Raw genomic sequence first — 117,860 nt, forward strand, 5'->3', positions numbered from 1 at the left:
GAGAGAATACAAAGATACATTTCATGGATTGGAGCATTTTCCTGAGGAGTACAAGAACAAAGTGAGTACAACTGTGGATCTCATAGTACACATTCCATGGACAATCCCAGTTGCTCTGTGAGACCAAATGATGAAAGATATTTTGAGAATGGAAAAGTTGATGATAATTACTAAGGTATATAATTCCTATAGAGCAGAAAAACTCCATGATGGTAGTGGTGAAACCATGGCACAGGAAAGTTGTGACTGTGGCTAGATCTATGAGACATGTACAAGAGAATCAAGGAAGAATATTACCAGGTACATGCCTGATACAGTAACAAGTAAACTGGCTAATGTCCAGTGTATGCGAGGATCTGAATACTGGAAAATAAATACACGTAGAAATGTCAGTGCTTACTACATTTAATAACCAACATGGAACAGCATAAATATATGCCAGGATACATGAAGCTGTGGCCATTGCAGATGATATGCTGGTGTTTGGAGCACTATGAAACAAACTCTCAAGCTGGTATAAAGGCAACACAAATTAGTGCATATGGAGTCTTTACACTTTCCTCTGAAGCATCTAATATTGTCCAGAGTTGGAGACAGGATGCCAGACTCAAAGAACCATTGATCTCTTGTGACACAGCAATTCCTGTGACCCTGGGCCAGCCTGAGGTCTCTTTGCTTTTGCACATCATATATGGGGACTTCAGTGGAAGCATTTATAAACAGAGGAACATCTCTTTGTTTCCTGACTTTCAGGTCTTTGCACACAGGTTCCTTTCAGCACCATGAGTACTGCATGATGACCTGTCCAAACTCCAGGAATTCTGTGCCATGCACAATCCACTTGGTCCCTGGAAGAGATTACTTTATTCTGCTGCTCAGGAGTATAATTCTTTTTCATGATCCACATCAACAGACAAGGCCAATTCTTCCCATTTCCGCGGGCAATGCAATGGAAAATAAATCACAGTAATAAGTCTTTCAACAGGTGCGATCAGTGCTCAGAGATCTGCTATCACCTTGGGGCATGCCAGCTGGCAATGAGAAACCCACTTTGCTGAGTTTGGATTGAGTTGTGTGAGTGTGAATAGCTGGGATTCCCTGTTGCCTCACTCAGTGACAGGATTGTCTGCTGAAAAGGCAACAGTGGGTGTCAGCTGGAACTTTTTGCTTTTTGTGTCACTTATTCATCAGGCAAATCGAAATGCTTTCAGCAGTCCCAGAAAGGCACTCTGGCATGTCCTGAAATCTCATTGCATCTCTTTCCAGCAATGTGTTTGTAAATTAGTTAGCGGTTAGGAACGGGTGGTTGGTTGTTTATATTAGGCTAAGTGTATTCACTGCACTGAGCCAGAATCACAAGAAGGTGAACTTTTCCACTAGTATTCCCCAGGACTACCTAGGCCTTCCAAGGCATCTTTGCTGCATCCTTCCCATCAATTACTTGACCCAAGGTAAATCTCACCATGATGGAACTTGTGTTGTACCCAACAAACAGAAGTGGTAAGATTTGCCTAAAACCCAGTTTGGGAGCTACCGCTACCTAAGAGCAGCAAAGGGATCGAATCATAAGGAATGCCAAGTTTATATGAATGCTCCCCGCTCCTTTCTCTTTAGCGACTCCTCACCAATCAGTTATCCAGCTGATGCTGATGTAATGCTGCCTGATGTGACTCGAAAGCATGAGTGCCAACCTCAGGGCAGACTGTTAGGAAGCAAGGGATAAACCCCAAACTGGTTGTGAGTTCTGTACTTAGATTTCACCAACCAATTATCAAATGTAAACTCATCAGGCACTGTAACAGCTTTAACATGGACTCACAGACAGACCCTTCGGGCACTCTGATCTATCTCACCACCCAGGTGAGCAGACCTTTGTGATAGATGGTCCTTTACCCCAAGAATTAAAACAGCAATATTCAGGTTACTCCCAGTCCCAATAGATGACTCACTTACCCCAGGTCAATTGCACTTGAGATTTCACACCAAAAATGTTTGTAGCCAATCCTATAATAAACCACATAAAGATATATTAAATAGGAAAAGAAAACAAAAGAGTTATTTACAAGGTTAGAGCAGGTAAACATATACACAAATGAGCTACAATCTTAATTTTCAAAAAGTAATAGAAGTTTCTATAATAAGCAAGATCTATATGTCCTTTAGGACTAACCCAGGCTACTTGAGATCTCTTGCTTATGCCTAGTAAACCTTGCCCCCAGAGTCCAAACAGCATAGAGAGACTGCTTTTTGTTAGGGGTTTTTACCCCTCTCTTCACTTTTGCTCTGAGCTGCAAATTCAGCTGAGAAGAGGAATCACTTACATGACTCATCTTTGTGGCAGGGAAGGCAGACAACCAATGTCTACTCTCTTCTTTAATGTCCCACCACAAGGGACCTTTCCTGTTGGACAAGACATAAGACCTTCTGTTGGAGATCACCACTTCACACTAGTTAATGTCTCTCTCCTGTCCGGTGATTTGCACCGTCACCGAGGCTCATAATACAAGTGCTCATATATTACCTTACAATAAGGGATATAGAGGTTATAAGTGAGATTAATGCACGTAACGGCAATAAAGTCTAAACACCGAGCACATTCTTATCATTCTAATACCTATTTTAACAATACTAACACACAGATGAGCCAGACTGATTTCATCTATGTATTTGTCAGAGCTCCACTGAGGCACGGGGTCTCTGGCCTGAGCTAGCACCTGGCCTGCTGGGGTCACAGCTGATATTTCCCAAAGGAAGATCCTCCTCTCCCTCAAATTCAGTTCTCTGCTACGGACTCCTGCATATTCTGCGTGCATGGAAATATGACCAGGCCATCTCATCTCTTCTAGGGACAAGTGCAGTACTACTCTTCATCTGCATTACCAAGTCCACTGATGTTATTAGGGTTTCTGTGTTGGAGCAGCCAGTGCACATGCACACAGAGAGGGAGAAAGAGAGACGGCACTTACTACTGGGTTTAACTCCTCTGCAGGTGGTTCCCAAACACTAGGACATGTACTATGACTAGTACTCTAGGCATCCCGCTACTCCATACCCACACTTTAGGGTCAAATGCTCCACACCCCTCCATTCTTATGTAAGATCTGAATAAGTAGGTTTGTGTGGGACGATCTAAGCAGAGCTGGGGAGGAAAGTATCTTTTGCCCAAACCTGGTGTCTTGTGCATGGCTGGGTATGTGCCCTACTGTTGTTACATTGGCTTGTGGCTGTAGTTGTATCAGAGGCCTGTGAAGGGATAGTTTAGGCTGATAGATCTGTTTAGTGGTGGATCCACTTGCTATTTCCTCATCACACTTCCTAATATCACTTTTTCAGAGAATAGCGCGTAATCCTCAGTGGCCTCTCCCTGCGCTCTCCATACTCAAAACTCAGTAGACATAGATGGAGTTATGGATGGGACAGGGAATTAAAAGGGAAAAAGGATCCAGAACAAGCCATTTTTTGGAGGAGCCAGCGGGAAGGGACTAGAAGCTGGAAATGGGTCTCAAAAATATTTTACATACAAAAGCCCCCTCCTGAGACGAGATTTGATGTATCAAATGCCAGCTCCAAATTCCACTGATGATCCATGAAGTAGTACGGAATCCAGGCATAATTCCACTGGTGACACTGGAGGCAGAATGGAATCTATACCCCTCTTCAATAACTGTGCAAAGCTAACAGGGACGAAAAAGGAGCAATTGCTGATGCACGTCACTAACATGAGCAGAGAGCTTTCTGGAGGAAGAGGCTACTGTTTTTAATCAATCGTCAGAGCAGAACCACACCTGAGCATACGCCTGCAACTTGACTGACCTACCAAGAGTTGATATTATGAGCTACAGATGGCTCATTAAACTTCTGCACCAAGACTATAGTAGTTTTGGTTTGGTTTGGGGGTTTTTTCACAACATTTATTTATCTTTCAAAGCAGGAACGGATGCACGGGGTTGGTCACTGTGAAAGGAAAACATTGTTTTGTTTGTATTTATGCGTTGGTCAGCAGACTTAATATCTAAACCTGTGGTTTATAAAAAGAATTGTCCTGATGCTTAGAACTTAGTCTGCATTTGAAGTACCCATGGTAGTGGATGATAAGATAAATCCTTAGACAAAGGAAAGAAAACAGGTTCCTTTTAACATTTCCTGCTAGGGCTTCCTTTTCTTGCAAACCTTCAAAAGACAAGGTTCACGGTTTTGTTATGTACGGCTTTTGCTAACGTTTCAGATCCAGGTTTGGAAATCTCAGTAACAATCTTTATTGCCATCCAGTCCATGACCTGCCCTTCCTGTTTTCCAAAAACAAAATGTTATGTTTATTTTGATAAAAGGGATATCCTGTTTTAAGGCTTTTATAAAAAGAGACACCCACAGAGACTTGGGCCTCAAATACTATTTCCGGTGCCCTAAATGAAATAAAGAAACTGTTCTAAACAAAGAAGGAAATATGGCAGGAAAAACATTTGAGAGTTAAGATCAATGAAGTTCTTGAAGAATCAATATCACATATATGATTATGGCTATTCTTTTAAAGGGAAGGTTATAAATATTATATATGAGAGCCCCTTTTCAGTATTAGACCTGGACTACTATTATTATTTTTATTGTAGAGCCCCAATCATGGACAGGGACCTCATTGTCCTAAGTGCAGCACAAACACAGAATAAAAACACAGTCCCAGACCCAAACAGCTGATATAATTTTGGAGCACTTAAATAAATATTGACAATGTTCTCGTCCCAAACGGTGATCCTCTTGGATAGGCTTTTTTCTAAATATGGCATCATCAGAAACGTTAATTTTTTAAAAACTATTTATTTATTTTGGAAGTTTTAACAGATTTACAAATCATTATCACACATTATCACAAATAATCATTACAATAGAGAGCTCTTTTTTAGAGGAACATACAGTAATAGAATCCATCAGGCTATTTAACAGGATGGTACTGAAATTACAGTGTGTGCTTTTTACACTACCCATAACATGCTGTTTCTGGTGATTTTATTAAATGGAGTGAACTCTCTGATTGCATGTATTTAATAAATCAGGCATGTCTATCATATGTTAATATTCAAAAAAGTTGGACGGGTATGCCGGTTTGGGTTATTTGCTGGTGGGTATACTTTGAGTATTGAATAAATGGATTTTTTTTTTGTTGGTAGATTTGCCAGATGTCATTTGATGTTAATAGCCAAAGTAATCTCCATAGTAGTCTAAACCTAACAGCTTTTGAATGAAGGGCTATAATTGATCCTGAGAACAGGACAGAGGACAATTCTTCTCTCAAAAGTGATTTATTAAAAATGGCTTTGTGGGGTGCTAACTTTGCCTCTGAATGTTTCCTGTATTAGTTGTGCAGAGTTTCCCCCAAAAATATGTTTTTTTCTGACCAAGAGCCCTGCAAACTCAGCTCAGACCATAGAGTCAAGCTGGGTCCTTTTCTGTTCACTTCAATATCACCAGCAATAGAGATTGTGCAGGAAAATTAAGGACCTTAGTTGCACGTATGCAATCCCATCGTCTTCAGATTAGGTCATCATTGTCACGTCAGCAGCCTCATTGCTTTCTGAACATTTGCACAGGTGCGACTGACTGGAACTTAAAAAACAATTTGGATGGTAAATATCCAAGAAGGAACAGACTCCGGCTCCCTCTCCCACAGCTAAATTGGCTCTGCAGGACTAGGACAAAAAACATCAAACTGTAATTTTATTTTATTTTATTTTGGTCACTAAAATGAGTAGGTATGATCCTGAACTCACATGAGGAGCAAATCTGGTAGAGATTCATTTTTCAGAGTGGAATCATTATGTATTATTTGTATTACAGAAGCTTTCCAAGGTCCCATTCAGGATCAGGGCCCCACTGTCCCAAGAGATGTTCACATGTAAAATAAAAGGGAGTCTCTACCCCAAAGAACTTAAGTTTAAACAGCGATGAGGTGTGACAAGTGGGAGAAAAATAACAAAAGAGAAAGAGAAGCAGAGGATGAGGGCAGGAACACATGGCTGCACATATTAGAGACGTATATGATATGGGGGCTTCCAATCTTTGTATTTAATAAATAAAGTCAGTGATTAATAATCTCCAAGAACTACATTTTATGGATTCAGCACAGTTGTTGAGAAAAGTAGCTGGCTGCAGTGTTGGGAATCTGCTATGGCCCATGCCCATGGTATTCAAGAAGTATGTCAGATGATGGGAAGCTGGACAACAAGAGCCCTTGGGGTTCACAGAAGAGCTCATTAACTCACCCACAGGGAATATGTTCTAAATCAAAGCAGGCATATTTATTTGGGCAGCTGAACTGCAGCACCAAACTGATGCTAAGATATTCATAATCCATTTTTCATAATGTTCAATGAAAGATCATTATGGATGGGGCTCCTGTGGGACCGGACTTAGCTCTCCCCTCCAAAGAGAGAGAGTGAGAGAGAGGGAGAGAGAGATGCTAGCATTCTTCTGACCCCACACTAGCTCAGGAAATTTCTCATGATACTGAAAGCACAGACTACCTACAAAGAGAGGATAAGAGGAGACATTACACGGCAATTTCTCATTAACTGAAACAGTCTAGTCTGAGAAACAACAAAGGTCAAAAAATCCAGTCATTTGTAATATGTTAGGAATGAAAACTCTACAGACGTGACCCTTCACACAGTGTCAATCCATCCAGCCTGTTTAAATCACAAACAGGCATCAAAGAAGCTCTCCAGTCCAGGCGAGTTTGCTGTGCAGATTCGGAATGCTGTTACTAGCGAAGGAATGACATTAGGATATGTCACCTCAAAATGAAACTATTCTGGACTGCCATGTGCTAGTTTTCCCAGAAATTCAAAATAACAAGGCCACTAGCTGATGTTCACAGTTGGGTCCTGAGAAGCCCTGCAGAGAGAAATAGCTAGGGCATCAATCACCTGGGAATGGGAGAAGCTTGAATAGTTGCTAAACATCTGTTGATCTAGTGTAAAGCATATAATAAATCATATAGCATGGAGCATTGTCTAGTGGCTAGCAGGAGCAGAGAGTCAGAGCTTATGGGTTCAATTCCTGGCTCTGTCACAGATTCACTCTGTTCCCTTGGCCAACTCAGTGGGCCCATCTGCAAAATGACGCTAATCTCTATGTCACAAGGATGTTATGAGGTTTAATTTACTCATGGCTGAAAAGCACTTTGGACATTTTTGGATCTAAGACAATATGGAGGTGTGAAAATATTAATGTTTATTGTGTATTTACTCTTTGAAGACTGAAAATATACACATATGATCTTCTCCATATGTTCGCAAAGTACTTTGAGATGCTTGGATTTAAGGTGCTATATGACTGCAATGTATTAGCATTGTTACTCACATAGTTAACTCTTTGGATACTGCAGATATACCCGTATATTCTTCCATACGTATATGCAGCTGACCACCTACAAAGCACCAGCATTCTTATGCTATGTAAGCATCATAGTAGAAGAATTACATGGTTGTTTTAACACCCGCTGGGCAATTATCTGCATACATGTTCTAGTTTCTATAATTCCCACCGAAGACTAAAACCCTTAAACAGCCAGGAACATATCTGGAGAGTTAGCAGTAGGACACCAGAGGTCTCCATTGTGACCTCCAAGCTTGTTTTGGGCTGTGCTGGTTTACTGATAACCAGCTTTTAACACTACACCCATTTTGAGTTGTGATGACTCCTCACTCTGTAACTCAGTATGGAAGTTTTTAATCCCCCTCTGGACTGCACTTCCCTCTCTCTAAGATTTATGACTCATTGCTAAGTGGTGTCACTGAGGGCATCTCATGAACTGAGACAGCCACGTGCTGCAAACGGCCCTTTCAACCCCGGAGGCTGTGTGGAACTAACAGCACTGGTACAATAATTCTGTTTACTCGGCAATATTCATGAGATTTCCTCCATGAAGCTGATGGCTATTGAGAAACGCCTGCCATAGCAACATCGAGTGCTGTTTAGTTACACAATGCCTTTGATATCCTGCCATGTTGGCAAGAGCCATATTGTGCTGGTTACAGAGCTGAAACGTATCTCTGTGCTACTTGGCAAGGGACTGAGCCTGATTTGGGGTTATAACATTTAATTTTAAGCCCTTCTGTGGCAAGGAAGCATCAGAGCAGACACACACACCAAGAGAGAAAGAACTTACTGAAAAGCCACCTTGTGCTAACTGCTGTGATTTGTAAACAGCACCTTCTTAAACCTAAATTCAGATGCTGAACTACAGGCCACCTTTGGAAATTAATCAAAGAGAATGTAAACTGATGTAATTTACGCCTTCATCTAGAATCCTCTCCATGTAAATTACATTAGTTTAGACCTGAGCTACATTTGTCAATATAGCTACGTTGGTCAGGGATGTGAAAAAAATCACACCCCTGACTGACACAGAGATGCCGACTTAACCCCCAGCGTAGGGTTAGTTACATTGATGGAACAAGGCTTGCATCAATACAGCTAGCATCATTTGGGGAGGTGGTGTGGTGTTTCCACACAGACCGAAAAACCCCTTCCGTCGGTGTAGGCTGTGCCTGTACTATACGGTTATGCCAGCATAGCTATGCTGACATAGCTAGGCCAATATATTCTCTGTAGCGTAGACACATCTTCAGTTAGAACTTCTCAGACTCCCAAAAACCACATCACCTTCAAATTCAGCCCACTGAGTCAAACTGGATTCTAAAGTGGCATATTTTACGTATTGAAGGGGAACAGAAGAAGGTGTAAGTTACATCATTTAGACTCGCTCATGAATTTCATTCCTATATCTTTAGCGGATATCTCCATTCGTGCAATGTCAGGAGTAAAAACTTCCTATCAAAGTAGAATTCCCTAGTCCCTGTTCTGGAATTTAAAAGCGTACATCAGGATGGTGGTCAAAAGCGTTCCAGCAAAATGAAGATAGAATACAGTGGAGTAATTTTGACATTTACTTTTTACTTGCAGTGTTGAAACTGCTACTGAATTTTCTCCCACCAGAGCTTCCTTGGCTCAAGTCCTGCATTTCATGGTTACACACCCACTAGTGACATAACAAAAAAGTACAATGGGAAGAAAGGGGGCAGGAGAGGAGGTGAAAGAGGAGGAGACACTTGTGGTCACAGTATTGGACCAGGGCTCTGGATATTTGGTTGAGTTCCCTGCTCTGCCACTTAATCTCTCTGTGCCCTGGTCTACACTAGGACTTTAGGTCGAATTTAGCAGCGTTAAATCGATTTAAACCTGCACCCGTCCACACAGTGAAGCCCTTTAATTCGACTTAAAGGGCTCTTAAAATCGATTTCCTTACTCCACCCCTGACAAGTGGATTAGCGCTTAAATCGACGTTCCCAGCTCGAATTTGGGGTACTGTGGACACAATTCGATGGTATTGGCCTCCGGGAGCTATCCCAGAGTGCTCCATTCTGACCGCTCTGGACAGCACTCTCAACTCAGATGCACTGGCCAGGTAGACAGGAAAAGAACCGCGAACTTTTGAATCTCATTTCCTGTTTGGCCAGCGTGGCAAGCTGCAGGTGACCATGCAGAGCTCATCAGCACAGGTGACCATGATGGAGTCCCAGAATCGCAAAAGAGCTCCAGCATGGACCGAACGGGAGGTACGGGATCTGATCGCTGTTTGGGGAGAGGAATCCGTGCTATCAGAACTCCGTTCCAGTTTTCGAAATGCCAAAACCTTTGTGAAAATCTCCCAGGGCATGAAGGACAGAGGCCGTAACAGGGACCCGAAGCAGTGCCGCATGAAACTGAAGGAGCTGAGGCAAGCCTACCAGAAAACCAGAGAGGCGAACAGCCGCTCTGGGTCAGAGCCCCAAACATGCCGCTTCTATGATGAGCTGCATGCCATTTTAGGGGGTTCAGCCACCACTACCCCAGCCATGTTGTTTGACTCCTTCAATGGAGATGGAGGCAATACGGAAGCAGGTTTTGGGGACGAAGAAGATGAGGAGGAGGAGGAGGAGGTTGTAGATGGCTCACAGCAAGCAAGCGGAGAAACCGGTTTTCCCGACAGCCAGGAACTGTTTCTCACCCTAGACCTGGAGCCAGTACCCCCCGAACCCACCCAAGGCTGCCTCCTGGACCCAGCAGGCGGAGAAGGGACCTCTGGTGAGTGTACCTTTTAAAATGCTATACATGGTTTAAAAGCAAGCATGTGAAAGGATTACTTTGCCCTGGCATTTGCGGTTCTCCTACATGTAGTCCTAAAGCCTTTGCAAAAGGTTTCTGGGGAGGGCAGCCTTATTTCGTCCTTCATGGTAGGACACTTTTATCACTCCAGGCCAGTAACACATACTCGGGAATCACTGTAGAACAAAGCATTGCAGTGTATGTTTGCTGGCATTCAACCAAAATCCGTTCTTTCTCTCTCTGTGTTATCCTCAGGAGAGTGAGATATAATTCATGGTCACCTGGTTGAAATAGGGTGCTTTTCTTCAGGGACACATTCCTGCTGGGCTGTTTGCCTGTGGCTGAACAGAAATGTTCCCTGCTGTTAGCCACGGGGAGGGGGGAGGGTTGAGGGGGTAGTCACGCGGTGGGAGGAGGCAAAATGCGACCTTGTAACGAAAGCACATGTGCTATGTATGTAATGTTAACAGCAAGGTTTACCCTGAAAGAGTGTAGCCACTGTTTTATAAAATGTGTGTTTTTAAATACCGCTGTCCCTTTTTTTTTCTCCACCAGCTGGATGTGTTTCAATGATCACAGGATCTTCTCCTTCCCAGAGGCTAGTGAAGCTTAGAAAGAAAAAAAAACGCACTCGAGATGAAATGTTCTCCGAGCTAATGCTGTCCTCCCACACTGACAGAGCACAGACGAATGCGTGGAGGCAAATAATGTCAGAGTGCAGGAAAGCACAAAATGACCGGGAGGAGAGGTGGAGGGCTGAAGAGAGTAAGTGGCGGGCTGAAGAGAGTAAGTGGCGGGCAGAAGACAGGGCTGAAGCTCAAATGTCGCGGCAGCGTGATGAGAGAAGGCAGGATTCAATGCTGAGGCTGCTGCAGGACCAAACCAGAATGCTCCCGTGTATGGTTGAGCTGCAGCAAAGGCAGCTGGAGCACAGACTGCCACTGCTGCCCCTCTGTAACCAACCGCCCTCCTCCCCAAGTTCCATAGCCTCCACACCCAGACGCCCAAGAACGCGGTGGGGGGGCCTCCGGCCAACCAGCGACTCCACAACAGAGGATTGCCCAAAAAAAAGAAGGCTGTCATTCAATAAATTTTAAAGTTGTAAACTTTTAAAGTGCTGTGCTTAATGTGCTGTGTGGCATTTTCCTTCCCTCCTCCACCACCCCTCCTGGGATACCTTGGTAGTCATCCCCCTATTTGTGTGATGAATGAATAACGAATGCATGACTGTGAAGCAGCAATGACTTTATTGCCTCTGCAAGCGGTGATTAAAGGGAGGAGGGGAGGGTGGTTAGCTTACAGGGAAGTAGAGTGAACCAAGGGGCGGGGGGTTTCATCAGGGAGAAACAAACAGAACTTTCACACTGTAGCCTGGCCAGTCATGAAACTGGTTTTCAAAGCTTCTCTGATGCGTGCCGCGCCCTCCTGAGCTCTTCTAACCGCCCTGGTGTCTGGCTGCGCGTAACCAGCAGCCAGGCGATTTGCCTCAATCTCCCACCCCGCCATAAACGTCTCCCCCTTACTCTCACAGATATTGTGGAGCACACAGCAAGCAGTAATAACAGTGGGAATATTGGTTTCGCTGAGGTCTAAGCGAGTCAGTAAACTGCGCCAGCGCGCCTTTAAACGTCCAAATGCACATTCTACCACCATTCTGCACTTGCTCAGCCTGTAGTTGAACAGCTCCTGACCACTGTCCAGGCTGCCTGTGTACGGCTTCATGAGCCATGGCATTAAGGGGTAGGCTGGGTCCCCAAGGATACATATAGGCATTTCAACATCCCCAACAGTTATTTTCTGGTCTGGGAAGAAAGTCCCTTCCTGCAGCTTTTGAAACAGACCAGAGTTCCTGAAGATGCAAGCGTCATGCACCTTTCCCGGCCATCCCACGTTGATGTTGGTGAAACGTCCCTTGTGATCCACCAGAGCTTGCAGCACTATCGAAAAGTACCCCTTGCGGTTTATGTACTCGCCGGCTTGGTGCTCTGGTGCCAAGATAGGGATATGGGTTCCGTCTATAGCCCCACCACAGTTAGGGAATCCCATTGCAGCAAAGCCATCCACTATGACCTGCACATTTCCCAGGGTCACTACCCTTGATATCAGCAGATCTTTGATTGCGTGAGCTACTTGCATCACAGCAGCCCCCACAGTAGATTTGCCCACTCCAAATTGATTCCCAACTGACCGGTAGCTGTCTGGCGTTGCAAGCTTCCACAGGGCTATCGCCACTCGCTTCTCAACTGTGAGGGCTGCTCTCATCCTGGTATTCATGCGCTTCAGGGCAGGGGAAAGCAAGTCACAAAGTTCCATGAAAGTGCCCTTACGCATGCGAAAGTTTCGCAGCCACTGGGAATCGTCCCAGACCTGCAACACTATGCGGTCCCACCAGTCTGTGCTTGTTTCCCGAGCCCAGAATCGGCGTTCCACAGCATGAACCTGCCCCATTAGCACCATGATGCATGCATTGGCAGGGCCCATGCTTTCAGAGAAATCTGTGTCCATGTCCTGATCACTCACGGGACCGCGCTGACGTCGCCTCCTCGCCCGGTATCGCGTTGCCATGTTCTGGTGCTGCATATACTGCTGGATAATGCGTGTGGTGGTTGATGTGCTCCTAATTGCCAAAATGAGCTCAGCGGCCTCCATGCTTGCCTTGGTATGGCGTCTCCGCACAGAAAGAAGGCGCGGAACGATTGTCTGCCGTTGCTCTGACGGAGGGAGGGGCGACTGACGACACGGCTTACAGGGTTGGCTTCAGGGAGCTAAAATCAACAAAGGGTGTGCCTGTACATCAAGGAGCATTTCAGGCAGGACTGCACGGAGGGTTCCAATAAGAAATGGTGCACCTAAGTTATCGTTCTTATTGGAACAAGGAGGTTAGCCTGGCCTCTGATTGATACATGGCTAGATTAACCTTGCTGCGCCTTCTCTGTGACTGACTGCAGTGTGATCTAGATAGGGGAGGAGGAAAATGAGTCCAAAACAAATCTGGTCTATGTCTTGTTCTGACCCACTCCATCGATCCTTTACATCTTTGGCTGGCAGCAGACAAAAAAGGCGCGAAATGATTGTCTGCCCTTGCTTTCACGGGGGGAGGGAGGGTGGGAACGGGGTCCTGACGACATGTACCCAGAACCACCTGCGACAATGTTTTTTGCCGCATCAGGCATTGGGATATCAACCCAGAATTCCAATGGGCAGCGGAGACTGCGGGAACTGTGGGATAGCTACCCACAGTGCAACGCTCCAGAAGTCGACGCTTGCCTCGGTACTGTGGAAGCGCTCCGCCGAGTTAATGCACTTAATGCACTTAGAGCATTTTCTGTGGGGACACACACACTCGAATATATAAAACCGATTTCAAAAAAACCGACTTCTATAAATTCGACCTAATTTCGTAGTGTAGACATACCCTGTGTCCCAACTGCCCCTCCATAAAAAGTAGCTAATGCTTTCATACCTTACATGGGTGTTGTGAGGATAAATTAATTAGTGTCTGTGAGGTGCTCATATGCTACAGCAAAGGTGGCCATATAAGTAACTAGACAGATTCAGGAAGAGTGGATTTGGGATGTTAAACACAGCAAATGTGCAAAAACACTTTGATATCCATGATTTTTTTATTCCCAAAATACCCTTGCTGTATATTATTATACCAAGTTATTTATCAATGCTATTTATAGAGGTGTTTATGCAGGTGATCATCTGTTCCCAAAATATCACATGCTTGATTCATCAGCTATGTCTATTCTGGTGTAACCAATTAGGTTTGAGCAAAATACTCATTTAGGTGATGGAAGTGTAAAGATGAAAATTATTTGTAAAATACTTTGATATCCTGGAATGTCAGGTACTATAAAAGTGTGAGGTATTATTTTATAGCCTATAACTGTGGACATAAGAATTGCCCTGCACAATCAAAATAATGGGCCACTTAGTCAAGTATCCCATCCTTCACAGCAGTCAGAACACAGAACCAAATATTCCAGAGGAATGAGTAATAAAATCAGACAACACATACAGAAAATTTGTACCTAACCCCAGGCAACTTAAAGTCTGAAGCATGAGGATTTAGATCCCTTAAACTAGTGTTTAATAACTGTGAATATTATTATTCATACAATTATCAAATCCTTTTCTGAATCTTTCTAAGCTTTTTGGTCTGAAGACTATCGTGTGGCAGTGACTTCTACATGCTAATTGTACTTATGCAAAAAACTGCTGCAGCCCCTTCTCTCGGCTCCTCTGAAGCAAAGCAGAGAGCTCTCTGGGACATGTCTTTCCAAAACCAAAATGTTTTGCCTCTGTATTTTTTTGCTCGTGTGACATCCCTGATGTTCTGAGGATTAGATCTATGTTACTGAACATCTGACTCCAAGCTACCAGAAAATTAGAAAACTTAGGCTACAACAAAAAGAGGCAGTTGTGTGAAGGAGAGAGGTATGGTACCTTCCAAGAGAGGCAGATTTTTGTCTCATCGCCCACACATTTCTATTTTTAAATCAGGCTTTTGCTTCATTTTGCAGATGCTGTGCAATTTAAGCAACAGCTGTACATTTACAAACCACCTACACAAGACACTTCACAGCTTCTTCTTTCGGGGTGACACTGGAGGTTTCACTCCAACACTGAACTCACATATACTTCCAGCTCATGCATTTACCCTGGGATTTGCGGAAAGACATTGAACAGATCAGAATGGGTGAAGCAAACGTATTGGATTTATTTTTAATAATCCTAACCCATTCATAGTGAATTTTTAACCATGTTAATTGCTAGCCTGCTAACTCTGAATGGCTTCCTTCAGCAAAGACACTGTCAAAATAAATGGCTTAAAGGCTTTTTGTGGGTTCATTGAATAATTTTGGCTCCTAACACAGGCTGCTCAGGTAGAAGTCCCTGAGCAAAGCTCTTGACTAAAGCCCTGCATGGATACAAAATTTGTATCCGCATCCAGTCCGCAATTAGCCAAAATGGTCCGCAGATATAAAACAGATATCCGCAGATTTGCATGGCTCTACTCTTCACTTAAAAAGGCCTGGAAATTTAATACATTTTCCTCTGTAACTAGAGCTTGTTGAAAGAGATATAATTCATCTTATTCTTCTTCGGTTATTGTACAGTAGTGTGTGTGAAGTTATCTGTCTGGGTACTTAGATGGACCTCATTATAGTAATCTCTGCGCAGTTCATAATGGATTTCATCCTCCCACCACCACTGTGAAGCAAGGGAGTACTATCCCTATGAGACAGATGGGGAACTGATGCAAAGGGTAGATTAAGTGACTAGCCCAAGAATACACAGGAAGTCTGTCGGTTGAGCTGGGAATTGAACCCTGCTCTCCTACATCGCTATTTAGTTCCTTAACCACCAGAACATCCTTCCTGACCTCATTAAGGTACCTCTGCAAAGAAAGAATTTAAGACGCTGAACATCATCTGTAAAGTGCTAAGTGGCAGAAATGAGGTGGTGTATTTATTGGAACAAGAAAGTGATTTAAGATTACCACTAAATTCACTTCAATGAAACTTGACTCTTGGTCAGAGGTGAAAGCGTTGTGCTTTATCTGTCTCCCAGATTGATCAGTGCCTGTGCTATGGTGGAGACACAGCCTTATTAGGTCCTAGGTCCACTACTCAGCTTTGACCCATGTTTGAAAATATAATTTGTCCTCTGGTTAAGCATGGCTCCAACCACATTAGTTTCAAACACAGCTTGGCTGGCTAGCATAGACAAAGCAGGAATCATTCCTTGTCCTCACTGATTTTTCTAGTAAAATTTCCTACTGGTGCAGCTTCAGCAGTGGTGAAAATTATAGGAGTTTAAGAGTTAGAGAACCGGGACTCCTGGGTTCTATGGTGTGTGACTTTGGATGAATTAGTCTTTCTGCTTCTCTGTCCCCCCGTGTATAAAATAGGTATCATACATGTCTATTTCATGACAGCATTGTTTGTAAAGTGCTTTGAAACTGGGATGAAACACATCAGGTAAGTACAAAATACTACTTTCTAAATGCGCTATTATTATTGGGCTTCCTTTTTACTTTCCTCCTTTCAACCTCCCATTTCCCTTTGTGTTGTTTATTCTTTCTCCCTTATTTCCCTTTTCACTCTGCCCTCTGTTGCTGTCAGTTTTTGGCAGAGGCCAGCATTTTATTTATACGTGCTCTACCTTCCTCCTCTCCTCAGTGGGCAGGTAGAGCCGAGACAGCATGGGAAATGAGCTGGGTTGAGAGGCCAAGCAGAGGCATGGAGCATGCCAGTGAAATATCATGCCAGCTCATGTACCCTCCATCACTAAAGAATCTCAGTGCCCTGGTTTGGCTGCTGCTTGGACACACAGCAGAGAATTTGCTGTTTAAACAACATTACAAACTTTGATTTGTGGAGAAGGAAGGAACCAATTTTTTTTATTTTTCCAATATCAAGATAATTTTCCCCCTGTTTTTAATGTTTGGGTCAGTTCAACTTTCTGCAACACTGGGTTGGGTATTTAATCAGTGATTCATGTAAATGGTACCAGCAGCTGTGAAAGATGCTTCAGAGCCACAGTAAATTGAACCTTCTTTATTTTGGTCACTTACCAGCTGTAATCTACTTAATTCTAATAGCAGGTGATTTAGGGGCCTAATAGGAAGTGGAGTGTTTGCCTCTGCTATGTATTAAAAGTGCCATCTAGTGGACAACATTATGTTAAGGAGAGGTTATTTCTATGACTGTTCTTTAGTTCATGAATGACTAGTATGCAGTGCTGCTGTTGCCATTGGTCCCAGGATATTAGAGAGACAAGGTGAGTAAGATAATATTTTATTGAACCAACTTCTGCTGGTGGAAGAGCCAAGCTTTTGAGTTTACACAGAGCTCTTCTTCAGGTCTGGGACACTTACCTGGGGCAAGTCTACACTTAAAATACTGTATCAGCACAGCTGCATCTTTGCAGCTGCATCACTGTAGCACTTTAATGAAGACACTGTATGCCTACAGGAGAGAGCTCTCCCATCAGTTTAGTTAATCCACCTCCCTGAGAGGTTGTAGGTAGGTTGTTGGGAGAAGCTCTCCTGTGGACATAGCACTGTCTACATGGGGGATTAGGTTGTTCAGGGGGGTGGATTTTTCACACCTCTGAGTGACATAGTTATACCGATATTGGTCTGTGGTGTAAACCGGATCTCAGTGTCACAGCCAAATACAAGGTGGGACAGATTGTTTAGCACAAGCAATTAACACATATTTCAAGGGACCATTCAAGGTGAAGTAGCTGGGGTATACACCTTAACACACTCAAAACCACTTTCACCAAACAAGGCCACTCCATCAGAGAAGTAGATCTCATCATGGACCAGGCCACTCAAATATCCTGAGAGAACCTGCTTCAGTACAGAAATAAAAACCCCCTCCAACCATACACCCCTATTTGTCAACTACCATCCCACACTAGAACTCATATGAGGTATCATCAAACTACTACAACCCATACTCGATGGGGAACCCATCCTGAAATAAATCTTTCCTGAGTCCTCTCTTCTGGCCTTCAAACAATCTCACAACCTCACCAAATCCATCATCAGAAGCAAGCTCCCCACAGGCCAGGACACAACTACTTAAAGCGGCATCAGACCCTGCCAGATTAACAGTTGCAAAACCTGCAGCCATATCTCCACACTACAATGATCAACACCGCCCCCCCCACACACACACACACACCTTTTCAAGATCCATGGGTCCTCCACATGTCTATCACAATGTGTGATGTATCTCATACAATGTACTGCATGCCCCACTAGCAACTGTGTAAACCAGACAGACAATCACTATGCTCTCAAATGAACTCACACAGGAAAATGATAAAAGACAAAACACCATATCACCTCTGGGTGAACACTTTTCACAAAACCATCACTCTATATCTGACCTATCTGTCATCATCCTCAAAGGAAACCTGCACAGCACTTTCAAAAGACGAGCCTGGGAGCTTAAATTCATTACTTTGCCAAACATTAAAAATCATAGAATGAATAGCAACACTGGATTTATGGCTTATTACAACAATCTGTAACCCACTAACAACACCCCTTCCCACTGCTTCCCTCTCCCCTTTCCCTTCCTCCTTATTACTAGACAGGTGTTAATGGACCACTTCACCTTGAATCATCCCTTGAAGTATCTGTTAACTACTTACGTTAAATAATCTGTTCCAACTTGTATTTAGCTATGATACTCTAAGTCAGATTTCCAGACCTGAAGAAGAGCTCTGTATAAGCTCAAAATCTTCTCTCTCACTCAGAGAAGTTGGTCTAATAATAGATATTATCTCACCCACCTTGTTACTCTGTAGTGGCTGTGATAGGGAATGAATCTGTAGTTTATCGTAGCGGGTCACCTAATCGCAGACTACCATGTTTTGGACGTTATTCTCTTTTTAAAAAATGTACTATCTGATTGCAACGGAGACGGGGTCCTCCATGTGCCAGAGCACTGCATTTGGGAACTAGGTTCTAGCGATCCACATTTGGACCTCAAGGCCAATATCTAACTGCAGACTGGTACATGTGCTCTCATGGTACATCTCAGGTGACATAATTCACGGTTTAAGGATACCCCTGTTCATAGAGACCACCAACCTATTACTTTGGGCATGAAGTACTTCACCCAGCAGATGGGATTTAAAAAGTCAAGGTGTCACTTTCTCATATGTGAAAAATAATGTGGCTTTATTCCCAATTGGATAAATAAGGACACAGGTCTGAGACATTCCCTCTACTCAACAGTAGTGCTACACACACATACCCAGGTACGTAAATACATCAGTCCAACACAATGTTAGTCACATTTGTCCTAGCTCCACTGGTCACAGAATTCATCCATTAGCCCACCCCAGTGAATGTAGATTCTTCACATGGAGGAAAAGCCTCCCTTCATGCCTCAGGCTTGTTGACATTTTAGACACAAAGTGACCTGCATGGGACTCTTGCCTGTAGGCTGGATTTTTCCACCCCTTTCTCTGGGCATCAGATTGATTGGGGGAGGGCCAGCGTGACTCCAGAGACACAAACTGACAAGGCATCAGACACTGGTCACGAATCCTTCTGTACTTTGTTCTGGAAAGTTTACCAGGCAGAGCCCAATGTTTTCATGTCACACTGGGTAGTGGTTTCTCATGTTCAAATGCAAGCCTTCCGTCACTTTCAATCACATCACATAAGTAAGTGGCATGACTCACACAGCCTGAGGAGATCCAGCCCAGTATGAGGTGTTAAAAATTCAAAGCACAGCATGTCCTGAAATAACAGTTAAGGAAAGAGATGGCAACATTATGAGGATTGTTATGTGGTTGTTTTTCCCATTTGCATCCTAGCTGCTACATCAATAAATATTTGTGTTATATAATTATTACCCATTGTCTCATGCAACGAAAAAGAAAATTACTTACAATAAAATTTCTATGCCAGCTTTCATCCAAGGATCTCAGAACACTTTATAATCATTTATCAAACTATACCAACACCCATTTTACTGCCATTTTACAGATGAATACTTTGAAGAACAATTAAATGACAGACCCAATATCACAAAACAAGTCAGTGGCAGAGGTTGGAACTAGAACCCAGGAATCCTGATGATTATTCTTGTCTTACAACCAGTACACCACACTGACTATCCATTCAGAGGTTTCAGCTCTCTCTTTACAAAACAGAGAGAGGCAACGGACTTCTGAAGTTTCAATCATTTACACAGCAACAGTAGAGCCTTTTTGAATGGTATATATCTATTAACAGAAGAAAAATGCTTCAAAACTACAACTTCTTGTTAACAGAATACAACACTGGTGCAACAGGATTGTGGGTCTCACACACCATTACTCTGCACCTTGTGTAGCCATTTCCAGCACAGCACAGTGGCTGTACTAGCGTTCTCATCTGGTAGCACTTTATACCCAGTTTGTACTGTTGTAAATGACTGCATAAGGTGAAGGATAAGAGAGTGCCAGTCCTATGTGTTTAAAAGTCTTCCTGCATCACACAGGGTAGATATCTGGAGCTCAGACAGCTTGACATTATGGATCAGAGAATCTGTCTCGGTACATTTCACACCTGATGACACCTAGTGGAAGAGAAAAGCACTTAGAGACATCCGATGAAGTGAGCTGTAGCTCACGAAAGCTTATGCTCAAATAAATTGGTTAGTCTCTAAGGTGCCACAAGTACTCCTTTTCTTTTTGCGAATACAGACTAACACGGCTGTTACTCTGAAACTTGAAAAAGCCTTCCATGTTCTCTGAATGCACAACTTCAGATTTTCAGCACATACGTGTTCCGCTTAGCTGAAGTAGCATGGCAAAAATCACCACAATAAAAAAAAAATCCAAAACAAAACACTACTGCATATAGTTCTCCCCTTGGTGAGAAGATGAGAGAACAAACAAGTGGCAGATGTTAGTCACATTACTTAATGCTCTACTTCAAGGTGCTCAGACACTATAATACTGAGCACTTCAGTATAAGAACAGAACAGAACAGATTAGAACAGAATAGAATGCAGTGACTATACCAAGAATTTTGAAATGCAGAACAAGGAATGTTTCCACTTTTTCATGGGAGGTGTCTCCCTGTGATTCAGACAGTTGACCACTAGCTGTCCCCATTGCTTCACACAAGTAAAACGATCAATGTCTTGCAGTTGAAAGAAACCCTGACTTTGTTTTCCAGTGCAACATCTGTCTTCAAAATCCATCTTGCTGCTGCTCCTGGGGAAAGTGAACAGCTCATAAGAAAATAAAAGGAGATACCATGGTTGTATTCCCCCCTCCCCCCGACAGCACACCCTGTAACTATTTTTCTCTCTCTTATTCATCTTTAAAAAAAAGTGACAGTCACTTCTGCTTTTCCAGGACTACTATAAAATGTTTTATGGAACATAAAGGCCAAATTCACAGAGCCACCCCAGTTGCATTTATTTATGCTGCTGTTAAATTTGGCCCCAATGTTTCCAAAATGAAACAGAAGAGAGCTCACCATCTGATGTCAGCCTTATTGTATTGGAGCTGCATCAAAGCTCTTCCTTCTTTTACAAGGGGCAAGGAGACAGGAGAAAATCTAAATATAAACATCACCAGAAGGAGGGCTAAGTTATACAAATAAATATTTACACCTTAAATCCCACAGTGCTGCCAGTTTCTAGTTAACCAAGTGGAACCCCAGGAGAACATGTGTAGGTCTGCATTCTCCAGGAGTATTCATGTGGTTAGAGATTTGGAAGAGATCAACTTCAGAGGTTCAGAAAGTCACTTATTCAGATCTATTACACTGTGGAATAGCTAAAGGAAGCAGTGGAAGCCTGGTCATTTAGGAACAGAGGAACTGCCAGACCTGCATCAGACCAATGTAATGATCTTGTCTGGTATCCTGTCTCAGTTAGAGGTCAGTACCAGATGTTGCAGAGGAAAATGTAAAACCTGCATAGAGGAATTTTTTTTTTTCAATAAATGTTTCTGGGGAAAGTTTCTTCCTAACCCCAGACTGTTAAAACTATTAGAACTAAGCAGTTGAGAATGTTTTGCAGAGAAGCCATTGCTTTGGTCAGAGACGGGGAAGGAATGACAATGAGAGAGACAATGATCAAACTCCAAAATATGGATTTAAGACTTTCCATATTTGGGGAGAGTATGGATTTGGGGGTTGTTCGGGATTCATCTCTAGCTTAATATTCCTTTCTTTCCAGTTTCTATGACTATCTGTCATTTCCACCTGCACTTTGGCTTCTCAGCATGAATCCAAAACACAGGCCTGTTACCCACTTTACTAGATCTATGGGGCATCTGTTTTCTCAGAGAAATACAGTCTGTCTTTGATACGCTTGGGGATTACACCCACAGACGAAGAGGAAATAGATCCTTTTATGCTATAATGCTTAAGAATGCCTTTAAAAAGCATAAAAAAAGTCAAACATTGTTCACTGAATGCAATAACTGATTAATTTTGAGATTTATTTTTTCCCATGCTTTTGTGGATCATCACAATCCAGTCCTATTATTGGCTAATCTATCCAGTGATCAAAATTAGTCAACAACTCTCAGAGCCAAACACAAAGGTATTGGGGTGTCAGAAGCAGTCACACAAATATTATAACTAAGGGGGAAGATTTATGCATGCTGAGCGAAAGATGAGCATTTGATCCAATCACACAATCTGGTTCTGGAAGCTTTGAAAATACTAAAATGTCAAAGACATTCAGATCCGACATTCAAATTCTCCTCCCTTGTGCTGTTCACACACACAGCCTTGTCTACAATAGTAAAATTAGGACTCATAATTCACAACCAGGGCGGCTCCAATGTGGTGGCAGCATGGTGAAAGCTGTGTTGTAGAGAGGGCTCAAGCTTTTTTCCCCACTGTGTCACTTGAGGCTCTCAGTAGGGAAAAGGTGAAACCACTCCTCACTATAGTACACATATAAAAGGTAGATGTGATACTGGCTGCCTGTCTGGGTCACTGAAGCATATGAAATTATTTAGATCAGAATATGCCCCTTTCCTAGCAGAGCCAATCAAGGACAACAAACCGAGGGAATACTAGGGTTATATTTTCCCTCAAAATATATTCACAGGAGTGGAATGGAGGAAGGGCCCAATCTTGTAAAGGGCTGAGTTTCTTCAGCTTCCATTCAGGAAGGAACTTTCTCCACTCAGCAACTCCCATCCCTCAAACCCCTGGATGGCTTCTTGTAAGGAGCACCTATTTGGTCTGGTGATGGAAAATATACCAATACAGCATCAATTATACCAAGAAAGATTCCCAGACACCCCTCCCCCAGCAAGTAACACACATCTCAGTCCCTCTCTGCTCTCACATTTCCCCCGAATACCAGATCAATATCTTCCCCCATACAAAGTATCAGAACAAATACTGCCCATGCAAAAAGGGGATTTTAATGATATATTCCCATTAAATCTAACCATGTCTGCTTTGAGGATGAACAGCAGGCCCTACCAGTGATGAGATATGGCTATGAATAGCTGGAAGAGTCACCATACTAAACAACAGACATGCTCTTTCATCAGTGGAAAAACCAACCAATGTTTTACTAGATTTTACAAGGCCCAGGTCAACTTTACCAGACAAGCGTGAAACATCACAGCCTGATTCTTGGTGCAGAAATCCTAACATCATCTATGGCAGTTTTCACAATGACGGAGGATAAAATATGTCCCTAGAAGGTTTAAGCCTTAGTTCCTGATCCACCAGCTGTGGAGGTAGCATGGTTCAATGCAAAAACCTCATTCATATCTTATGCTGCAGGCACCTCAGAAGCCAAACCCAGCTCTGATAGGAATTGTGGATAAATTATCATCTGGTTGGAAAGAGGCTGCACTGTATCTGCTTCCCTTAAAGATCCTGCCACAACTGGACAGATGCCAGAAATTGCACAATGCACCAGCTTTGGATTTTCATCTCTTTTTTTTGTTTGTTTAATCAAGGTTGGCGGGTTTTGGGTGGGAAACTATAGAGGAAAGGTGCTCTATTTTCAAGATGAGATACTGAAACGATCTTCGTTACTGCATACAAAGTAGCGTGGTGCCTAGCTGCTTGATTAACCAGTCTATTTTGGGTTGAGTCGTATGTGTAGGGGGCAGGAAGCTAGTGCCCTAGGAACAGACACAATGAAAGCATCACCCATCAACACAGAGCACAACAGAGGGACTCCCAGATGGTGTCAGAGAACAGACGCTCATCAGGAGAAGCCTCAGGAGTCAAATATAGCTGAATCAATGCCATTCAGCACCCCAAAACAATGTAAAAATCACTGGAACAAAGAACACTTGAAGCAAAGCCCCAGATCCAAATGGTCTCAAATTTGGAGGGGAGGAGTTCAGAATCCACATATGGATCTGAAATTTGCAAGGGGCCTGAACTAAAACCCTGGATCCAAAATTTCCCAAACTTTGGACTGTTCAATTTCCAGATCCCAGTTAGGAGCCTCTGTCTAAATAGCATCAAGTCTTAGAGCCTCAGAAACATTGGGTAACTCAGGGGGGCTAAAAAAACATTATCTGTTGACTCTCTCTGTGAAGTGAATCGTGATTCTTGATGTTATCAATGTTTAGATGTATTGTATTAGTGCAACGTAACTAAATAGATTCATACACTGTTTCATACAGAAACTATGTAGTGGCAGGGAACTCCTTCAGGCTGATTATTTCCTGCATTCTCTTTTGTCTTTCTGTTATCCCTTTGATGTTAAGTATTTGTAGTTTTAAAAATTCTTAGCTTAAACCAAAACTATTTTTCTCAGCATGACAGATTTTCAAGAAGTGTCATACTACATGTGAGCAATTTTTGGTAAGATAAAAATATACGAATATGTCTACACATCTCTACATAAACTAAAATCCAACAGAAAATAAAAAGATGGGTGTGTGACACAACAAAGACACAGAAAAAAGGCAGGAATAAACAATAGGAATGTATTTTTCTAGACACAGGCTGCTCTTTGCTCCTGATTCTGGGAGTCATGTTGCAAAACCAGAACAGAAAGTGGAAAGCCTCATTATTCCCAGCTTGTAAAACAGGGAGTTATTATCATAACAGATAAAGTGATTGATTAAAAAAAAAACATTATATACAAGTCAATGATCTTTATACTACACCACATAGGGAACTCCAGATTTAAGACTGACAACAGACTGGTGGGAAACCTCATTTTTCCTTAACTCTTTTACTTTAAAAGATTGGCATTAGCTAAAGAATTTTATATTTCCTTACTTATAAAAATATAGAATGATGATAACAAATGGGACAACAAATAAGCCAGCCATGCTATCACCAGTATGATTCAAAACAATTCTCTCTTACAACAATGTTACGGCAGTAATGTAGAGAATTCTAGCATTGCTACAGTCTAGGAAAACAAATATTCCAGAACATTGGGGAAGAGCAGGTCACGATCCAAACTATGCTGCTGAGGCCAATCTCCCCTGCGGTGTTGTGGGTCATTACTTTATTATATTCCTAAGGGTTACAGGGCTACAATGCTGAATACACATACTGAAAGCAACTGGAGGGCTGGGACTAATGCTACAGTAAATGAGCTCCACTCCAGCTGCTGACCCTTCCTCTGACTGATTTATTGTTACCCCGGCATTTGAGGGGGTTATGTTGTGTGTGTGTTTTTAACGGGAGGGGTACAAAAATAGGTGGGGGGGTTTTAGAGGAAAGGAAACTTAAATGAAGTTCCTGCAAAGAGCAAGCAATCTTTCTGTTGAGCCATTTCGCTAAGGGTCCTATCCTGACAGCTATTAAGTGCCCACAACTCTCATGGACTAGATCCTAAAATTGTTTCCAAGGTGCTGGAAGGGGGAGTCAAAGACACTAGAGAAATCCATGAAGGAAGTTAACAGAATAGAGTCCTAATCATGTGTTGGGCTCAAAATGTGTAGACACTAAAATGACTGGCACCCTAGAAACACCAGAAAGGTAATTAGAGAGAGAAATTAATAGGGCTTGATCTTGCTGGTAAAGATAAAACCAAACTGTATTATAAAAATATTCTCTCCCAACAGGAGACTATTTCTCCCATGGTGTGAAGTGGCACAGCTCCACTGACTTTATGGCCCAGGACTGTAGCATGGTTCCACAATACAGCTTGAACCCATCTATACAAGGAACTCTAAACCAAGGCCCTAATCCAACCGGATGGATTTTATACCAGTGTGGCATCCCGCTGACATGCATGCCGCTCACATGGATAGATCAAGTGTCATATAACAACATGTTCAGGACTCTGCCATGTACAGATGAATGATTTGACCCATAAGCCATCATTTATTTAACAAGCTTAACCTCTTTTTGTGTTTGTGGATTATCCAGATCCATTTCCTCAAATGTATTCATTATTCATTTCTCTCTCTTTTTCTTTAACTCTGTGGATTGATCAAGAACAGTTCTTTGCAACTGTTTGATACTTATTGGTTAAATTTGTTTGGCCAAATAAGTCACATGGGTACCTGAGCTAACTGGATGAGTTTAAGAGCCTTTTTGTTCTGTGATTGTAGAGCATCTAGCACAATGGGATCTGGTGTATCACTGGGGCCCTAGGTGCGATGATAATACAATAAATAGATAAATAAATATGCATATACACAAATGCAAAATTTAATTTCTGCAAACATTCACCCCCAGGATTTTATAAATTCCTTTTCAACAATTATGTCAGTAAAACAGTGATGCACACACTAACAGGAAGCAAACTGCAAAGGGGCACATGGCTGCCAAAGTGAATTAATTTAACATTTTTAACAAATAGTAATGGAAAATTGTTTGCACCACTCACCCAGCACTACTATCATGTTCTAAAAAGATTCCCACAAACACAGATCCAGGACCTAATGTGGCCAGGGCCTGAGGCTATTGATCTCTCATAAGAGGAAACTGCAGAGGCGTTGTCAGGTGTGTGATGAGATTCTTTCCTTCTGGGAACCAGAAGGAGGGACCTGTAAGTTTAAACAGTGTCAAAGTGCAAAAGACCCTTAAAGAAAAAATACACCTCTGAAGAAAGGAAGACATCATTATACTTTGCACCTGTTTAACAGACATATCCCTTTAACATGTCAGCTCATTAATAACGGTGCAATTAAGTACCACATCATTAAAGGGGACCCTGCTTTCCCAAAAAATAAAATACAATGCACTTTCATAAGGGACAGTGCCGAGGTGTTTCACCTCATTTATAAAAATCTATCCCCTCTCTCCTCACTGTTGATTAATAAACAGTCCCTTAGAAGCTTAAAAGTGGGAATTTTTTTAATTGCATTGTTTTGCTCTATTAATACCATATAAGTTTGTTATTGTAGGGTTGTTCATGAAAGTTGAGCTGCTCATACAGTTTTTTTCAAAGATAAAGGGCCAGATTCTGCTTCACGTATTGATGCTTATGGGGTGCTACTCATTGTGAGTAATGGTAGCAGAATATGGCCCAACTGAAACAGGGTTTATTTAGGGAAATTACAGATAAGCAATCACAACTTATGTGGAGATGATGGCAAACTTGGGGCTCTTCTGAATCTTAACAGAGTGTCTTTTTGTTAAATTTCTGGGTGTGATTACGCAATCCTTATTCACAGCAGCAAGCACTTACACCTAGGAATAGACTCACTGACATCAAGGGGACTAGTCATGTGAGTAGACATCCGATGATGTATGCATCCGATGAAGTGAGCTGTAGCTCACAAAAGCCTATGCTCAAATAAATTGGTTAGTCTCTAAGGTGCCACAAGTACTCCTTTTCTTTTTGTGAGTAAACACTGTGTCTTCTTATGTATGTCCTTAACAATGCGATATGGGTTAAAACGAATAGAACTGCTGTGGTTTGTGAGTACTCACCAACCTGAGTAAGGATTGAAGACAATGAGACAGCCTGTGTGAGTAAGTGCACAGCTACTGAGTAAGTGTTGTGTACTGTAGCCCTTAGATTTCAATATAAAAGAGAATTTTTGGCATTGAACATTCTGGCTCTTTACCAGAGAAGGAACAATTGAACTGACAGATATCTGGTTTTAGACAAATGTAACTTGGGCCATCTCTACACTACCACTTATGTTGGCAAAACTTATGTCGCTCTGGGGTGTGAAAAAACACCCACACCCCTGAGTGATATCAGTTTCATTGGCATAAGTGGCAGCGTGCACAGTGCTATGTCGGTGGCGGCTTCATTGGGGGTGGTTACACGAGAGATCTTACAGCAGTGCAGCTGCATCGATACAGCTGTGCCGCTGTTAGCTCGCTGGTGTAAACATAGCCTTAGAGCCTCGACTCTAATTCTGTTTGTGAGCTCCTTGTGGTACGGACCTGTCCTCCCCTGTGCTCTGTGCAGTACCAAGCATACTGCAGGCATGAAACAAATAATAACTACAGTGGTGAGCATTTCCTTACTCATATTTTCCTGTATTTTTCAGTGTATTCACATAAAAACTTCTTTAGAAACCACTTAGTGTTCAACCAGCTTATTTCTTTAGCTTTCTAAGAAAGTCTTAGGTTAATTATGTGTGGAACATGGCTCCAAGACTAAGGCAGGTCAGAGTGTATTAAAGGGGATGGGACCAGGATGGATACATAAAAAATCTGTGAGAAAGGAAGCACCAGAACTAGCAGCAAGGTGGGGCTGCCTGGATGGTCAGCCCTTCATTTGAATGCAAATGTAATTTTGGGGCAGGCAGTTATCTGTGACATCAGGCAGAACCTTAGTAAACTGTTACTACCAGCACCTGGTAACACCATTGTTAATCATGTGTAGTAAAGAGACATCAGGGCTAGCATGAGTCATTTATAGAGCCAGTTGGGGCTAGAAAAGAGAGAGAAAGAAGGAGGAAGGCAGGAAGAGATCAAACAAACACTGTGAGGAGCAGGATGTCCTGGCAAGACAAAGCCAGGCTATGAGCATCATGTACGTGAGTTATCTTTTGGATAAAGAAACCAGCATGTATCCAGGATCTGTAAGGTGCAACAACAACAACAACAACCTGCCAGTGCAAAACTTTGTCTCCACTCCATCCTATTCAGATTACATGGGATATCATCATGTGCCAAGTATGGACAACCAAGGACAGTCTTTGGGAGCTTGGGGATCTCACTATGGCACGCAAAGGGAGGATTGGAATACTTATGGCCCAGGACCCTCCAGTACAGTTTCTGCTGCACAAATCAATGGCTCATCTCCGGGACAGATCTCCTACAGCTCTGCTGATTACAATTCCCTGAATCCTGCTGGATCTGGGGTTTTACCTCCTTTAGGTACAATTAACACAGAGCAAATCTCTCCCAACAGTCAAAGGCACAGCTCTTATGAATGGATGAGGAAAACGGTGCAATCCACTTCCACAGGTATGTGGGTACTGAGGTTTATGCTGAGAAGGGCTTTCACTTTTTTTACCCAGTTTCTAGTTCATAAGAAAAGCTAGGAAGTATGCAGTGAGAGGAAGAATCCTGATCATTTTGATGGGTTCTTTTACTATCAGTTAAATATTGATTCTGCTCTTGAATGATGTCTTTGATCACATGCTGATTTATTACATTGCCATTCCTAATTTTTAGTATTCGGGCACATGGGAAGCAACCTCTTTGGGCTGTAAAAAAACTGCTCAATGCAGGGAAGTTACTCCATTTGTGATAAAATGTGAAATGGAGTAACTGGATCATTGAAGAATATGATTCCAGTGAGAATCTTAAAGATCACAAGTGTATTAAAAGCATTGAATTTTTTTTGTAACTTTCCATATTACTTTTCCTCTGGTCTCACAGTAAGCGTGAAAAAATACAGGCCAAAACTATATATTTGGAAATGTGTCAGAAACAGGGATTATAATAGAAATGCTCTCTCTGGCCCTGCAGACCTTACTCAGGTAAATAGGCCCACTAGATTCAATAAGATCTGTAGTATCATGCCACTAGCACAGAGTCAATACCATAGCTCCTTTTAAAAAAATTAGCATTTCAAGAGTGAATAAATGAGAGTGGATGAAAGGGCTTACTTCACTTTATAGATGGTGTCTTAGAAAAGGCAGGAATACAGACATCCATGGTTACACAGCTAGTCAAATACCTTGACAGGTCAATTTCTGATTTATAATAGTGAGCAAGTAAAAGCAATAGGTTGCATTTACCATCTTATGCGTAAAAGTAAGTCATGAAGCATTCAGAAAAGCAAAAAAGCAAAAATGAAGCAAAAAGGCTGCCTGGAAAGAACTAAGGAAAAGTTAATTGTGAAGGCACCTGATCCTGTGAAGTGCTGAGCACTCCTGGCTCCCATTGGCCTCCGTACCTCTTGGAGGCACTCAGAACCTCTTGGAGGTGCTCAGAGTCCTTCAATCAGTTGCAGTTCATGAAATTTCCTTTTCTTCTCTCCCAATCTCTGCCCCATGCACTACTGTAAGCAATGTTGAGGGTTTTTTAAAGTAGGAATTAAAACTGTCAATTTTGGGGTAAAAACAAAAAATAAATCTTAAATCATCAGTCAAAAGAAATACAGAAAATCATACATTAAAATGGTGCATCAGATTTCCTAAAGCCAGATTGTGATAAATTTATTAATGCTGAATAGTCTCTAATTCCGTGAGTAATCCCACCGAAATCAGTGGGATAAATTGTGGAGTAGGGTACTACTCTGGATGAGTAAGGACAGCACAGTTCACCCCCTAAAAATAAATATATGCACCAGGTTTTTTTAAAATCGTATTTGCTTCTGACTCACCGTTCCCCAACTGAAACGCAAACCAGGGGCCTAATCCCGCCATTATGCCTTGGCATAGTGCATCCTATTTGTGAGTAGTCCCAGGGAAGGCAATGAGATTACTCATAAGTGTTTTCAATATTGGGGCTCAAATCTAAAAGTGACACTATGTCTCCCAAGTAACAACCCAGGTTGCCACAAGCCCCTGTGGGAGTCTAAGAAATGCTGTCAAGAATATAGAGCTACAGAGAGTTGGCGGTAACACACCAGATGGCAGGAAAACCTATTCCAAATAAAATAATCCCCTCTTGCTCCACCCCCAGCCAGAATTGTCGGAACTCCGACAGACCCCACACTACTTTTTCTTTCTTCCCCTGAGCCCCACCTGTATTTTTATTCCTGTCTTTCTAGATGGCAAGCTTTTTGGGACAGGAACTCGTCTCCTTATCTGGCTGTGCAGTGCCAAATATACTGTGGGTCCTGTATAATAAATAACAAACAATAACATTCCGATCACCCATCTAACTAGCAAACCTTAGGCTCTTTCACACTCATCCTGCCAGGGCCTGATCCTATAAAGTGCATCACACTCATCTGAGGCATGGGGCACCTAGTAGGAATTCAGGGTGCTGCTAACACATTTCCGCTCTACAGCACCTGGTTCTACAAGCCACTGAGTGCCCTCAACTTTTTTGTGCTTAAAAGGAGTTGAAGGTGTTTAGCTCTTTGCAGGATCAAGCCTCGCAAATATACAAATAATTATTATCCAAGGCCCAAATCCTCAAAGGTATTTAGGAGCATAACTCCCATTAAAATAAATGGGAATTAAGTGCCTTAATATCTCTGAGGATCTGGCCTAAATGCCTATAGGGGACTAACTCCCACTGATATTCAGTGGGAGCCTATTGACTTAATGGGTATTGGATCAGGTCCTCAGGTCCTTGTCAAAGATTTGCTTCATTCTGAACAATAGTATCAAAACAACAGCTTTTCTTTCCTGCCTCCTCTTCCCTTTACTAATTATTTTTTAAGCCAGGAAAGCTCAGCTCAGATACAACAGCTGTCTAAGTGGGGCCCTGATTCTAGCCCTAATCCTGTTTCTTCTTGTCTTTGTTTTCAGAAGAGCAAATATTTCCCCATTTTCCAGCAGGATTAAAATTAACAGCAGTAGCACACAACACGTATAGGCCATGATTCAATAAAGCACTTTGGCATGTGCTTAATTTTGAGCGTGAGTTTTCCTATTACCCTTGAGCACATGAGTAGTCCTGTTACACATGTTCAAATGCTTTGCTGGATTGGGATTAGCAAGCTCAGCACTTTGTAGGATTGAATCCATTACACTTTGCACCCTCAAAGCCTTGTACTGTACAGACACTGATCCCTATCTAGGAGTCTTTCTAGGCTAAAATCACCACTGATTTCAAGAGTTGTTTTGCCTAAGGAAGGACTGCAGGATCAGGCCCACTGTTGAATTAGAAATCTAACAACCTGTGAAGTAGATAAGCGTATTATCCCTATTTTACAGATGGAAAACTTGAGGCTCAGAGGCTGACGTACCTACAGTCCCTCAACCAGTGGAAGAAATGAATCAGATGAATAAATTACTATTTGCTGTTTAAATGCTGTGAAACTATAACAATACAGCTAAGTGCCATGTCCAATAAAAATACAGTTTAATTATTGAGACAATTATATTAAAGCAAGATGATTTTTGCAAGATGACCTTGCAATCCTGCAAAAAATTACTCCTATTAGTAATTCCCTTTGAAGTCAGCAGAGCTACTTGTATTAGGATCACTCACATGAGCAGTCCACACATGTGAGTAAAGGCTACAGGTGTGGGCCCTACACTGATTTTGTGGTGGGTTTTCTTTGTTGTTTTCTGGACTCATGCCCTGATGAATGTGGAAGGAAAATGTTTAACCTATTCTCTACTCTTCTCTTATCCCCTGGTCATCTTTCCACCTTTTGTTCTTCATTCCTATCATTCCTATGGATCTGGAAAGGGAAAAAAAGGAATGCAACATACTCTTACCTTAAGCCATTTTTCTTTCTTTTTTTTTAAAGTAATATTAATACCAGGTCCTCTACTGGTGTAAAGTCAAGTCAATGGAACTATGCTACACCAATGGAAACTCTGGTTTTAGTATTTAATATTAGAGGCCAGCCTATAAGTCTTGTGGTGCTAGAATGCATTACCATTCGGGAGATAATCTGACTGTGGTCCATCATTCTCAAGCTGGAAGACATGCTTCATTTTGAGCTGTAATGCCTTCTCTTACCAGCTTTAGAACTGGAGGGATTGGGTTCTGAGCCAGCACCCACCAACGTCAATGCCAACATTCTCATCAACTGCAGTGGATGCAGGATTGAGTGCTTGGTCTTTGCATGGATGAAGGTGCTGAGCATGCAGAAGAAAACAAAATGTATTAGACTTCAGAGAAAGGCTCAAGGGCAATTCCACGGAGAAAATGCTGAATATTAAATATTTACTATTTTTTATCCAATGATATAGCTGGAGCAAGGCTCCTCTCACTTATCCCCCTGCCCTCCAAAAAATTACCACTCAGAGCACAGAACAAAGCCAGGCCAACTATCACTGTAGGGTGCTTTATGTGAAAAAAAAATGGAAGCTCCCCCCATATTTTCAAAAGTATTCACAGGGTCAATTTTTGATGGAAGGTGGAAGAAAATCCACCCTGGAAAACATTACAAATCACCACAAGTTGGCTTCACTACTTTCATAGAGCTATTTTGTCATTTTCACTGAGGAGGAAGAAAGGTCACTTTTTGTTTTTAGAAAAAATAGCAACAAATTTGCAGTGAAACCATACCCCAACAAAGTATTTCTGTGACACTGGTGAAAACTTGCTTCTCCAGCAGTTTCACCAGCAGTGTGAATTTCTTCACACATCTGTAGGGTGGAAGAGAAGACCTGACATTAAATAGAAAGGGGGTAAGAAGGGTTTCTGATGGTGTAAAGAAGGGGAAGGAGGGAAACTTTGATTATGGGCAGAGCTTGTAATTTCCTGCACATGAAGACACGAAAGCTTATGCTCAAATAAATCGGTTAGTCTCTGAGGTGCCACTAGTCCTCCTTTTCTTTTTGCATATCTTCCTTGTTTAATTACAGCTTTCTTAGGACACAGGCTACACTTCCTGATGATGAACGATTCTGATGACATCACTGGCGCATGCACTACCCACAAAGATTATCTAATCTTTGAAGAGCATAGAAATCCCATCCCTTACCATCTTTAGAAAGGGGAAAATATTGTGGGAAAGAATCACATTCCTTTCAAAAGCCCAATCTTGCAAGGTGCTGAATGTCTAAAGAATGTATGAGAGAGCACTAACACTGCTACAACACTGCATATAAAACAATATATATAACACTTTTAGGAATTTCAATTCATCCCTTGCTTCCTTGGCTTTAGAGAATCACAAAAAGCAGATTTCTCCTGATCTGGTCACTTTCAAATCTATCCACACCTTCAACAGCTTGTACACTTTTGATAGCCAAAAATCAGACTATTGGGTAGGGAATCCATTCAATCAACAGAGGCTAGTGGGGGGAAAATGGAGAGCAATTCTGCTTTGGATTCAATTGATCTAATTTGGTTTACCTTAGTGCAGTATCTCCAAGTTTATACTGGCAAAACCAAGAACAGAATTTGGCCCATGAGTTTTAGCATAAAACAACAGACTAGATTCAAAGTAGAAAATCCAGGTATTACAAGTCAGGCAGAAGTCAACAAAACAAAAAGAAAAATTCTGCACTTAAAGTCTCATGATGGACCTTGACTCCAGTATGCTGCTCTTCTTCTCCCAGACCCACCATTCAGATCTGAGACAGAATTTCGTTCATACTTTGAAAACATGGGGCAAGATCCTGGTAAAATTGAAGCAAATAAGTAATTTTACTCATACGTGTAGTCCCACTTAACTCAATGGGACTTTTCCTGGGAGTAAAGTTACTGATACACATGTATGAAGGTTTGGGACAATGTAATGCTTCTGAAATGGAAAGATGCTAACCCTGTATTTTAACTATTAATGAATATGTTATACAGAATGGGGGACAGTGTTCCTTGTCTTAATTAATTCAAAACTGCTTTGGTTTCATAACTCTGTTGAAGTCAGGGAAGTTACCCCAAGGATGAGTTTGGCCCTTTCTATCACTACTCTACAAAGTAACCCCAGGCATATTTAGAGACAGGCTCAAAGCAAAACTCTGGATCCAAGGGCAAGCAAAATCAAAACCCAGATTTGGATTTGAATTTTGAAAATGCCCTCTGTCTTTGCAATGGACTGAATCGATACTTCCAATCCAGTCACCCTCAAATAGTGGGTTATACAAGAATCCAGATGTGAATTGTGTGTCTTGAACATATTTTGTGCCAGAATGTGTTCTCCATTCTACTAATTTCAGTTCCTCCCATTTAATTAGGTATACCCATTACCCCCCTCTGGCACAAGTTGCACCTATGTAACTGAGACCAAAATATGAGCCTCTATAATTAATATGATACTGTAGTATTGATCTAGCTCTCTCTATAGGCATAGGTAGATGCTAGATTTTTATGAAGGATGTTAGCTCACATAAGACAGAAGCTCCTAAACAGCTGAGAGAGGAGGCAATGAAAAAGGGGCCCGGGCCAGTTCTAATGCTAATTTATTTTGCTTTGTAAACTAGTTGTGAGGTCTGAGAGTATTTTTTTTCTTCCCTGGGCTACATTGTCTTGGGGTTTGAGGCCTATCTGTCATATTGAGGCAACAGACCCTTTTAACACTTCTCTTTGCTTTGATATGCAGCCCTGTCTCTTCCTTCTCCCTCTTTTCTTCAGCAGTTATATTGCCGGAAAGGGTGATGATTTTCACAGCAAATAAAGAGGCCTTCTCTTAGCTTTATTGTCTTCAGAAGAAATGCTCTGTGAATTTTATGACCAATGGGAAAGCTCTTCCCTTCCCCCCACTTAGATCCTGACCAGAGTCACAAAAATTGCTAGAGTAACTAGCCTTCCCTCTGTGGAATTGTTAAAACCCTTTTGCAAGGTGCAGTTTAAGTCGTAAATGTCAGGTGAACCCAATTTTTCCAAAGGCAATTTCAAATGAATTTTCAAACTTCCCTACACTTAAGCTGCTTTTCAGAACCAGGCTATCCACGTATTACTGCTTGGAGGGCATATTACAAAGTAGGTTAGACCTCTGACTTCTGCTAGCCTATTAGATCAAGCCTAAACATGTGCAATTCCATGACAGAGTCCCTCAAGAGAGAACATCTCTAGTTAAATCGATACCACACATTGACGATACCAGTCTGGCATCAGGAAAAGACTCAGGGGAAAAAAAAAGCCAAATAGGGCAAATTTTGCTCACTTGACTCACCTGTGTAGTTCCATAGACTCCAGTGAAACTATTCACCTGAGTAAAATTAGGAGGGTTGGCTAAAGGTTGGATTTAAAATTTATTTTTCAGCTTTAGAGGGGGAAACTGTAATTATTGTCTCCAAAAGGACTGTGAAAAAGCCAACAGCAGCATCTTTGTTGTTTATTGGCCAAATCCTTACAGCCTTGGAATTTTGGCTGCATAAAAACTGAGCAAGATCCTCAGGATTTGGGCCAGAAAGAATGAGAGACATGTCATTAAATGTAATGAATGGAATTACAGGGCTTTCATAATCTTGCAAATGGTTTGGGGTTAACTTTTGGTTTGGGAAGTTTGTTTTGATTTAGCTTTGGCAAGTGTATGAAAAACGTATTCCTTCACCCTCAATATAAAATGCTGTATGAATAATGGGGGTTTGACCCAGCTCCCAATAAAGGAATTGGAAAGAGTCCCATTGACTTAAATGGACAATAAAACATTCTCTTCTTAGATGCGCCAGGCAGACCTCAGCTCTGATATTCTCTTCTCCCAGTGGGTGCGTAAGGATTCTGAACACGTAGGAAAAGCAGAATATTTAAATCAAGAGCCACACCAGGCAAATCATAGAGAATTTTGCTCTTATTATTTACTTTTTAAAAAATCAACCCATCTCAACTAGATTTGTAAATTTCTGCTGCCTTGGTTTTAAACCATAAAGTACTATCATATTTAAAAAGAAACAGAAGTGTATTTGCATGATAATAAACAAGCACGACACGTATAGACAAATAGGTGCTGAGTTCTGCAAATATATTTAGCTTCTATTTCAGTTTAAAAAGCTAATAAAAATTCCTCCTGATGGATAATAAGAGTTTAATACTTAAAATCAGAAACTGAGAGGTTAGTCATGCTTATTCCAATTCTCTTCAGCCTACATAAATATCAAGTACATTTGGAGATAAAAGGGGATCTGATATTTGTTTATGGCTTCTGAATGTGAATAGAGTTCATGATAAGATCACCTTGTAGCTCTTTTGTGTACTTCATCTTAACACCACAATGGAGAGTTTAGGGAAACATTTTAGGCATTTTGTTCCACAGAATGACCCCAAATTCACATTATTAAGGGGAAAAAAACCTAAACAAAAACACAGGCTAGAGAGATCAAAAGAAGTTTAAAAAATATCAAGTAAGGCATTAAAGCACCACAGGTGACCATGTGTTAAACAAACAATTTACACTTCCAATGAATGAAAACAAATGTACTTGATATCTATGTAGGCTGAAGAGAATTACTGCTGTTTTTCAGGACCTCTTTAATTTTTTTGTCAGTAGTGTTTTGGAATTGGCATCACAGCTAACTTGACTATTGGAATAAGCATGATTGGGTTGACTCTGCTCTCACTCCAGCATAACACTGGTGTTATCTACATTGGCTTCAGTGCAGTTACGACAGATTTAAACCAATGTACTCAGAGCTGAATCAGTGGGACTCTTTCCTGGGGAAGGTGTCAGACTTGGTTGAAAGTATTCTTGGCTTTATGGACAGACTGGTTCTTAAACAAACAAACAAATATGAATAATAAGTATGAAGATGGACAAAAATATTTTTCCACACCAAAATGTTCAGGCCTGTCTTCAAATTATACAGATTTGACGAGAAATGTCCAGATTACTTAAATACATGTTAATACATAGTGCTTGCCCAAGGCTGAGCTATATGTATCATGGAGGCTAAAAATTCAGAGAGTAGGACCTTGTGTTCTTCAATCCTGGTGAACAGAGATCCCAGAAGAAAACAAGTCTGTCACACTCATTAGATCAGGTATCATTCATAGCCATAGGCAGAATATAATTTATTAATTATTTGTAATGAGGTAGCACCTAGGAGCTCTAGTCACGGAGTAGGATCCCATTGTGATTGGTTCTGGGGCCATGATGATCTGGACTTCAGCATTAACACAGGGGGAAGGCCAGTGAGAAAGGAAGCATCTATGGTCTTCTCCCTTTTTACTGCTGCTAGGACTGGCTGCCCGAAGAAGCTGTCTCATTATGGAATTAATAAAGTTGTAGCCTTTTGGGTGGTTTTGGAGAAGTCCCCCTTTTCCCTGAGAATCAGGCATTAACACACCTTTCTCAGGAAAAGGGTTTGTGAGTAAGCATGAGCCATCCTACCAGGCACGTGCATTCTCCAGACAGGTTGCAGGCCATAATGGGCCTTGAGAGTAATGCAGGCTCTGAGTTTTAAGGAGCTGTTTAGCGTTGGGGTAATGCAGACTCTGATAAGGCCTTGGTTTTAAACTGCTATTAATAATCACTAGGTCTGTGATGCTCTGACTGGATTTAAGCTTTGACAAAGGGGAGGGGAGGGAGGTGACAAAAGGAGCATCTATGGTCCTCCCCCTTTTTACTGCTAATAGGACTGTTTACCTCGAGAAATTATCCTGATGGAATTAATAAAGTTGCAGCCACATGGCCAGAAATTCCGGATGTCTGGATCTGTCCTCAATGGCTGCTGACATTCACAATTACTTTTTGACAGTCCATGTCAGCCATGTTCAGCCATGTCACGGACCCAGACTTGAAATGATGTAACGAGATTAGTAAAACACTGGATGCTGCAACTTTAGCATGGTCTCTACATCAAGCATTATCATTCTCTCAATCTCTATCTATTTTCAAATGAAAATATTTCATACTTCCATTCCTTGTGATGACATCCAGGCGGAGATAGTTTGTCTCCATCTTTTAACCCAAGGGACAAAAAGAGCTGCCAATCAAACTATAATAATAAACTCGGCACATATCAATCATTATCATGATTGTTTTTACAGCACCAAGAGTGCCAGACAGACAGTGTGCTTTATAGACAGTGAAAGAAGCCTTACAAATCCCCCTTTGAGGCAGGTATCATCTCTGTTTATGGAAACCGAGCAATAGAGATGTTTTGTGACTTACCTAAGTCCACAGAGGAAGTCTGTGTCAGAGCTAGGAATAGAACTCAGATTTCCTAACTACCAATCCTTAATCACAAAACCACACTTCCTCCCCAAAATGTGTTGATAAAGAAATCTGAGCATCCATTTGTCATCAGTTTACTTAAGAACAAAAGTAAAGTCTATGGGTCAGATTCAAATGTGGTGTAAATCAACACTAACTCTACTGAAGTCAATGGATTTACCCTGGAGTAAGTGAAAGAAGAATCAGGCCTCGAATTTTCAGGAACATTTTTTCAAATGTAAAACAGGTATTTTATGCTATTGAAGTTAAAAACTTTCGCTTGAAGCTATTTTCTTTCAAAACAGGTAAAACAAGAACAAGAGAGAAGTACCGGGTGGTTTACACAGATCATCAGAGATTAGAACTGGAGAAGGAATTTCATTACAACAGATACATTACAATCAGGAGGAAGTCTGAACTTGCAGCAAACCTAAGACTTTCCGAGAGACAGGTAGAGTATGGCTCACATACTCGGATTTCCCATGCATTGTTATTGTTGATCAGGAGATGACAAGACTGGTTAAAAACACAAGCATCCTAATGTCTCTAAGCACCAGACAACATGGCTGGACTCTGTTTGCAATGTACAAACCAGTAACTTATTCAGCAAAGTGTGATTACTCCCACTGGCCTTATCTCCACATTTCCCACCATTGCTACCACGGACTCAGCTGTATCAGTGGTGGCAATGATGCTAGTGCAAGTACAGACAAGGCACTGGCATCTGGCAGCCTTTTAAGCGGTGTTGTTTAGACCTGCTCTGAATAGGGACAGATGAGATGGTCTTAAAACACCAGCAGCTGCCAGGGGGCTTGTCTAACCTGGTGGGAAATTTTAGCAAAAAGTCCTAGGGTGAAATCTTGACCCCACTGAAGTCAATGGGAGTTTTGCTATTGACTTCAATGGGGCCAGGATTTCATCCTTAGTTTAGACATAGTAAGTCCAGTTGACAAGCTCAAGTATATTTAGGAAGGTATTTATTTTTCCCCTGGGTTCCTCTTGACGTTGACGATTCCCTCCTCCCTCAATATTTCCTCCATTCTATCCTCTAATCTTGAGGTTCTATATTCTAGCCAAGAGCTGAATAAAGTTTGCTCTGGAATCCATCAATGTCAGACTCCTAAATCAGGTGTTTGCAATGGCTGTGCACTGCTCCTGCAGTGCTTCCAGCCTTTTCTTCCTCCTACCACTTGAGCTGGAAACATGGCCTCTAGCTCTAAAACACCTCCAACTCCAGCTGGTCCAGGAAGCAAGACACTGAGATAAGAAGTCTAGCTGGATCACCCACAGAGCAATGCATATAATTATTCCTTGGGCTAACATAATATGTTCTATTTCATGTTACCTGGGAGATCCTTTAATCATTGCACTGAAACTAGGCAATGAAATACAGAATTATGAGTTTTATTGATTGAGCTCTCTGAATAATTCTTGTTGGGTAATATATGCAACAATTTCACCTTGTTTTGTTTGCAAATTGTCTGCAAAAACATCAAGATTTCTCCAGTTGTTCAATGAATAATGTGCCTGACTCTCCTCTTTTTTGTACCGTGTGATGTGCAAAGTGGATGTAAAAGCTACCAGATCAGATTGGTAGCATTGTACATCCAGTCTGCCCTCAATTTACAAAGGTGTAAATGACAACATATGGTGAAGTGGAGAAACAGGCTTAAATTTCATTAATAAGTATTGAGCTGCAGCGAGTTAGCAAGTAATTCATTACACATATTTGACTACCAGACACTTGAGTTGTTTTAACTGGACATTTGAGTCACATTATATATATTTATTCCCTGATTGGATAAACAAATTCTTCATATCTGGATTTACGTATGCCCACGATTACTAATTCAAGTTTCACTTTCTGTGAATATTCAGCCCAGTCATGTAATGTTTGAGTTACTTTGTATCTTAGGCCTCCTCTAATCACAAAAGCTGTATGTAGGGCTTTAATTATGCCAGTATGGTTACCGTGTTACAACGCCTCACCACCACCCCACTGTGGATGTAGTTATACTCATATAGCTTATTGCCATTCAGGAAGGGGTATCAGCAATACCAAGGCCATGTCTATACTACCCGCCAGATCAGCGGGTAGTGATTGATGTATCAGGGATCGATTTATCGCATCTAGTGTAGGCGCGATAAATCGATCCCTGATCGCTCTGCCGTCGACTCCGGAACTCCACCAGGGCGAGAGGCAGAAGTGGAGTCGACGGGGGAGCGGTGGCCATCGATCCTGTGCCGCAAGGACGTGAAGTAAGTGATTCTAAGTCGATCTAAGATACGTCGACTTCAGCTACACTATTCTCCCCCTCCCACCCCTCCCCCCAGTGTAGACCAGGCCCAATATAAGGCATCTGTTATACCATTATAACGGTGTCTACATTCGAGGTTATATTTTTGGTTTTAAAAAAATCACATACCTAACCCAACAGAATTATACCAGTGCAAAAACTGTGTGTACAACAGACCTTAGATTAGATCAGTGATAACACTGATGGTTTTTGGACAGGCTGTTGTGCCTGTGAGAAAAATGTGCGTGATAGTTGCCACATAGCGTAAAGTGACTGTAGGCAAGATTTTGTAGCTTTGGTACAGTAGGTGCTGATAATCTGGGAAGCAGGGAAATTCATTCACCCCGTGAGATACTGGGAGAAATGGATCCTCTTATAACCCCAGAAATAGCTCATATGGATGGGAGGAGGGGTTCTTTCCTGCAAATTAAAAATTAAAATACAAAAAGGTGATTGTGATTGGTTAAAGACTCTACTAACATTAATGAATGATACTGACATATATATATATATATATATATATATACACACACACACACACAGAAAGCATGCACACAACATTTTGCTTTGATGGATCTCAAAATACTTTACAAACTTTACCACAGATACATATGTATTGTTTTACCCACATCTCAAATATAGCCACTGTTGAAATGAAACACAGCAATTATTTACCTAGGGACAGCAATGCTACAGAACAGTGTTTGGACAAGAAAAATTAATACTAAATCCAACTGAAATTGCTTTTGGAAATGTAGTAAGCAAAATGGGCCTGTTGTTAGGGGAAGACAGAAACAAGTGAGCAGGGGTGGAGGGTGTTGAGGCGGATGCTGGGGAACAAGGAAGAAGAAGGAGAGAATTAGACTGGGAGAAAGAAAACTATTTGTAGAGCAACTCAACAAGGGAAAATGTCCCCACGGCCCCACAGTCTGTGACCCACAAGCCCAAGTCAGCTGGCATGGGCCAGCCGCAGGTATTTAAATATAATTTAGACATACCCTTAGACAGGACAGTAATGGGGGAGCTATAGCATTACCTAAAAATGAATAAGTCTCTTATTTTGGGTTTTGCCACCATATAATTTTTTTCTAAAACAAAGAAATTTGGAATTTTAAAAATTCTTCGGCATAGCACCTATGGAGAACACCCATTTTTATTGCTTTGCCTTCTCTCAGCTCACCACAGTCTGTGCCTTTCCATGATGCTGGCAAAAAATAATTGCTCAATGAATCCCATTTCTCATTAATTCACAAATTTCTCCTAGGATTATAAAAAATTGGTTGCAACACTACTCTGTTTCTGATCTGAACATCAAAAGGATGGCAGATTTTTTTAAATTGTCATGATAATTTTGCCTCAGTAAACAGATTAGACTTCATACAGAACTACTTATGCAGTTCCTTAGCTGGTATTAATTGGGGTCAGTTTACACTAGCTGAGGATCTGCCCCATGATCATTATAGATGCAACAGAACTTTTCACAAGAGTAATGAGTAAACCCTAGATTCCATTACATTCTGCTGCCTCAAAATACCCCTTCCCCCATAGTTTCAATTGGACACAATATTCTTCATTAGCTATCCTACACTGTTGCTGATTCTTTATTGCCTACCCTAAAAAAACTGTAAGTGTTATTGCAGCATTCTCTTCAACCATTGCTTCATTTCACCGCAAAGGTGGCTGCATTTCAGTTGAGAGTGAAGTAATGAATTGAGTATGTAGTTATCATTCTGCCCTTCAACGTGTGTGCACATTGCCCATTGACTTCAATAGACTGTATGCACATATATACTGAAGGGCAGAATTTGGTCCATATCTGTTTGTAAAGCACTTTAGGGTCCTTCTGTTTGAGAGAAACAACAGAAATGTAAACCATTAACATTATTCTGGAACACAGCAGAATACTATGTAAATCGTGTAGCAGGCCTCAGCCTAGCACTCCTTACCTAAAAGGTGAGGTCAACCCAGCATAAAGAAATAATTATTAAAAGATGTATTTCTGAGTTAAACTGGAATATAGGTCACTGAAAATGATTTTTAATAAGAAAGGGAGTTGAAAGGTAAGTTTTAAAAAAGGCTGTTTTCTCTGTCCCAAGTGGAAGAGCTGGGGTCATCTTACAAATTATGAGCAAACTTTTCAAATGTGTATGCCTAAACAGACAGCTAAATCCATATTGAGGAACTGGTATAAATCAGGACCAACTCCACAGAAGCCAACAGAGTTACCCTGCTGTAAATTTGATGAATGTGAGAAGAGAAAAATGGCCTGGGTAAATTGGCCCTGATCCTTTGATTTGGCCAAGCTGGACTCAGTGCACAAGCAAGGCAGGGGCTAAGGTGGCTGTAACACTACTTCTTTGCTCCCCTGATCTCTGGGGCTATTGATGCCAGGTCAGTCCACACCATTAATTAGAGCAGTCTCAAGCAACTGGACATCACAGTGATGCATGCAACATAAGAATTTAAGTAAGATTTTGTACACACAACCTAAATATGTTACATATAAAAGGGCCAAAAAATAAGACTCTAAAAACAATAAATCTCCCAACACTGAGAAGCTGACTTATCAGACTGCATTCTGTTACCTCTTGAAACACCTTTTCCTTTGTTCCTCTGCAGGTGAAAATCTGGTTCCAGAATCGCAGAGCCAAAGAAAGAAAGTTAATGAAGAAGAAAATGACTCATTTTGATGGCACCAGCCTTGGCTCTATGCAGAGTGACTCTGGCTCAGTGAGCCCCATCCCAGTACATAACCCACAGACTCATTCGGAAATGTCCAGTTCTTTATTTCCCCCGCCACCTCCTCCGCTTCCAATGAACAGCTTACAGCACAATGGGAACCTTCAGCAGGTTGTGGCCTCTCAGTAAGTCCATTCAAAGAGTTATTTTATAAAGAACATTATAAACCAACAGTACATGGAGCACTACCGTTCAAAAGGGGACAGGACAGCCAGAGCTGTTTCGCAAGAAATTCCAGCATCACAACAGCCTTGTGCGCAAAGGGTCCACGTACAATCAACTAAGGGCCAAATCCCCAGGGCCTGTGAAAGGACAGTGGAAAATCCCCAAAGCCAATGGAACTACTGTGTGCAAAGGGTCCTGGTTGGATGCTACATGGGGATGCCAGACCCTCTCTGGGCCACAAAGCAGGCATTTCCCATGGCAGTGCAGAGGGTGGGCTGGGAACAAGGGGTGTCCAGTTGTTCTGCTACTATGTGGATCCACTAGCCAAAAGATGTATGAAGTGGACCACAGGCAATGCTGCATTCCTGAGAGCAAAACAGGGACTGTGCATGTGCTCTGTGCCCTGCCACTGGATTAAGAGGGAAGATTCCTCCCCCTTCTCATCCTTATGTAGGTCCCACGTGCTAATTTCACTTTCTCAAGCTTTGCACATGGGTCCAGGATTTGGCCCTGAAAAACTAGTTCATGCTTTGGACGACTTGATTGAAAACCTAGATCAAGGTAGCTACAGACTGCTGAGTTATTGTTGGGGAGGGTCCAGCTTGATTTTTTTTTTTTTTAAACAGAAATCACTTCCAAGGCTAAATAATACTAGAACAAACACGCGCTCTTCAAATCATCCCATAAATGTTTCTGGAGAAACATTATGGAACTGTGAATCTTGGCCCATTTTCACTCATGGTGGAAGAGATCATTTCAGTCCATTTTGTTTCTTAAAGAAATAGTGAAGGGAGAAAAATTCTTAAAACTTAGATATACTTAAGGGAACAATTGCATTTTGTGAGACAATGAAACCATAGATAAAGACACATCTAATGCATCCAAATAATGTTTAAATTCCTTGAAATTTAGTCTGGTTTTCAGACATATTAATATTAAAAAATAGAAAGGCCAGATTAATGGGAGACTAAGCAAATCAATATCTTGGTTGAATAAAACCTCGGGCCAATATTTTAAATGGGTCCCTAATACTAAGGTGCCAAATCCATATTTAGGCACCTAAATAAGTAGCCTGATTTTCAAAAGTGGTGCCATCTCATTGACTTCAGTGGGAGCTGTTGGGTACTCAGCACTTTTGAAAGTGTGGCTACTTATTTAGCTTTAGGCACCAAGGGTAACATTTTCAAAAGCACCTAAATAGCTCTGTCCCATTGTTAAAAGTGACAGGCTCCTAAGTCCCATTGACTCTCATTAAGACAAAGCCTCTTAAGTACCTAACATGGTGACAGGTTTCAGAGTGGTAGCCGTGTTAGTCTCCAAGGTGCCACAAGAACTCCTTGTTGTTTAAGTACCTAAGTCACTTTTGGAAATGGGACATAGATTCCCAAGTCACACAGGCACTTTTGAAAATTTTACCCCAAATCTTGGCCTAAGCGTATGTACATTTTTGTTTTCCTTTTAATTATATATCATAATATTATTTTGATGATCTAATGTGGGTAATGAAAAATTACTTTGTATATAAAGAACTCTAAAATAAAGTGACTTTTCAATAAGTGTTTCCAATGTGGTTTAAACCTACTGCAGAAAATGATAATGCAAAAAGGATTTTCATCATCAGTCTGTTATTTAATATAATTATGATATAAAATTTAAATATATAGTATAAGTGGAGGTGTTATGGTGAGAACAAGATGGCTCAGGCAGTTGGTAATGTCACGTCTAAATCACCAATTTTAGTGCAGCTCAGACCATTAAGGATCAAAGTTTTTTTTAATACCTCATGGTTGTGCAATGGCCTAAGTGAAATAAGGTTAAAGGTCCCAGTCCAGCTCCAATGGGCATGTGTTTGTATCACAATGCCCTCTAAATACCCTCTAAAATTGCCTTTCTGGTTGGCAGTAGCCACATAAGGTGTTGAGACTAAATTCAGCCTTAGGGGTGGCCCTTCCATATCAAGATTCAGGCAGATTGGCTGGGCAGCCTGAGGGAAGTCTGCACTGCTGCTGCTGTTCTGAGAGGTACAGCGCACAAAGAGGAAGTCATTCACCATGACAATCTGTGCGACAAATTCACTGTATCAACATCTAGAGATGGTTTGGAAGCTCCTACTGCCATGACGGGCAGGGCTCCAAGTTACTACAGAGAATTCTTTCCCAGGAGTCTGGCTAGCGGGTCTTGCGCACATGCTCAGGGTCTAACTGATCGCTAAATTTGGGATCAGAAAGGAATTTCCCCCTGGGTCAGATTGGCAGACAGCCTAGGGCAGATTGGCACTGATCCTGCTTTCCTCTACAGCAGGAGGCATTGGTTACCTGCAGATTTAAACTAGGACAGAGTTTCTCAAACTGGGGTCCGCAGACCCAAGACACTCCAGGGGGGCTCCATGGGCCCCCCCCCGATCAACTTCTCCCCCTCCCTCCCAGCACCTCCTGCATGCCAGGGAACAGCTCTTCAGCAGTGTACAGGAGGCGCTGGGAGGGAGGGAGAGGAGCAGGGACAGGGCACACTTGGGGGAGGGGGCAGAATCATGTGCAGGGCCACCAGCCCCGCTGATCAACTCCTCCCCCTTCCTCCCAGTGCCTCCTGCATGCTGGGGAACAGCTGTTCAGTGGCATGCTGGAGCCGCTGGACAGGAGGGGGAGGAGCATGGACTGGGCGTGCTCGGGGGAGGCGGTGGAAAGAGGCGGAGAAGAGGAGGGGCAGGGGTGAAGTGAGGGTGGAAGGAGGTGGAGCGGGAGGGGAGCCTTATGGAAAGGGGTTCAGTGGGGGCATGCCCTGGGGCTAAGTGGGGGTCTTGGGGAATCCGTGAAAAATTTTAAATCAAAATGGGGCTCCTCGGGCTGCTAAAGTTTGAGAACCACTGAACTAGTATAAATGGTGGATTCTCTGTAACCTGAAGTCTTTAAATCATGATTTGAGGACTTCAGTAACTCACCCAGAGGTTAGGATTCTATTACAGGAGAGGTTTCATGGCCTGCAAAGTACAGAAGGTCAGACTAGATGATCATGATGGTCCTTTCTGACCTTAAAGATATGAGAATTATGGAGAAAAAGTTCATAGTCCATAATGGTCAGAATTGGGCACAAATGAGGCACAGAATGAAGACACAAATACTGCTAACAAAATTACATGTAATGTATTTTGTTATCTGGATTTGCATTTCATATCCAATATTTGGTACCTGAAAATGGTGAATTTATCACTTACCATTGAAATATGTAAGAAGTTACTTTAATCAGTCTATACTGGCATACTGAGACAGAGTCCAAAGTCCACTGAGGTCAATGGAAAGAATCCCACTGATTTCAATGTGCTTTGGAAGCAGGCTCTTGATTACAGCATTTTGCTACCAAAGTGATTTATCATTTGCATTGCTAACCATGTCAACCGTATCAAGACGTATTATCTTCCAGATATGCCCATCAGAATTGCAAACAACAGCCATCCGACTTTGAATTAAAGGAAAATTGTACATACACTGTGTACAGACTCCACTGTATATGGTATTTCTTCTTTATATTTTAAGCTTGATCTCACTTGATTTCCAACAGACAGAGAAAAGAGGACTCTTCTAAAGGAAAGGGGGGGACAGACACACAATCAAACTATAGAGATCAAAACAGTAAAACATTTTGAAATTCTAAATCTGAAAATTATAACATTGTGCCTACTGTGCCTCCATATAGTAACTTCGGGACCAATCCTATGAGGTGCTCAGATACTTAGGCAAGGTCCTAACTGCCCTCAACTATTATTGATACTAACAGAAAATGAAGGTGTTCAGCATCATGCAAAAAGGTGCCCCACACACTGCAGGATCAAGTTCATAGTTACCTACTCTTTCTTCACATCTCTGTGAAGTGCTTTAAAATTCCATTGCAGGATTAAAGGAAGAGAAATTCAAGTCTCTAACTCAAAAGCTTCTGTATGAAAGGAAAAATATACCCAAGCACAATTGCTTGTTCTTTATAACTAGACAAACATGCCATTCAAAGAATGAGGGATCTGGCAAAACAGCCTGTTTTATCTTGTTTACATGCAGAAGAGTTATTGAGGAAGATAAGTGATCACTTTGAAGACCTACCTCATTTCTGTTCCAGTTTGCTGAAAGTTTGCTTGCTATAGGTTGCTATGTGTTTCCAATCAGAGGTTGTTAGGTACACAAAATGAGGCTGAATTTTATTTGCAGAAGCAAATGTTCAAAGGTTAACATTTATTGCCCCAAATGCAGTATCTATAAACCGGGATAATACTTTAGGGATCATTAACCTTCTAGTTACGCCAGCGATAAACATTTTGTAAAACATACAGGTAATCAATTCAACTAAATATCTTAAGTGTGCTTTTGTTCATTATAACATGGATTGCCCACAAATGCACAAGGAATAATATTTCTCATGAAGAAATTTGCCAAATATATTTGCCTACATTATATGTGATCAGCACAATTAGAAATAAAAAGAGACAGATAAATGCGGAGCCAATCAGCAATAGAGGTGGTTTGATCCAGTCGGCTGAGTAAGAACCAGAAACCAGGAACTGCTGGTGCTAATCTTAGCTCTGACACCAACTTCCATTGTGGTTTTGGGCAGATGACTTAATCGCCTCTCATTTTCCTCACTTCTGTAAAAATGTGGATAACACCATAAGATTGTGGTGAAGAACTAGTTGCTAGCAAAGTGCCTTGAAGAAAAGCACAATGTAGGCATTATCATCATCACACACCAGATTGTTTCACAAAGGTATTGAAGCTCTTCATCTTTATTGTGATTGGACCCAAAACTGTATAAATCCAAGCTCAGATGATTTCAGTGATACAACCTTGAATTCTCACTGCTCAACAGGAAGCATAAATAATATTAAACAGGGAAGATCTGGTACAAATGAGCAAGACATGCAAATTCAAAACCATCAAACTTCAATGATTTTCCAAAACTAAGCTGTGCAATCTCTGCAGTAAACTGGACATTATCCAATGCATAAGGAACAAACATGGTTGAATTTCAGGCATGTGCCACCTTCTATTCCAGCTGTTTTTTCCTTGGGCAAATATATTTACTCTGGGCATAGAGATGGAAGTCTTGGTCCCAGTTAGAACCCTTATTCAATTTTCAAATATATTAATGCAGTACAGACTTGTTCCAAACCGAAATCTCTACATTTGTAATTCACAATGAAATGCTAAAGCCACATTTGCCTTGACTGGCCAAATAGTGACTATCACAAGTAGTCCCATTTTCTAGGTACTGAAAATAGTTGTCACTATCTGGATACATGGTCATATGTGTCTGATTGCTTGACAGCACATGCATTGACACCAACATCAATGACATGAACGCAGAACAGGGACAGCAGAAGTAGTTACCAAAGCATCATGACCAAAAAGCATTCCAGCTCCTTTCCTCCAGTATTTAAAGAGTGCAATTAGTTCCCTGTGCACTCTGCAGTGAAGAAGACTCCTTTCCTACTGGATGTCACAAAAAATGGAGAGGTAACTTTAGGACATATCATGCATGTTCCATTCTAGGGTTAAATAATCTCCTTTGCCAAAGTGACCTATACTCACTCAGTTACACGGTGGACCCCATGCTGCCAGGATGTACTTTAAAGCATCCACACTCTAGAATGGTGTGACTCCCCTTCAGTCCTGAACCACTCCCTCCTGCCCTTTATATAAATCCATTCTGGGTTGCATGAATTATGTACATGCCATTTATTTATGAAATGGAAAAGACAGCACTAAAAATGATTCATTATTATAAAGAGGCCCACAGGGGAAAAGCCACAGAAGGTTATCATGGCCCTTACACTCACTCTCTCTCCTCTCACAACTAATTGATAGTTTGAAACATTCTTTTGAAATGTTGTTAAAAAACGAAGTATATAGAATTCAGAATGGCCACCTTCAGGAAATCTCCATGGACAGCTGACATGCTGATTTCCATCATCTTTCTCTTTGCTAACAAAGATTTTACATGCAAAAATTCCCGATGCAAAGTTTCATCACCTGATGCATCCATTCTTTTCCAGAAAGGTCCAATGCAAAAAATGAGCAAATAGTTCAGCCTCCATGTTAAAGTTAAGCACACACTTAAGTGCTTTGCTGGATCTGAGCTGGTAAGCCATAGTTCTCACTAGGGACACACTGAATTAACAAAGAGGGCAAGCTAACCAGCAGTCCGCCCTATACCACTGAGTGAAGTAGCTGCCTCACCGTCCCATGACCAGGACATGACTCATGGAGGGTTTCTGTCCGTTCCTGTTAATTTCCTACCAATCCAATCAAGATTAACAGCAAATTCTAAAATTTAGATGGCTTCAAGCTCCTAGCCTGTTGGCGGAGCCTTTAGTTTTATTTTTACTGCATGCTCATCACTTAGCCGTGAAATGTTGAAGACACAAGAACCAGTGTGTGGAACAACAATAGTATGTTGGCAGTTTAGTTATCTTATGTTGGTATGGATGCTAAAAATTTGCAGTCCTACCCAGAAATCTTATCCTTTATGTAAATCTGTTTAAGCAAAATGCCTTATCTAAAGCTGCTATTGTAACCTGATATTGAATCAGTACAGCAATCTGCCATGGGCATATCCTGATCTAATTAAGAAGATGTTCTGGAGAGGACTGAAAGATCTGAAGAAAATTCAGATAATAGAACAGGCAAAAACAAGAAAGAGAAAGGAGGAGCAAAAACAAGAGATAAAAGACGAACAGAGAAAGAAGGGTAAAGCTCTGTGATACAAAAATATAAGATTAGCTAATAGTGAAATTGTGGGAAAGGGAGAATAGAGCCACTAAGAAGGAAAAGGCCAGGAATGAAAAATCATATGTAGGTACAATTCATGCTATAAAAATAAATGCCATTGATTTATATATGAGTGTGATAATTCCTTTTTTAGGAGGAGCAGGCTTTGCAAAATGTGTTTGACTTGAATTTTGTAAACAGCCCATTTTTACTGGAAGTCTATGGCCATGGTGCTAATTGAGTTGACAGAGCTGAAATTTTATCCACACCTAATTGCAACTACTTGGATTTGTCTAAGTTGATAGTACAGCATGGTAGACGTAGCAGTGTATAGCAACGTTACATCTCGCACGATGCTCACGCATAGAGCAAATTTCCAGTCTGCTCATATTTCCAGTCTGATCAACATTTAATGTTTCATCTGAAAGATGTTCACAAACATCCATGAAAATCCCTTCTATGCTCCACTGAACACCAGCCATCACCAGCAAACAGTACTTGAAAGTGAGAGATTATGTTGTAATATTTCTTTCTCACAGCTAAAGAGAACAGGATTCCCTTCTGACCCCATCATCGCCACTCTTTAGTAGGAAGAGGGGGTGCTCTAGTGACACAAGGCCCTATCTTCGTCCACCCCCTCCCACGACACAGCTTTCTACAGTATTCTCTGCTGGCCTGAGAAGCAAAGAAAAATGTAATATTACAAAATCATTGATAAAGAAGTGGACACATTTTCCACTAAAGCCTTTAAATACTGTATACTCCTTTTCCTTCATTTGTTGGAAAAATAACCCTTTTTTCTTCCCTCCCCCTTCCCCACTTTCTATTAGGTACACAGGTAGGTTGCTGGAATTAGAAGGGATGTGTGAGTCTGAATGGTGTCAAAGTGCAAAGGGCTCTGAATGAAAAGCCACACCTCTGAAAAGGAAAAGATCTCATTATAATTTGCACCTCTTTTGCAAACATATCTCTCGACAAATAGCTCATTATTTAGGCATGCATCTGAGCTAAACATGTGAAATGAAATCCACTGCACAGAAATCTAACATATACAAAAAAACAATGGTGATTTTCAACTAGTAAGACATGGTTTATCCCCTTCGTTTAACAAACACTCAACAATGCCTTATCAAAACATTTGTAAAATTCCCTTTCTTGATATTACTACTACTATTTACTTTTATAGTATCCAGGGTGTGCTAGGTGCTCTACATACAGGTATGAAGTCAAATTCAGAGAGCTGACAATTAAGATGTGTCCCACCAATTTCACCTGAAAAGAAAATGTAAACTTCAAAAATCACATTTGTCTCAGAATTGTATATTTCCTATTAGTAACACCCAAGAAGACTAGAACTGAAAGAAATTTGGATAATTTTTTTTTTACTCCACTTATTTCGTTTGGTTGCTTTTGATACCATCTGTGTCTGATCCGTTGCACTGCTTACCTTGAAAAGTTAGTCAGTTAGCCCCTGATCCAGCAGTGGACTCTACATCGGTAAATCCCTTTAAACCCCAGTGAAGTCAATGGGGCTCCATATGGGCGCAAAAGTCTAGCCATGCTCATTGCAAGGTTAGGGAATTAACATCTCCCATGCTGAAAAGACTAATAAATATCACCAGAAAAGAAAAAAACACTATGAGCACACATTTTTAAAGAATTATATTTTAAAAATTCAAGACATACTACTTAAAGGGTTGGTCTATAGAAACTGGACTTCTCTGAAACTGGACAGTTACAAAATATTCAAGTGGGTAGTGTCCCTTTAAAAAGAGTTGAAAGATAAACAAGTAATTTGTGAAGTTCAGAATATAAAGGTTTAATAAACATATTTACCAGTATACTTTATCCCCCTTAAAACTATATAAATAAATGCTTTAGACAAAAGTCCTCATTTTAAAAGAGCTGAGGCAAAATCCTTTTGGCAGCATATAAATTGCAATTATAGTTACCTATATAGATTTTAAAAAACAATTTTTTTTTCTAGAAGCACAAGCAATTTCAACATCATTGTGCTGTGGTGGAATTGTTTTAGGTGAGTGGGAATGGGGGTAGGATACATAAAAGATCTGTGAAAAAGGAAGCACTAGAACTAGCAGCAAGGTGGGGTTGCCTGGATGGTCAGCCCTTCATTTGAATGCAAATGTAATTATGAGGCAGGCAGTTACCCTGACGTCAGACAAGATCTTGGTAAACCATTACCACCAGCACCTGGTAAAAACAGTTGTTGATAATACAGGATGAGTTAGAAGATTCCAAGTAGAATATCATTTATTAAGATCAGGAATACAATTTTTTTTTTAAAGAGTGAAAGAAAACATTGATGAACAGGATGTCTTAACAAAGTTCTTTCACCAGTTGCAACCATCATGTACGTAAGTTATCTTTTGGATAAAGAAACCAGCATGTATCCAGGATCCGTAAGGTGCAACAACAATCTACCGGTGCAAAACTTTGTCTCCACTCCATCCTATTCAGATTACATGGGATATCATCATGTGCCAAGCATGGACAACCCTGGACAGTCTTCAGGAGGTTGGGGATCCCACTATGGCACGCAAAGGGAAGACTGGAATACTTATGGCCCAGCACCCTCCAGCATAGTTACTGCTGCACAAATCAATGGCTCGTCTCCTGGGCAGGTCTCCTACAGCTCTACTGATTACAATTCCCTGCATCCTGCTGGATCTGGAGTTTTACCTCCTGTAGATACAATTAATGCAGAGCAAATCTCTCCCAACAGTCAAAAGCACAACTCTTATGAATGGATGAGAAAAACGCAATCTACTACTGCAGGTAAGTGAACTTTCAACCCTCTAAAACATTTTCTATTATCTTTCACTGGTCTCATTTATAGAGAGTCTTAATTGGATCTCATACCTAGCTGGATTGCTCATTATATTTAATGTAGCACTTTATAAATACAGTTTGAACTAAATTCGTACTAGTTTCACTTTTCTCTTATAAATGTTTTTTAATGTTGCTTGTGTGGAATGGCTGCTGTGTTCTACCTTAGATCTGGCTACATTTCACAAACTATAACATGATCTTTGCACATAGTCTGTAATGCACTTTAAGATCCTTTTGGATAAAATGTATTGTAGACAAAATATTATTAATGTACATGCAGAAAACAGTATTCATAACAAAAATTATTTAACTAAAAGAAAAGCCATTTAATAAGTTTTATGAGAAAGTGTTAAATGTACTTACTTTTAATAGTCATATTTGCAAAAATACTATGTTACTATCTTGCTAGCTATTGAGCAATAAATGTTTTGACATCTTCAGTTTGGCTTTATTCTTTCAACAATTCTTTAAAAGAGAATTCAGTTTAGGCCCCTCCAACTATGATGATTAAGCCATTTTCTCCTGGTTAGTATATTTTTTATTTCACTTAGTGGATTTATCAATTGAGTAGATACATTCCCTGGCAAGCGATCAGCCTTAATTATGATTTTATTGATTGTATAAATTTTTTTGCAGACATGACAAGTCCCAACGAAAGGAGAGCTTCTCATTTCGGTTTGGTTTTCTTTTTAGTTGTTTTTAAAAGTATCTCCTTGTTCAGCAGGATTTTGTTATGTGTTACAGTTAGACATTTAAAAACCTCCCTTGTTCAAACTGTCAGAGCTTGATGTGCTCGATTTTGTGACAAGCTGCATGCCAGAAGACCCTTTCTGTGTAGATCAGCTGGGTGTAGATTATGTGTAGCAAGGCCTGCCAGCTGCTAAATCTATTGTTAAGGTTAAAAATAGTAAGTGTGTGTTACACACCATCAAAGAAAATGGCCTAAGGAAAGAAGGGCAGTTACAACTGGAACAATCTTACAGGATACATATATTCAGTTACAGATGGCTACTAGTAACTCAAGAACAAGATTAGTTTTGCAATTGTTTTTCAGCCAAAATGTCCATGTTTAGTTTATATTTCATTTTTGTTAAAAAATAAAAATAAACCTAAGCCAGTCTTCAGATATCACAGAGTGTCCATTTGGAGCCTGTATATGTCCATACGTACATGGTTCCTCAAAACCAGGCATATTAATAGGATCTGGTTTTCTCCTCACATTCTCTTGTGCAAATCAAGAGTTCATTCATGTAAAACGGATGTAAGAGTTGGATGGACTCAGAAGAGCTGGTGTGACTGAATTAAAGGGCAATGGGACAAAATTCATCCTTGTGATGTAACTCCACTGAATTCTAATTGAACTAGTATGTTTAAGGAATGAAATAGATACAAAAAATCAGGAAGCCGAGTTCCATACAGTACTTAAGAGTTTACCAACATCGGAAGCCATTAATAGGCCCAGACCTTGTAAAGACTTATACACAGGCTTAATTTAATGCACTGAAGCCCCAATTCAGCCAAACATTTAAGCAGATGCTTAAGGCCATCTTTATTCAGCAAAGTACCTAACACATGCTTTGTGAACAGAAATGGACTGTTGAATTGAGGCCTGTGAATAGACTCAATTTAAGGGACAGTTAAGCAGGTAAGTTTTTGCCTGATCAGGGCTTTAGCTTCCCAGGGCCCAATCTTTTGAGGTGTTGAGCACCTTCAACTCTCCCATTTGACTTCAATAGTTTGAGTTCACTCAGAACCTAACAGGATCAGGTCCAAAAATGTCTTAATCTTGTGAAAAATAAATTCTATTTGGGAAAATGAAGTATATCGTGTGAGATGTATATATAACACAGTCCAAACAAGATTTCACCAAGCTTGATTTTTTAATTTTAAAAAAGGAAAATACTGAATGTAAAAGGTAGTTAATGTTATTAGTCCCACACATGTCCCTAGTAATAGTCCAAATGTAAATACAGTTTTAACAATTTGCTAAAAAGTCTCTACATTTAAAAAAAAAAAAAAAAACCTAAACGCAAAGGAGATAAAATTAAATGGGAATCATACAGGCTAACTGATCAATGCTTTCTCTAGAAGATATTGCAATAAGAAGAACTTAAAACATTCCATCTTCTATAGAATTAAAGAAATCAAAGACGGAAAAAGCCTGCTGAGTCATCATATCCACCTCTACCAGTGTAGAACTGCTCCCCCATATGTATTAACTAGAGCTCTGTCCAGTCTAGTTTTACATGACTCTAGAAATAAGATTTCTATCACTTTTCTTCCAAGACTATTTCATTGTTAAGAAACTATATCTGAAATATATGGCCCTGACCTACAAAGATTTCATATGTACTTAATTTTACTCATTGTGAGTAGTCTGATATAACTCAACTTTATTTCAGCACATGTAAGTCTTTGCATGATTGGGGCCAAAATGTATTAAATGAAATGAAATGCGGGAACTTTCCTAAATGTAGTGCTGAAGATATCAGCAGGGATTACAAAAATAATGTCAAAATCTCTTCTCATACTTAATGCATTAAATTTTGACAATATATTTTGTACAGTACATACTGTAGCAAAATACTACATTTTGCTGGATATATTTTAAATTCAGTTGCATCCAAAGCAAAACCATTAAAAGTAATAACTCACCAAACCAATTCTCAGGAAAAAAATGCTGCAATAAAAAAAGAAAATTATGATTTGATACTTTCCAATATTATGGACTCTTTGAAATGTAATTATTAATATATTTTTGTATAAACAATTACATATTATATAGTCCTCTAAAACTGTATTTTCAAAGAAAATGTTAAATTCCATTCTTCAAAAGCTACAGTGCAATTATGTTGGGGTTTTAAAAATAAGAAACACATTATTTCTGTAGTATCTGGGTGAATCTTGCCCATATGCTCAGGGTTTAGCTGATCGCCATATTTGGGGCCGGGAAGGAATTTTCCTCCAGGGCAGATTGGAAGAGGCCCTGGAGGTTTTTTGCCTTCCTCTGCAGCATGGGGCATGGGTCACTTGCTGGAGGATTCTCTGCTCCTTGAAGTCTTTAAACCACGATTTGAAGACTTCAATAGCTCAGACATAGGTGAGAGTTTTTTCGCAGGAGTGGTGGGTGAAATTCTGTGGCCTGCGTTGTGCAGGAGGTCAGACTAGATGATCATAATAGTCCCTTCTGACCTAAATATCTATGAATCTATGAATTATGCAACAAGAATTTTTTAAAAATGCAAATTGAATCAAGCTGTATGCCTTTCAAGACAGGGTGCCACAAACTGAAAGGAACACATCCCTATTTCCCCAAGATTTGATCCTGTTTTCGCTGGAGTCAAAAACAAAATCCCTATTGATTTTAATGGTGTAGGATTAGACCTTAAATCCAATTTATTTTTAAACCAATTCAAGTAATGGTATAAAATGAAACTCAGTATTTCCTTCTCTTATATCATATTCTGCGAGGGGTGAAAGGGGAATGGAGGGAGGAAGGAAGGCACATTTATACAGAGGTCCAGAGAACGTATTTCAAACCGCCAAAGAAGTGCATGTGGAAATTGTAGGGGGAGCAATCTGGCAAACCACATTCACAAAAATATCAGCATTGAGTTCAGTGGGATTATTAAGAGTAAAGATTATTCATGCATGGCTTGCAGGAACAAGCCTCAGACACGTTTTCTGTTTCGACATATTACACACATTTTATATAGATATGTGTGTGTTTAGATAGATCACGATGTACAATTAGTTCAGATGTCATCACAATAAAAATCTGTTGGAAAATGAAATAGGAAAGAAGCCATGAGGAAAAGGGCCAGGTACCAGTTCTAATGCTAATTTATTTCACTTTGTAATCCAGTTGTGACATCTATTTTTTCCCTGGGCTACATTGTCTTGGATTTTGAGGCCTATCTGTCATATTGAGGCAACAGACCCTTTTAACACTTCTCTCTGCTTTGATATGCAGCCCTGTCTCTTCCTTCTCCCTCTTTTCTTCAGGAGTTATATTGCCGGAAAGGGTGATGATTTTCACAGCAAATAAAGAGGCCTTCTCCTAGCTTTATTGTCTTCAGAAGAAATGCTCTGTGAATTTTATGGCCAAGTGGAATGGGATAAACTGTTCCTTCTATCCTACTCCCTCGAATCTTGGTTATATTTACTGATTATGGAAAAGTTAGAATAACCCTGTTTAAACTCTTGTTTTCACAAGTTAGACTAATGGCTTAAAATGTAATTGGAACATAATAGCTAGACCACTGTTAACAGAACACCCATCACTTAAGCCAAATATTTCAAAGCCAGGACTTTAGCCATCCTAAGAAAAGCAAAATATGGGTTGAAATATTCAACAAACTAACATCACCAATAAATGTGACTTTTAGTGATAGAAACATTTCCTATTTAAAGTAATATTGGGTTTAGGAAATCACCCTAAATTGTGTAACTTTAGATAAACCACCAGGATTATCTACACAAATCAGCCGTGCTGTAGTCTACAAATTAAAAAGCCATGAGCAAAAGAAATATTCCTTCATCTATTTCTCTCCCTTTCTTTTTTTCCTAAGATGAAAGAGAGTCTGACATTTGTTTAGGGCTTGTAAATTCCAAACCAATTGGCTGTGTTTCTGAATGTGAAAGAGGTTCTTGATAAGATCTTCTTGTAGCTCTTTTGTGTGGCGTGTGCTTCATCTTAACACCTCAATGGAGTTTAGAGAACCACTTTAAAGGAGTCTTTGTCCTACAGTTTGTCCCAAAAAACCCTCACATCAAAAACAACCTGGGAAGATCAGAAGGATTTTACAAAAAAAACAAAAAAAAACAAAACACCACACACCAAACACACCACCCTTCCCAATCAACTTTGGAAAGTGCTAAAGAGAACAAATACATTACAGAATGACCTCTCTGTATTAACATCTGATAATCTTACCCACAGAAAATGAAAGTTTATCTTCCAAACACCAAGTAATAGACATGGTAATAATATTAATCCAGCATACTTATGAGCATCTTTTGTCTGATTTTGTTTTGGGATGGTGTGACATTGAAATCGTTTTTGTACACTAATGTTAGGGCCTGGTACAACATTTTACCATGTGCCTTCAATTCCCAATAACAATTGAAGGCACTCTGTACCCATAATATCAAGCTCAAGAGGCATTCAGGACGCTGCAAACCTGGGCCTTTATTTTGCAGGTAATTCTAATTAAATGTTATTGAATTGCTATTTGTGCCCTAGAACTGAACAAGGTCACTGATAAAAAACATATTTACTATCTGTTTTTTAGTAGAACATTTCTTTAATTCTATGTTTGAAAGAGATGTGAAACCAATGTCTTAGGGCCAAATTTATTTCTTATGATACCTTGGTTGTACATCTCAACCAGACATGGAATTAAAGCATGTTTCTAAAAAAACAGATGGTGGCTGAATTTTAGTGCTGTGGGAAGTTACTCCTGTGATGTATATGTATGCATATGCACACACAAAGACCACAGGCATCACTTCACCTGGCAGTGAAATACAGCAGCCTTTGGGGCAGAAGATAGCAAACACCAACAATTTATACGTTTACATCACATAATTTGTATTAAGTGCTTTAGGATCCTCTCAGAAGAAAGGTGGCATAGGATATTTACTTTGAGAAATAATTTTGATTGCTCATTATTTTGCATGTATTAGTAACAAAAAGTAATTAGGGAAAACTATGAAGAAATGACTCCCTAGAGCAATAATGGAACAGAAAGAAAGCATTAGTTAAAGCATAGATATAAGGAGATCTGGATTCTGCTCACAGCTATGCTATAGACACACTGTGTGACTCTGGGTAAGTCACTTAACCGCTCTGCACCTCAGTTTCCAAATCTGTAACAGAGAAAATAATCCCAAATGGGTAATGTGAGGCTGAATTCATTAATGTCTATAAAGTTTTTTGAGATCCTCAGATGGAAGATGCTATAGTCAAAGTATTAAAATACATGTGTTTCTTAAACAGGTAAAACAAGAACAAAGGAAAAGTACCGAGTTGTTTACACAGATCACCAGAGACTAGAATTAGAGAAGGAGTTTCATTGCAACAGATACATTACAATAAGGAGGAAGTCTGAACTTGCAGCAAACCTGGGACTATCTGAGAGACAGGTAAACGGAGCAAATACAAGATTTTTTTATATATTTCGTATTTACAGGCCAGGTCCTATTAATGGTAGTTATCAGAGATGATAAGCCAATGAATTCAGTGCTGATGTTCTATAAGTAACATAGGACCAAGACACAGTTGATTGGTTGCAGCAATGTAGCTGCCATGGCTATAGGAGCTGTAGAATATGCTAAATACAAATAAATAACAGTCAGTTTAACATAAAAACCTGGAGTCATATATGTTTTCTCTGGTTACTATGTGGGAAAAGTTTGAATAACTAACCATAAGGAATTAACCTCAAACCACAGGCATGGAAAAGCACTCTTTCTTGCCTACACACCAGCTAACCACATGTACACAGCTGGAATTTTAAAAAGACCCAATTTAACATAACATAGCATTGTTTTAGTTCTGTCCGTTATAACTATGGCATTCTCCATTTTGCTTCATTCTTGCAGTCGCAACAAAATGGTGACCCAGAAGAGATCTACAGCATCACGCTCAGTTCAGCTATCAGCAGACAGAATGAAAATGGAGAATGCAAATAGCAATAAAACATGTCTATGTATTTTTTGGTTTTGATTTATTAATATTGCTTTCTGTGGGCCATATCTGCCTTTGATCTATGTGAGTTCAGTGCCTGGAGTGAGGGTCTTACATACCCCTGGATAGTCAGCAGTTTTTTCACCAATGCTTTACATTTTACAGGTAGCACACAGGTTACTTTAAACCAGAAGTTTTAGGGCCAAATTCTTATCCCTATGCACAGCTCAGGGCCCTAATTCAGGAAATCACTCCAGCACACACTTACATTTATCTCTAACATTAAGCACATGATTAAGTGCTGTCCTGAATATGGATGTTTCCCTGCAATTGAGCCAAAGTATATAGACACTGTTTAGGGGAAATCTATAGGTATTCAGGGTGGGGAATTCCCCCCAGAAATCACTAGATTGGATCCAGCACCTGTGGAGCACAGCTCTATGGTGTGCGGGAGATATAAACTAGTGTAAGGGGTCCCAGAATCCCACCCCTCCTTGTACAACAGAACTTTACAGGTTCTGCTGAAGTCAGTAGGAGGAGACAGGATTTGTTAATATTGAAAAAACTATCACCTCTCCAATACTTTATTTATACAGAGTGCCTCTTCCCTGCCTGGGCAGATCTAGAGATTTTTCTTTTTAGTTCTCTTCTGAGTAAACATATTCAGCTCTTTTGAATAGTCTCCTTCTTTAATTGCCTCCTCTTCCTCCACATGCAGACTAAGAGACAACATGGAGTAGAATGAGATCACTAAAGAAAAAAAGGGGGGTAATGATGCATAGATGTTCAATTTTAAAACTAGGCGTTGGATTTTGAGGAATACATAGTGTAAACCAGCCTACCTACCTTACACTAAGGAGATTTCTGAAGTAATCAGTGCCACTGCTTAGAACCAGCAATTAGTCCTCTATTATGTTCAGTTACTTTTCTCTTATATAAAGGAGCCCTGTTTGTGAATGGCAATCTGTGCTTTTTATTAATATGGACTTTAATTTTATTGCTAGTAAAATTTTGACAAAATTTGTAATGATCTATTAGCATTTCTAAAACACACATCACATACATATCTAAATCCTGCTTATCACTTTGATTCAGTTTCTCCACTTGTATATATAATGGTGATAATGTAAATGACCTCTGTTGTAAAGTGTTTTGAGTTCTACTAGTGAAAAACATTATATGAGTTGTTGTTATTATCATCAATATCTATAAAGGAAGAGAAATGGTAGAATGCATAAGGAATGTCATGGAAAATACTGAAATTATTATAATGCCATTATATAAATGTTACATGCTCACATGCAATACAGCCTTCAGCTCTGGTCACCTATCTAAAGGAATGTAGCAAAAACACAGGAGGTTCTGAAATGTATCAGTGGGGACATAAGAGAGGTATACAAGATGATAAATGAATGATATGGTGAAGGTAGACCTTGTGATGATACACAATTAAATTGAAAAGGCAGCAGATTTAAAACTGATAAAAGTGAAATCTTTTTATATGCATCATTAGTCCATGGAACTTACTGTCACTAGATATCATTGAAGTCAAGAGCAGAGCAAGATTAAAAAAAAAGTGAACATCCACCTTTTGTTAAATAGTTTTGGGGGGTTTTTTAAGTGTGGAAGGTAATAAACTCTCATGCTTCAGGACATAAATCAACCTCTAATTAATGGAATAGAAAGAAACTTCTCTTATGGACATATTCCATAATTGCACGTTCCTCAGAAACATCTAGTACTGGCCACTGTCAGAGAAAAGATAGTGGAGTAGAGGGACCTCTGGTCTTTTCGAATAAGGTAATTCCTATGTTGCTGTAGTTCTAATTAAAACACAAAAATATCTATAACATGGGCAGACATGAGAAAGAAATAAAGTTTCTATTAGCTATAATATGGTTGCATAATAAACATAGCTTTTTCACTCCTTAAAGGTAATTTTTCCCTTTCTGTTGCTAATGTTATTGTACACCACTCTAACTACTTATCAGAATTAAACATACACTGTTTATAACATTTCAGGTGAAAATCTGGTTTCAGAATCGCCGAGCCAAGGAGAGGAAAATGATCAAGAAGAAAATCTCTCAGTTTGATGGCAGTGGAGGCTCAGTTCAGAGTGACTCAGGTTCAGTTAGCCCAGCTGAGATGTCTAACTCTCTGTTCCCACCACCACATGCAATAAATGGATTACAGCCCATTGAGATACAGCAGGTCATAGTCTCAGAATGAACAGGAGAAAGTGAAAAGGACTCATCTTTTTTTCTCCCCTTGAAATGTCAATTTTGTAAAGGACAATTCTCATTCAACTTGTGTCAGACTGCTAGCTGTCCTGCACAGGAACTAGGACTGTTTTCAAAATGTTATAATCATTGCAGCTATCTCAGGGAACCCTTGCTGCTAAAATCCATCACTCAGAAAACTTTGAGTAGGAGATAATTTTGCTTCAGATACTGACAGAGTGAAACAACTGAAAACTCAGGTGAACGTAGTTCTAGTCTGTTTATATATTGCGGAAAATTTCTTGCTGAACTGATTATAATGGACTAATATACCAGGAAATATATGATGCTGGGTGTATTTGCGCATTACTTTTTAAAAATACAATTAGAGTAAATTGTAGTTGTTTACAAAATGTTCAGATTTAGACTATCAAATGCCACCTTTTAAAAAAAGATAATAAAAGAAATGTTTTAACTCAACAAGAAATAATATTCTGTTCTATATAGGATTTTATTTCATGCTCATAATCATAGTATTTTAGCATCTATATATACAGTGTTATTCTATAATCTTGGCAAAAACTGAATGGCAATATAAACAATATATTGCATCTAGCTAAATAAAAAGTATCATCTTTGTCCTACATAACTGTACATTCAAGTTTTCTGAATACAACAGAATTTCAAATTAGTAGCATTATATAGCAAACCTGCCAAGAGCTGGTATACTCACAGTATATACAAAGTGGTTCAAAAGATGCAAACATTGTTCGCTTTTCAATGACTGTATATATTATTGTTTAAGAATGGGAAGGAAGTCTAACATTATCGTGAAGTTGTTCAGTAATACTGAAACAAATTCTGTTTATCTAATGACATAAAAAGCTTAGAGTCAAATATCAGCCTCCAGCTCGCAGCAGGCACGACCCACTGATTTTAAATAAAATGTGTGTGTTGGTCCATGGGCAGAAGGTAGCCCTTACAATTAATTTGGGATGACAGGTAGAATACCAGTAAGTGTGCCAGGGTACAGTGCATAATCACTGGCAGCAATCTAGTATTTACCAGCAACTCCATAACCTTACTGATATGGAAACAAAAATATTTTACTAAAGAACCATCATTCTGTTTCAGTCTTCAAACAGATCATTAGAAACAAGGACAAGAAAAAAGGGATACAAAAAGTAAGGAAAATACCAGCAGTTGTTCTCTGAAAGACTCACATGTCCCAAACACATTCATTACTTCAACAGGGTTGAATTCTTTTTCTCAGAACTAAATGATCAAATTCTGCCTTCGTTACCATCAAGCAGGATTAATAATAAGCGTACCTGGGAGCAGAAGACTGGTACATCATTTTTAATGCCAAGTGATGCTAACCAAATAAATTATTCTTTATCTGGTTTTGAAGTTAAATAACTTTAAACTACTTGCTTTCACTGCTTTCCCAATTTATTTAAAGACGTCCCACCATAATTGCTATAAAATGGTTGCCAAGATTCTAGCATAACATTCACATTATTATTACTACTCCTTTTTTATTTTTTTGGTAGAAGGAAATGTCTAAGGTTAGATTTTACAGGCAGAAAATCTGTAACCTTATGGATCAATAACCCATTCTCAGTGATTTCTCCAAGTTACTTCCTAAAACAGGGGAGGCCAACCTGTGGCTCCGGAGCCACATGCGGCTCTTCAGAGGTTAATATGCGGCTCCTTGTCTAGGCACCGACTCCGGGGCTGGAGCTATAGATGCTAACTTTCCAGTGTGCTGGAGGTGCTCATTACTCAACCCCCTGCTCTGCCCCAAGACTTGCCCCCACTCCACCCCTTCCCCCAAGGCCCCTGCCCCTTCCCCTGAGCCTTGCATGCCCTCGCTCCTCCCCTCTTCCCCCCATAGCCTCCTGCACACATGAAACAGCTGATTGCGGGGGGAGGGAGGAGTAGGTGCTGATTGGTTGGGGCTGCCGGCAGGCGGAAGGGACTGGGGGCTGGAGAGCAGATGTGGGGGCTGCTGACGTATTACTGTGGCTCTTTGGCAATGTAATTGGTAAATTCTGGCTCCTTCTCAGGCTCGGGTTGGCCACCCCTGTCCTAGAATATGATATTCATATGGAATTAAATAAATTCCCACTGTTTATTGCAAGCAAACTGCAAACAGTAAATCTTTTGTGTACATGTAGGAATCAATCATTGCAGCTTCTGTAAAGTGAGAAGAAAGTCAGATTATTAATAGTGTATGGATAGTCAAAAAGTGTGCAATGGTATTATTGGAGGCCTATTTGTATGGACACTTTGGGGGACAGTGAATCATATCTATTAACACAAGTATGTTTAAATTAGTATGCCTTGGTTTGTGCCAGAAGGAACATATCTGCCAACAGAAGACTAGGCCCATACATATGGTACTCTGCATTGTTCATTCAAAGAAGACATATATACATCTATTCTGGTGAACGATTGGAGGGGATGGTTTCCTCAGTTTGACCAGTTCTCCTGGACATATTGTCCCTTTGTAGACTTAAGGACAAAGTGATGGCTGCCTAAAATATGGCATGGATGAAGGAAGCATAGCAAGTCATTCTCCCCACCCCATCACTCCCATTCAGAAGGCAGCCATAATGCTTTACAAATGCAAGAGGGAACATGTCTGGAGTAGGGCAACTGCCTTACTATCCCAATTGCCCCCACACCGGCAAACATCAGGAGGTCAATTCTCACAGAAGGGCAGGCTACAGCTTTTCTGAAGGTCTTAATCACTGGTAAGCAAGCTCACCCTGACTCCCCACTAGTGTTATAATTATTCCTTCTCATGCTCTATGTAGGCTTAAATCCCTCCAGCCACAGCTGCTCCGACAGTTCACTTACTCCTTCCCCACTAATGCTCCTCTGGTTCTTGAAGGCTTAATTGAGACATAAATGTAACTTGTTAAACAACAGTGTGAGATTTTGCAAGTGGCTACAAGCACATCATGAAATGCATATTTTTCTAGTACTTTAAGAAACTGCTGTCCTTCTTAGGCCATGTCTACTACAGGGAAGGGACTATAGTGGCATAGCTATGGTGCTGTAGCTATGCCAGCACAATCCCATAGTGCAGATGCCATCTAAAGCAATGGATGGGGTTCTTCCGTCACCGCAAGAATACTACAGCCAGGAGCATTCTTCAGTCAAACTAGCTGCTGGTCGCTTCGGGGTACGGATTTTTCACACTTCTGAGTACCATAGCTATGTCAACCTACATTTTAAGTGCAGACCAGGCGTTAGTGACTAGTGTTATTCTGGCTAATTAATTGTAGGTATCAAGCAATGCTTGCTAAATAATTAGCTTTTTATAACTTCTAGATTAACGGGGAAGCCTTGAAAAAAAATCCCATCAAAATACTACTGTCAGTAGCACTCTATGGGTGGATTTTAAGAAATATAAATAAACAAGCAAATAATATTTTCTCTTCTGGTTCTCATCTAACGTATCAGTAGGAAGCTTTTAGCTGAACTGTTAAAAGATTAACAAATAACAGTAAAATTTAGAACTGAAATAGAAGTTTATATTTTCAAAGCAATGTATAAATATTAACTCATCAATCCTCACCATACATGTGAGAAGCTGGCAAATATTTTCCCTTTTTCCAGCTGAAGAAAATGGGACAAAGATTAACTGGTTTACCCGGAAGCCACTCAGATAATCTGTATAAAAACTGGGATTAGAATTCAGTGTTCCTCACTCCCATGCCTATTCTATTGGCCTGCTGCCTTCAAATCAAGAAGCAGGAATGGCATGAAAAGTGCGGCAAAGCTGTTGGAAACATATTACAAATTATTCACTGAATAGATGTACACAGGAATTTTTGCTATCTAAACAGGTTCTCTTTCCAACAAGTTTATTGTACAAACTAAAATCAAACCTTCATCTAGCTATTTATCTGGTTCAAATCCAAGATCATTCATAGCTAACATACTATAGTCACACATAAACTGCAGTTTGCACACTAGCCTTTCTGAGAGGCCAGGCCGCCAGGAAGCAGGGATGTTCACAAGGGGTGGAGGCAAGCAGGGACACAGCTCCCCCCCAGTATTCATCTAAAAATATGTATTTCTCCTCTAGCTCCAGCCCCAACCCCCGCCACTCCTTTGCTCCGGCGGCTGACCGTTGTTCACTGCCCTAGCCCCAGCGGCTGCTCCAGCCCTGGCCGCTGACCCAGCCCCCAGCCACTGCTCTAATGTGCCCCTCCAAAAGCAGTCAAATTTAAATTCCTGGGCACACCCCTGCCAGAAAGTGACATGTTGGTAGGAGAAAGGAAGCAACAGAACTGCTGAAAGCACAAGATTATACTTCAGAACAATGGCCATTGTTTGTATAAGGATCACCTCTAAAATGGGATTTTGATTTTAGATGTGGATGTGCTAAGACAGGGGTCGGCAACCTTTCAGAAGGGGTGTGCCGAGTCTTCATTTATTCATTCTAATTTAAGGTTTTGGATGCTGGTAATACATTTTAACGTTTTTAGAATGCCTCTCTCTATAAGTCTATATTATATCATTACACTATTGTTGTATGTAAAGTAAACAAGGTTTTTAAAATGTTTAAGACGCTTCATTTAAAATTAAATTAAAATGCAGATCTTATCAGTTTAGTGCAGTGGTTCTTAACTTGGGGTGCGAGATGCCCTTTCTGGGGGTGTGAGACATGCGAGATTTTTTTAGAAGGTAAATCATCGAAAACACAAATTAAGCACAGGCACATAAGTACAACTACTTTGTTTCATCAAACCTATGTATTTATTAACATTACACATTTTTGAACGATTACTGTAATATACAAAGATTTTAAGTTTTCAAGTTTTTAAGCTAATTGTAGTGTAATTTTTTATAAGGACTGCAGAATGCTGGGCCTAGGCCAGGAGCAGATCCCTGGGCTGGCTGCTGGTACCCCAAGTTGGCAGGAGGGCTGAGCAGGGCCAGAGGCCTGGACCCCGGCTGGCAGAGGGCTGGGCGGCTGGAACCCTAGACCAGCAGCGAGGTGAGCAGGGCCAGCGGCTGGTATCCCACACCGGCAGCAGGCTCAGCGGGTCAGATGGCAGGGACCCCGGCTGGCAAGGGGCAAGCGGCTGGAACTCCAGACCGTCAGCGGGCTGAACGGGGCCAGCGGACAGAACCCCAGACCAGCGGCGGGCTGAACGGCTCAGCTAGTCGCCGGTCTGGGGTTCCGTCCACCGGCTTCCGCCAGCCGGGGACCCGGCCGCTGGCCCCACTCAGCCTGCTGCCAGCCTGGAATTCCATTCACCCTAGCAGGTAGCGGGCTGAGCGGGGCCGGCGGCCAGGACCCCGGCTGGCAGCAGCATGCCGCAGGTTGCCGACCCCTGTGCTAAGATGTGTAACAAGTGAAAGTCTATGAATGGAACAGAAAGAGAATGGAGCATGTATTTAAACCCCAAGAGGACATTTTAAGATTCATTTTTTTCTATGAAAAATGTTGATGGAACAAAAAAAATTATTTTATTTTAAAAATTTCTATGATTTTTGTGCATTTTCATAAAAAATTTAAATGTTTTGGCTTCTGGCAAATAAAAACTGGAAAATTTTCAACTGACCAAGCAGAATTTTTCAGTTTAATAAAAAAAAGTTTTTTCTAATGAAAACTCTGAAAATTTAGTCAAAAATTTACTGTGGAAATTCCCATTTTGACAAAATAGACAATTTCCATCAAAAATGTTTGTGACTGAAAATTTTCAACCAGCTCTGCTTTAAAGGATGTAAAAACATATTACTAAAGATTTTGGGCTTGAACATCCGATTTGGCACTGGACTCAGGTGCCTCTAAGCCTACGTCATCTTTGCCACCAATTCTGGACCCAGACCACAGTACAATTTAGAACTGCTCTACACTACAGCCTTTTGTACCTACCTGCCATGGGATCTTACACCAGGATAGACTAGCTCTAGCCACATCCCCTGCCTGCCACCCTCAACCAATCCTCTATGTCAGGAACCAGGACAGGAGGTCAGCACAGAGCGATTACACACCAGCTCTATGACTGCCCCTACAATCGAGATATTTTGCTGGGCCACTGAAAGCCTTCATTATGTCCCCTTAATGCTGATGGAGCAGAGTAAGTGGCTGCTTCATAAGGCACAATCTGGCCATTAATATTTAATGTTTATGCCCATGACATCCCAGGGTGAGAATACAAAGTGAAGGATAAAAATAACATTTCCCAATATTTATCTTGTCTCCTTTGAAGGCTTCTCCACTGATTTTAATTAGACTCTCCCTTAGCACGATAAGGCAATTTAAAAAATAGTAAATCAAACATGATCTTTCTCACCTAGTAGGTATAGTCTCCAAGCTCTCACACTTCTTGTCTTTTACACTTCATATACATATAAAATGACTAGACTGCAAATCACCATTTAAGCTATTTGCTTGGTATTATTGGACCGTAACCAGTGAAATGCTTTAAAACTATACAGATTATAAATAAAAACCTCTGCATCTCACACTTGCCTAATTCCAGCAGCCAGCAAATCCTGTTTCTTTGAATCATCTTTATTCTTAGGTGGATACTGCAGCTCAGCCAATGGTTTGCCAACAACTGCCTTTCTCAGGCCCACTTTCTATAAATACTTAATCAAGAACCAGGGTTTTTGCCATTCAATTAATATGAAAGCACAATGTCTTACACACATTGCAGCACACTTATGTGCAATGAAGTACTCAACTATTTGGATTCATGAATACAATCCTAAAAAAAAAAAAGCCTATTTAAAAACAAACTAGTGACTGGAAAGAACCACATCTGAAAACTTCCCAGCTTCTAGAGAAAAGTGCAAAATCCAAACCCAGACCTTGCCACTAACTACTATCTGTAGAACAGGTCAAATCAAAGCCCTGAATCAGAATTTTTCAGGGCCAGATATGGAGCGTAATTGTGCAACTTGGCCCCAACTCTGGGTTATACACTAATGGTCATTACCGAGAAGCACAGAACTAAATATTCCTGCACAGAGCAAATTACTGGACTTAAAGAGTTTTAAATGACACAGAAAAATAATTTAGTTCAGCCTCCATCCCTCTCACATCACCCATGCACTTGAATCCAGCAAATTAGCCTGTTCAAAGATGCCTAGTAATTTACATATGTTAACTAGTCCTGTAAAAAGTGCTTAGGGTATCTCAAAGAGATGTTGGATGCAGATAAGTGGGAACAAATTCCCATCAAACACAAAATCCGAGCAGTGAACATAGGAATCCCATGAATGTAGGAATGGAAGGGACTCAAGAGGTCATCTATTCTAGACCATCCCCCCATACTGAGGCAGGATAAAGAAAGAAAAAGAGGTACACACAAGATTGCTAGTGGGATTCACTATGAAAAAGAGACCCACAATATCATGAAAATCAGCTGTATCTTTGTGTAATGTTCCCAGTCGATAAAATATCTTTAATTTCCAAACAGAGAAACACCTTTAATTTCCAAACAAAGAAATACTGGGTAATATTAATGCATCCTTTTGGAGCTGTTTCTAAAAAGATCAGTTTAAGCCTCAGATATTTGACAAACAGCATCAAAATGGATGATTATTGGGAATTTTAATACTTCTAGGGGATGTTCTTTCAAAAAAAATATAACTTTGTATTAACACTGAGGGGCAAATTTTGATCCCCTTACACATGTTTAGTAGCACCACTAGACCCATGAACTTCAATGGGAGTATTTGCAGATTAACCTCATCAGAAGTATCATAATCTGTCCATGAATGATTATGAAAGAGAACAGTGTAGTCTAGTGGCTGAGCAGAGCCCTGATTCTGACACCAGCTTCTGCCAAAACTTTCAACAAGTCACTTACATCCAATCCACAAAGGTAAATCTCAGGCTCCACTGTGATCCACAGAATTCCTGCCAAATACTGAAGGTACCTAAACTCATCCAGCGCCTATGTTTTCAGGGTAAAAGTTCCCTAGGTGCCTATGTTTCTGCCTCTGGGCATACACACTGCTCCCTAACTCTACACACATTCAGTCATACCTGCCACATAAGCCCCAGAGCACTCCACAAACTGGGGGGAAATAGGTGTTTGCACATATCTCACATGCTGGCCCTGATCCAGAAGGCATGCTGAGGCTGCCTCTTGGATCAGCTCCCATTAAATAGCTGGCTAAAGTCAGAGAAGGTTGTGATGCTGGTGATGTGTACCTTGTAACTTTCAGCCCACTGGTTAGATCACCCATTTGTGATATGGGACAACCAGGTTCAATTTCCCCCTCTGCCCATATGGGAAAATCACAGAAATGTAGGGCTAGAAGGGACCTCAAGAGGTCACCTAGTCTAGACCCCTGTGCTGAGGCAGGGCCAAGTAAACTTAGACCGTCCCTAACAGGTGTTTGTTTAACCTATTATTGAAAACTTACAATGATGGAGATTCCACAACCTCCCTTAGCAGCCTATTCCTGAGCTTAAATACCCTTCTAGTTAAAAAGTTTTCTCCATATCTACCCAAAATCTCCTTTGCTGCAGATTAAGCCCATTACTTCTTGTCCTACCTTCAGGGGACATGGAGAACAATTGATCACCGTCCTCTTTATAAAAGCCCTTACGTTTCAAGACTTATCAGTTCCCCCTCAGTCTTTTTTTTTTTCAAGACTAACATGCCAGTTTTTTTAACCTTTCCTCAGAGGTCATTTTTGTAGCTCTCCTCTTGACTTTGTCCAAATCTTTCCTAAAGTGTGGCACTCAGAACTGGATACAGTACTCCGGATGAGGCTTCATCAATGAACAGAGTGTGACAATTACCTCCCATGTCTTACATATAACACTCCTCTTAATACACCCCAGAATTACGTTAGCCTTTTGAGCAATTGCATGACATTGCTGGCTTATAGTCAACTTGTGATTCACTATCACCTTTTTGGCAGTGCTACTACCTAGCTAGTTATTCCCCATTTTGTAGTTGTGCATTTGACCTTTCCTTCCTAAATGCAGAACTTTGCACTTGTCTTTATTGACTTTCATCTTGTTGACTAAACACCAGTTCTCCAATTTTTCAAGGCCAATTTGAATTCTAATCCTGTCCTCCAAAGTGCTTACAATCCCCCCTGCAAATTTTGTAAGCACACTCTCCACTCCATTATCTAAATCATTAATAAAAATATTGACTACTTACAGACCCAAGACAGACCCCTTCAAAACCCCACTAGATACATTCTCCTAGTTTGATAGCAAACCATTGATAACTACTATGAGTATAGTTTTTCAACCAGTTATACATCCACCTTAGAGTAATTTCATCTAGTGTACATTTCCCTAGTTTGTTTATGAGAATGTCATGTGGGACTGTGTCAAAAGCCTTACTAAAATGAAGATATATCACATCTACAGCTTCCCCCACATTCAGTAGGCCAGTAACCCAGTCAAAGAAGGAAATTAGATTGGCTTGGCATTTGTTTTTAACAAATCCATGTGGGCTATTATTTACCTCCCAATGGCTAGCTTAGGTGGCTTCCCACCTAGTGTGCTGGCTTTTGTGTATTGCATTCTTAGGTGCTTATTTCTCCCCATTTATTGTATCGGGAGTCTAGGCAATGGCTTTGTGGATCACCATGGTGTTCCTGTGATTTTCTAGTTGCCTAAAAGTTAGGTGCCATGACGCGAAGTGGTGCAACGCCCAAGTCCCTTTGTGGATCTGGGGCTAAAATTCTAAAGAGCCTGGCCCTTGCCACCTCCAAAGCTGTGCAAGCAGATGCACACACTGCACTAGGAAGTGGAACACTTGATAGTTGCTAGAGTAGCTGTAGCAATGGGGATAGGGGAGAGAACCCAGTAGGGCTCTCCCACAACTTACTGTGAAGTGCGGGAGAGAGAGAGACCTGGGCCAGTCTTCCCATGTAAACTCCCAGGACATTGCCCCAGGAGACCATTCCCTGCAGTGGGATAACAGCCTTTTCCGACCTCCAACTAATGTAGTTAGTCCTGCAGTTCAAGAGGTAACAATGAGCACTGAAGTTTCAGAGTTCAACCCTGCTGAGCATGCATGATATGGAGATTGTTACAGCTGTACTTCACAGAATTTGTTTGCATCTTTTTCCTTTTTTAAAAATGTAGAAAATTAGATTAAGAAAACAACATTAAAAGAAAGTTACTTAGGTTGCAAAATCAAGCGCTTCAAAGAAATGCTAGAATATAGGTTGCCCATGCAACCTTCATTCTACCTCCTTGGGCATACGTGTTATGATACAGTTTTTAATTATATGATCACATGCTATTTTTCTCAGAGGACCCTTATGTCAAGCTGTCCTGCAACAACTCAAGAGCATGAGTACCAACCTGAGGGCAGACTGTTAAGAGCCAGGGCACAAACCCCAGATTAGCTGTGAGTTCTATATTTAGATTTCACCAACCAAGTATTAAGTGTAAACTCCTCAGGCACTAAAACAGCCTAGCCGTGGAAGTATTCTGATCTATCTTGTCAACTAGGCAAACTTACCTTTTGGTATCAGATAGATGGTCTCTTGCACCACAGATCACAACAACATTCAGGTTACTTCCAGTCCCAAAGGACCAGTCACTTACCCCAGGTCTATTGCACGTTTGATCTCACACCAAAGACAACTCTTGTAGACAATCCTATAATAAACTAAATATTTATTTAAAAGGAAACTAGAGTTATTTACAAAATTAAAGCAGGTAAACATATAAAATTAATAGAAGCTTCTATAAGCAAGCTCTATATGTCCTTTAGGGCTAACCCAGGCTACATACTGTATATCTTGCTTATGCCTAGACAACCTTGTCCTCAAGGGTCCAAGAGCCCTAGAGATGCAGTTCCTCCTTGTTCGGCCTTTTTATTCTTTTCCCCCTTCTGCTTCAAATTGCAACCTCAGCTGATGGGAGGAATTCACATACATTTCTCCTCTTCATGGGCAGGTGAGGGAGGAATGGGAGAGCCATCAGCAAAGTCTTTTGTTCTCTGTTGTTCCACAATAGCTCTGGTGTTGATGGGCCTTCTTTGTCGGGCAGGTCACAACATCTTCTGCCAGAGACTAGTATTTCACACAAATTAAAGCTTCTCTCCTGTCTGGTGATTTACACAGTTACAGAGGCTTATAATGTAAATGCTCAAATATTACCTTGCAGTATGGAGATGTTATAACTGAGATTAATGCATGCAGCAACTCACAAGCATTCAATGAAGTCTAAACAATAAGCACATTTCTGTAACTCTAACACCTATTTTAACACACAAGTGAACCAGACTGGTTCCAGCTATGTATTTGTCAGTATTCAGTTGAGGCGGGGGACCCTGGCATAAACTGACACATGGTTTGCCAGCATCACAACCTGCCTCATTCAAGGCACAGGATGGATGTACAAGGGGACAGAAGTAAGACTGTATGGACAACTGTAAATCTGGCATTTCCTAATTTTCAAGTCTTTGACTTTGCAACCAAAATAACTTATTTTAACAGTTTTTGTAAATTATTATTATTGTTAGACTAACTCAACTAAGGCAGTTAAAACATCCCCTTTTTTTTGTCTTATGACTGTCCCTTATATTTATTTGCAGAGATTACAATGAATGTTGTCGTAATCAGGGATAAAGTTAGAACATTTCAAATAGCAGCAGCATATATGAATTTCTGGTGATTCACTATGCTCATGTTTTTCCAGGGGAAGAGGAGGAAATTATGCAATGTTTAGGAAAGATACCAGCTTGTCCCACATTCTAACAGACTACTCCCAGCAACTGTAAGTAGGGGTTTAACAATCCAATTCCCATTCAGAATAAAGTGGTAAAATCCTAGGCAGCAATTTGAAAATCTCCCCTTAGGTCTTCACCTATTGGCCTTATAGTACAGTTCCCTGTACTGTAAACACCTGCCACTGTAAACTTTTATTCCACAGACACAAAAATTACTCTCCCCTGACTATACTGTACCTGAGAAAGTGTATGAAAGTAGTATAGGAATGTACAAATTTGAATAATCTATATATTACATTTTCCTAATAGTCTTGTTCAGTTCACTACTAATTAAGCACATTGTGCTGAGAAAAATAAACATGTACCTATTTTACTAGGTAATCAGTAGATGTTTTTATGGCTCTGCCATAAACTAAACTGTAAAGAGGAACTATGCTCTCAACCTGTCCATGAAGATGAAATAAGTTAAAAAAAAAGGCATTCAGCATTTCCCCATTTTATAAACCAACCATGACATCAACTCTTCTGTCACAGATCTACTTACTCCTTCATATAACAATTGAGCTAACTTTTGAATGCCTTTGCCTGCCACCCTCAATACTCCTAACTATACCATACTACCAGGTACTATGCAGCCCAGATTCATTGTTGTACATGTAAATTAATCTCTACTATTAATAATAACCCAAGGCCCCTGTGATGGGATAGTGAATACCAGGTCAGAGAGCTCTCCCTCCTGTATTGGGTTTGGGTTCTTTTTTTAATTTTTAACGAGGAAGGGTTTTTAGGGACAAGAAGACATTCAGATTTACTCCTGAGGACTGAGCTGTGTAGAGCACTGAGCTATACCTTGGTGTAAAGGTCTCTGTGAGTGGAACTTCTGAAGTGGAGAAATTATTTTAAGATATTATCTAGTCTCTTTTTTTTTACTTTTGTACTGTAACAGGAAAACCCTATATGACCTCCTATGTAAATATACTATCTTCCCAGCTCCCAGCAAACCTCAAGTCTGTTTCTCACTTGCCTCCCTTTCCCTTTGTGAGGTGCGATTTGCAATTCCTGTTTACAGCAGCCTGTAACACCACATTATGTCAGGCATTAAAGACCATGGCTCAGATCCTCAAAGGTATTTAGGCACCTTTGAGGATATGGGCCCATGTTCCCAGGGAGCTAATTTGGTTTGTTTTCAGCAAAAAGATAGGGAAGCATAGCTGGGCTGAAATGAAAGGCACCAGTGAAAAAAACAGGATATAGTTTCTCATTGATAAATGATGGCTGTGGCTTTAACTGTGTGGCCTGATGAGATAGGTAGACACCATAAAAACTCACAGGCTCTCAATCTCATGAGACTCATACTGTGTGAGAGGACTTCTAGAGAGCTGACAGAATAGCTACGGTAGTAGCATGACTCTTGTCTATGAGTAAGGTCAAGAAACCATCTGGGCCTCTTTTCCCCCCTTAATTAAGCCATCCTTGTTTGAAAAATGTTAAATCTGGCTCTATTATTAACCAGTGCACCCAACAAGTTGCCATGGTGCCTCAAGCCTTTTTGATCTCACCAGAGTTTGTCACATAAGGGATTAAAGAAGTAATGCTACAAAACAGAACTCCCTCTACTTTCTGTTCTTGTATTCAAATCCATTCATTCCTTTTCCCTTTTAATCAAAGCTTGCAGAAAATGATAGGGGATACCCAGATCTATATGCCTTTCTGATACTACTCAGACTACCTGCTATTTTCCTGAAGAAGAGTTTGGTGTAAGTTTGTCTCTCTCACCAACAGAAAAGGTAAAAAGATATTACTTTGTCTTTCCAATATCCTGGGACCAACACTGCTACAACAACACTGCATTTTCCAAAAAGGCTGTTTTAAAGTTAAAAAGTTAACAAAATAGTTTGCTGCACCATAAGTGAGGCATACCCAGCTCCAGTGATCCCTTGCAGTCCCCTCAGCAAAAAGATCTCCCGGTTTACAATGGCTCATCTATCAAACTTAAAATGTGTACTGAGTCTAAAGATACACTTCTATTACTTCAGCACTATCTACCTATATGAAGATGTATAATCACCCTATGGCAGTGGTTCTCAAACCTTTATACTGGTGACCCCTTTCACATAGCAAGCCTCCGAGTGCGACCCCCCCCTTATAAATTAAAAACACTTTTTTATATATTTAATACCATTATAAATGCTGGATGCAAAGTGGGGTTTGGGATGGAGGCTGGCAGCTCTCAACCCCCCATGTAATAACCTTGCGACCTCCTGAGGGGTCCCAACCCCCAGTTTGAGAACCCCTGCCCTGTGGGATAAGTGTGAACTGTTGGACTAGTTCGTTATCTATGAAATTTAAGATCTGGTTGTGTGATTCTGTGCCGAGGCTTTTTGTGGGAGCATAGTTTTAAAAAATACAATAATGGAAAAATAATTCAGAAGAGAGGTCTTCTAGAGTTAATGCAAATAAGCATCAAGAAAAGTGAGAACTGTAATGCAATATTAATTCCAGGACAGGAAGCTGCAGTATTTCTCTACATAATCACATAGGCACTGACTTCCCCTCCTTTCCGTGGGTGCTTGCCCCCACTTCACCCCTTCCATGAGACCCCACCCCTGATCTGCCTCTTCCCACCATTTCCATAAAGTCCCCGCCCCAACTCCATCCCCTCCCTGCCCCTATTCCAACTCTTTCCCCAAATCCCCGGCCCCGCCTCTTCCCCGCCTCCTCCCCTGAGTGTGCCATGTTCCCACTCCTCTCTCCCCCCCTCCCGGAGCATGCAAACAGCTGTTTGGCGATGGCTGGGCGGGAAACACTGGGAAGTAGGCGGAGGAGCGGGTAGGGAGGAGGTGGAGGTGGGGTGGGGTGTGAGGGGAGCACCCACTAATTTTTCCCATTCAAATATATATATTTGTTCTAAGAAGAACCAGAAAATAATTTATCCACTCCAACTTGCCTCACAATTTCAATAGCTTCTAAGACCATGTTAGCATAATACTTCCCAGGTTTTTTTTAACAAATTTGTGCAATAATTTCTTGATTTAATCCTTTGTTTTAATCTGAAACCTCACCTGTCTGGAATTGTGGTTCCAGGTGGTAGACAGCAATCCCTTATCCCTGCAAAATGAGAAAGTTAGTTTGGACACACATTGTTGGAAGCCCCATCCATCCACACTAATAAATATTCTGACATGGTAGTTTTCATAGAATCATAGGACTGGAAGGGACCTCGAGAGGTCATGTAGTCCAGTCCCCTGCACACATGGCAGGACTAAGTATTATCTAGACCATCCCTGATAGGTGTTTATCTAACCTGCTCTTAAAAATCTCCAATGATGGTGTCATAAATATAAAGGGAAGGGTAACCTCCTTTCTGTATACAGTGCTATAAAATCCCTCCTGGCCAGAGGCAAAGTCCTTTTACCTGTAAAGGGTTAAGAAGCTCAGGTAACCTGGCTGGCACCTGACCCAAAATGACCAATGAGGGGACAAGATACTTTCAAATCTGGAAGGGGGGGGGAAGGATTTTGTCTGTCTGTGTGATACCTTTGCCGGGAACAGATCAAGGATGCAAGCCCTCCAACTTCTGTAAAGTTAGTAAGTAATCTAGCTAGGAAATGCGTTAAGTTTTCTTTGTTTTGGCTTGTGAAATTCGCTGTGCTGGAGGATATGTATATTCCTGTTTTTGCGTCTTTTTGTAACTTAAGGTTTCGCCTAGAGGGATTCTCTATGTTTTGAATCTGACTGCCTGTAAGATTATCTTCCATTCTGATCTTACAGAGTTGTTCTCTTATCTTTTTTTGTTCTTATAATAAAGTTCTGATTTTTAAGAATCTGATTGGGGTTTTTGGGTCTTAAAAATCCAAGGCTGGTTTGTGCTCACCTTCTTTATTCTCACGCCTCCCCAGAAAAGGGCGTGTAAGGGCTTGGGGGGATATTTTGGGGAAATAGGAACTCCAAGAGGTCCTTCCCCTGTTCTTTGTCTAAATCAATTGGTGGCAGCATAGTGTTCAAAGACAAGGCAAAATTTGTGCCTTGGGAAAGTTTTTAACCTAAGATGGTAAAAATAAGCTTAGGGGGGTTTTCATGCGGGTCCCCACATCTGTACCCTAGAGTTCAGAGTGGGGAGGGAACCCTGACAGATGAAGATTCCACAACCTCGCTAGGCAATTTATTCCAGTGCTTAACCACCCTGACACTTAGGAAGTTTTTCCTAATGTCTAGCCTAAACATCCCTTGCTGCAATTTAAGCCCATTGCTTCTTGTCCTATCCTCAAAGGTTAAGAAGAACAATTTTTCTTCCTCCCTCCTTTTATGTACTTGAAAACTGTTATCCTTTTATGTACTTGAAAACTGTTATGTCCACTCTCAGTCTTCTCTTTTCTAGACTAAACAAACCCATTTTTTTCCACCTTCCCTCATAGGTCATGTTTTCTTAACCTTTAATCATTTTGTTGCTGTTCTCTGGACTTTCTCCAATTTGTCCACATCTTTCCTGAAATGTGGCACCCAGAACCGGACACAATTCTAACCAGTTTTCACACGGGTTATTACAGACCTGTACTGCAAAGGTAATAGCAGCTAGCTACTTTTCCCATGAAGCCACAATTCTTGACCAGTCACACTTGTTGCACACTCCTTTCAACACTTGTACCTGCAACTGAATGCTAATTAGACATCTTCTAAACATCTGTCGTGTGCATTAGTATGAAGAGTGCTGGCTGTTGCTCTGACACTTAGTTTTATTAGAGACACAAGTTGGGTGAGGCAATATCTTTTATTGAACCAAACTCACTAATTTAATTAATTAATATTCTGCAGGTATTGAGGCTGGAAATTGCTAGTACATAACATAAGTGCTCTGGTTCTAAACTGTTCCACTGATTGACTTGAAACAACTCCAAGACGGAATTATTCTGCTGCTCAGCAATAGCTCACACACAAACTTGGATCTCAGAATCTGCTTTTTTTCTTCCTGAGAGTCATGTTGGCCAAGAGGAGAGCAGGATTTTGCCCCCTGCAGTTGTATTTTAAATAACACCAGGAAGCCTATAGCTTCAAGGACAGTCCACCAGAACTGCCAGAGCTGAGGAAAGTCTAACATAAAGGATAACACTTACAGTATTGTTGCATTACACCTATCTAGGCCATGTACTGCATTATAAAAATTTTCTGTGCTATGACTAATAGATGGTCATATCTTTTCGGTCAGTTAACACCACCGAAATTAGCCACCAGGTATTTATCTTACCCCATTGTAATATAACACTAGGATTGGGAGGGTTAGATTTTTATTAGTAAATTAATAAAGGTTGATTTCACAATACACATACAAACCAACAAAAATATTTCCATCAATACTAATTGAAGTTTACAGATAAGTAAAGTAAGCAAAATGCTGCTTGACAAATGACATATAATGTTAACGATCCATTATTTGCACATGACAAGAGGAAAGCTTACCCAGGTGTCTAACTTATCAAACAATCCATAACATGAGCTTTGATTTCTTTTAAAAATCTATGATTATAGAACACTTTCTTCCTAGGTTATGAAGAAAATTTTCCAAATGTGAATCATTACAGAGCTGTCTTCCCAAGTCTGCAAGCAGACTGCTCTGTATCTCCACTGCTGACAGTTTGGTCAAGCAGCAGAAACTGACAAGACTCTAGCCAGTATCACCTTGCTACTCAGAACCCTGTGGGTAGCTAGCAGTGAAACAATCCAGAAGCATGCTGGTTCCACCTTGCTGCGACTTTGGAAAACCATGAAGAGTAGCAAAGGCAGGTAATGGAACTATTCACCATGGAGAACACCCCCAAACACAAACAAAAGGAGGCTCGGGGTGCAGACCCATTCCCCCTCTTCCCAGAAATGGAGGTGAAAGAAGTGGAAAGTGAGCTACTTCCTTCTAGCACCTTCAAACATGACTTTTGTTAACCAGGCAAAGATGGTGATTGAAGACAGCACTCTGGTAGGAATCTAAGGGCTTGTCTACACTACCACGCAGGGTCGATCTAAGGTATGCAACTTCAGCTGCATGAATAACGTAGCTGAAGTCAACGTACTTAGATCTACTTACTGCAGTGTCTTCACTGTGGTAAGTCGACAGCTGACGCTCTCCCATCAACTCCGCTTGCGCTCCTCGTTCATGGAGTACCGGAGTTGACAGAAGAGCGCTCGGCGGTTGATTTATCATGTCTATACTATATCACTGCCCGCCGATCTGGCAGGTAGTGTAGACAAGCCCTAATATGCCCCTTTCCTGCACCTGGAGCAAAAGTGGGACTTCACCATGGCATCACTTTTGGATCTCCCTGGCAAGGGTTCCCTTTTTCATCTTTTTTATTGCCTCTGATTAATAGTAAATGTCCAGTAAACTCTTTGGCATTAGTGGCTTAGTGAACTGCATGCTGCAATTCATTTGGCTGTCTAATATAGACCCGCTGGGGTGTTGAGAATGTTAATTGTAAGGCACCTTCAGAATGCTGTATGCCAAGTATTGTATGTCATACTCCACAGTGTTGTTATGGTTTGGGACTTTGGCTAAATAGTACTCAGAGTAGTGGAAATGTTAACAAATCAGTGGTCCTCCTCGCAGGAGCTATTTCACCTATGGCTACTCTCTACTTTTGCTACTCCTGGACTCTTTCCTATGGGGCTTTATTTCCTTGTCAGCCCTCCTGTCCCCTGAAAATATTGCTACTCCCTTCCCCTTTGCTCACGCTCCAAGCTACTCCAATAGATTCTCTGTTTCCCCAGTGCTGCTCCAAACTTCAGTTTCTATCCCTTGGATAACCACATAGCCTCCAGCCCATGAACAATTACCACTATTTCCCCTTCCCATCCTACTCACATTGGCTATCTAGCCAGTTTTTTGTCTAAAACTCTTCAGTCCGGATGAACAAAAGCAGTGGTGGACAGTACAGATGCTGTGGGCCAAGAATGCAAGCTCTCTCTAATTAAATGGCAAGTCACTGGCAGAAAAAGGTAGGAGTAAAAGATAAATCACCAAAAACCGCAATGCTGACAAACCAGAGGATAATAGCAGAGAATGCCACTGGATCCTTGGCACGGAGGTGCCAGTTATCTGTTCAAAGTTAATATTATTCATCCAGGACCTTAAGAAATAGTGCATTGACTCATGATTGCTATGCTTTCGTGCTGTAGAAAGTCCTTGAGGTGACATGCACTGAAATGCTTACAAAAACATGCAGGAACACAGGCAGTGTGACCTAATGAACCAGAACTCAGTTGACCTGGGTTTCATTTCTAGCTCTACTACCAGCCAGCTGGAGCTGGGTGACCGCGGGCAAGTCATTTCGCCTCTCCGTGCCTCAGTTTCCCCCCCCCCCGCCTCTTAAAACAGGGCTGCTGATAACGGTCTCCTTTGTAAAGCCTACACGAGCGCTAGCTGTCACTGGTACGGCAAGGGGCACACACACCTGGCAGGGCAGGAGGAGTTTCTAAGCGCCGGTGGCACTTCCTTGCCCAAGGAGCTGCCGCTGCTGGATGCTGCCAGCCCCGGGCAGCCGCTCAGAACCGCGGGGTGCCGCGCTGCGCCGCTGCCCCAGGGCACGGGGCTCCCCGCCAGAGGCCCGGAGGGCTCGCTGCTTTCTGAAGCAGCGGGCGCGGGCGACGGCTGAGCCCGCCTGGCAGCGGCCGGGGCTCTCGCGGGGCTGCTGTGCGCCCGCCCGCCCGCCCGAGGGAGCCGGGATCTCACACCCCACAGCCGCCCTCACCTTGGCCACGGCGGGCAGCCCCCTCCCCTTCACACACAGGCGGCGGGACCTTGGCTGCCATGACCTGACAGGGCCCTGGGCGGCGGCGGCGGCGGCTGCCCCCACCCTGCTTTGCTGAGAAACGGGGGAGATGGAGGGACTCAGGACTGGGACCTAGCCGATCCGGACGCGCATGCGCCCGCCACGGCTTCCCTATCACCCTCCACGAGAGGCTCGAGCCCCGCCCCCCCTCGGGTCAGTGCGCACGCGCACTGGGCGTTTCGGTGGGGGCGGGGGGAGATGAGCGTACTGCTCCCCAATATGGCAGACTTCGACACTATCTATGAGCTGGAGGAGGAGGAGGAGGAGGAGGAGTCCGAGCCGGTGGTGAGGAGCCAGGAGCTGCCCCGGCCCCGAGACGCGCCAGACCCTGTGGCGGTACGGGGCGCCGGGCACATCACCGTGTAAGGCGTAGGGGCTTATGGGGGCGGGGGCGAGTGAGGGGCGGGGGGCAGGTGGAGGGGGGCCTGAGGGAGCGTGGGCAGGAACCCCCCGCGACGGGGGGAGGGGAGCTGCACCGCTCAGAGTCCTGGCTGGCTGCCTTGCCGGGCCGTCGGATCGGTGCTGGTGAGGATGCTGCTGCCGCCGCTGTGGGTGGAGGTGATCAGGAAGAGTTCTTGGCTTCAGGCTGCTCTGTCAACAGTACCACGAATAATGCCACAAAAGTAGCTCCCTGCCTAAGGGCTTTGTGACTATGGCCTGGCTGCCTTACATCTTTATTTCTTTTTTGTATGCTTTGCCTTAGGCTGGGAAATATCCTATTTTCCAGCAACTCGGGCCAACCAAAAACCCCTGTCTGGACACGTGAAATTCACTTATCTATTGTCTGCAGAAAAAATAGCTAACAAGCACTTAATACCTTAGTTTCATTGCTCGAGATGGAAAATATTTCCTGCCTGGGTTAACTTTTAAAGACTACAAGACAACAGAATCAATGGATGATTTAAGTGTCTAGCCCCACAATTTTACTATATTCCTTCTTGGGCTCAACTCAGCCATTGGGTCCCCACACTGTACTGCAGAGAGGGGACATATGGCTATGTTGTATTGTACATTTTAAAAATTTGAGTTACTGAGTTTGATTTTTACTATTTTTAGCATGGGCAGTTCAGAAGTTTTATAATTAGAAGATCTGAAGCAAAATTAAATAAATCCAGGAATTTTGCCAGTATTTTATAGTATCATAATACATAGAATGATCAAGCAGCATAACCCACTGTTATGTCAACTGTTTAAAAATAGGCCACTTCTTGCCAGTGAAGAAATTGAACATAAGGCTGTGTACAAATTATAATTTATTTTACACACTAATTGGGATGGGGAATTATTAATATTTCACATTTGTGTATTGTAGAACTTCATTAACCATGTTTCATTTTGTGCTTGCGTTCGAACTGTTAAAAGACAATGTATTTCTCTCTGTGGTGTGATCTAATGGTTTGAATCAAAGGCATGGGAAATAAGAGGATCTTGCATCCTGATAGAACCAAAACTAGATTTGATACCAGGGCTTCAGAGCAGAGTCTGCGGAGCAGCAGAGCTGCAGGTTTTTGCCTGGAGCTGGATCAAAGACAGAGCACAGCTCCAAAGCCCTGTTTGATACTGTGTCTATCTGTAAATCCCCAAATCTGGTTTGGTTTGAGCTAATATTTATGTACAGGTTGTCCCATGGCACCACAGAATTTCTGCTTGTGCTGATGGAGATCCCCTCTATGATGACATCATTCTCCAAGGCATTCTTTTATTTATATTTTTGTGGTGTACTGGGAGCTTTCAAAACACAAAAATACAAAGTTCCTGCCCCAAATAGCATACAGCCTAAAAAGGACAAAGGGTGGCGATAAAAGGGATGTAACACAGCAGCAAAGTGATTGGAATGGTAGGCACATGTCTTACTAATTATGCAGTTAGTATTTAAAGCATGTTTTAGATAAAAATTAGCCTCAATCACACATTTGTTTACTTCTCCCACAACTGTCTTTGTGCTCTCTTCCCTAATGCCTGTATTGCATCAGTGCCTTCACTGATCCTTAGATCTGCTTCTCATTCAGTTCCCTTCTCACAACCCAGCTCTAGTGTGATACCTACAAGAAATCTGCCAACTAGTGATGTCTAAATCAGGGGTAAAAGAAAGCAATATGTTAAATGATTCATTATTATCAAGTTGTGTATTTGGCCTATATAACTGCATGATCTTATTATTGGCATTCTCATCCTCCCTCCGAACCTCTTTGAATAAGAAAGGTATGACAAATAGAAGTGCTGGTATAGTGGTCTTTATTTCCTAGTCCCAGTCATGTGATACAGGTCACTCTTACATCTTAAGTCACCTCAAACTAATACAACCGGTTAATAAGCACAGTCAATTAATAAAACTCAAATAGCCTCTAGAAGGTCAGAGTAGGTGATGCTGACCCCCTGGCAAATGAGAACTATTGTGCCTCTTAATGGACTCTGTCAGTACATGCCATCTCTGAACTTTAGTCACTTTGTGATCTTAAAGCCACTTCTTCTGTTGGAAACAATACCTTTCAGAAGTGGCCTGTTGGATAGGTCACCAGGAGGCTTGTTTGTCTCTTGAAGATGCCTAGAATGCTCCTAATAGCATTCCTGTTCTGACAGAAGTAATACAAGCTCACCTAGTCAGTAAAAAATCGTAGGAAGACACAGAGACTCATTCTACTCCTTGGGTTTTATTTTGATGTCTTCTGTTCTTCCTTTAGAACTGCCCCTCATGGATGGTTATTATGTATGATCCTGGTACTACTTATATAACGTATCTTGACGGGTTGCCAGCCACTTTGGAATCTTGGCATTATCTACCACTTGCAATGGGCAGAAGATAATTGTTCTTATTCCCATTTAACCTTCAGGTCCAGTTTCCCTGAATGTAATTACTTGAGGGTTAATAGGCTCAAGAAACTTGTTAAATATTGGGCATAAAACTTTAGCACCATGGTGATCCTAGTGAAGCACTTTAAGGTGGCCTGCAATATGCTACAATACTAAATATGGATCTCCGGATTCCACCAAGGCCTTTTTTTATCAAGTTTTTTTGCTATTTGTACTGATTCTTCTACTAACCTTTTGCCTGTGCATTTTAAGGGCTAGATAGACATCATGTTCTTCAACTGATATTATAGTGGGTGCTAGTTGCAACCTGTATGTTTAGGTTGCCTAACACTTTCAGTTTTAAAAGATAGGAAATGCCTATGCTACCTTAATTCTGCCCCTTTTGCATATGCATTATGGTATGATCTTCAATGGCATTGTATACTAGTTTTTCCACAAGACCCCTGAATATAGTGTACAGGATGGATGGTGATCAGGGAATGGGGCAGCTGTTCGGTATCTTTTTATCCTCAGCATTCAATGTGTGATCTTTGCCTTGTTTACTGCATACCATTGAAACCCTATACCAAATACAAAATTAACTATTCCCTCGTGGCCTTTACTGGACCACTCATCGCTGCAGAATCTATCTCCACATCTGTCAGCAAGATTCATAGAATTCTCCCCATTTTACAGATGGTGAAAACTTATCTGAGGCCACACATTGAATCAGTGGCAGAGGCAGAATTAGAATTCAGGATCTCCTGTCTACCAAATCTATGCTAATACCTTTCTATCAGAGATGCTAAGCATCCACAGCTCCCACTGATTTCAGTAGCAGTTGTGAATGCTCATTAATTTTGCATATCAGACCCCATGTGTGTCAAGTTGCACACCTACAGAACAACACAGAGTTAGTGGCCACCTACTAAAATTTTCATTTAAATGACTTGTAGGACAAATACTTAGTTTCATCTGGCAAAAACTACTTTGCTTCACTTGCTATTTTTAGAGTTGGTAGGGGATAACTATGATCTGTGTCTGCTGTGACTGGAGAAAGCCAATGAGGAAGTGCTAGAGCCACTAATACAGTTGATTACCAGTCTCCTTGCACAGGCCTCTCTTAACTAGTTTATGGTTTGCTCCTTACTCAAGACTCCATCTCTTGAAGCTGACAGCCTCTTCACTTATTGTTGTGTTTCGATTCTTCCTCCTCTGGGATGATCAACTCATTTTGTGAACTTGGACAAGTACTCAGCCTTCTTATGACATATGCCCATCTATACTGAGGCTTAGAAGAATTAGATTTTTTACCGGTAAATATCAGTGAACATCAATTTCACTGTACATACACAAACCAACAAAAAATATTTCCATAATTGAAATTTTGATTATCAGACAGGCAAAATAAGCAAAATGTTGCTTGAGAACTTAAGGATTTGATTTAAGGATATTTACTTTGTATATTTTGACATGTACAACTGTGAAGATTTAAATCCATAAAAATTGAAAAAATGATTACAAATAAACACTATTATCTGTAAAATTATTTAAAAAAATCAAATTCTACCAAGCTTATCTATGTACAGGTTTTTGACGTAGTCCCACACAAGTGACGTAGTCACACACACACATAAGCAAACTAGGGAAATGTGGTTTAGATGCAATTACTATAAGGTGAGTACACAACTAGTTGAAAGACCATATTCAGAGAGCAGTTATAAAATATCAGTGGTTTTCTGTCAAATTGGGAGGGTGTATCTAGGGGGCCCTGTAGGGTTCAGTCTGGGGTCTGGTATTAGTCAATATTTTCGTTAATGACTTGGACAATGGAGTGGTGAGTCTGCCTGTAAAATTTGTGGATGGCACCAAGCTGGGAGGGGTTGCAGGCATTTTGGAGGATAGGATTAGAATTCAAACTGACCTTGACAAATTAGAGAGTTGGTCTGAAATCAAGAAGAAATTCAATAAAGACAAATGCCAAGTACTTCACTTAGGAAGGAAAAATCAAATTCACAACTATAAAATGGGGAATAACTGGCTAGGTGGTGGTACTGTTGAAAAGCATTTGGGGTTATAGTAGGATCACAAATTGAATATGAGTCAATGTGATGCAATTGCAGAGAAGACTAATATCATTCTGGGGTGTATTAACAGGATTTTTATAATTAAGACACTGGAGGTAATTGTCCCATCTTCTTGTCACTGGTAAGGCCTCAGCTGGAGTCCTGTGTCCAGTTCTGGGTGCCACACTTTAAGGAAGATGGGGACAAATTGGAGAGGGTCCAGAGCACCGCAACAAACTGGATAAAAGGTTTAGAAAACCTGACCTATTGAGGAAAGATTAAAAAAACTGGGCATGTTTAGTCATGTAAAAAGAAGACTAAGGGGAAACCTGATAACAGTATTCAAATATGTTCAGGACTGTTATGAAGAGACAGTGATCGGGTTTTCTCTACCTCCACTGAAGGTAGGACAAGAAGTAACGTGCTTAATCTGCAGCAAGGGAGTTTAGGGTAGATATGAGGAAGAACTTTCTAACTATAAGTGTATTTAAGCTCTGGAATAGGCTGCCAAGGGACATTGTGGAAACCCTGTCATTGGAAGTTTTTAAGAACAGGTTGGACAAACATGTGAGGGGATGGTCTAGGTTTATTTGGTCCTGCCTTAGGGCAAGGGGATGGACTGGATGACTTTTTGAGGTCCCTTCCAGCCTGACGTGTCTATGATTCTATGTTATAATTCACACGTATGTCCTAGAAAGCCTGCCTTCTAGTGGTGGACTCAGAGACCGCAAACCACTTAACAAAGAGAGTATTAAGGGGTGACTAGATTACAGTTTGTAAGTATCTAAATGGGAAACAAATATTTAATAATAAACTCTTCAGACTATCAGAGAAAGGTACACAATCCAATGACTGGAAGTTGAAGCTAGTCAAATTCAGACTTGAAATAAGCCATACATTTTTGACACTGAGAGTAATTAACCATTGGAATAATTTGCTAAGGGTCATGATGGATTTTCCATCACTGACAATTTTTAAATCAAGATTGGATGTTTTTCTAAAACTGCTCTAGGAATTTCATTTGGGGAAATTCCATGGCCTCTATTATAGAATAGGTCAGACTAGGTGAACACAGTGGTCTCTTCTGGCCTTGCAATCTGTGGATCTGAATTCAGGGCTCAGAAATTATTGTTGCTAGTAGGCTTGTTGAATGGCTTCCCTGGCTGCTGTGAGTGGGGATTTTGGTTATCTGAGAGCTACGTTTTAGAACATGAAGCATGGTTCTTAGAGGGAACCTCTAGGCACACAGCAGTAAAAGTATGCTAGAACACTGCAAGCAACTGCTGTCTAAACTTACTTGTATTTAGCATAGTTTTCTTCCCAAAGTAGACAAGGTCTCAGACATCTCATCTGTAAAAATGACTAAGAGAATCTGGTTGTAAACAGTTGAGCTTTCTTTGGTGTGTTATACATTAAAATTTTTATTTGAAATTGGGGGGAATGTTTTTGGGACTGATACAGTAGTGGTGATTGAAGGTGTGCTACAATTATGCCTTCAAAGTCCACTCAGTAAAATATATGGTACTCTTCTAGAAAAGCACTTGTCATTCTTACCAAATGTAATTGAAAAGTACTAATCTATTTTTCTCCATTGGTGGGGTTGTTTGTGCTGAAGGAATTTTAAAGGGGCATAAATCAGTGATTATCTCCAGAATTATATCAAGTGCCTCAATTTTCAAAATGGGGTATCTAAATACAATTATATTGTCTTATTTTATTGCTCAGATTTTATAAACTGATTAGATCCCATCATTGCTAATAGTTGGGAAATCTCATAGTAGATGCTCAAGAACAGACTTTTTTTAGTTGCCAATGGTTATGCAATATATTTGTACACCTAATTTTTTTCCTTAAGATTAAATAAAGACTATCTTACTACTCTTGTAGTTTTTGTAGTATTAAATAAGAAGACACACTGAAAATGGATTCTGGCATGTCAAATTACATTTGCCGAAAGTGGAAACATGATAAAGTTTAGTAACCTTTGTGTTTGCCTAAATGCTTAAAGGTAATCCAAAACAAACATGAGTTTAATTTAAGAATTAGCGTTTACAGTGAAGATTAATTGAAATTAACTCTTTATAAATATTAATGAGAAATTTCTGCTTTTGACTTGTAGTACTTCTGCTTTCTGTTACTAGATTTATAATGTTTCTTTAGCACCATGATTCTGAAATTTGTCTTTTACAAACTGTAGTCTTGGGTTTCTATTGCTGTGCATAAGAACTATTAATACACTAAATGAGAAGTGGTACGCTAATGTTTATACTATATAAGAAATAAAAAAGTGCAGATACTTGAGGAAGAAAGACAAAAAGGACAAAAACACTTCTGTAAAAGTTGGACCATTGAGCAGACTTATGGAGTAACCACACGACACTTCAGCTGCTTAACCAGCTGACTTCTAGAATTTAAGTTTGCATTTGAATGTCTTATTGACACCCCTTAAATGAAACTAAATGACCACCTAGTTTTATTTAAGCATAGCATCAGGTGTGCATTTGAGGTGCAACCTCAGGTATACTTTTATGTATATCTAATTTTTTTTATTGCATAGTTTATGCAGGTACTGCTTTTAATAGACTACTAGCACCATGTCTCTGACTATTAAATTAGCTATTGGAATGCTTTATAAGACTTCACTAGTACTGTTCACAAACATTGTAATGAGCTTAGTTATAGAGTTTTTCTGAGACTGCACCAGTTTTCTTTGTTATGCTTCACTTTTTTTTAGAGTTAATTATGCACTAATCTACATTGCTGATTTCATGAGTTGAATCAGTGATACTAAGACCTGAGTGGTTCAGGAGCCAAATTAGTGATCAACATTACCCAAGAGTAATGTGAATTATAAATAATTCTCACAGCCTAACTTAATTGGTTAATAACATAGTAAAAGCATCCTGACTGGTTGTTAACTTAAATTGGTTAATAATTAAATCACACAGTGTTTTAATAATGTACTGCAAAGGGTCACAAGAGACACACTAAAGAGCCACTTGCAGCTCACAGGCCTCACTCTGAGTATCACTGTGTTAAATTGTCAGGTTTGAGTGTCTGTGGTATTATGGTATGCAGAATGGTAGTGGACATGTGTGGTGGTCAGCAATATTGGCATTTGCATAGATGAGTGACGTAACTTTGAGGGGAGAGAACTTGTGATTTATCTTAATCTTTGATTTTGGAGGCTTGTTATGCATATTCTCCCACTCCCCCCAAAAAACTTAAAGATTGCTACAAGAAATATAACTACAAAATGCATCAAAAGAATATTATGATTAAAAGGAAAGGGTTGGAAGTAACCAGGTAAGATAATTTAGCAGGGTTTGTAGTGAAGCACTAAACTCAGTGCACAGTAAACAGCTTTGTTTCTTCAAGTATAAAAGTTTGTAGCTCAGTGAGGCCATGGGCTACCTGTATATTTCAGTGCCCTGTAGAACTGTGAAGGATAGAGCTTCACAGGAGAAGAACCCAGCAATCATAACAAAGCCACAGGGTGCTTGCTGAGTGGCAGGATTAGCCTCTGAACCTATTTAACTTCTTAGCTTTATACTTGTAAAAAGAAAGCAGCTTACACCTCACCAAGTGACATGTTTAAGCAAGAACCTGGCAATCTACAAGCCAATTTACTTACTAAACTGATTAAAATTTTCAGTTTGTGTAGGATCAGGAGCTACTCCTATCTCCAATTCCCTTGCAGAGCTACTAAGCTCTGCAAGATACCTGGCTCCCTTTAGGTTTCACTGCCTATTGTTGAGCAGTGTTTAAACTTTACATGAATACTTTGCTGATAGAAATCCAGCCACTCTTGTTGATGAATGTAAAATTTATTTTGCTTAAAATTCATATTTCTTAAAATCTATGGTATGCATGAGTTTTCATAGGTATTGCATGTGTGAATTTGCTTCAACTTAATATAACTATTCTTAAATATTAGGCTACTGGTTTTGTATAGGGAAGACAAACTAGTTTTTATTATTTATTTATTGCTAGATATATCTGCTATATGTGAATTAGTGACATGAACAGGCACAAACTAATAACTTGTATAAAATGATTAATTGGACCTCTTCAAATTGGAATTGGAGTCTAACATAAATAGTATTTTTTTTTAAGAATCTCAGATTTAAATTTGGGTTACTGCTATTTTCTGAGAATTCTTTGTCTGGCTATCTGTTTAAAAATTACTTGCTTCAAGAAGGCGACAAGCTACATTTCTAGTCACAATTTTTTTTCTGTAAAAGCATTTTAGTTGTAAAAACACTTTTTAAATTCATGAAATCTTGCATAATATGTTAATAGTACAAACAAAAATATGGGAAAACATTCTACTCTCATTCTTTTTTTCCTTAAACACCAAATCAAGTGTTGCATAACATATTTTTAAAAGGGAAACAAATAAGTTGGATGGAATATATTTTGTTGTCTCTTTTGTCTTCCAGGTTTGGCTTGAGCAACAAGTTTGACACAGAATTTCCCTCTGTCCTGACAGGAAAAGTAAGTCTGAGTTTGCATTGAAATTTTGAATTCAAAAGACAGTTCATCTAATAGTTTGTGCATTACAAATGTATAGAAGCATTATTCTTGAATTCAAGTAGAATAAGTCTAAGCCAAATCCCTTCCAGGTCAGTACTGACAGGAGGTTGTTACTGTCTGCCACTCTGTCCTACATGAACCAATTTGGCAATCGCTGCCCAGTTCCTAGTGCACATGTCCACATCATAAAAACTACTCACCACAGTTGCAGTCATTGCCAGTCTGAGCAAAGAAGGACCAAGGGGGTCTGACGTCACCTACAGTATCTACACTCCTCTATAGGCAGTCTCTTCAAAACATGACAATGGCACACCCTGGGTTTATGGATCCTGTGCTACCAGTTGTGTGGATTAAATAAAGGACTTCAGTGCCTTTCAGTCTGGTTTCTCTCTCAAGCACTGAATTCACTTTTAACGCTTTTTTGGGATGGGGGTGGGAGGCGGAATTCCATTTCTCCATAGACAGTCTGGTCTCCAGTAAGGCCTGTAAATGAAAAAAAGTTTGATCCTTTTGCTAAGTAGATCTATAGTTATTTGGTCATTTGTAGAGATGATCTTTTGCAGAAGAAAAAGTACAGTCGCCTCACCACGTTTTTGGAGGAAATTCTCCCACTTTTCATAGTATTCTGTATCTCGACTGACAGAGGTTCGCAGAAATCCCCTTTTTAAATTGATAGTCATCTATTAATGAAATGTTATGAGCAGATTCTTGGTTCTTGCTTTAAAACCTTTTCTTGTTCATACATTACCTCTGTTTCAGATTTGTTCTGACTTTATGACTTTTCTCATGTCTTTCATACCTTTTAAATTCAGTTACATTACTCTAACTTTTCCCTTTGTTTCATCCCATACTGTACTATTCCCTTTCAGAATATGGGGACGGAAAGTTCAGCTCTTGTTACTCTCCCTAATGACAAAGCATGTAGCTAAGGTCTGCTACTGACTTTGCACTCACTATTGAGTCATATTAACATTGTACATAAATGCATTTGGATGGCATTGTCTGTCTGGTTCTGACACCTATTTCTCCTCCTGGAACATGATGATTATGAAAATACTGAGTCTCTGTCCTACATATTATTTGACAGCAGTTGAATTAAATGGTGGAAAAGCCGGTTGCCATTTGGATTTTCAAGGTGTCAGAAGGCAACCTGGTAAATCTGGGCCTAATCCAGATTTCACTGAAGTAGGGAAAGGATCTTGTTGACTTCCTTGGGTTTTGAATCAGACCCCGTTTCACTAAAGGGGTTTTTGCCACGTTACATGTTAGTGTATTCTCCTGGGTCTTGAGTTAAACTTTCAGAATAATTCCTTGATGTAAGGCAACAAACTAAACTTGATTTGAAAAGAATGTGAAAATTCAACAGATGTTTCAAATAAGCATATTTTTCTATAAATGAAGCTACAAGTACGGAAAATTTCATGAATAATTGTTAAAGCATAATTCAATATTGAAATTAACAAATGCTAGTTTAAATAAAACTTTAATGGAAACATCAGCATCTCTCTCATTTTCCTCTTAATGGTGTTTTCAGCGTTAACTGGTTTTATGAGCATTCTCCAGGATCAATAGCAAAAGTTTTCATTACAGGTCAACTGACTTTTCTCTTCTTTAGGTTCAGAGGGAAAAAATAGAAGTTGACTGGTTTCTTATATCCTCCTTTCATTCTTACTTGTTGAGGGCTTTCATATGATTTTGTAAATAATACATCATATCTGATCTAACTGGGTGCAGGATACAGTAGAACCTCAGAGTTACGAACACCTCAGGAATGGAGGTTGTTCGTAACTCTGAAATGTTTGTAACTCTGTAAAAAACATTATGGTTGTTCTTTCAAAAGTTTACAACTGAACATTGACTGAATACAACTTTTAAATTTTACTATGCAGAAAAAAATTCTGCTTTTAACCATCTTAATTTAAATGAAACAAGCATAGAAAGTTTCCTCACCTTATCAAAACAAAATTAAACTTTACCTTTATTTTTTTAGTAGTATTTAGTAATTTTTTTTACATTTAACACAGGACTGTCTTGTGTTTTGTTCTGTTTTTTCCTGCTGCTACCTGATTGTGTACTTCTGGTTCAGGTGTGTGGTTGACTGGTCAGTTCAAAACTGGTGTTTGTAACTCTGAGGTTCTACTGTACATTTTTTGTTTTCAGAAATCAGAATCTGTATTTTTACCTTTTTCCCACACCAATTTGAGGAGCTGTTCTCAATTATAGAAATGTTGAAATAAACAAATAGTCTCCTGTGGGATAAAAAGTAGGGCTGTCAAGTGATTAAAAAAATTAATCGCAATTAATCATGCGAATAATTGCACTGTTAATAATAATACCATTTATTTAAATATTTTGGATGTTTTCTACATTTTCAAATATATTGATTTCAATTAGAATACAGAATACAAAGTGTACGGTGTTCACTTTATATTTTATTACAAATATTTGCATTGTAAAAAACAAAAGAAATAGTATTTTTCATTCACCTAATACAAGTACTGTAGTGCAATCTCTTTATCATGAAAGTTGAACTTACAAATGTAGAATTATGTACAAAAAATAGCTGCATTCAAAAATAAAATAATGTAAAACTTCAGAACCTAGAAGGTCCATTCAGTCCTACTTTGTGTTCAGCCAATTGCTCAGACAAACAAGTTTGTTTACATTTGCAGAAGATAATGCTGCCCACTTCTTATTTACAATGTCATCTGAAAGTGAGAACGGGCATTCATAAGGCACTGCTATAGCCAGCGTCGCAAGATATTTACGTGCCAGATACAATAAAGATTCATATGTCCCTTCATGCTTCAACCACTTTTCCAGAGGACATGCATCCATGCTGATGACAGGTTCTGCTAGATAATGATCCAAAGCAGTGTGGACCAACACATGTTCATTTTCATCATCTGAGTCAGAGGCCACCAGCAGAAGGTTGATTTTCCTTTTTGGTGGTTCGGGTTTTGTAGTTTCAGCATCAGAGTGTTGCGCTTTTAAGACTTCTGAAAGCATGCTCCATACTTGGTCTCTGTCAGATTTTGAAAGGCACTTCAAACTTGGATCGAGTGCTGTAGCTATCTTTAGAAATTTCACATTGGTATTTTGTCAAATCTACAGTGAAAGTGTTCTTAAAATGAACAACATGTGCTGGGTCATCATTTGAGACTGCTATAACATGAAATATATGGCAGAATGCAGGTAAAACATAACAGGAGACATACAATTCTCCCCAAAGGAGTTCAGTCATAAATTTAATTAATGCATTATTTTTTTAACGAGCGTTGTCAGCATGGAAGCATGTCCTCTGGAATGGTGGTGGGAGCATGAAGAAGCTACAAATATTTAGCATATCTGGCATGTAAATACCCTACAATGCCAGCTACAAAACTGCCATGCAAATGCCTGTTCTCACTTTCAGGTAACATTGTAAATAAGAAGCGGATAGCATTATCTCCCGTAAACGTAAACTAACTTATTTCTCTTTGTGATTGTCTGAACAAGAAGTAGGACTGAGTGGACTTGTAGGCTCTAAAGTTTTACATTGTTTTGTTTTTGAATGCAGTTGTGTAACAAAAAAAAATCTACATTTGTAAGTTGCACTTTCACGATAAAGAGATTGCACTATGGTACTTGTATGAGGTGAATTGAAAAATACGATTTCTTTTGTTTTTCATTTTTACAGTGCAAATATTTGTAATAAAAATAAAGGGAGCACTCTACACTTTGTATTCTGTGTTGTAATTGAAATCAATATATTTGAAAATCTAGAAAAACATCCAAAAATATTTAATAAATTTCAATTGGTATTCTAGTGTTTAACAGTACAGTTAATCACGATTAATTTTTTGAGTTAATCGTGTGAGTTTACTGCAATTAATCGATAGCCCGAATAAAAAGCAAATAATTTCTCTTGCTAACTGCCAGTTATTATCATCTTTGGTTTTGAAGAAGAATCTTGTGCTCAGGTGAATTACAAGACGCAAACATGCACATGGCAGTTGGCCATTTGTTGATCTATTTTAAAAAAACGAAAACATGTCTGTTTAAATTCAGTATAAATGTATTTTCAGTGGCACCCAAAGTTCACAAGGGTGAATTTTGCAGTCAGTTGTTCCATTTATTTTAAAAATAAATGTAATGTAAAAAGCATCAGAATGATTGTGCTCTGGAAGTCCATGTTATACATAGCATAGTCCCTTCTTTAGTCAACCATTCTATTGTTAAGATTTATAAGAATTCTTTGTTAATAATGCACAATGCAATAAAACAAAGTAGTATTTTATTCAGAACACAGGCATAACAATGTAATAGATCTGTGAGTTCATAATATCCAGTCCAGCAGCTTGGATGCATTAGTTAAGCCATTGGATGTGGGCTGTATTTTCTTTTATAATAAATATTACTGGAGGAAAACCCAAAGATAAATCTGTAAAGTAACAATAAAGGTCTAATTTTTAACAAGATGCTGTCTAGGAACTGTCTCCCAAAAAATATTAACTCTGGAATTATGATACTGGCTCAAGTTGTGACTCGGGGAAATTCGCTTAACCTGTGTAAGCCTCAGTTTCCCCCTCTGTAATACAAGGATAGTAATATTTAAACTTTGAAGTGCTTTTGAGATCTATGGACAAGTGCTATTGAAGTGCTATGTATTCTTATTATTACAACACTAATCTGTTTCTTAACTGAAATATTCCCCCATTGTTTACAGGTACTGGCTATTCATTATAGAGTTCTGGAGTGCTAAGATGTAGAGTAAATAAGAGAACATAAAATAGTAAACTGAAAAGCACACTGAAGCATTGCTCTCTTTTTTGGGGAAATGGGCACATGTGTAGTGGAAGTTATATGGACTCTGAAAACAGATATAAAGGGGGAAAGTTTCAGGTGGGTCAAAAATTGGGCCTACTAATCTAGTCAGCTTCTCATCTTTCAAGATAAACCGATACTAACCTTAACACATCTACCTAGGTAGAACTGGGTCTTCAAACTGTCAATGTTGCATGTTTTTGATTCTTTACAGTTTTTAAGCGTTGAACAAAAGGTAGGATCTAATATCTAAAACACAGATTGTATAACTTCATTATTTTAAATCTAGCTTGATGGGTTTTGGTGGCCAAATTCTAGATGTATATTTTTTTAGATATGTAGGGTCCATTTTAAATAGTTTGTTTAAAATGCTATTTAAACTGAGACTTGTCTGTACTCTTGTATGCAATATAACTTATAGTCCTACAGGTTTAGGAAAGAGGAGATTCCTTCATTATCACAAAGGCTAAACCAAACTGGAAAAGTACTATTCATGATATATGGCACAACAGCACACTGCTCCAGGTGACAAGAAAATGACAGAGCCAGTGAACCTTAAAGAAGAAAGTGGAGCTTCCTGCCCTGATCTTAAAACAATAAGGGGTCCTATACAAAGATTAGTGTGCAATGCAGGGAAGTGTAAGCCATAAAATGTACCCTTAGTATTGTGATCCAACATGACATGTGATGGATAGGGTTTGTGATCACGATGATTGAAGGAGGCAGATCAGACCTGCTGGGCTTTACTTGCTCTCTTCCTCTGTTTGCAGATTCTCTTGCATCCTGTTGTAAAATATTACGATCCCCCCTCTTTTATGTTTTTTTTTAAAGGCCTAAAAGGAACTAATCTTTCTCTACAATGTGGACCGCACAGCCAGAAGCAGCGTACTTATCTTTCTTTCTTTTCAATATCCAGACAGAAACCCTCCAAGCGATTTTTTTTTCACCCCAAATTATTCAAATGCTGAGTTTAAGCATGCTGTGAATTATGTATTGACAATTAACTAAAATCTTTCCAATACAACACTTTTTTTAAAATTAATCTCTCAAAGCTTCAGAATCAAATGGAGAGAAGCTACAGATTCAATGTAGCAACAAAATGGGTATGGTCCACTTAGAATTTGTGTTCTGGAAGGCATTGTATTGGTAAATTGGCAGAATATTTAAAAAGTTACTGCACATTTGGTATCAAATTCTTTTGTAATCCAATAAAGATGTAGCATTTTACACATCAGGAAATTAATAATGGACTGTATTTTTGATTAAATACATAATAAACACCTACAGTACCTATATGTACAAATGAACATGGTATGAATGCTTATAAAATAGATGGGTTTAAAACTCAGTTTTTATCTGCTGAAAAGCATTTGTTCTTTAATTTGAGACAAAGGTTGCTGAGCTGTAAATTAATTGTAAACTGACATGAACAGAATTATATTATTTCTGTCTACCCCAAGGGGAATCACCTTGGTATAGAGTACCAAAACTTGAGTTTCTAATGGAGAAAAGTATCTCTGATTCACAGACCTATTTATCATTGCTTGATTTCCAAAACTGTGGTAAAAAGACTTCTATGTAACTCCATTGCCTTCAATAAGTTTTTGTGCCAGGTGATGTAACATTATGAGCAAAGCTATGCATGGTGCAAAAGAGAGACTAGAATCTAGTTCTTACTCTTTTAGCAAAGTAGGCTACGCAGTGCTAGCAGGAGCAAAAAGTAGTCATTTATTTTTGTCACTTAAAGTAAACATATATGACTCTGAAAACACAAATGCTTAACTCCTCTTGAATGAAAAGGTGCCATTTGTGTAGAGTCACACTTCTGAACAGAACCATAATTTAAGACACTAATTTCAGTTAATTTCCTTAAAAGTTAGCACTACAAACTCATTAATACGCAACCCCAACATGCCTGGGGAATAAGCATCCAGCATCTGTAACTGCAAAGATTGTATGTTACTGGGCTGTGCAACAGTCTACCAAGGTTTGTTTGTTTTTAGTACAAAATTTGCATTAAGAGAACAGATGAAGTGTTGTTATGGAATTATAACCATTTTTCATAAGTCTCACAAAAGTTAAAGATGGGGAGAAAACCCATTAAATCTTCTACTCCACCCTCCTGCTATTGTAGGATTTTTTTCTTATACTATATATTATTCTTTTTCCATTTTTTCCTTTTTAAAAAATCCCAAGTCCGGGGGATTCCTGGGGAATCCCACTTCCCTTGGTTGATTATTTTGTGTGCCATGTTCCTTAATTTTAAAATTAACATAAACCCATCCACAAATAGCTGTGATGATAAACAAATTTCCTTTATTCCAGTGAAAGATCTGGTGCAAAAAAGTGTTTTAAATTTTGATATTTCAGTTGTCAACTATCAATTGGAATTGTTCCATTTGTGCTCATGAAAATAATTAATTGAATAATTTGTTGTTTTTTAAATTGTGAAGTATACACTGTATTTGAACTAGCCCATTTGTCAGAGAATGCAAGCTTGTTTCCTTAGCCCCCCCCCAAAAAATACGCTTCTAAAATCTTCACTTCATAGTTATTCATTCATGCTACCAAAAAGTACCATCCTGATTGATGTTTTTTTGTTAACTGGCAGCAAGCCTGGCTTATGTGCAAACCCAAATCACCACTGATTTCAATGATCGGTGATCCAAATGCTCAGGAAACAGCTGTTGGGTTTTGGTTTTTTTTGGCACCCACTCCTGCAGTCTTTTCTATGTTCTTGGCTCTTAGGATCCTGCTACCGCCTATCTTCAACATTTCCTGCCCCCTCCTCTGCAGATGTGAAAGAACAACGGTTGCAGTGAAACTGATGCATTTCTGGTGTACAGAAATTGCGGGATGGCATGTAGCAGGATTTGGTTGAGGTTGTGTAGGGGTTGCTCATGCTCTGTGTAAAGTCCAATTCTTGAGGTTTCTCTGTGGCCAGTAAACAAATCCCCTAATCCTTTCTCACCGAGCAGGATGGATGGTATGGCTGCAGGAGATGGGATTTTTGCCTTAATGCTAAACAAAGATTTGTAACATCATATAACAATCCATTTACTGTATACTTCTGAAAAGTTCTTGCTATGGTAGCAGTGATTTCTGTTAAAGTAAATTGACAATCAGTTATGTCTTTAATTGTAATTATTCTAGAATTTACTCAGCTGTTCCAGTGGTTGCCATTAAAAGAATATCTATAGAATTTAATCTCATCATCTTAAAACCTAGTAATAGGAAAATGTTTTGATAGTCAATACTATGGAAAAATAAAAGCTTCCTTTTTAAATATAAAAACAGATTAATCAGTTACTATGTCCAGTTTTGCAAAGTATCCTTTTTTGAAGTTGCATATATAAAACGTAAAAGTTCTAATCTTTAAATCATAACCAGATATATTTCAGAAGACTTTTTACCTTATTCAGTTTCAAATTTAAGAGCACATGTGAGTACATGTGTGTTCAGCAGAGTTCCTGTTAAAATATGTTCATGTTATATTCTTCATGACTTTGCCCCCACAGATCCCATTATGAGATCACAGGTCCTGCCATTCAGCAGCTGGACTCATTTCAAAGCAGCCTTTGCGGGAGTATTTGTATGCCTCTGTCACAACCTTGTGAAATCAGGGGTGTAAGCTCCTCTATACACACGCAATTATACGTCATTACCTCCTTCCATTGACCTCAGTGGACAGAACCCTACCCTCTGCTTGCATTGGGAATGGAGTTAATTGAATATTTTAGTCCATAAGTATTTATCTAGTAATAAGTTCATAGAGTTTGTGTGGACTCTGTTTAGATTTCCTTTGCAGGTCAAAAAAGAGGTTGTAGTTCAGGACTCCATGCCCTGACAGGGAGGAAGCCATGCAGCACTTAAGAGCACTCCTGCAAGAGGTCTCTCAGTATTGCTGCATGATGCCAGAAGGTTCTTCTGGGTCTTTGCCCAGGAAGTCCTCATATCTGTTGGAGAAGGATCTAGTCATTGGATTTTGGAATGCACTTCAGGGTCTGAACCTGGATGCAAAAAGATTTGCCTATGAGTAGAACAGCCAAGTGCTCTAAGAGTTAAGGCATTCCCCAAATGCACGTGTCAGCTTCTAAAAATTGCAGAAAGCATAGGGGCAAACAGATATCCAGTAATGCGCATTGGTCCTCATGGTCTGGTAGAGACTTTGCTGAAGATTGGTTCTAATTTTGAAAGATCTCCTTCACTGGAGTAGTTCAGAAATTTGCAAAATTTACTCATTGATGGTCTACATTGACATGTCAGACCCTGCAACTAGGTCCCTGGTTATCACCACTGTAGTCCACATCATGGCTGGCTTTGTAATTCTGCAATTAGATTAATAGTAAGATCACTGAGGCTGGGAAGCAACAGAAGCTCCTTTTTTATTTTTTAATTTGGTTTCTGGGTCCAGCACAGTTCTTCATCACATCACTCAAGGGTGCAGGAGATTTTTTTAGTCACTGCAGAAACAGTCATCCATCTTGGTCCATCAGCTTCTTCTGCCCTTCCAGTGAAACAGCAGTTTTGCCAGAAGCTCTAGAAGCCATTTTAATTTTTAAGATGTTCACAGGCATTGCAGAATGTCAGGTCTCTCGCCAGGTCGCTGGGTCCTGGAGTTCTTGAATGGATATATGCTTTTCAGTTTTTCAGGCCAAATCCTGACCCCAGTCCTTCTCATAGTAAACCACTACAGGATATATTAATATCTCGTGTGAAAATGGAGACTACAAAATTGGTGCTGGTGCCAAAGTCTCACTACATCTGTGAGCTGTATTAGTCCTGCTTTAAATTGAGAAGATTGCCAGAACTCATGCTCTGACATCTTTGATAAAACAAGCATAGAAAGCACCTCAGGTTCAATGGGGGAGATTATCTCAGTCAGTGAAATTGCAAGCTACAAAGTGGCTTGTGTCTGGCAATTGTGGTCGCCAATCTTTGTCAGCAGAGCCTGAAGTTGTTTCCATATTAGACATTTGGCTTCTAAGAGTCAACTTATTGGGGCATGATTAATTTTCTAAAGATCACTTGTTCTCTGCCCAATGCTGAAGTTGAGTGCATATGGGGAAATTTGGTCTTAGTGCCACTCAGGTTCTGACACTTAAGAACTTTCTGGAGTTCTTGGAAGGCACTAGTTTGCCTCCTGTAAGAAGAGTTGTGGACTTCTAACATGTGTTGTCAATGAGCAGATCTCAGGAACTTACATTAAACAGTAACTGTTTGAGGCTGAGAACTTCATGCTTTTATTCCTCTGATCAGAGCAAAGACAGTGGATATTCACACAGATAACACCTGTCAATACACAGTTTATTTGTGACACTTGCAGTAGTAGATCATTTCATTGGACGGGGGAATGTTTTATAAATCGGGGTGGGGGTTTCTGTACGTGAAAGGGGGTAAATTTACTTCACTGTATATCACTGTCTTAGTAAACTTTCAGTCATGAAGACCTTGGCCAAGGCTCTTTCCAGAGTGATTAGTAATTTTGGGGTGCCTTGGTTAGTGAGTGTGTCACTTAGACTTTAAAGAGCCCTAACTTTCAGAAAGCACTGAGCATCCACTCTCTGAAAATCAGGCCCCTTTAAAGTCTTTCAGGTTAAGCACCCACTGATTTGAGGCATCCAGAACCACCAGTCACTCTGGAAAATCTTGGCCAATGTTTGTAACTTTTACTTATCTCAGAACCAGCCACTCTTCATTGTATGACTTATACACTGTAGCAAACAACAAAATTAGTTGAAATAGGAAGGAATACAGCTAATACTTCAAACCTTCGCATCACTGTTCAGCATGCTGTTGATCCTAGGCATGTTTTATACTCCTATATAAAGCATAGCTATTATAACTCACCTGTTCCCTTCTTGGTTACGCCTCCTCAGCAGGATACCATAATTAGAGCTGTGGGATGGTACCAATCAGTAATTTGTTCCTGGAAAAAATATTTTCATTTCTATTGGCAAGCACAGCTTTTTGCTCCAAAGAGAGTGCAACTTCACATGCATGTTACAAGCTTGTGATGGGGAGAAATTAGACACCGTGATGAACACTTGTTTTGTGTGTGAAATGGCACCTTTTTACATACAAAGTTACCTTTTGTTTCCATGAAAACCAAAATGTCTTTTTCATCCAGTTTTTTGTCAATGTCACCAATTTTGTGTGCTGCTTGGCTCTCTTCCTAATCTAGTGTTACAGGGGATGGTTGTGTTATCAACACAGTTGACTTGACAGTTGCAAGAGAACATGGGAAGAAACTCTTCTAACTTACTGCAATTATCATTTTTACATAAAAAACATTTCAAAAACACCGGGTAAATGGACTTGATTTAGGAAGGTGAACTTTCACACTAGCTGTACTAGCAATGTTTTTGGAGGATTTCTGCAGCTTTATTTCACACCTAATAACTGTACCTCTGTCACTTATATTGTAATCCATGGAACCATTGAATAAGAAAGCATATCTGCAATGGCTTCCAGTTAAAGTTTACCATTTCTGTTGTAGGTTGCTCCAGAAGAATTTAAGACTAGTATCAGCCGTGTGAATGCGTGTTTAAGGAAGAATCTCCCTGTCAATGTAAAATGGCTGCTTTGTGGCTGTCTGTGCTGCTGCTGCACCCTGGGTTGCAGCCTGTGGCCTGTTATCTGTCTTAATAAAAGAGTAAGTGCACATTTCAAAGTTGCATTGTGACCAAAAATTGACAACTGTTGCTAATGTTTAATAACCTTTAAGTAACGATGCCTTTATTTATTCTGAAACTTCTTTCTGTATCCCCATTTGCCATTGTAAGTCTCCCTTTCACTGGTGAGATATGTTTGCTAGCTATTAATCTTTAATAGTAACAGAATATTGTGTGTGTGTGTATATATATATATATATATATATATATATATATATATATATATATATATATATATATATATATATATATATATATATATATATATATATATATATATATATATATATATGCGTGTGGGAATAGAATATATATACACACTAAGTAAACAATGTTGAATTTTGTTAATAACAATGAGTTGTGCTGGAGTAGCAGTTAATGAGCCAAAGAACATCCTAAATAGACTGAGATCTCTTTGTAAGCCTGTGTACATTGTACAATTTATTAAAGGAAGAAACAGTATATTCCTTCATCCATCAGGTTTCAGAGTAGCAGCCGTGTTAGTCTGTATCCACAAAAAGAAAAGGAGTATTTTTGGCACCTTAGAGACTAACCAATTTATTTGAGCATAAGCTTTCGCATATATCCGATGAAGTGAGCTGTAGCTCACGAAAGCTTATGCTCAGATAAATTTGTTAGTCTCTAAGGTGCCACAAGTACTCCTTTTCTTCATCCATTAGTTACTTTTCTAGTTTCATATCAGGATTTATCATTGTGAATGGAAGCTAATGTTATAGATGGTCAAAAGATTGGGTCATTTCTCCCATTATCTAGTTTTGTTTCTTTTCTAGTGAGCTAATTGTGAAAAGGAAAGTGCACTAAACTCTACCCAAAAAAAGCCTACAGGTTGCACCACATGCAAAGAGAAGTGGTTTGGCAGCTCCTTCAATTTGTTCATGAAAGTAACAATAATAGAACTGCTTGGAGTGAAGCAGAATGCAGGCAGGCATTTTCCCATGCCCCTCTTCCAGATCATACTCGTTCTGCCCTGCAGCATCCCTTATATTATGATTTTTGGGCCTTTCTTAAGTAGAGAGAATCAAAATATGTGGTTTTTGTAATAGAGGACAAACCTTTGCTGGGGTGTACAAGGAGACTATATTTAATATTTGACTTCATAAGGGTTCAGACCTGATTTCAGGATTGAAAAGCATAGTGCTTTAACCCACTGGGCTGCTGTCATACAGTTGGCTTCTCCTTGAGTGCCCTTCCATGCAGGATGCAGCACGACAGCTGCATCTGCCTCAGTTTCCCTCCTTCACTGGTCCCCAGAAAGGATCTCCAAGCACTCTAACCTAGGCTTGGTCTACACTGAAAATGTATACTGTCATAGCTATGTCAGTCAGGGCCATGAAAAAAACTGTACACCTTTGCAACATAGCTATGCCAACAAAAAAAACCCAGTGTAGGCACAGCTATGCTTATGTAAGAGTGTTTCTGTCAGCATAGCTAACATGGCATTCCTACACCAGCAGAATAGCTCCTTCTGTCAACATACGTACTATGCTGGGGGGCTATGCCAGCTAGGGTGACCAGACAGCAAGTGTGAAAAATCGGGGTGGTGGGGGTAATAAGAGCCTATATAAGAAAAAGCCCCAAATAACTGGATTGTCCCTATAAAATCGGGACATCTGGTCACCCTAATGCCAGCATATGCTCTGTAGTGTAGACATAGCCCTTGTCTAATCCTATACAGTGTTCATCAGTGTATCTGAGTGCTTCCCAAGTATTTAAAATAGAAATAACACTTGTACCACTTTTACAGAGCGATCTGGATGGGGGATAGGGGGAGCTTCCTCCTGGAAAGCAGTAACTCTTAAAAGGATTTAGGTATGATGACAAACATTCAAATAAACACAAGCTTCCAGTCCAGTGCTGGAGCCAAAAGGGTTAATGTAATCCTCAAAGGTATAAACAGGTATATAGAGAGTAGGAGTAGGGAGATAATATCGCACTGATCAGACCATAACTGGAATATTGTTTCCATTCAGGTGTAAACACTATAAAAAAAAATGTTGAAAAAGAGGAGAGGATTCAGAGAAGAGCTGTAAACACGATTTGAGGACAGGAAAACATGCCTTACAGTGAAGGATTATAGATTAATCTAATTAGTTTATTGAAGACAGGGTTAAGTGACCTGATCACTGTCTACAAATACTCACATGATAAGATGTCTGATAGTGAAAGGTTCTCTAATTTGACAAAGGCATAACAAGATCCAGTGGCTGGAATTTGAAACTAGACCAACTGAAACTGGAAATAAAGAGCAAATTTAAAAATTGAGAGTAGTTTAACAATTAGAAAAACTTATCAAGGGAAATGGTGGATTCTCCCCCACTTGAAATCTTTAAATCAAGATTGGATGTCTTTCTAAAAGAGATGCTCTAGCCCAACCACAGTTATTGGGTTTGACATAGGAATTACTGGGTGAAATTCTATGGTTTGTGTTATGCAGGGGTCAGACTAGATCACAACCTTTGTGGCCTTGAAATCTATGGATCGCTGTCTTCCCCTTCCCTCACCTTATTGGTGAAATAGTTTGATTAGTTTAAGAAATGAATTTTCCATTTTGCCCTCCAAGTGGCTATTTTGAAGGTCACTTATTTTTTAGTTCCATATTGTAGATCCAGCTCCTATGTATATTCTGTTTCCTGTATTTGTGACTCTCACAGTGTGTTAAGAGTTCCCTTGCTCTTGTGGAACATAACCATTATGGCATGTCTGAACTGGTTGCAAGACAGGTGATCTGTTAGGTACATGTGGCCAGTCCCTTAGAGGATTTTGAATTTCAGGACATAGACCTTGAATTGAACTTGATATTCTCGGAAGCCAGTGCAGAGAGCAGAGCACCAGGATGATACATTCAGAGTCCTGTGTCACTAAGCATACAGGTGCTGACCTTTGTACCAGCTGGAGCTTTTTTTCAGCCTGTGTAGCTTCGTTCCTAGATCTGAGTTGCAATACTGGAGCCCAGAGGTCACAACTATAGGGATTACTGTGACCAGGTCAGATGGTTCTAATCTTTTGACCAGTAACAGATTGAAGATGGAGTTTTGCTGACTTAGCTACTTGGGTACCCAAAAATGCTGAGTCCAAGATGACTCCAAAATTGTGCAGCTGAGAAAGGTACTGGGAATGATGGAGCTTCTGAGTCTAGAGAGAAATCATAGTCTATAGGTCTGATAAGACACCCCTACTCTTCTATCCCTTTAATCTATACTTGAGACAAGTGGATTTGGGAAGGCAAGATTTCTCCAAGGTGAAATTCTTTCTTTGCTCAGTTATCCTTTCCTAAAACATACGATACCACTTTACATGTGATTCTTGAGAACTGCAAATATAAACTTTAAGACCTTTGAGAATGAGGTTGACCGTTGAGCCATTTCTTATATAATGTTGACTTTCTTCCCTAGACTAGAAGATCAATTCAGAAGTTGCTAGAATGGGAAAATAACAGACTATATCATAAGGTAAGAAATATTAAGGACTAGAATCTATACACTTATTTTCCCACTTTTATTTAGAATTAATAAAATATTGCACAATTGGAATACAGAAATGCTATTAGCTTGTTTAGGACTGGAGCTAAAATACTAAATTCATCTCACACCTTAAACTGTATGAAATGTAAAAAGACATGCTTGAGATCTTAAACAGTTAGATATTGCTGAAGCTTATATTATGTTGTTGATGAGAAATAATGCAATAGTATACCTTTAATCCCACAATAATTATTTTCTTAGCTTGGTTTGCACTGGAAGCTGAGTAAAAGGAAATGTGAAACTAGCAATATGATGGAATATGTGAGTATTCTTTTCCTGTTACATTTTTAGTATCTATTGCTACAGTGTGATTTAATAGTTCAAATGTCATTAACTACCAGACTCTTTACCTTTCAGTCTCCTCATGACTAATTCATTTTCAGCAGACGCGCCCACAACCTCTTGAAATTCACCATTTGTATGCCTTACTACAGAAACTCTTGGCTAGTAGAATGAAACAATCCTATTTTGATACACAAAGATGGCAACATAACAGAGCAGCTGCTGCATGTAGTAAAACTTAGACATTGTCATCTGAAAACAGGGTTTCTCCTTCATAACGTTGCCTGCTCAGAGCCCTACTGTAAGAGATTTGTGTTGAATAATAGTTGATAGTTAGCGTCCCCAGGAGCCCTATCTGTTATAATGAGGTTACAGATCCCGCACCCCTTCTTAGTTCTCACCCACATCCTCAGTTTCTCTCCACCTGTTGAATACTCACTGAACAAATCTCTCCCTTTCTCCTTTATTAAAGTATCTGTAAATAACTCACAAGTAGCTAGTATAGCATAGACTTAGAAGTGTTTAATTTTTGTAGTTTTTTGGCTACTTCAGCAAATTGTTTGTTGGTTTGCGTTTGCCTAGAGCTTTGACCAAGATAGTGGATCCATCTAAGAAAGCAGAGCTCAAGATGTTCATCTTGTTTGACTATGTTTTCCTCTTCAGTTGGGCATAAAAATTACCTTTTATACTTCAGGGAAGGTCACTTAGGCAAAAACTTTGGTGCATACTATAGGTCTAGTCTTAGCAAGGAAATGAAACAATGAACAAAGCATAATTTACAGTACCATTGTAAATATGTAAAAGGTTTAGCTAGTAGAAAAGAGGTAGAAGGATAGTAAGCAATGTGTGATAACTTGCAGCTGTAATGGAGTGGCCTAGCATGCAGTGGAGTGCATGAACAGCTCATGATTTAGATAGGGATTGGCTACAAAAATTTGTAGCCCAATCATAGTGTGCGATACGTAGTAAGCGTAAGTATGTGTATAAACTGATTAGTGATTATGTATTTTGGATGTGTGGTATACCCTGTACCCACCCCTACACTCGAGCCTGATCAACTCAAGTATAGCTTGACTGTATGCCAATAAAGAAACCTCAGTGACGAGCCTGGAGTTGAACTGATTTCTTGGATTCCAGAAAACTGTATAAAGTGCTGTCCCACAACTGAAAGAGGTGTTCCGGATAAGCAGAGTGGAAAAAGTTGTGGAGGGAATCCCAGCACCTATAGGGTCCTTTCCAATGGGACCCAGGACAGAAGGACTCTTCTCGGTACCTGATTTTTAAGCTTGTAAACTTAAGAGAGTATTTTCCCTTAAAATATTGATGATACATGTCTGGGTGGCATGGGTTCTGCACATGTCAAGTCCAGTAGCAAGCACTTGGCAATAAATGTTTATACGGTTGCATTGACTTTATTCCAAAGAACTAATCAGTTTGGTTAATATGTTATGTTTTTTTCTTCTTCAACAGGTAATACTAATAGAATTCTTACCAAAATATCCCATATTTCGACCTGACTGAGGAGCAGTATTCAGTCTTTCATGTTACCTGCAATTTCCTACTCTTAGTGCCTTGTAGCTGATTTTGGAAAGAAGATGGTCTACTTTGCTGTGACTTTAAAATGTTATTTGGTAGAATATCTTCCTTGCTATGTTATTTTTCTTTTGTTTAAGAAGAAAACAATTTGCACATTTTTTATGTTAAATAAGGCTTCTATGTTGCACTCTGAATTTTTAACATTAACAATAACAAATATAGTTGCCACTAAGGATCTAACAACAGTGCTGCTTAAAACTTGTTCTGAGCATGCTGCCTTATTAATTTCCATACTTACTGTTTCCACATGTACATCCTAACTCTGTATCATACTGTATTTCATTCTAAAATCACATTGCTGTAAATCCTCAATAGAAACATCCAAGTAAGCTTCCAGTAGTTAGCAATGATTTTACTTATAACTTGCTTGCATAGGACTTGCAATTAACAGCACTGGTTTTGTCCCGCATTTTGCAAAATCATCATTTACATTAGAGGGTTAATTATTTTACCTACTGTGGATTTGTAAATAGTGCCTCGTTGCATAATGTAAAGTGTGGTATGTCAAGGTTTACAGAATGTAATATAGCTCTGATTATTGCCAACAGTTCTACATAGATTTATTAATGACATTTATTAGCATCCTGATTGTATGGACCCATTCATATGCCATTTTTATGGTAAAGCCATAATGAGTTTGTACATACTATCAGGTGTAGGGCTCAGATGCACTTTGTTAGTAAATGGATGAAAAATGCATAGCATTTCTGTGTTTCTTCAGAGATTTTTCAGGTGTCTTGGTTAATACCTGAAATAAGGAATCTTAAGTATTCTCACATTTTGGAAAAGTTGTATTTGTGGAGTAGACTGCAACTAATATATTATCAGACTATTCTAAAAGCCTATTTTTAAGACACAAATATATGGAAGTCAGGAAAAAACATGGATTTTTAAAAAAAAAAAATTAAAAAAAGCGAAGAAGCAAATTTAAAGTAATTGGACTGAATTGTTATAACTAAAGCCAACTACTTGGGACAGGTAAATCAATACAGAAGAAACATTAAACTTAATATTTTTATTGCACAGTGGTACCTGATATTATTTTTTACATATTGAGCAGTTAACTAAAACTGCATCCTTTCCAGAATGAAAAAGGAGCAGCATACATATTGTCAAACAGAATAACAGAGAACCACAAAACAATCGTTTGATGCAAGCCATGATGAGCTGATATTTGCCACAAAGAGCTTTATTGTAACTTAGTGTCCAGGCATTGCTTTACAGTTATTTGGATTCTTTGTGATGCTATTTGGTGCCTAAGTTTTCCAGTTCCAGATTGATTTTAGAATCCTGTTTTAACATATTAATCCATACTGAAAAGGGATGGTACAAACCCTGGTTGGAATGGAAGAAAGCATTTCGTAAACCATTGCATTTAAAAAACTGCAGTTGACATGACATGACTTCCAGCAGACTGTCATAACAGTGGTGAGGGACAGAGAGCCAGTTACAGGCATGTAGTCTTGTTGAGTCAAATTCTTCATACTTTCTGTTGCTCAGCTGAGGAACAGGAAACTCCTGTACTTGTGATGTAATTTCCAGCCACAGCTGCCAAGAGTGATGCTTCAAGCTGAGATATTTGAAGCTGAAATGGGTTGTCAGCCTGAGACTGGTTTCAGTTCGTGTCAGTAGATCAGTGTCAGCTAACTAAGTGAATTTTAAACCACTAGAATGTAAGTACTTTAAAAAAAATCTACAATAATGTCTGACTATAAACTTAGCTGCAGCTTGCAGCTAAACTTTTTTATTACAGAACTACAAAAAGCATACATAGTGCCATATTATGCTGAAATGTGTTTAAGGGTGGGAAGCAGAGGGAATGCTTAAAGACTTGGAGAAAATAGAGTGCAAAACAGAATTGGAATAGCATGCTTAATTTTATATTCATTTCTGTTAAAACAGGATTCTGGGCAGTAAGTTTTGCTAATAAAAGAATAATTGTAAGCATTTTTAATACCTTAAAATCTTAAGTAATGGAAGCTTCTTACTGTTATGCTAGAGGTTGTTAATAATTATTCCCTCTCATTTTTGTTAACTAACAGCCCAGAAACCACACCACTCTCTTTATTTTCTTCCCTCATTTGAGTGACTATATTTTCAGAATGTTCCTCTGCAGCTGAGGGGACAAGAAAGCCAATGAGAGTTTGATGTCATGAGTAGTAGTGAATATTGAATACTCTTCAGTCTCATAACTATTAGCAGTCCTTCCCCTTAGACCCAAGTCTGTGTCTGACCTTAACATATGCAGGTCAGAATTGTTCCATCTGATTTAGAACACATTTTTGTGAAACACTATGCCAGGCTGAGAGAAAATACCATCAGCTCTCCCCAGTTAAACCGTATGTTCAATGGGTTATTAATTTAGAAGACTTGCACTTGTATCTGTATGAAAATGATTCATTTAAGAACATAAATTCTATAGGGATTTTTTTTTTTTGAAATGTCACATTACAAATTGTTTAGTCTTCACCCCCATTAAAATTTAGTTCAAAAATGGGTCCCTACATTTTGCCCAGCTATGAGGCAATACTAGCAAATGGTCTGAAGCATGAGAGCCAAGACAGCAGATTACAGCAAACTTCATCTGAATAAAGAGGTAATTTTGGATTGTGTTACAAATGCCAGCATACAAATGACATAGATCATTTTTCTCATTTAAAGATGAAGGCAGCCACTGGTGTTGCTTTAGACTGTGGACTGCGTTCTGCCGACAGGTTCTATTTTGACTGCCATTTGCTTTAATACATAAACATTCATCTGATAGTTTTCAGTCTTCTAAAATCTATATTACCTTAAACCCTATAAGTAAATATGAATTTGTAAAAACCTATCCGTGATGAGTAATTGTTAATCAGAGAGGGTCCATAGCAATACAACAAAGAGTAACGGGAACAAAGTTTAATGCAAATGGAAAGGAAAGTGCCTTGACTTGTTCAAATGAAAGAAAAAGTGCCGTGCAGAGGGGGAGAAAAGGGAACCAGTTTAAGTGAATATCTGTAAATGTAATTGGCCACAAATTTCCTGAAAAGCAAGTCTGGAAACATTGTTTAGTTTAAGTTTTGTCAGAACACTGTGATAGTTGTTTTCTTTTCCAGACTTCTGCATTAGGAAATGTCACGGTATTATCGAATATTGGCAGGGAAGGAAAACTCTCATCTCCTGGCTTTAAAATGACTTTTTTGAGAGTAGTTTCATGCTGGCCTAAAGAAATGTAAATGTATATGAACATATGTAGAAAGTTTAGATTTGATTATGTATGACACTAGAAACAAAACACATTTTTGCTAAATTTAGTGTAGTCTTGATAAAGTTCATATGCTCATCTTGATACATACAGAAATCTGTATGCAAAAACATGAATATGCGTGTATTAGTGTCTCCTGACATCAGTTTACTACATTTATCTATAAACATTAGCATTTGAGCAATAAAAATGTCAAACAGTTAATAGTCAATGTAAATAGTTCTGACCATTTTAGTAAACAATGTTGTGTGATATTCCTGTTCTGCAATTTTTGTTTTTGGTGTTTTTATGAAAGTGTAATATTATTTGTAACTCATCAGAAATCTGTTTTTGTTTAAGTTGTATGAAAGGATTTTTAATTGAGTCCTTAACATTTTTATTCTGTTTACAAGTAAATAGCCACTTTTTTTAATAGGACCTCACACCTTGAAGTTTTTTGAATAAAATCCTAAATAAGCTTTGTCTCTATAATTTACTGCATTGACCTGTGCTATTAAAGAAGCTGGAAGTCAAACTTGGTTAATCTGACTCACTTTTCAAAATGTTTTTATTTTAATGAAATCCAGAGATTAAAACAAATAATGCAAAGTTCGTGTAGAAATGGAAAACACCCTTTTGTGCCTCTTCTGTTGTCACATATATGTCAATTTTTTGAGACAACAGGTTTTATTACAAAAAAAGACTATCTGACCCAACCAGATAGTCCTCTACATCAGGGCCTCCGCTACATTTGCCTGCTCACATTACAAGGAGTCAGCAATCTATGAAGGCTCTACTGGTGTGAGGGTGGTTGATTCCAAGGCCTCCTCCTGGGCCATACTCCTACTTCTCCATAGAATCTGTCCAATTGGTTGATACTGACTTTTGTCAAGAACTGTTTTCCACTTGACATTGTGGAGATAGCGCTCTGGAAAATAGGAACCACAGTTTCGGAGCTAGCCCATGCCATCTTCAGATCCAAGGCATCCACAATGCCTGCGGGATTGGAGCTCAAGGGTGAGGACTTCTCAGAACTGAGAAAAGCAAGTTCTTTTCATTCTGCTGTAGTTCCAACTCAAGGGGAGCCTGAAGGGGGCACAAGAACATGTGCCTGTTAGACAAAAATACTTGAATAGAAGACTATACATTGTGACAGGGTCAGGTCAGATGGCTACATGAGAGTGTTTTTTGAAGCAGATATTAGTCCCAGATTAAGCAGGTCCCTTTTTCCTGGGTAAGGGAACAGGGGCAGTTTTTTTTGAAACAGAAAAGAATGAACTTGCTGGAACAAATTCAGGCAGGCAGGCTAATTAGGACACCTGGAGCCGATTAAGAAGCTGCTAGACTCAATTAGGGCAGGCTGGCTAATCCGGGCACCTGAGTTTAAAAAGGACCTCACTTCAGTTTGTGGTGTGTATGTAAGGAGCTGGGAGCAAGAGGCATTAGGAGCTGAGAGTGAGAAGGTGTACTACTGGAGGATTGAGGAGTACAAGCATTATCAGACACCAGGAGGAAGACCCTGTGGTGAGGATAAAGAAGGTGTTGGAAGGAGGCCATGGGGAAGTAGCCCAGGGAGTTGTAGTTGTCGCACAGCTGTTCCAGGAGGCAGTCTAGACAGCTGCAGACCACAGGGCCATGGGCTGGAACCCAGTGTAGAGAGCTGCCCGGGTTCCCCCCAAGCCTCCCAAGTTCTGATCAGACACAGGAGGAGTTGACATGGACTGTGGGTTCCACCAGCGGGGAAGGTCTCTGGGCTGTTCCCCGACCCACATGGTGGATCAACAGAGACTGCAGGGATTGTTTTCCTTCCTTTTTCCCATGTTGGCCAGTGATGAGGTTAGCTGAGTGAACAGCAGGTTTGAGCCACTACCAAAAGTGGCCAAACTGAGGGCTGCTGTGAATCTCTGAGGCAAGCAAATCCGCCAATAAGCACAGGACCCACCAAGGCAGAGGAGGAACTTTGTCACAATATGCAGCACAACACTGTAAAGCACCATTTCCCATCCTATATTTGTTGATATACCAACGCTTCTTATGAGAGTGGGATTTTATACATAAGCCCTTTGGCATTTTATGTAGGGGGGAATGCCTGGGTCCCTGTAACTAGCATATGTAAATATATTGCTCAAAGATAGAGCACTGTTTCCTAGAGCTCTGCATTTTCTCAGTACATTAGGCAAATGAAAAAGCATTCCCACGTGTGCACTTCACTGACCAGTTTTATTTCACTGCTACAACCCAATACTCAAATCCCTCTAAAACAGTACACTTCTGGGTGCTGAGACAAATCTCTATTAGCCAATTTTATTCTGACTTGCATTTTGTGTTTTTTAATAGCTAATGGGTCTAGTTACTTGTATTACATGTTGTACCCTCTTGTTTTACAAACTATATGTACAGAGCTACTGAAAATGCAGTTGCCTCTGGAGTGGACAGTAGCACCTAGAAGGACAATCGGTCACCACCATGTTGCACCTTTGGAGAAGAAGGGGGGGGGGGGGGAAATTGGCATGAGTCTATATATGCTTCCATTTCCAGCCATGGGAGAAGGGTGATTTTGTGGTTAAAGTAGTAGATTGTGACTAAAGAGATCTGGGATTTTGTTTCCGCTCTGTTATAGACTTCCTCTATGAGTCTGGGTAAATCAATCTATCTGTGCTTCCATTCCCATCTGCAAAATGAGGATATTTCCTTACATTACAGGGATGTAGTGACGTTTACAGTGCAATTTAAGTGTAATTGTAGCAAGGGTAAATTTACCTATACTAGCTTTAATCTACTGAATAAAGAAGACATGTCAGCACAGACTAGCCACCAAGTATAAGCCCACTCAGTATAAATATAAGCAGCTCAGGTTGCTAGCTCATCCCTGTGTTTGTGCCACTGCAACTTCACTGTTATTAGAACAGGAGTACTTGTGGCACCTTAGAGACTAACAAATTTATTTAAGCATAAGCTTTTGTGAGCTACAGCTCACTTCATCGGATACATTCAGTGGAAAATACAGTGGGGAGATTTGTATACACAGAGAATATGAAACAATGGGTGTTACCATACACACTGTAAGGAAAGTGATCAGGTAAGGTGAGCTATTACCAGCAGGAGAACGGGTGGGGGGAAACCTTTTGTAGTGATTATCAAGGTGGGCCATTTCCAGCAGTTGACAAGAACGTCTGAGGAACAGCGCGGAAGGGGAATAAACAAGGGGAAATAGTTTTACTTTGTGTAATGGCCCATCCACTCCCAGTTCTATTCAAGCCTAAGTTAATTGTATCCAGTTTGCAAATTAATTCCAATTCAGCAGTCTCTTGTTGGAGTCTGTTTTTGAAGTTTTTTTGTTGAAGAATTACAACTTTTAGGTCTGTAATCGAGTGACCAGAGAGATTGAAGTGTTCTCCGACTGGTTTTTGAATGTTATACTTCTTGAAGTCTGATTTGTGTCCATTTATTCTTTTCTGTAGAGACTGCCCAGTTTGGCCAATGTACATGGCAGAGGGGCATTGCTGGCACATGATGGCATACTGATAGTGTGGCTGATGTGATTAGGCCCTATGATGGTGTCCCCTGAATAGATATGTGGACACAGTTGGCAACGGGCTTTGTTGCAAGGATAGGTTCCTGGGTTAGTGGTTCTGTTGTGTTGTGTGTGGTTGCTGGTGAGTATTTGCTTCAGGTTGGGGGTCTGTCTGTAAGCAAGGACTGGCCTGTCTCCCAAGATCTGTGAGAGTGATGGGTCATCCTTCAGGATAGGTTGTAGATCCTTGATGATGCGATGGAGAGGTTTTAGTTGGGGGCTGAAGGTGATGGCTAGTGGCGTTCTGTTATTTTCTTTGTTGGGCCTGTCCTGTAGTAGGTGACTTCTGAGTACTCTTCTGGCTCTGTCAATCTGTTTCTTCACTTCAGCAGGTGGGTATTGTAGTTGTAAGATCACTTGATAGAGATCTTGTAGGTGTTTCTCTGTCTGAGGGGTTGGAGCAAATGCGGTAGTATCGTAGAGCTTGGCTGTAGACAATGGATTGTGTGGTGTGGTCTGGATGAAAGCTGGAGGCATGTAGGTAGGCATAGCGGTCAGTAGGTTTCCGGTATAGGGTGGTGTTTATGTGACCATCGCTTATTAGCACCGTAGTGTCCAGGAAGTGGATCTCTTGTGTGGACTGCTCCAGGCTTCCAACTGAGATGAAATTACTCATGATTTGCAAAGCCAGAAATGAATTACAGGTCATCCCAAGCAAATGCATGTAAATCCTGCATAATGCATTGCCATACCATGTGTCTTGCATGTGCCACCTATTTGACAGAAGAACTATTAACAAAATGTTTAAAGAGTCATACATAAATGTGTTGTGATATTGCTTTTTGTGTCCATCCACTTGTAAAACCCAAGTGGAAACCCTAGATGGCTCACTAAAACTCTTCAACAGTTTGAAGAGTTTCTTTTGGAGAACGAGTGGTCCCGGAAACCAGTAGTCCAATAGCCCCTCCATTCCAATATCTAGTTGGATAACTTGAACTACCTGAAAGTGTTCACTAGAAATTTCTGTTAGGGAATCCAAACTGTCTTAATATCATGAATCTCAATGCAAATAGCTCAGAAAGAGAAGAAAATTTTAACTATTTTAGAAATCACTAACTGTGACCTGTGGCATAATAGAGAGAGCATTGGACCCACACAGGACAGCTGGGTTCTATTCCTGACTCTGCCATTGGCCTAATGGGTGACCTTGGGTAGGTCACTCACTTCCCTATGCCTCAGTTTCCCCATCTGTAAAATGGGGATAATAATTTATTTCCGTTGTAAAGCACTTAGAATATCAGGGTTGGAAGAGACCTCAGGAGGTCATCTAGTCCAACCCCCTACTCAAAGGAGGACTAATCCCCAATTTTTGGCTCAGATCCCTAAATGGCCCCCTCAAGGATTGAGCTCACAACCCTAGGTTTAGCAGGCCAATGCTCAAACCACTGAGCTATCCCTCCCCCATTTTGAGAGCTACAGGTGAAAATGCTACATAAGAGGTAGGTATTATTATAATTATAATATGAAACTGACAAAGTTAAGTACCTGTATCTTGGGATTTTCCAGAACTAGACCCAAGTGCTAAACCATTGAGAAGCTGGGAATCTTCCCCTTCTGGATTGTCTGAAGTTCTGTACACTTGAGGCATGATTCTCTGTTGCTCTGCACCTTGTATCGTTATTGACACGAGTGCAAAGTAGGTGTAAAACACATTCTGTTTAGCATATCATATTGCTTGTATTCTATAAGATACTTTTTGGAAAATCAATTTTCATGTTATAACCGTAGTAATGATCTTTGTGTAGGGCACTCCCTGGGGTAAATGGTCCAAGGCATTGCATTCCTTCCATCTAGTAACAATTTCTTAGGCAATTATTATTTAACAGTTGTATTATGGTAGCAACTAGAAGCATTAAACAGGTTCTTTTGTGCTAGGCACTGTGCAAATACAGCTTTGTCAACACTTGCAATTTGCAGGTCTCATGATATTTGGTGTTTTTCTTAAAGCCCCAGTTCTTGGAGTCATGTTATTTCATAAGAATGTCAGCTTTCATTTTTGAAAAATAAAGTAAGTTTCTAGCCATCGTTGTTGCAGAGAAAAGCTATATAATGTGTTCCAAGTGTATCCTATGTTAATCAGAAGATAAATAAAATATTTTTAATCTTATGATTTTTAAGCCAATTTCATGATTTGGGAGGGGGCTGACTCATGGATTTTTTAATGCTCAGGGTTGGTCATACTTCAAATTTATAATAAATTATAGTTCCTGCCCCCAAGAGTTTACAGTCAAAGTTCCCAATCTAACAAATATATATATACATGCCTAACTTTAAGCACAATTAGTGCCACTGACTTAAAGTTAAGCAAGTGAGTAAGTGTTTGCAGGATAGGGGCCAGAATTCACTGTGCTTTCATAGGTATTGCTCAAACAATGGTCAACAGTGAACAATAATTTTGTAAGTCTGAACCAATTAATCCTAAATGCAGTTACACAGTGTGTCCCAGATTCTGTAAGTGGAAATGCCCTACCAGATCCTTGCACCCTTGCGGAGACCTGATTAATTTCAGGGCTCCACATGGGTACAAGAATCCATCTGTGTGGATCTTCTTGCATTATCTAACCCTTACATAAGGAACTCAGTGGAACTACTCATGTGCATTAATATTAGCAAATTTGGGCCCTGATTGATGCCAAATGCCTCTTAAATTGTAAGCTCTTTGGGGGTAGGGACTATCTTTTTGTTCTTTGTGCGTACAGTGCCTAGCGCGATGGGGTTCTGCCCTATTAGTAGGGCTCCGATATGCTACCACAACACATAATTCTACTACTAACAATCATGGCTTGTGAGCTCCGGTGACTTTCCCTGTTTATATTGCTTTG

At 40.1% G+C, this 117,860-nt stretch overlaps 4 protein-coding genes across 13 annotated transcripts; 3 read left to right on the top strand and 1 right to left on the bottom strand.

The window, feature by feature from the left end:
- Positions 1-405: 405 nt before the first annotated feature.
- On the bottom strand, positions 406-82,026 carry LOC311525982 (uncharacterized protein). 10 transcript variants are annotated; one of them, XR_014712913.1, is made up of 5 exons: positions 81,869-82,026; positions 77,198-77,243; positions 56,185-56,209; positions 1,954-2,004; positions 406-848 (listed from the first exon to the last, which is right to left on the bottom strand). XR_014712913.1 is itself a non-coding variant. In XM_084638539.1 (4 exons), exons 1-4 carry the CDS (start codon positions 81,927-81,929, stop codon positions 701-703), a joined length of 306 nt encoding a protein of 101 aa, XP_084494665.1. In that variant the 5' UTR covers positions 81,930-82,026; the 3' UTR covers positions 406-700. The 10 variants fall into 10 exon arrangements, 2 of the variants coding, with proteins under 2 accessions (XP_084494665.1, XP_084494664.1); XR_014712914.1 differs by having other exon boundaries at positions 406-925; XR_014712915.1 differs by lacking the exon at positions 81,869-82,026 and adding an exon at positions 81,572-81,849 and having other exon boundaries at positions 406-925.
- On the top strand, positions 28,567-43,894 carry LOC311525980 (homeobox protein CDX-1-like; the record flags this gene model as incomplete). The annotated part of the gene is made up of 3 exons (XM_084638536.1): positions 28,567-29,014; positions 39,035-39,180; positions 43,646-43,894. 3 exons carry the CDS (start codon positions 28,567-28,569, stop codon positions 43,892-43,894), a joined length of 843 nt encoding a protein of 280 aa, XP_084494662.1.
- CDX4 (caudal type homeobox 4) lies at positions 53,039-62,450 on the top strand. The gene is made up of 3 exons (XM_084638537.1): positions 53,039-53,475; positions 59,531-59,676; positions 62,243-62,450. Exons 1-3 carry the CDS (start codon positions 53,049-53,051, stop codon positions 62,447-62,449), a joined length of 780 nt encoding a protein of 259 aa, XP_084494663.1. The 5' UTR covers positions 53,039-53,048; the 3' UTR covers position 62,450.
- Positions 82,027-82,142: 116 nt separating the features above from the next.
- Positions 82,143-111,900, top strand: CHIC1 (cysteine rich hydrophobic domain 1). The gene is made up of 6 exons (XM_084639065.1): positions 82,143-82,311; positions 91,248-91,302; positions 102,647-102,802; positions 106,235-106,291; positions 106,565-106,624; positions 108,116-111,900. Exons 1-6 carry the CDS (start codon positions 82,148-82,150, stop codon positions 108,164-108,166), a joined length of 543 nt encoding a protein of 180 aa, XP_084495191.1. The 5' UTR covers positions 82,143-82,147; the 3' UTR covers positions 108,167-111,900.
- Positions 111,901-117,860: the final 5,960 nt, after the last annotated feature.

The sequence above is a fragment of the Lepidochelys olivacea genome (assembly GCF_965140295.1).
Source record: "Lepidochelys olivacea isolate rLepOli2 genome assembly, chromosome: 9".
NCBI classification, from domain to species: Eukaryota; Metazoa; Chordata; order Testudines; family Cheloniidae; genus Lepidochelys; species Lepidochelys olivacea.

Bases quoted from the DNA above. Each gene is read 5' to 3' on its own strand.
- CDX4 (XM_084638537.1), top strand. From the start codon at position 53,049: ATGTACGTAAGTTATCTTTTGGATAAAGAAACCAGCATGTATCCAGGA. The intron at 53,476-59,530 runs GTAAGTGAACTT...TTTCTTAAACAG, and splicing joins AACGCAATCTACTACTGCAG to GTAAAACAAGAACAAAGGAA. The intron at 59,677-62,242 runs GTAAACGGAGCA...ATAACATTTCAG, and splicing joins TGGGACTATCTGAGAGACAG to GTGAAAATCTGGTTTCAGAA.
- CHIC1 (XM_084639065.1), top strand. From the start codon at position 82,148: ATGAGCGTACTGCTCCCCAATATGGCAGACTTCGACACTATCTATGAG. The intron at 91,303-102,646 runs GTAAGTCTGAGT...TTTCTGTTGTAG, and splicing joins CCTCTGTCCTGACAGGAAAA to GTTGCTCCAGAAGAATTTAA. The intron at 106,625-108,115 runs GTGAGTATTCTT...CTTCTTCAACAG, and splicing joins CTAGCAATATGATGGAATAT to GTAATACTAATAGAATTCTT.
- LOC311525982 (XM_084638538.1), bottom strand. From the start codon at position 81,929: ATGGCAGCCAAGGTCCCGCCGCCTGTGTGTGAAGGGGAGGGGGCTGCC. The intron at 20,887-77,197 runs GTGAGGTTTCAG...CACTTTCCCCAG, and splicing joins GGAACCACAATTCCAGACAG to GAGCAGCAGCAAGATGGATT. The intron at 20,244-20,690 runs GTATAGTCACTG...CTCTTCCACTAG, and splicing joins TCTGCATTTCAAAATTCTTG to GTGTCATCAGGTGTGAAATG.